Genomic DNA, 144,179 nt, shown 5'->3' with positions numbered 1-144,179 from the left:
GGGGATTGAGCTGGTTGCTAGCTGGCCCCAGGCCCAGCTGCCAGCCCTCACTCCTGACAGTGACCTGGGTAGGCGCTTCCCCCCGGGAGCTCACTGCTCGTGGAAGCAAGTGTCTCAGGAAGACACAGAATTATTCTGATAGCCCTTGATGACCCAGAGATGACTCAGGACCCACAGGCGGGGAAAGGGGACAGTTGCCTTTGCCCCCCAAAGCCAGTCTTGCTTTGCAGCAGGGAGTGTGTGCAGACGGTTCCCGTGGCCCCGAGGAGAGGGGTCAGAGAATTCCAGCTGTGCAGTGATCTCCCGAGCAAGCCATTCGGCTGGTCAGAGCCTGCAGCGCGGGCTAGGGGACACCTGGCCATAAAGCTGCTGTTTGAGCCGATACCCAGACGCTGAGTGTGTTTCTCCTTGCCCTCTCCAGACTGCCCTGAGAATCTGCTCCTACAGGTCCCATCCTTCCCGATCTCCGTGGAACCCAGCCTGGACTCTCGGGGCAACCCAGAGAAAACCTTGCGGCAGTGACACTTTGGTCAGAGGGCCGAGACTCAGTCCAGTTTGGGGCCATTTCTCCCGCCCGCCCTGTCCCCAGGGAAGGTGGAGCATAGAACTCTATTCGCTATGCGGTAAGGACTGACTGGCCTGGGCTGGGGGGGGGAACCGGCTCCAGGTGCCACATGACTTGGGAAAGAGCTGCTTGGAACAGTCAAGTTTGACCTAGAAAAACCTTTTAATGTGTTTTTCATTTTGCAAGAGGCAATGGTCTTATCGGATCAAAACCCACATCCTTCAGCAGCAGAACCGCGGCAGCCAAGTTAACTCAATTAGTAAATCATCCCGACAAGCTATTTAGAGGCAACATTGTAATGGCTTTAGCAAGAGGAGGGTAATAAAGCAGAGGGCACTAATAGACTGTGATGGGATAAGGACTGTCCCTCTCCACCCCATGGGGCCTTTGTACAGGGCCTGGGCTGCATTGCGCCAGCGTCGGCCTGGAGTCCGCCCCTGAATTTTCTGGCTGTCTAGGTTTCTATGCCGTACTCGTCACCATAGGCACTGACTCCATGGGTGCTCCGGGGCTCAGCACCCACTAGCCACCGCTGTTCAGATGGGCCGCCAATCAGCTGTTTGGCGGCTGGTGGAAGGTGCTTGGGAGAGGGTGAATTGAAGCAGGGGGCCTCGGAGAAGGGGTGAAGTGGGGGCAGGGCCACAGGGTGGAGCAGGGATGGAGCACCCACCGGGAAACAGAAAAGTCAGCGCCTATGCTCGTCACCATAGCATGGGAGCAACTCCCACATTTCAAAACAATTGTGGCTTTTAAACAATCTGCTAAGAAGTCTCTCCCAAAGACGCTCCCAGGCTTTGTGTTAGATTGCGGGCAAGCCACACCCAGGAAGACATCGAGTTGGGCTCATTCTTGCCTGTGTCAGCAGCAAGCTCCGGAGCCGAGGGCGAGCTGCCAAGAACACTGTGCCCCCTACGCTCACCAGCCTCACCTGGGCACGGTCAAACATCTTGGCTGGCGTGGAACGTAGCTCGCTTGAGGTGAGCAGAGCTGTACAAACGGAGGTGCTTCCTTGGTACCATGGGCCAGTCCCAGTAGGGCTTTCTGTAGAGCAGAGCGCCGGTGCGCTAGTAACATGGGGCCGGCGGGCTGTTGCATTCTGAGCTCACTGGTGCTTTTTCATGTCTAGATGGGATACAGTGAACTCACCAAGTCTAGCCAATGCAGGCACTCTGGTGCAAGTGAGATCAGAATCTAGTGCACAGTGTCAAGAGAAAAGGGGTCGTCACTGGTGCCTCCGGTGTACTCAGCTGCCTGGCCAGTTTGTGTGGCCTCACACCCAGTCACAAACACACCCCAGGTTGTTAGCGGTCACCAAGTGTGTTGTGATTTGTTTCTTGCAAAGTAACACGGTGTAACGCAGGATCACAGCAAAAGGAGGCTTCCCACAGCCATCACTCCTCAGCCCAGGCTCACCCTCTGAGCACCCCCTTGCTTCCTGTTCCTTCCACTTATATCCTCCCCATTACCTCGTTAGCCCAGTGCTCATAATCCCTCAATGGAAACTGTATAATTGGCATCAATTAAGCCTGGACTCTTCCCAGCTGCAGCAAACCCAGTGCCCAGGCTGCTACTAACAGCCCTGTCACAGAGTGTATGTAGATGTAACATTATACCTTGCTCTTCTGTAGTAAATGTCTTCCCTCGAAGTCAGCACTTTATCAATCGCCAGGCACAGAGAGGGGAAGGGACTGGTCCCAGCTCACCCTGCGGGCTAGGGGCAAAGCTGAGACTAGAGCCCAACCCTACCTACCTGCTAGGCTACAGATCCATAATCTGACTTGTCACTTGGATAACTAATAATGTCTCAGGTCACTAAACCTGGGGAAAAAAGTGACAATCAAATGTGCTTTTCATCATTGATGCTGTTTCTTTTGTTGCATCTCCCTCAGCTTGGAAAATGAAATTAGATGGTCTGGGTCACTTGCTGTTTATAGTGAAGGTCCTTGTGGATTCTCGTGCAGTAGCAAAAAAATCGTCAGGTTTGGGTTTCCAACACTGCAAGCATCGTCCGCTCCAAACACTTGGGGCTTTACGCTGAATCAGAAAATTCCATACACAACTAAAGTGATATTAAAAGAATGTTACTAAGTTTGCAATGTCAAGCAATGTCAGATTTATGGTAGTCGGAATCTTCCTTCAGGCCCCTTGTGTGCATGCATTATTATACAGCTTCTAATTACACATCACACTATTTCCCCCCTGGGACCCCTGCCTTATTCACTATGCAGGAGGGAGGGGTGCTCAAGGAGGAGACGGCTGTTCTGTATTTCTTTTTAGAGTCACTACGTGCTGTATGGCCCCTCCCTCATTTCCTGCACATCGTTCAAACCCTGCTCTGAATATGCGATTCTTCATTTCCTTTGCCCCCGTGCGTGTCACTAGAGTATCTGAATGGGTCACAATCATTCGGGAATTTCTCTTCCCATCTCAGCAGGGAGTCTCTAGAAACCTGGGTATATTCCGCTCTTCGGGCGCCTTCACTTCTGACCCTGGCGCCCCTTCTGTTACCCGTCCTTCTTCTCACTTCTTTTCTGTACCCAGCTTAACACTGGAGTTGGTCCTGACAGCAAAGCCCCATCTGTGCTGCTCATCACCTACTCACCCCCCATGGACAGTTCAGCCCCTCTCATAAGTGGCCTCAGGGCTGCTCTAACTTCTACTCAGATAGTCAGCTCTTTGTGTTTGTACAGCACCTGGCACAATGGGGTCCTGGTCTGTGGCTAGGGCTCCTAGGTGCTATGAAAATACAAGCAATAAATAAGAATACCTGTCAAAATATCTCCATCTTAGGTACTGATATGGCCCCCACTTATGGCAGTAACTTAGCGCCTCATAATCTTTAATGCGTTTATCCTCACACCAAGCCTGTGCAGTAAGGCAGTGCTGTTGTGCCCATATTACAGATGGGGAACTGAATCATACAGAGCAGGAGCGGCGGAAGCTCTCTGAATGTGTGGGGGCCACCGGCACCCAAACTGTGGCCCCGGCCCCCCGTTCCCTTGAGGCCCTGCCCCGCACTGCCTCTTTCCCTAAGGCCCCACCCCTGCACTGTCTCTTCCCCCGAGGCCCCACTCCCACACCGCTTCTTCCCCCCAAGACCCTCCCCCCCGTTCGCTCCTCTCTGCCCCCTCCCCCCTGTTGCTCGCCCTTACGGCCACTAAGAAGTGATGGGGCCATGGCCCCCCTAGGCCTCCCTGCCCCGATACAGAGACACTAGGGGTAACATTTTCAAAAGCACCTCAGTGATTTAGGAGCTTAAGTCCTATTTTCAAAATGACAGGGTCAGATTTTCAGAGGTGTTAAGGCACCAAAGACACAGATAGGTGCCTGGTGCCTCCGTTTTTATTTAAAAAATCAGTTTTGAAAACTGAAAATTGTTATAGAAACCAACATGGTTCACAGGAAACGGAAGGGTGTGTGTGTGTGTGTGTGTGTGTGTGTGTGTGTGTGTGTGTGTGTGTGTGAGGGGGAATGACAAATTTTCAACATTTCCAGGGAAAAAACCCTTGGCGATTTTCAGGCATCTCTACATTGAGCTCCCAGAGGCAGAAAGAACCGGAGCCAGCATGTTGGGGCTGACAGTTGGAGGATGCTCGTGAACAAGAGGATATTGTTACAAGTGATGAAAGGAATTAAGATTCAACAAGGAAAACCTGACAATCTTGAGAAGCAAGAGAGGAGGAGGAGATGGAGGCTCGGGTTAATTAGCCTCCCGAAAGCGCTGGAGGCCACAAGGACAGCAGAACTTTGTGAAGGAATTAATTAGAGGTTTGTTTGAAGCTCGGCGTGGTACTATAAAGCTCCCCATTGAAGGCGCCCATCGTATCCCAGCACATCACACTGCGCCTGGACTGTTGCCAAGACCCCGCACAGCTCAATGTTTGTGCCTTTAAACAGTCAACAAACAGGAGGGGGGATTAATTAGAGCTTGGCCCAGCTGAGCCCATGTGTGAAAGCCACGGAAAGGGGAATTGAAACGGCATCTGTGAGGGGAGAGGGGCCAGCACAGCAGGTCTAGGCGGCAGCACAGGAAGGGCGGGTGGGGTGTGAGGAGCAGGCTGCACGAGGGCAGGGTGAAGAGCAACCCGCCTCCATGATGCCCTTCCCCACTCCGTGACAGGGCAGGGTTTCCCAGGATAAGATCCATTGCCCCCGAGGGTGGGTGTGGGGAAAGTGGCAGCTAGGGGCACTGCAGGAGCATGCTCCCTGAAGGAGCCAGGAACAGGAGAGGCAGGACCCCTGACCCTTCCTCATTGTCCTGGTAGCCCACATTTGTGCAGACATGACTGCTCTGGGAAGAACCACTAGATGGCGCAGTTACCCATAGACTTACAAATGCTTGTTCTTGGTCTGCCAGCACGGCAGAGGCTTGGAAGAGGGGCTGGACTGGGCTTACTTTTGTGCTGTGGGTTCTCACCGAGGAGCTGTGTTAAAGGGCAGGGGCATTTGCTCTTTGCTATATCTAGAGCCAGGTCTTGGGGCAAAGCTGCTTCCTGGCAATGGGGCAATGGTATTGGAGCTGAGATTCCTGAACCAGAGGGTTGCTTGGGTGCTGTTTGACCGCCTCTGTTCAAGGACTGCTCTGGACACTGCAAATAAACCAAGGACACTAAGAAAATACTGAGATTCCATGTCACTGATCTCTCTTCCACAGGGGAACTGCCCTGTAAGGGCCTGAGCTCTGCTGCTGCTTGCTGCAAAGGAGAGTCCTGGAGGTTGGAACAGAGAGTGGATTAAACAAAGTGTGTTACCAACCCCAGCAAAAAGCTAGAGAGCTTCCCCTTCTGTGGGGCATGGGACCCCCCCAGGGATGAAACCAGCGGTTGCAACCCCAACAGCCTGAGGTGTTATTTGCACTGAGCTCTTTACACTGCTCCAGGGGCAGTATAGTGAGTGTAAATGTGATTCGCTCCCACTGTAAGGCCTCCGCTCCCACTCCACCACTGCCACAATGGTGTTAAATGGTGCCAGTGCAAATGAAATCAGTCCTACATTGTTTGCCTTAGGGAGATCCCTGTCCTGCAAGGGAGTGACCCATGCAGGTGCAGTTTGGATCAAGATTGGGGAAAAGACTATGTTTTCCCATCCCATGAGTGCAGATTTCCTGGGAAGAAAATGGTGAAATTTTGTTCAGCCCCAGGAGAGACAATGGGGGAACACTGGAGTGCAGCTTTCTAAAGGGGAATCAGTTAGAATCACAGAATATTACGGTTGGAAGAGACCTCAGGAGGTCATCTAGTCCAACCCCCTGCTCAAAGCAGGACCAACACCAACTAAATCATCCCAGCCAGGGCTTTGTGAAGTCGGGCTTAAAAACCTCTAAGGAAGGAGATTCCACCACCTCCCTAGGGAACCCATTCCAGTGCTTCACCACCCTCCTAGTGAAATAGTGTTTCCTAATATCCAACCTAAACCTCCCCCACTGCAACTTGAGACCATTGCTCCTTGTTCTGTCATCTGCCACCACTGAGAACAGCCGAGTTCCATCCTCTTTGGAACCCCCCTTCAGGTAGTTGAAGGATGCTATCAAATCCCCCATCACTCTTCTCTTCTGCAGACTAAATAACCCCAGTTCCCTCAGCCACTCCTCGTAAGTCATGTGCTCCAGCCCCCTAATCATTTTCGTTGCCCTCCGCTGGACTCTCTTTAATTTGTCCACATCTCTTCTGTAGTGGGGGGCCCAAAACTGGACACAATACTCCAGGTGTGGCCTCACCAGTGCCAAACATAGGGGAATAATCACTTCCCTCGATCTGCTGGCAATGCTCCTACTAATGCAGCCCAATATGTCGTTGGCCTTCTTGGCAACGAGGGCACACTGTTGACTCATATCCAGCTTCTCATCCACTGTAATTCCCAGGTCCTTTTCTGCAGAACTGCTGCTTAGCCAGTCAGTCCCCAGCCTGTAGCGGTGCATGGGATTCTTCCTTCCTAAGTGCAGGACTCTGCACTTGTCCTTGTTGAACCTCATCAGATTTCTTTTGGCCCAGTCCTCTAATTGCTTTACTTCAAATGAGGGATGAAGACAGCAAAGCCATTGGGTACTGGCACTTTGGTGTTGGCTCATCATGTCATTCAGTGACTTACTCTGCCGAGGGGGCTGTACAGGAGCCTTTCATGCAACCTTTTTTTGTTTGGTCTCTTTTCTCTTTCTTTCATCGCACGACACTCATTGCTTTTATCTGGGCAGATGTTGGCTATCATGCCAATAAAGCACTGAGCTCAGAAGATTTTGTACCTGCCTTTGCTGGGGGATGGGGTAGGGTCCCTGGATAGGAGGTTAAGTGTTGTCAAGTTGCCACTCAGGGCTTATAAGCTATAGCCTATCCCTATCCCACACATCCTGGATATTCAGGGCTTCAGGGTCACAAAGTAGGGTAGAACTCTGGCCACTCTTCGCCAAAAGCCCGGCATGGCCCCATCTCCATCTGAATAATAGAAAATCTCCATTTGCTGTAGCAGATGTCGGTCATATGAAATCTTATAAGGAGACTATTTCAATCTATGGCAACCAAACTGTAGGGCCTAGATCCTTAGCTGGTGTAAATGGGAACAGCTGTGCTGAAGTCGGGGGTTGGGGAGGGCTGAAGGAGGGGCTTGCAGAAGAAATGATCAAACCATGAAAAATGGAGGGGGGGGGGGCACCACAGAACTTTGTTTCTCTTTTCCAGCTAGTTCTGGCCAATAGCCATTCCTCCAGCGTAGTGGCCGCTGTCTGCGGCTGTGTTGTGTGAAGGGAGAATCTGAAGTAACCTCTCTTCAGGGCAACGTCATTCCATGAACAAGACCGTGAGCTCTTGGAAGCAAAGCCTGCTGTTTCGTGTGTATTTGTACAGCACACGGCTCAATGCAGCCCTGACCCTGGTAGGGCCGGTGGGGATTACTATAATATAAACAGGGAATGATAATCAATCCTGGAACGGCTGATTCATGTCAGGCTACCTGAGAGAAGGAACCCAGGTGATGTGCCCAGACTGTAAGGGTGATGTGCCTAGACTGGAAATTCCCAGATGGAGATTTGCTTAGTGAAACAATCCAACTCTGCTGGGTCCGTGGGCGGCAGAGCCAGGAATGAACAAAACCCATGTGAGCGTTTACGATGGAAGGGGAACAAGCTGGCAAAGCGCTTACCCGGATGATTGGTGCTGGGCTGCCCTCGCAAAGGGAGAGAAGTGAGGAATCTATTCCCAATGATCTGCAGAAAACAAATGATAGTGCTACAAACTGTGATGAAATGTTGACAGCTCCAGAGATCAGGAGAGAGAGAAACAGAGGCAAACATCTCAAATGCCGGGAATAACGGGAATTTTTCAAAAGGTGAAGGAGGAAAGAAGAAACTTCTCAGCAATACAGAAGCTGATCAGGGATAAGAGAGCAGCCATTTCCTGGGATATGGTGATTTATTAGGAGAAAGGCCAGAGACAAATCTCTTTTTTTCTTGTCGATGAAGGGATATTGCTAGAGTCAGTTGGTCAGGGAGGGAGGGAGGCTCCGATCATGATTTCCTTGAGTGAGGCAAGTTGAGCTGAATTTTGGTAGCATCCAAGCCATTGAATATCAAGAGAGCTGAACTCTTGAGGGATTCTATGATTATTGTAGTATAGGAGCAAGTAGAACCCCTGCTAAAATTGGGCTTGGCCTGGTACCTGCACAGAGACAGTAAGGCTAGGTCTACACTGCAGCGGGGGTCCGACCTAAGATACGCAACTTCAGCTACGTGAATACCGTAGCTGAAGTTGCGTATTTTAGGTCGGCTTACCTAGCGGTGAGGACGCGGGAAAGTCGACCGCTGCCGCGCTGCCGCCGACTCCGCTGCCGCCTCCTGCCGAGGTGGATTTCCGGAGTCGACGGCAGAGCGATCAGGGATCGATTTTACCGCGTCTTCACTAGACGCGGTAAGTCGATCCCCGAAAAACCGATTGCTACCCGCCGGATCGGCGGGTAGTGAAGACAAAGCCTAAGAGACCTGTACGTGGTACCTGCACAGAGTAAGAAACAGGCCTTGCCTCAGTGGATAAGACAGACCAAGGGTGGGAGAAAGGAAGTGTTGTTTTTCCTACTTCGGAGATGAGAAATTAAGTGACTTGATCAAGATCACATTGCAAGTCTGTGGCAGAGCCAGAGGTTGAACCCAGACTCACAGAGCAGCGCCTGAATGACAAAAGCAGGCTTCTTCCAGCCACGACGTTCTACCTGGGTCTCCGTAAGGGAGACCTGGAACGTGCGTGTGAGTCTCACACTGCCTCAGCGTGGTCTGAGGAGCCTGCACTGAGGATACAAAGAAAGGCCATGAGGAATTAAGCTCAGGTACTGAGAATCATTCTAGCAGGGCTGGGTCAAAGAAGGGAATTCAGAAAATGTTCTGGTTTGTGTCTAAAGAGAAAGAAATCCTCCATGCTGAAAGGGGACAGGAATATGCTCAGACTCAGAGAAGGACCACTGGGATGTGTAAAACATAGTGTTAGGTACTTGAAAGTCAGGTCCGTTACAGCACAGGAAAAATCATGTAGCCTGAGCTATAGGGAAGTGGTGAGAGAAATATGGGAAGAGTATCGTTAATTGCACAAGGGTTTGTCAACCCGGTGTAAGCTAGACATGGTTGAAACTATTCAGAAGAAATTATTTCCCCTTAGAACAGTGGTTCTCAACCTATTTATCATTGTGGGCTGCATATGGGCCACAGGTTGAGAACCACAAAGCAAACCCAACTACCTCCCTCACATACCCCTATGCCCAGTGCCTCCCGCGCAGGGACCCCTTCACAGAGTGGGGCCAGGAGCGGAGCCCTGGGTGGGGGGCCAGGTGGCAGCCCCGATCCTGGACTCAGCTGCCTAGGGCCAAGTGGCAGGTTGGCAGCCCCACTGCCGATGCCGTGGGGCCGGCCAGCCACTAGTCCCGGACCCGGCCCTGGACCCCTGCAGCCAGCAGCCCTGACCCCAGCAGCCCTGATCCCCACCTCATGGGGCTGGCTGGCAGTCCTGACCCCAGACCCGACCCCGCCATGTGGCCCAGCAGCCTTTAGCACACAGCCGGGCTGCAGCTCTGTGCTAATTGGGCCACATGCGGGCTGTGGGCTGCTGGTTGAGAACCACTGCCTTAGAAAATAGGGTTTCGTTGAAAATGAATTTTTGGGGAGGAAGAATTTCATTCTCAGCAATTCATTTTTAATTTTCTGGAAAAAAAATGCAAAGTTTGGGGAAGATAATTCAGCAATATTGATTTTTTTCATATTGAAATGATGGGATTTCCCCCACTTTCTGATTCTTCCACAATATGGGAAAGAGGGGGAGGGGGGGAGAACCCACTTGTCCACGCTTGGTGCTTGTTTCCCAACTTCTGCCAGTCAGAAAAGAGTCAGAACGTGTTGAACATGTTCCTTTCTCTCTGATGGCATTAACACTGAAAAGTGAAAGGGTTACTTTTAAGAGTGAAAAGGGGGTTTTCCCCACCTCCATTTTCCCATGTTTTCCAACTGGAAAAAGTTGGGAAATGTAAAAAAATGTAGGAAAGTGTGTGTGCGGGGGGGACACCTTCAAAATTTTGCCTGGGAAAACTGAAATTTCCCAACAGGATAATTTCAAAAGGGTGTTTTTCTTAATCATTATGGAAGATCCAGGTGGAACTTAATGGAGATGCACCCAAGAGGCTCTGCAGAAATTACTTTAAACATCTATCCACTATAGCAGGGTGCTGTATATGCCGTGATTATGCAGCCAAGAAACCACTTCTTAACTGCAAATCGTGTTCCAGAATTTTCATCTGAAATATCTCTCTCTCTAATAGTTGTGAAAACAAACTTGGAATGATGAAATGAGTGTAATCACTGCCATGATGTTTGCCTGAGTCTGCAGACAGCCTGAAACAACCGCTCCAAAAGACCTGCCCCATGCATCTCATGGAGCCGTTAACCCTGAAACTTAAGGATGACAATGTAAATGTCAACCTGTTTATTTTTTTCACTGATGATCAGTTTAGCAGGCACATGCAGCTAATTTCTTTATGCCATGATCTCAAACCATCTCCCACATCTCTTGGGAGCTATAAGTCCCCTTTACCATCTACACCATTGGCAAACATTCCAGCTTCTCCCGACAAGCTGTGACTCTGTTCTGCATGCTTAATACAAAAACCTGCCAAATACTGAAACCTGAAGAGCAGAGGAAATGGAATGTGATACAAAAACGAACAATGCAAGGAGCAGTAAGTGCCCTGCTGGGGGACTCATGTTTGCACAGAGCCACCCCCAGTCTGCAGCCTGCTGCTTTAGAGTGCTGCTCCAGGCCTGAGCTGCAGCTTGCTGAAAAAGCACCCAGGTCCTGTGCTGAACTAATATCAGTGCTCTCCCTGGGTTTGGGTAGGGTTACCATCCGTCCGTATTTCCCCGGACATGTCCGGCTTTTTCGTCTTTAAACAGCCATCCGGGAGGAATTGGTAATGAGATAGGAAGGTCCGGGATTTCCCCCCCCTCCCCTCCATGCAGAGTGCAGCACGGCTGATAGGGTGGCTGGGCCCGATTGAGCCGCTCCCATTGGCCTCCAACAGCCAGAGCCCCTCCCCCGCTCCCCCCTCCCCCTGCCTCAGCACTCTGTGCGGGAGGGGCTGTTCACTCGGCAGCGCGGCAGCCTGCTCCACGTGGCTCGAGCGGCACGGTGGTAAGGGGAGTCCCGGGGGCAGTCAGGGATCAGGGAGAGGTTTCGATGAGTCGGGAGTTATGGGGGGGCTGTCAGGGGGCGAGGGTGTGGAGAGGGATCGGAGCAGTCAGGGGACAGGGAGCAGGGGGGGTTGGATGGGTTGGGGGTTCGGGGGGGCAGTCAGGGGACAGGCAGCGGTTGGATAGGCGTGGGAGTCCCGGGGATCTGGTGGGGGTGTGGATAGGAGTCAGAACAGTCAGGGGACAGGTAGGGAGTGGAGTCCTAGGGGGGCAGTTAGGGTAGGGGGGTCTCAGGAGGGGGCAGTCGGGGACAAGGGCAAGGGAGGCTTAGATAGGGTGGGGTCCCCGGGAGTGGTTAGGGGCAGGGGTCCCGGGAGGGGGCGATCAGGGGACAAGGAGCAGGGGGGGGTTGGATGGGTGGGGTTCTGTGGGGGGCAGTCAGGGAGCGGGAAGTGGGAGGGAGTGGCTAGGGGGCGGGGCTACCCCCCCCCCCCAGAGTGTCCTCTTTTTTGAAAGTTCAAATATGGTAACCCTAGGTTTGGGCCCTCTTTAGCTTCACACTTTCAGTTTAGCCAGCAAGCATTTGCAAACTGACACCCCCTTCCCTGGCTTTTGCAATTAATGCCTGTAGAGGGGAGTGAGGAGTTTCCCTGCCAAAGGGAACTGATCTTCTCCATGCTGAACGAAAGAGAGAGAAAGAAAGAGAGATTCTTGCTGAGGGAGCTACTCTGGGCTGCTAAGTAAATGCAGGCAAACATTGTCCCTGTTGTAAATCTTGCTAGATAAATGTGTGGTAAGGCACTAAAAAACTAGCACAAAGTATTAAATATTCATCATTTCTCCCTATTTGCTGACATCCCGAGTCCCCATCAGAAAGGGAAGTGCATGAAATTAGGGAATCAGGGATTGTGGCATAATATATACTCTCCAGATCTACTAATGGTCTGATGAAATTATGTAAACAATTCCAGCTAGCATCACACATTACCCCAGACGGTTTTCTTCGGTCATTTCCAGGTAAAGGATATTTTTGTGAAGCAATTTTACAGTTATTAGGATAAACTTCTGAAAATGACATTAGAGGTAACAGTACTAAGTAGACTGGGTAACACACGCAGCACATATTCAAACGACTGTATGAAGCCTTTGAGTTCATTAGAGAATGCCCAAATGGCAGAAGCTGGAAAGTAATGGGAAAAGGTGCTCTGGACCGGAATTGCAGAAAGTATACGTAAAAAGGAAATAAAGAGCAGCTAGTGATACAAAATAGCTCCTCAACTCTGTTACTGCTGAAATGTGATGTGCTATTGGTCTCATATAATGGTATTTTATGTCTCATGCAGTGAATACTGAGAAGGAATTAAGGAAAATATGTATTTTACAAATGAGAGAAACGGTGTCTCAGCATTGGCCACAGAAAATATGTTTAGGGTCTGCTCGGCTTGTTGCTAAAAGTGATCTAATGTTTCACGCGAAACAAGAAAAGCTTCCAATAGTGTCTGTCTGGTGATGAGAAATGATGAGTATAATACCTGCCGAAATAACTTCCTAGCCAACCCCGGGACGGCTGGATGAATTGTACACTATGCAGACATGTATCACTGCACGAATAAAACAATGAGATAATAAGGAAGTGTTATTGATGGAGATTATTTCTCTCCTTACTTGATCATAACAATTTCCTCTCAACATAGAAATGAATTCTAGTTGGTAATGTGGTCTCTGGGAGTTGTATTTATTCTGTTTATTGGTATCAAGAACTTATTACTTTGCATAAATTATTCATGTGAATTAGACGCGCTTGTGAGGCTCAGATTATTTGTGTCTGAATGGCAAGGTGGTGGGGTATTCTGTGGTTTACACTGCAAAAAAAAATCTTTTTAAAGAAAAAACAAATTGATCTCTGAAGGTGAGAGAATCCAAATCAGCTCCAGAATCATAATGGATCTATTGGAGCACCATGAATTCCTCAAGTTCCAATAACACCGGGGCTCCTGCTTACGCTCAGATGGGGCTTCAGGCATTGGCGCTAAGGGAATTGTGCAAAAGTATCTCGTTGATTAGCCTGCCACAAGGATTTGATAGACATGCTGTGCAATGAGACATACGATGTGCTGGAGAGTCTGAATCCTGACCAATAGGAGGAAGATCAAGCAAAAGAGAAGTGACTAGAAGAGTCACTTGGGATGAGATGGTCCATGAGACATCACATCCAGTCTCCTAGGAAACATGGACATTACTGCCAGGAGGGGAAGCACTGGAGAGACAGGTCCTTCCTCATGTTCAGCTGAGCACTTTGCCCCTCCAGCTGCGAGGAGAAAGGAGGAAAGGGGACTTCAACAGGACTCTGTAAAGCGAACTCTCTTCTGTACCTGCTGGGTGTGTGGTTGGTGCTAACGCTCTTCTCGTCCATATGCTAAGACCCTTGCTGTTCCACTACCACAAGAGAGGCCCAGTCCACAAGCTAAGCTCCAATATTGAGTTCAGCCAGGTGGCCCACAGCTGGCCTCATTCATGGTGGATTCTCTACCACTTGCAGTCATTAAGGCAGCTGCTCTTGTTCAAAGAGGAGTGATGGGCTGGGGGCTGGAGTCACTAGGTGGAGTTCACTGGCCGGCATTAAACAGGACATCAGATTAGAGGATCATAATGGTTCCTCCTGGCCTGGGAACTTATGGAGCTATACATTTGTAATAGAGAAGTACAGCCCATGAAGACCCCAGCATGCAATGCTTCGTATTGATTAGATACACCATCCAGAAATGAGCAACCGGGAGAGTTAGGGTTTGTCTACACTGCAATTAAAGACCCGTGGCTGGCCCATGTCAGCTGAGTTGGGCTTGCGGGCCAGATAATACTTAGTCCTGCCTTGAGTGCAGGGGACGGGACTAGATGACCTCTCGAGATCCCTTCCAGTCCTATGAGTCTATGATTCTATGTCCTTGAAATTCCACATGAATTATTTCTGAGCTATTTGAGACAATAACCTTCTGCATCTTGCCTTATTGCAGGCTTCCCGATCTCTACTGGCTGCTGGACCTCCACAGCTCAACCCTAGTGCAGTAAAAGTTTGGCCCAATGGACCTTCATGGGCTGTTCCAAGAGGAGGCATTTCTGTGATGAGCTGATGGCTGAGGTTATGGAGAGGGCCAACAGGCAGGTCCAGCACCAGAAACACAGGACAGGGTTTCAGCAAGGGAGCAGGCACTTGCTACTCAGTTCCTGGAACAGGAATGCAGCTAAGGGAGGAGGACAGAGCTCAGCAGCGAGAACTGTTTGAGCGTCTCATCTCAGTCATGGCTGCAAGAGTACCGGCTCCTGCTGCCTCTCCCACACCATGCCCCGATTCCCCTGTGACATACCTTCAGCCCAGAACCCGCTTGGCAAACTCCATGGCTGAGTAGCCCATGCAATCGGGCCCCATGGATGTCTGGACAGGGCAACTTAGCCCCATGCAATCCTCCGTCTTGATGCCCTCTCCTGTAGATGCCTCCACTGCCCTCCCCAGGTGCCAAGTGCATGGAAAACTGTGAAAGGGGAAGGAGAATGGAGCGTCTGGGGAAGTGCAGAGGGTTTCTGTCTTGTTTGGACTTGATGCCCTTTCGTTTGTTCGTTTTGGAATGGTTCTGTTGTAACTGGTGTTTGGGTGTTGTAATGGCAGCTGGCCTGCTTGGCAGTGGGTGACAGTTGTACTGTTTTAACACACTTACAAATAAAGCTTTTTGCATCATTAAGAAAGTTAATTGCTACCACTGCATCTCATCGTACAATCACCATTTGAAATAAGTAAGTGAAACCCATGATCCGGAACAATTAGGACTTAATCAGCAAACACTATGCCTCTGTTTGGTTAGGTCCAGCAATCCACACTTCAGTCACACCCTTATATGAATCCATACTGTGAATTGTTCCCCACGCCACCCCATTTCATACGTTGGCGTGTCATTCATAAGTACATTGCACAGCAATCAAGCCCCCACCTCTCCCCAAGCACTGAACCCCCACAATCAAATAGCCCTCACCCACAAGCACATTCATAAAGGTACTGTACTCCCTCATGCAAGTCCAGAATGAGGGAGCACAAAACATCCCTGATTTCTGTTGCCTGGGCGGAGCCAGCTCCAGGCGTGGTAGGTGTCCTTTCAGGCTGAGCGTACCGATTCAGCAGCCCCTCACTTTCATAGGTCCATTCAGGAGGGAAATGGCTCACCGCTGGCTTCACACAGATTGTGAGGAGCACAGCAAGCCACAGAGATGCAGACAGCACTGATGACACTGGCATCCAAACGGGTCTGTAGACATCGCCAGCAGGATTTCAATCTCCCCAAAGGATATTCAGCTACCGTTCTACACCCGCTGAGAGTGTAATTTAAACTTCTTTTTCTAGGGCCTCTGAAACCCAGGTGTGGTTTCATAAGCCAAGGCAAAAGGGGGCATACGGGGTCTCCCAGAATAATGGTGGGGACAGTAACTCCATTTATAACAATGCTATTTGGTGGGAATAGTGACCCAGCGTGTTCATGAATGTAGACTCCTGAGTGGCAAAAAACCTTGGCATCATGAACTTTCCCAATGCATCCCACGTTGACGTTCATAAATCTACCTCTGTGCTCTATGAAGGCCTGCGTACCAATGGAGTAGTACCTTTGAGGTTTATGTACTCATGTGCTCCTTGGGGGGGGGGGAGCAAACGGTGGGCACATGAGTCCCATCGATGGCCCCGGCGCAGTTAGGAAACCCCATTCTCTCAAAGCCAGCAGTTACATTAGGAATCTCTTTAATGTCCACCACCTTGGGGCAAACCACATGTCTGATTGCCTCAGAAACCTCCACCACCACTTTACCCACCATCTACTTTCCAACCCCAAACAGGTTGGCAACGAACCTATCGCAGTCCGGGGTAGCCAGCTTCCAGACGGATATAGCAACCCACTTCTGGACTGGCAAGGGAGGCCTCATGGCCGTGTCTTTACACTGGAGGGCGGGGGCAAGCTGCTCACAAAACTCCAGGAATGTAGCTTTTTTCATGCAAATGTTCTGGACCTAATGCTGGTCGTCCCAGGGCTGCATGACAATGAGGTCAAACCAGTTTGTGCTTGTGGCGTGCTCCAGCAGTGTCGCTCAATGCATGGGGCATCAGTGACTCTGCAGAACGGTACTGAGCAGCACCAGCCAGTGGGAGTTTGCCATGCCTATGCACTCCTCCTCCACCTCCTCCTGCGTGATCCTACGCTCTGTCAGGTGCCTTTGGTGGATCAGAAAATGGCACCAAAATGTCCACCAGCATCCCACAGAAGTTCTGCCTGCTTCCTGAACCAGGAATGAAAGCATGAGCAAGGAAACATCTCGCAAATGGGTTTTTTTTCATATAGAATCATAGACTATCAGGGTTGGAAGGGATCTCAGGAGGTCAGCTAGTCCAACCCCCTACAGCTTTTTGCCCCAGATCCCTAAATGGCCCTCTCAAGGATTGAACTCATAACCTTGGGTTTAGCAGGCCAATGCTCAAACCACTGAGCATTGCTCAAACCTCCTTGTTGCTTGACAGGCTGTGTTGGCAGCTGCTCAAACTTCCTGTAATGTGCAGGGTGGGCAGTAAAGTTTTCCCATGATGCACCACAGTCAGAGGGCTAGAGTAGCCACAGTTTGGGAGGGCACTAGGGAGTCTGGGATATGGTTGATGTGACTTGGTTCATTGTGCAGCAGTGTAGATGACTGAGCCTCAGGTTACAAAATTCTTCACGTAGAGTTAAGAATCAGTGTAAACGCTCCAGCCCCGCGTTCTCTGGCATGGGTCAGCTGACTCGAGTCCCACTAACTCTGGGCTTACATTGTCGTGTACACAGACCCAGAGTCTTCACCGACTCTCACACACTTCCTCCTCCCTTCTTTCATCATCATCTGCCCAGGAGGGCTGTTCCTTCAGCCTCCCTCTGGAGGGAATGTTTATGTGAAGATATGTGGCTTGCATTGTGCTTTGAAGATGGTCCGGGTGGGGTTCCTTCTCCTCGGGTCAGAGAATCTCACCCCAAACGGGCATCCCCAGCCTTCCCAAGCAGAATAGCTATATCAGTAGGTTGTGAGTAGGGAGGTGGTCAGATTCAGAGGTGATGTATATGGTGGTGTAAGTTGACCCTCCTTAGACTCAGACCTACTACATCTGCTCTGCTGATGCACCAGGGAGTTTAAGTGGGTGTAATGTACACCCTGGGGGTTTGCTGAGAGGGGATATACAGGTGCAGCTGCCCTGAACTGTGACAGAATGTATGCAAACCCTAGGCAAACTCTCAATGTGTATGTTACATCGACTAGCAAGGTAATGCTGGTTCCAGGACACAAATGTGTGTGACTGACAGCCCATGCCACTTCAGTCTGTGTCTCCAGAGCTCTGAAAAAGTTTGGGTTCCTCTTTCAAGTGTCTTTATCTGTCTTGTCCTAGGTTCCACTGTGGCCTCTAGCCATCCCTGCAGATCTCAGAGCTAGCGCTCCTGCAGTGACATCACACTCAAGTGCCTGTGACATCACAGTGAAGTGATGATAACAGGGAACTGGGCCAATGGGAGCAGAAGGATGATCAGGGACGAGGCACCAACATCTCGGTGACTCAGCAAAAAGGGAGAAAGAAATGCACAAACAACACGCAATGCTTCACTGGGAGTCTGATAAAATATTAAATATTGTAATGTTTGCCAGGTTGTGACAAGGGCTTTTAACAGTGCTAAGCAGACAAGCACAAATGAGCAACTTTACTTAGCACTTTCGACTATGGCATCTTATACTCTCTCTGCATTAAGCAGCCTGCCTTAGTAGTTGTTTAAGAAGGATTATTTTAATTAAAGGGAAATTGCAGATTACTTCCAATATCCTGGCTAAATATTTACTAAGCAAGAAACATATAATTAAAGGAAGAAAGCTGCTTGTGTTAAAGAGCGCTGGCTGGAAAATGATTTCTCCATCTTGTGAAATTTTTTATTTCAAAAATGTTCTTGTCCTGAATCAGAACAAAAAGTCAAAATCTTTAATTCCTCATGAACCTAAAATCCAGATTTTTTGTGTGTGTGTCTTTGTGTTCAGGACATTTCATTTTGATAATTTTGAAATGTTTCATTTTGATTTTGACCATTTTCAATGTTTTCATTTTTAAAAAATCTAATTAGCTTAAATTTCTAAACAAAAAGTTATTTCAAACTGAGAAACTGGAATTTTTCATTTTGAAAAAGTCAAAACACCAATTGACTACACCTGATCTAAACCATCCAAGAAAGATGGCTATCCAACACCCTTTTGAAAACCTCCATGACTTCCCTAGCAGTCTGTTCCATTGCCCTGCTGTTCTTACAAGTAGGGATTTTTTCCTAAAATTTAATCTAAATCTGCTGTGCTGTAGTTTGAACCCCCTGCTTCTGGTCCTGCCCTCTGTGGCAAGAGAGAAAAACTTTTCTCCATCTTTTTTTATGGCAGCCTTTCAAGGATTTGTAGGTCGCTGTCATATTCCCCCCTTAATCTTCTCTTTTCAAAACTAAATATACCCAGTTCCTTCAGCCTTTGTTCATACAGCTTGCATTCCATCCCTTTGATCATCTTTGTCACTCACCTCTGGATTCTTTCCAGTTTCTCTACATCCTTTCTAGACATGGTGACCAAAATTGGACACAATACTCCAGCTGAGGCCTAACCAGCACTGAGTAGAGTGGTATTATCACCTCCTGTGACTTGCCTGCTATTCCTCTGTTGATGCAACCTTAAATTTCGTTTGCTTTTTTCGCAACAGCATCACATTGCTGATTCATGTCGAGGCTGTGATCCACCACAACTCCCAGATCCTTCTCAGCAGTGCTGCTACCAAGCCAGTTATCCCCCATTCTGTATCTGGGCATTTGGTTTTTCTTCCCTGAGTGTAGCACCTGACATTTGTCTTGGTTGAATTACATTTTGTTGTCTATAGCTCAGTTCTCCAATTTATCAAGCTCCCTCTAAATTTAAGCTCTATCCTCCAAAGTGTTGGCAACTCCCCCTAGCTTTGTGTCATCTGCAAATCTGATCCGTATGCTCTCTAGTCCTACATCCAGGTCATTAATAAAGATATTAAACAACAATGGAACCAGAATAGATCCCTGTGGAACCCCACTTGAGACCTCCCTCCAATCTGACATCATTCCATTAATAGTTACTCTTTGTTTAGCCAATTATGTATCCACTTAATGGTAGTTCCACCAAGCCCACATTTCTCCAGTTTACTTAGAAGAATGTCATGTGGGACTGTGTCAAAAGCCTTGTTAAAGTCCAGGTATATTATGTCCACCGCATTCTCCCTATCCACCCAATCAGTTACCCTGTCAAAGAAGGAAATCAAGCTGGTTTGGCATGCTTTGTTCTTGGTAAATCCATGGTGGCTGCTAGTGATCACCCCCTTCATCCTCCAGGTATTCACAAATTGAATGTTTTATCCATTGCTCTAGTAGCTTCCCAGGTATCGAGGTCAGGCTGACTGGTCTATAGTTCCCCAGCTCCTCCTTTTTCCCTTTTTAAAGATGGGCACTGCATTAGCCCTTCTTTAGTCTTCCAGGACCTCTCCTGTCATCCATGACTTTGAAAATATTATTGCCAGTGGCTCTGAGATTTCTTCAGCTAATTCCTTCAGTACCCTGGGGTGAATAGCATCCGGCTCTGCTGACTTGAATTCATTCAGATCAGTCAAAAGATCTCTGACATGTTCTTTACTTATTCTGATCTGCATCCCTTCCCCTTTATTATCTATGATAACTTCGGTAGTCATCTGGTCTCATGTTATTTTTTGTGTGAAGACTGAAGCAAAGTAGGCATTGAGCAATTCTGCCTTCCTATCATCCTCTGTTAAAAGCTTGCCTTCTCCATTGGGCAGCAGACCCACACCATCCCAGATCTTTCTTTTTTGTCTGACCTATCTGTCTGACTTGTTGTCTCTAACATTCCTTGCCAGTTGTAATTCATTTTTTGCCTTGGATTTCCTGATTTTGTCCCTGCACACTCATGCTATTTCCAGGTATACTTCCTTGGTGACATGCCCCTCCTTCCATTTCCTGTATGCATCCCTTTTGGTTTTGAGATAGCTAAAAAGCTCCTTGTGCAGCCACATTGGCCTCCTGTGGTTCTTCTTATCTTTCCTCTGCATCGGAATAGCTTGATGTTGAGCCTCTAGTATTACATCTTGTTGGAACTGCCAGCCCCGTTCGACTCCTTTTCTTTCTAATTGGCCTTTCTATGGGATCTTGCCTACTATTTCTCTGAGCTGGTTGAAATCTGCCTTTCTGAACTCCAGTGTCTTTTTGAAGTCTGTTGCTGTTGCTGAAGTCCAGTGTCCTTGTTTTTCTGTTCTCATGTCCTCCTTTCCTAGAATCTTGAATTCTATCAGATCACGATCACTTCCTCCCAAGTTCCCACCCACCTTCACATTCGTAACTAATTCATTCCTGTTGGTCAACAGCAGATCCAAAATGGATGACCCCTTTGTTGTTTCCTCAACTTCCTGAATCAGAAAATCATCCCCTACACATGCTATGAACTTGCAGGACAGGTCTCAGCCCCCCCAAAACAAACATCAGCTTAAAAATGAAAAAAAAAAAAGATTCTTGATGTTTTTTCCCCTTTCCAGCAACTCCAATGACAGAACAGATTTATCTCCAACTTCAAAGGAAATTCACCTCTGGGATGAGACCAGGCATGAGACCTTCCTGCTCTGAGCATGTGTAAACCAGGGGAAAATGACTAGCAGAGTTTCTGTGTCCTGGGCACCACTCCACAGATATAGAGGTTCACTCAACTGCTTCAGAAAAGAGGAGCAAACTTCTCCTTCCCAGAGACAAAAGCTGCTGACTTAAGAGGAGCCATCTGTAGATAGTGTATTCCCTACAGCCTGCGGCTGGGCCATTACACAGCTCAGTTCTCAAGGAGAGGACTCTCTGAAGGGAGTCTTGCATTCCAGACTTGTCTGCCTTAAGGACATTTGTACCCTGCAAATCCTTAATACACAGGTGCTGCTCCTGGGCAACAGGATCTGGTAACACACTGCAACAAGCTCTGGGTAAGCCCTGCTTTGCACTGGGGCAGTACGTCCACATTAGGGCCTTGCACCAAAGTGACCGCCTAGATGTGGTGATACCAGGCCCACGTAGACAGGGCCATAGGCCCAATCAGATGGTGAATTCCACTGACAACACCCTGGCCCGTCCCCTGCAATCGTGAACCTGGACTTCATCAGCAGGTAGCTGCTGTGGTGAGATTTGGACTGTCTCCCTGATCTCCAGACTGGTATGACATTTACTTTGCCCTTTGTGCGCACACTTACCATACAGTCTTCAGTTACATACACTGTTATTCCAGCAAGCCCCTGGCCACACTGAACACAGTCAGGCCTTGTCTACGCTGGCAGCAGCATGTACATAGGCAGGGATGAGAGTAAGTTAAAGGATATACCGGTATGCTGGAGTCCTGGGCAGAGGCGTGGCCTCAACCAGAAGAGGCGGAGCCTTTAAATCAAGATTTAAAGGCCCCGGGGCTCCAGCTGTGGCTGGGAGCCCCGGGGCCTTTAAATCACTCCTGGAGCTACCAGCTGCAGAGGCGGCTGGGAGCCCCGGGGCTCAGGGGCAATTTAAAGGGCATGGGGCTGTGGCTGCTGCAGGGAGCCCTGGGCCCTTTAAATCGCCAGCCTGGGGAAGTCGGTCCGATCCGGCACTGCTTACCAGCTCTTGCCGGTACGCCGTACCAGCCCGTACCGGCTTACTTTCACCTCTGTATATAGGGGTAGATACATGACATTGGTGTACAGCTACATGGGGCAGTGAAAGGCTCTGGCAATAGCACAGCCACTGATGCATTCCCACCACGTGGGACATTCCAGGACTTCTGGGAACGGCCTGGGCCTGTCCCTGCCAGCGTGACCCCCACATCTGCCAGCATGACGTTGGACCCACGGTGCACGTGAGGTCCTGCCACATGGGGGCGCTATTTCGAAGAGCGCGCTGCTCCGCCCCTACCAGCGTGACCTTGCGTGCGAGGTCTCACCGGTGGGGGCGCTTTTCAAAATGGTGTCCCCCGCCCGATATCGGGCAAAGCCACATCTGGTTTTGTCTGAGTACCGGACGGGGAACGAACCCTAGAAAAGCAGGGCTGTCCGGTTTAATAGCCGACGAGGGGGCTGCCTATCCAGTAGCGTCCTGCTGCAGGAGCCTTTCACTACAGTGGGGGGAACAGCGGGGAAAGGGTCCAGCTGCAGGACACGACATTGCTAAAATTAGCAGTGTAGACATGGGAGGCACTGCGTGGGCAGGTGGAGAGCTGCGTAGGGAAGGTTTAGGCCCGTCTTTACCTTGTTCGCCTAAGCAGTGCCTTACCATCTATGCTGCTATTTATACCTGTGCTGGGAGGGGGGCATGCAGTGTATGTACTCTGCACACTGCTGTGCGGGTAGACATAGCCTTAGAGAGCATGCTGGGAAATCTGCTGCTGCAGCCTCCCCCCACCCCCGCGCGGCACATTCCTAGGAGAGGGGGAAGATTGAAGGACTAGGCCTGGGGTTTTAATAGCCAGGCTTGTTCCTTCTCGTTTCAATCTCTATAATCATTTTTCCTTATTAAACATTAATGAAAAGCCTGGGCAGTGACAATCCATCCGATCCCAGCCTGGTGGCCTGAACCTTTTCATCCTGCTAATGCTTCGATTGCTTCCTGTTCCACCGCTCTTGATTGCCCAGGTTATCGAGAGCACAGGGCTGGGGGGTCACTTTCAGCAGAGCAGGCAGGAATGATCTCCATGCAAAGCAGCCCAGATGGATTTTTCTCTTTAGCTCTCATAAATAGATATAGAAAACTCCCCTAAAACGCTTTATGAATGGCGACAAACTTCATTGGCTGTGCACCAGCGTGACATGGCCTCATGGCTCAGACAACTGCCTTGGGGCACAGGGAGCTTGCAGACACTGGAGAAGGATTCCAGTCTGGGATTGAGGAGAGATGCTTTTACGAGTCATCTGGGTCCCACTTGAGAAGGACCCTGCCCTTGGATTTTGGGAGCACTTTAAAAGCGTAAGAGTGAGCAGGAGTTAAGTCTGATGTGCTGTGGCCTCTCTCAGACTGGATTGCCTATCTAAGGAGGGGTTAGTATCCAATCAAAGCTACCAACCCACCCAGGTATGCCATCACCAAACAGGAAATAAACGTTTCTTTTGAGAGCGGAAACCCACCTTCCCCCCCATCCTTTTTTATTTTTGCAGAACCCTCTGCGCTCCTGGGTTCCAGCTGGATGCAGTTGCTAGTCACAGGAAGGACATTGGCAGGAATGTGCAGGAGAAGAGCTGGGCTTCCTTCCAACCTTGTTTGCAGTTGCAAGGTGCTCATGGAAGCTTTGGGTGAACATTTTTGCTCCTTTTCCAGGGTGCTCTCTGCAGTGTATTTCGACTGGGGCTCCTAGGGGCTATGGTGATACAATTATACGGTATAGAGTGCTGGGGACACTGATGCTCACTGCAAACTGCACCTCTGCTGACCAGGACTCCTGGAGAATCCCCAGAATGTACCTGCCAGGTGCGGTATCTCGTTTGTAAACCCTGCACATTGTCCAGCCAGCAGCCATAGCTAACGCAGGAGCACTCCCTGGGGAGGGCAGCTTGGCTGCTTAGCTTTGTAACAAACATGTGGGGCCTCATCGCTTTCAATATCAATCCATCTCACCAATGCTTTTAAGAAATCGCTAGCAATATGAACATTTACCACTTGCTCTTCCGGCGTGCCAGCGCTTCCTTCTCCCAGCATAAAGTTACATTGTCCTGCTAGCACTTGGTACATAGCACAGGTCTGGGTTGCTCCCAAATGAACATTATTTTTCCTTAGACCCAGCCTCACTGCAAAACCATAAGCACAGCATGAAACTCTCAGCATTTCCTCCAGTCAGCCCCCCCGTGTCCACCATTTTCATGGCTGAGTGGAGATGAGGACAGTTTTGCTATCAGAAAATACCAAATTAAGGAGTGAGCAAACAATCCCATTGATTTAAAGGAAGCCTCCAATGTGATGTATAGAAAAACCATATGGGTGAGGGGTCAGTGTTTCTAAATAGGTTTGTTATAGGTTTCCTCCCCCTTAGAGTCCTAGGAATATGGACAGCCTCTGGTAGAGTCATAGAGTCATAGACTTTAAGGTCAGAAGGGACCATTATGATCATCTAGTCTGACTCCTGCACAACGCAGGCCACAGAATCTCACCCACCCACTCCTGTAATAAACCCCTAACCTATATCTGAGTTATTGAAGTCCTCAAATCGTGGTTTAAAGACTTCAAGGTGCAGAGAATCCTCCAGCAAGTGACCCGTGCCCCACGCTGCAGAGGAAGGCGAAACCCCCCCAGGGCCTCTTCCAATCTGCCTGGAGGAAAATTCCTTCCCAACCCCAAATACGGCGATCAGCTAAACCCTGAGCATGTGGGCAAGACTCACCAGCCAGCACCCAGGAAAGAATTCTCTGTAGTAACTCAGATCCCACCCCATCTAACATCCCATCATAGGCCATTGGGCATATTTGCTGCTAATAGCCAAAGATCAATTAATTGCCAAAATTAGGCTATCCCATCATACCATCCCCTCCATAAACTTATCAAGCTTAGTCTTGAAGCCAGATATGTCTTTTGCCCAGGGTCGGTGCAAGGATGTTTCGCGCCCTAGGTGAAACTTCCACCTTGCGCCCTTCCCCGTCCCCGAGCCCTGTGGCAGCTCCCCACCCCCCCGCTCTGAGGCGCCCCCCCCCGTGGCAGCTCCCCACCCCCCCTCCGCCCTGAGGCACCCCCCCCGTGGCAGCTCCCCACCCCCCTGCCCTGAGGCGCCCCCCCCCCCCCGCAGCGGCTCCCCACTCCCCCCCCGGACTGGGGAGCCGTGCGGCAGCTCCCCACCCCAGCTCACTTCTGCTCCGCCTCCTCCCCGAGCACGCCGTCACTGCTCCACTTCTCCCGCCTCCCAGGCTTGCGGCGCCAATCAGCTGTTTGGCGCCGCAAGCCTGGGAGGGAGAGAAGCAGAGCGGGGCAGCGTGCTCGGGGGGGAGGCGGAGCAGAGGTGAGCTGGGGTGGGGAGTTCCCCTGCGTGCTGCCCCTCCCCCAACTTGCTGCAGGCAGCCCTCCCTGCGCCCCCCTGCCCCAGCTCCCTCCACCTAAATGCCGCCGCCGACGACCGGGGCAGCCGAAGATCCGGCCGCTGCAGGCGCCGCCAAAGAAAATGCCACCCCCCAAATGCTAGTGCCCTAGGCAACCACCTAGGTCGCCTAATAGGTTGCACCGGCCCTGCTTTTGCCCCCACTGGTACCAATGACAGTCTGAAACACTCTAAAACATTTCCCATGGTATTCACAGAAAACAGGCCAGTGTGGAGTGGGATGGAGGCTTTGTAGGCATTTCCCCAGGATGACCTCAACAGCTCATGCATGCATATTATGCCCATCACAAAGTCGCAGCAATCAAACATTTATAGCCCACCATTAGGTAGTCTCTATACAGAACAGTGTCATTCACAGCCACAGAGTTACAGAAGAAACATCTCTCCCATGCCGGCTCAGCTAATACATACTTATTCCAGTAACTAATACTTTGAATATGGAAGGGCTGCCAAACCACCTGCCTAGGTACAATTCAACCATATAAGACTTTCATCATTCACTTTGAAAAACCAAGAAAGAAAACAGAAGGCTAGTAATGGGATACAGACCGAGGCTACTTGATGTACTCTGGAGAAAGCAAATATTTCAAAGGCAAATTGAACTGCAATTTTTGTGATGCGTTAAAGTAGAAGATGGAGAAGTCATTTTAAATAAATAGGGCTGGATGAAATTAACCCATCTCAGCTGGATTTTGATGGAAAATTGGGGTTTTGGCTAAGCAAAAATGTTCACAAAAAGTGTCTTCTTCCTGTGGAAAAATTCAAGTTTTCAACAAAACTGGTAGGCTAACCATTTCAGGGTTTTTGATGAAAAGTCAAAATGTTCTGCAGAAAATGTCAGCAAAAACAAATCTTTCTTCATTTGTGTCAATTTTTCCATGCAAAATATGGATTTTCCAAACAACTCTAGAAATAATCTTCCTCTTACTGCGATGACTCTTATGGTTGCATTATTATGAGGGGCAGCTGAAAATTTTCCATTAAAACTTTTTTCAATGAAAAATTGGGTTTTTGAGTAAATGAAATGTTTTGCAAAGTGTCTATTTCTGCAGAAATTGTAAGTTTTCTTTGCAAACTTTTCAGCGAAAACCCAAAACTTTGGGGGGGTTTTATGAAAAAATCAAAATTTGGATGAGACAAAAAGCCCATATCCTGACCAGCTCTAGAAATAAACTTCCAGTTACGTCTATTTCCCTTCTAGTTGCATTATTGTTAATAATTAATATTTGAGTTGCAATAGGCCCCAGTTTGTTCTGCCCCAACTCGGACCAGGACCCCATTGTGCTAGGCATGGTACAAACATAAAAAGACACAGTCTTAGTCTGGAGATCACAATTTCACACATGACTTGACAAGTGAGTGTCACCAGCAGTTGGCTGGAGATGGAGACCGAGGGCAGCAGTGCTAAGACTTCATGGTTGCAAAGATCACTCGTGTTCATGGCTTCTTCAGTTACTGGCCAGGATGTGGGGTTGGTTGGCTTGTCTGTTTTGACGGTGGCTTCAGACCAAGCTGCTGTTAGTTGCTCGATTTCTGCCAGATGCCACAGCAAAGGGGATCCAAAGGAGTTGAGAGTAGACTCATAGAACTGTAGAACTGGAAGGGACATCAATAGGTCATCTCATCCAGTCCCCTGCACGCAAGCCAGGACTAAGTAATAGCTAGTCCATTCCTGACAGGTGTTTTTCTAACCTGTCGTGGCCTTGAGGATCAGTTCAAGGAGGGCGCTCCATCCATGTGCAAAGGGCAGTATGGAATCATGTGCAAAGATGGATGTGGGAAACCAGGCCAAATGTCTGGTTGAGGCTGGTCGGACTCATGGGACAGAGAAGCAAATGGCAGCAGAGACAAGCACACACAATAAGCAGGGGCAAAGAGGGAAAGAGCCTTAAAGGTTGGGTCAAGGAGCTTGGCAAACACAGAGGCCGTGAAGGGACTGACATGCTCAGAGGGGCTGGGGAGGGAGCTGTGTTTTGTATGGTGTGGGGAGGGGAAAGCTGATGGGTGGGAGGTGGAGTTGAGCATCCACAGCCCCCATTGACGCCAATAGACAATTGGCCCCCCAGCACCTGGACCTGAGCTCACAGGGTCAGAACAAAAGTGTGGGTGCCCCCCCGCACTGCAGCTGCACGCTGGTCCACATGGCACGAGGGAGGGAGGAAACCTCGCCTACAAAATCCATTCAGGTCTCGGTGAGCGTAGGCGTCGTTAATGAATATAATTAGAGTTTCACACCTCGGCCGGGAACCTCAAAATAAACCTCTCTGCTTCGCAGCATGTCAGGAACTCTGTCTCGTGCCATATAAGGCGGTAATGCCTGCTAGAGGAGACGGGGGGAGTGGAGGGGAGGCAGAAAACAGATTCCAGAGCTGGCATCCTATCTGTGTCTCTCAAGCCCTTTGTTTTGCTTTGCTTGTTGGGCTCTGATGGTGCCGGGGAGGGCTGGTTTTCGCCCGGCATTCAGCAGGCAGGAAGAGAATTCCCCACGGGACGAAGAGAAACAGAATTACAATTTCTGACTCACTGCCTGCAGTCAACTTAGCATCCTGCTGCTTGTTAGAGACAAAAAGCATCTGGCTGGGGCTGCTCCCCTGGGAGGCCTGTGCCTTGCCTGCCCTGGTAAAAAGGTACTGCAGCAAACCACAGCACGCGACTTGGGAGGGAGTTCAGTCCAACTCCTGAGTCGGGCAGAGTGAATTTCAGCCCAGCTCAGCTACTACACAAAGCAATGGGAAGTTTCTAATGGGGCTTAATAAAGCCAAGAAAAAGTGTTGTCCCTCTGATTCCAAGGGGCTTCCAGTGACATGGGAAATGCGAAGCTTCCATTACAAAATGAACACACAAAATGCCTGCCTGACAAGAGTCAGCACTTTATTGGGGGGGGATAGCTCAGTGGTTTGAGCATTGGCCTGCTAAACCCAGGGTTGTGAGTTCAATCCTTGAGGGGGCCACTTAAGGATCTGGGGCAAAAATCGGTCTGGGGATTGGTCTTCCTTTGAGCAGGGGGTTAGACTAGATACCTCCTGAGGTCTCTTCCAACCCTGATATTACATGATTCTATGACTTCAAAGTACGCTACAGTCAGGACCCATTGAAGCTCAGTATGGCAGAGAGCACCTAGCATTGCCTCCATTTCACAGGTACCAGGCACAGAGAGGTCACAGGCACAGGGGTCCCCCACGGTCATGCAGCAAGCAGAGCACGTGACTCCTTCCTCTAGCCCATGCTACCTCTATCTTGCCATGTGCCCAGGGAATACAGGCAGCAGCTTCCTGTACAGCATCACATTTTAGTGCCAACTGTCTGCAAACCTGGTTCTCTGTCACATAGGTGCTGGGTGCAGGTTTCTGAGCTCTTCCTGCTATCGTCAGCGGGGGTGGGGTCCTGGGTCCACCAAATCTCAGAGCTCCCACAAGAAGCATCACCTGCACCCCCATCCTAAGGCGCTTGCTGGATTGTTCATGTCGATTTGCAATACGCCTTGGGGCACTGGGGAAGTTCCAGAGGACTGGACGAAAACTCCTGTTGTGCCAATATTTAAAAAGGGTACCCAAGATGATACAGGTAATTAGAGGCCTGTCAGCCAGACATCGATCCTGGGAAAAATAATGGAGCGGCTGATACAGGGCTCGATTAATGAAGAATGAAAGGAGGGTACTGTAATTAATGGCAATCATCATGGGTTCATGGAAAATAGATCCTGTCAAATTAACTTCCTTTGTTTAAATGAGATTGCACATTTGGTTGATAAAGGTAATAGTCTTGATGTCATACACTTACACTTCTGTAAGGTGTTGGACTTGGAACTGCACGACATTCTGATTAAGAATCTAGAGTGATACAAAATCAAACAGCACACATTAAATGGAGTAAAACTGGCGTACAGACAGGTCTCAAAATGGAATTGTAAATGGGCAACAATCATCAAGCCAGTGTGTTTCTAGTGGGGTCCCGCAGGGTCTGGGTCTTGGCCCTACACTATTGAACATTTTTATCAGAGACCTGGAAGAAAACATAAAATTATCCCTGCTAAGGTTTTCAGATGACACAAAGATTGGGGGAATGGTAAATAATGAAGAGGTCACTAATACAGGGCAATCTGGATCACTTGGTAAGCAGGGTACAAGAAAACGATATGCATTTTAATATGGCAAATGTACACATTTAGGAACAAAGAATGTGGGCCATGCTTACAGGATGGGGGACTCTATCCTGGGAAGCGGTGACTCTGAAAAAGGCTTGAGAGTCATGGTGGATAATCAGCTGAACATGAGCTCCCAGTGGGACATTATCAGAGGGGTAGCCGTGTTAGTCTGAATCTGTAAAAAGCAACAGAGGGTCCTGTGGCACCTTTAAGACTAACAGAAGTATTGGGAGCATAAGCTTTCGTGGGTAAGAACCTCACTTCTTCAGATGCAAGTCATCTTGCATCTGAAGAAGTGAGGTTCTTACCCACGAAAGCTTATGCTCCCAATACTTCTGTTAGTCTTAAAGGTGCCACAGGACCCTCTGTTGCTTTTTACAGTGGGACACTGTGGCCAAAGGGGCTAATGTGATCCTTGCATGTATAAACAAGAACATCTCAAGTAGGAGTAAGGAGCTTCTGTTACCTCTGTATTTGGCACTAGTGTGACCACCACTGGAATACTGTGTCCAGTTCTGGTGCCCACCATTCAAGAAGGATGTTGATAAAATTGGAGGGGGTTCAAAGAAGAGCCATGAGAATGATCAATAGACTGGAAATAGTGATAAATGCAAGGAGTTCAATCTATTTAACTTAATAAAGAGAAGTTTAAGCAGCGATTTGTTCACAGTTTCTAAGTACCAGCACTGGAAAGAAAAAATTGATAACTGGATCAACAGTCTAGCAGACAAAAGTCTAGCATTCAAGTTGAAGCTAGACAAATTCAGACTGACATTAAAGCATAAATATTTAACAGTGAGGGCAATTAACCACTGGATCAATTTACTAAGGGTCGTGGTGGAGCCTCCATTGCAGGCAATTTTTAAATCAAGTCTGGATGTTTTTCTGAAATATCTGCACTAGTCCAAACAGAGAATATTCTGGGGCAGGTCTCTGGCCTGTGCTATCAGACTAGATGGTTACAATGGTCCCTTCTGGCCTTGCAATCTGTGAATCTCCACCTCCTGGATTCCTTCATCTTAGTTTTGCCTCTGTGCAGGAGACTGGACTTAACAACTTATTGAGGTCCCTCTCAGTCGACATTTATATTATTCTCTCCTCTGCCACCTGTTCTGCTTCTGCTCCAACGAACTCCTAGATCCTCTCCTCCCACCGGCCTTTGGCTACTCATGGGATCGCTGTCCTGCTGAGCCACTTCAGAGGCAGGGACTAGTTCCTGAGTTTCTTGCCTTAAATTGCCCCTTGGTACTTGTGATGTCAACCTCTGTTGCTGACATCATGTTGTGAAGCATTGATATTCAGCCATTTGAGTCTAAAACATCCCAATTTATCTTGAGCACTTCATGTTCCTCACACCAGCCTCACAGGAGGACTTGGCAAAAACGGGACCGACCCCACAATCAGAAGGCAACAAAACCCATCCCAATCCCAACCCATCCCAACAGGCGGCCGTTAGACTCCACAGCTCGGGAATATTTAAGGCCTAAAGACCTGATGTCTCCCTGACAGGGCTGGGGAGTCTGCCCCTTTAATTCCGTGGGAGCAGACCTAGCAACCCCCCCAATTCACTCTGCCCGGGACTCGCTATTTGCTACAGAGATGTCTCAGCAGCATGGCCAGCTGATCAGCACCCACTGAGTGAGCTCCCTGCTTACAGTATGGGATCCTGAGAAGGACACACTATAGGGTGACAAGGGATGGATTTACTCCCCTTTCCCCGTCCTGGACATCCTCCCCAAGCCCCATGCTTCCTCCAGCACCAGTAGTGCCCCAGAACTCCATTAGGCACCCCCCTGCCATGGACCTTCCTCCAGCCCCCATTCCTGGTGCTTCCTTAGTAGGTGCAGTCCAGGGGGTGGGGGCAAAGGTGACTTTAAACCATCCTTGGGGTCTTGGGATTATGGGCTGTTCCGGGGGCTTAAACGGCCCCTGTCACAATTCAGCACAGTCCCCGGGTGCTCAGAGTACAGTCACCAGTGGGCTGTGGGGCACTCTGCAGCAGCCCTGAATCTCCACAGCCCCATAGGCTATGGAGTGTCCCGCTCCCATCTCCAGTGTGTGGCACCCACTGGTGAGTGTGTCACGTGGTCCCTGCCATGCCTGATCCACAGCTGATTGTTAATCTCTTACAGCTGTTATCTACAAAGCCTGGTGCTTCAGCTCAATCTGGCAGCAATTCAGGCTTTTAACTGTGGAGGTCACTGGTTCAATCCATAATGTTGGCCAAGGTGGCAGCTGTCACATAGAGACCCAGGGCTCGGAAGGGGAGAGTGTGGTTCCTTATGGAAGATCTACACTATGTCAGCAGGGTAAGAAGTCTCCCTGGCCCCTTGCAGCACAGCACAGCGGGGCCTGGCAGAGGTAGAATCCTCCCGCAGGCTTTTCCCTGGTTTATAGTGTCTGCTTCTGTGGGACCAATTCTCTGAGGCAGTGATGCTGTTTTGCACATGCCACCCTCACACAGGGCCTGGAGGGCCAACATGGCAGACAGTCTGGAAAAGCACAGAGTGGACAAGAGAAAGGCCCAAGAGTCCCAGCAGGAAAAGGAGAGGGATCTGCACCAGGACATAATGGGGCTTTTCAGGCATCAAACCCAAGTGCTGCAGACCCTGGTTGATCTACAAGTCCAACAATCTTAGATTCCTCACCCGTCCTTTGTCATCCTTGGAGAACACCATGGTCGCAGCTCTCTATGCCCCCCAGTATACCACAGGGCATCACGGGCTAAATTCATACCCCCATCACTCCCCCCTGGGGGACAGCTAGGAAACTGCAGCTTCACATATACTGACCTCTGAGAACCACGGGTGGGGTATTTGTAGCCACAACTGACTACATTTGTGCACTGACATGTTTGCTGCCTTTCCAATTTTAAAGCTCCACTCCATTAATTTATGTTAAAAGTTTGTATTGCACTGCCTCTTGTTTTTTGCATGTTGTTTTTCTGCACTGTTTCTGCCACTCAGCACATTTCTATTTTTGGAGAATAAAGCTATCTTTATTGGTTCACAACACACATTGCAGAATGCATAGCAGTTCTCGAAGCACCCAGTCCTTGTAAATGTACAGCAAGCACCACATAATCCAGAGCTCCTGGTAAACACCCAGCCATATTTATAAATGCACAACAAGCACTACACAATTCCTAACAGCACCCAAAGCTCCAGGACCAGAGAACAGCCCAGAACAGAACACAACTGTGGCTGACCAAGGTGCTCTTCGAAAACTTCCCTCAACCCGCATAGTTCCGCATGGGGCTCTTGTAATAGCCCCTCTCTCTGGCTGTCCAGAGTCAGCAAACAGCTGCTCCACCTCTGCCCTCCACCTTGGCAGCAGCTTTCCCCCCTTTGCTTCACAGCTATTGTGCAGGACACAACAGACAGGTATAACTACTGGGATACTTTTCTCATGGAGATCCAATCTAGTGAATAAACACCGCCAGCGTCCCTTTAATCTACCAAAAGCACATTCAATGGTCATTCTGTGCTTGCAGAGCCAGGAGTTGAATCTTTCCTTGGTACTGTCGAGGTAGCCAGTGTATGGCTAAATGAACTGGGGGAGGGAGGGGTAGGCTGTCTCCCAAGGATCGCTCCTGGCATTTCAATATTGCCAGTGGTAATTGACCGGTCAGGAAAAAATGATCCTGCTTTCAGCTTTCTGAACAGTTCTGTGTTCTTAAAGATGCCTGTGTCAAGCACCTTCCCTGACCAGCCCACATTGATATTAGTGAAGCAAGCCCGGTGATCCACCAATGCTTACGTAACCATAGAAAAGGAGCCCTTTCTGTTGATGTGCTTTGTGAGAAGGTGGGCTGGTGCCAAAATAGGGATATTGCCCTGCCACAGTTCAGGAACACCAAAGATGCAACTCCATCCATTATGTCCTTCACGTTGCCAAGAGTCACAGTCCTCTACAGCAGAAGACCATTAATGGCCCTAAGCACTTGCATGACAATCGCCCCCTCAGTGGATTTTCCAAATTCAAAATGATTTTGCACTAACTGGTACCAATCTGTCATTACAAGCTTCCAGAGCGTGATCATCACTCACTTCTCCACTGTCATTGCAGCTCTCATGCTGGTGTCCCTGGAGGACTAGGGCGAGCTCAGCGCACAGATCCAGGAATGTGGCTTTTGCATCTGCAAGTTCTGCAGCCCCTGCTCATCAGGGGAAACCTGCATTACAATGTGATTGTCAAGCTGGCTAGAGTGGCTCATGAACATGCGTGCCAACCTCAGAGCCGACTGTTACAAACCAGGGCACAAACCCAAAACTAGTTGTGAGTTCTATACTTAGATTTTGCCAACCACGTATCAAATGTGAGGTCCTCAAGCATGATAACAGCCTCAGCATGGAGTCACAGACAGTCCCCTTGGACACTCCGGTCTATCTTGCCACCCAGGCAAACTTGCCTCTGTGATAGATGGTCCTTTACACCAAAAAATCACAACAACATTCAGGTTACTCCCAGTCCCAGTCACTTACCCCAGGTCAATTGTACCTCAGATTCCACACCAAAGACAATGCTTGTAGCCAATCCTGTAATGAACTAACTAAAGATTTATTAACTAAGAAAAGAAATAAGAGTTATTTACAAGGTTAGATCAGGTAAACGTACACCCACAAATCAATCACAGTCTCAGGTTTCAAAGACAACAGAAGCTGCTATATTACGCAAACTCTATGTCCTTTAGCACTAACCCAGACTAAACAGCTGGGGATCTCTTGCTTATGCTCAGAAATCTGGCCCTCTCCCAGAAGTCCAAGCAGCATAGGGATAACAATTTCTTCTTGACAAGGATTTTTATTCTCTTCCCCCAAAGTTCAACATAACTCGCGTCAACCAAAGTTTATAGTGTAGACATGGCCTCAGCTACCTCAAACATCTCTATTCAAGTGCCAAAATTCCCCCCCATTTAGGCCTGGTCTACACTTAAAACTTAATTCAACATAATGATGGTACTCGGGGTACGAAAAATCCACACTCCTGAGTGCTGTAGCTATGCCAACCTAAGCCCCAGTGTAGACGCGGCTAGGTCAATGGAAGAATGCTGCCATCAACCTAGCTACTAAAAAAACAACTGTTTGTGGATACAGACTAACACGGCTACCCCCTGATACTTGACAACCTAGCTACTATTGCTCAGGGAAGTGGAGTTCCTACTGTGATGGAAAAATCCATTGTGTGACTGTAGTCTGCATCCACACCATGGGGTTACAGAGGCATAGCTACGGTGCCATAGTGTAGACATGGCCCCGTTCTTTTCTTTCTACCTTCTGAGAGGAAGTTGTACAGTAGGGTGAATTTAGCCATCACATTATTTTCTGTCATTTGAGTTCATCCTTTATTTATCAGTTGTCTTAGATTCATAGAGTTTAAGGCCATTGGAGACCATTAGTTCATCCAGTAGTCCGACCTCTTATATAACACAGACCGGAGAATTTCAGCCAGTTACTCCTGTATGAACCCTACAACTTGTGTCTGACTAAAACATCTCTTCCAAAGAGGCAGCCAGTCTTGGTCTGAAGACTTCATGAGAATCCACCGTTTCCCTTGGTAGTTTGTTTCAGTGAGTAATCACCTTCCCTGTTAAAAATGTGTGCTGTATTTCTAACCGGAATCTGTCTGGCTTCAGCTTCCAGCCACTGGTTCTTGTTCTACCTGTCTCCGCTAGGGTAAAGAGCTTTTTAGTACCTGGTATTTTCTCCCTGTGAAGGTCCTTAGACAGCACAATCAAGTCACCTCTCAATCTTCTTTTTGATAAGCTAAAAAGACTGAGCTCTTTAAGTCTCTCACTCTAAGGCGTTTTCTCCAGTTCTCTAATAATTGATGTGACTCTTTTCTGCACCCTGTCCAATTTTTCTATATCCTTTTTAAAATGTGGCCAATCCTTATTCTGCGCTGAGTTTTCCTCTGTCCCTGGATTTATTTTTGTGGTTTCTTTTTACTCTGGGTGCCAATAAAAGTATTATCTAGTATTCCTCCATGTTTTTCTTACTGCTGTCTATTTTCTTCTCACTTTACTTCTCCTCACTTACAATACTTCAGGTCTTTCATTAACTCTTCATCATCATCATTATCATCTTATATTTATGCAAGCCCTCTCCCTCTAGAGACCATTAGAAATGGACACCAGTACACTGTACAGGCTACATAAAGGAATTCCTTTACCCTGAAGCATGCAGTGCACCCACGTTTCTGAGAGTTTAGCTGCTCCACACCAGTGTATGGCAGGAAGGGGAGAAGAATCCGGAATCCCAGTGCAGGGGGATTGAAGACAAGCAGATTGTCACTCAAACTGAAATATGGCCAGGACACTAGGGTTAACATGCCAGATCTTGTCTAAAGGGTCATGGAAGCTTGAAAGATCACAAGTGATCAGCTGCTCAGGTTACATCTCATCCAAATGACTGCCCCTCCAGCAGCACATCACCCCCTAGCATCATACACGGATGTCCGTTCAGTATTGACTCAATGGGAAAAGCACCATCTATTGACTTCCCCATTGGCACTTTCTGCTGCTCGTGGGCTTTCCTTGGAGGTCTCCCCTCCCACTATTGGCTTAGACTGGTCTTGCTTATCTTGATCACAGCATAGTAGGGTATGGATGCAGGCTAGGTGGTGCTGGCTTAAAGCTTCTGGGCTGTACCTTCATCAGACCTCAACCCAGGAGTCCCTTAACATGAGGTCCCTTCATTTCCCAAACTGGGCATTTTGAGATCTGGTGCCCCTGACACCTGGCTGCCATCTTACCTTCACTGAGCTCATGGCCCGTGCTCCAGGATTTCCCTTAAATTCCTGCTCCAAGATTAGCAATCAGTTATGAATCCCAATTCGCCATTGCCCTCAGCCCTGTGAGCCAGGAAGGGGTTCTCTCTACAGTTCAATGCGTCCTTCTGTCCCTGGCTGCAGGCGTCACCCAGAAGATCCCTCACCAGGGGTCTCGTCTGGTCTGCCAGCCCGCTTCCCCCCCACACCCCCTGACCTGCGGCCTGGAGCACTTAGATGCCCTTGTTCATTCGTTCAGTCTTGGCTGGGGCCAGGCTTGGAGAACTGTCCTGTCTATGATTAACCCCATCGCTGGTGAACTACGTCTGGCAGCAAGGAGCTCTCGAATGGCTCCAGCTTCATAAGCTGCTCCCCAAGCTGCCAGCAGGGTCTCCTCTCAGCCTAGGGACAGCCCCAACAGCAGGGGGAGCCCCTGGCCTGCCTAGCTTGTTTAGGGGAGCTGCGTCCCCTCACAGTCTAAGGGCATTCCCTCCCAGGAGACCCCCAAGGGCTCCAAGGTGCACTGCACCCTATGGCCTGGAGCCATCTCTGCCACCTGCCTCTCAGGAGTCCTTCTGTCTCTTTCCCAGCCAGCAAGGCCACCTCACGGAGCCCGGCGAGGGACCTGTTTGCTCCCCTGCTCCCTTTCCTCCGCGCACATCCAAGTTTGTCTTCTGGCCCTCACCCTCTTCCTCACTCTCTGCTTCCCCCACTCACGTCTTTTCTCTCTCTTTCCCTTTCTCTTCTTGCCAACTCATCTGCCTTTTCCCCCTGCTGCCTCCTCCTCTCCCCCTGCATAAATCCACATTTCACCTCCCTTTTATCCTCCCTCCTTTCCTTCTATGGATCCAATGTCCCACTGCAACGCAAGCCCAAACACTGGATAAGCAAAGAGCCCATTGGACTAAAGATTAGACCCCAGAGCTCTGTCCATCCTCCACCCACAAATCACCCATTCTTTTCTCTCATGACTCCCAAATCACCCTTTTCTCTTATGATCCCATGTCCCAGAATCCTATGCATCTCCATCCCAGAATCCTTTGTGCTGTTTCAGCAAAGCCAAAGCACATACAGACTGCTTGCTGTGATTGATCCCTAACCATTTGTCATTGTGTTTACAGTTTGTTTTACCATCTGTAGGAAAAGCCAGTGACTCCATCCCATGTATATAAATTAGATAATTTCACATTTAAAAACATATTCAAAGTCTAATTTATACATGCTTATGGAAAATCTCCTGACTTACACATTCCCCATTGTGGTGTAGTCAATAACGCTAACCATTGCCCCTCCAGTATTTACATCTGGAATGTTTTCTTCAAATGTAACAGAGCTAAAGATATATTTTTTCTTTTAAATGAAACCTTAGAAAGTGTTAGCTCCTCCAGACAACAGCCCCAAGGTGGAGAAGTGCTGGGATAGGCCAATAAATTATACAGTCACCTGCTGTGTTTGATAGTTTATGTTATTTTTCTAAACACAAAAAGCATAAAACACAAAAAGTCCTTTGTGTAAAAGGTCTTTAATTTTAAAAGAAGGAAAAAGAAGAAAGAACAAGTAACATGTTTATGACAGAGAGAGAGAGAGAGAGAGAGCAGTGTATGTCCCCCCTTCATACACTGTAGCAGTGCTGAGCACAAAATGGCTGCTGTTTCTGCAAAGAGGCCGAATTCTTAGTAATTTAGGCCTACATTTTCATACTCCAGAGACCAAAAGCATGTCTCACTGACTGCATACCTGAGTTGGAGAGGGATCTCCTACAGGGCTGGAGGGGGAATCTCCTAGACATCCTGACATGAGCTGGCCAAAAGTGAGAAATAAAATGGCCAGTGCTGACAGGAGGTGGCTCCCTCATTATCTATCTGTCTATGGATCTGGATACCTCATCATCTTGCTCTTTAATTCCCCAAGAATTTCTTCTTTCCTTTCTCTCCCCACTGCTCAAACCCTTGGTCACCTCTCATCTCACCTTTTCCTCACCAGTCGAATCCTTTCTCCATTTTACCCAAAATGCTGCTGCCTAATCCATTTCCTCCACTGCTGCTCTAATTCCATCAATCCCCCACCCCCTACCAGCCTTCAGTCCCTTCCCCAGCTCCCTGGTTCACACTCTAATCTCCTTCTGCTCTCCTCAAAGCCCTGTCATCTTGGCCCCACCTACAGCTCTGCTCTTCGCTCCCCCTCTTCTTCCTCTCACTCCCCACACTCCAAATCCTGCCTCCCTCACCCACTCCTGGCTCCCTGCCTTGGCTTCATGCTACTCCTCAGCATGGAGAGCTCTCTCTCTTCTTCCGTGCCAAGCAGCCCCTCTCTCACCATCTCAAACCCATCCCTCCATTTCCCCTTCCAGGGATTCTTCCTGCCTTGTGCTACTTCCCAATAATCTCCCCACACCCTCCCTCGCCTGAACCGTTCTGCATTTCATTTGTCTTGTCTCAGACTCTCTTGGGCAGGGAACGTCTCACTGAATATTGCAAAGACCGGGATGACTGTATGGTTTATGGCCAATAATAATCATCTACACTCGTAACTTTATACTGAAGTCGTTAGTCTTTGTTTCAAAAGGAGATTGAATTGGTTCCCAACAGCTCCTCAGAGGCATCAGCTTGTTTAGGAATCCTAACAGGTTCCTAAGCATTTCACAAGCAGCATTTGTAGAAGTCACATGTTGCCTGCAGTTTGCTAAAATGGAAGTAATCCAGGGACCTTCCCTGACCTCCCTTGGTAGCTGTGCTGTGAGACATCCTGCTAGCACTGAGCTACCTAGACGCACTAAATGCCTGCTGGCTAAAGGAGCGACGCCATGCTGCTGCATGTGACAGTTCTTGTCCTTCTCCAGAGAACCCGCGTTAGAACTATGGTGTGGGAAGCATTTTCTTAATGGTGGTAACCAGAGAGCAGAAGAAAACTGAAAGGGTTAACCCAGAGTCTTTTCTTTCTTGCAAATCAGCTGTTCGCTTTCAGCCAATCCATCCTTCCCTTAACAGTGATTTATTTTGCAACAACTCAGCAGAGGTAATTTCCATATGGCACAGATTGCTGGAGTGGGCATTTTTCATTATATTTAGGAGCCAAGTCACTTCCATTTGCATAATATTCAAATGATTTCTAAATGTTGAAAACATTTCGCAGGAGAAAAAACAAAAAGGTGACTCATACATTGTATGGCTTTCTTCCCGCCTCCTGGCACAGGCAGAAGCTGGTCAAGGTAAATGTGATGCATCCTGTATTACCACTGGGAGAGCAGTGAGTGACTGAAATCTCATTTAATGGGGAGGGTAAGGGAAGCCTGATGGAGGCTGATATCTGAGAGCCACCACAAGCATGGCAGACCACGGTTATGTGGAGAAAGTGGCTAGTGCCTGTGAAAAGTGTAGTGATAGTCTGGTTTCACCCACATAGTTGGTGCTGGGGCATTTAGTGCACTGGATGAAGTACACCACATGTTGTGATAGGCGTGTGTAGGACCCATGGATCTTGAAAGGTGTGTTGTGGGGGGTATTGATCATCGAAGCAGTGGAGAGATGTCTGCAGATTTTGCAACTGTTGTTCTGGCAGGGTCTGGTGCTGGTCTGAGCGGGTGTGTCCTGGTCTGTGGGGAGCTTCTGAGGATGAGCTTGGCAGGATTGGATGGTTGTTTGAAGGCAGAGGAGGGGGGTTGGCAAAGATGTTCAGGATGTGGTCCCCATCAAGGATAAGTTGTAATTGTTTGGTGATGCCCCTTATGGGTTTTAGTGTAGGGTGGTATGTGACAGCGAGGGGTGTCAGTCAGTGCGGGGTCTTTTTCTGGATTGAAGCAAGTTCTCTCAGGGTATTCAGGTGCCCCGTTCACGATGCAATCTACTTCTCTGTTGGAGTGTCCTTGTTTGGCGAAGGCAGTTTTAAGTGCACTAAGGTGTGTATCTTGGACTGTCTCTTCAGTCATTTTGTGGTATCTGAGTGCCTGGCTGTAGGTAATGGGTTTCTTGGTGTGTCTGGGGTGGTTACTGGATCGATGAAGGGTAAGTGTGGTGATCTGTAGTTTCTCATATATAGTTGTCTGTAAGGTCCCATTGTTAAGAACATAATAATGTCCATAACTGGGACAGACCAAAGGTCTATCTAGCCCAGTATCTTGTCTTCTGACAGTGGCCAATGCCAGGAGCACCAGAGGGAATGAACAGAATAGGTAATCATCAAGTGATCCATCCCCTATTGCTCATTCCCACCTTCTGGCAAACAGAGACTAGGGACACCATCACTGCCCATCCTGGCTAATAGCCAGTGATGGACCTATCCTCCATGAACTTATCCAGTTCTTTTTTGAACCCTTTTATAATCTTCGCCTTCACAACATCCGCTGGCAAGGAGTTCCACAGGTTGACTGTGCATTGTGTGAAAAAATACTTCCTTTTGTTTGTTTTAAACCTGCTATTAATTTTATTTGGTGACCCCGAGTCCTTATGTTATGGAAAGGAGTAAATAACACTTCCTTATTTACTTTCTCCACACCAGTCATGATTTTATAGACCTCTAGCCTATCCCCCCTTAGTTGTGTCTTTTCCAAGCTGATTGTGGTGTCCAGGAAGTTGACGCTAGTGTGAGAGTATTCCAGAGAAAGTTTCATGGACAGGTGGTGGTTGAAAATGATCAAAGACAAAAATTCCCTATTACCAGTGGGCGAACACTTTTCACAAAGCAATCACTCTATAGCTAACCTCTCAGTCCTCTTCCTCAAGGAAACCTGCAAAACACCTTCAAAAGACAAGCCTGGGAACTTAAATTCATAACTGTGATGGACACTAAAAACCATGGACTTAACAGAGACACTGTTTTTTATGGCCCATTATAACAATTTGTAACAGTCTGCTGCCTACTAACTCTCCATTGACCTGTGACTACAGAGGTGTTAATTGCCCCCTTCATTTTACGTGGTCTCCTACAACATGTATGAACCCCTTACGTGTAACAATCTGTCCCACCTTGTATTTAGCTTGGACACTCTAGTTTTCTCCTTGTCCCTTCCACCAACACAAGTTGGTCCAATAAATGAAATTACCTCACCCACCTTGCCTCTCTCCTATCCTGGGAGATACCCGCCTACAACAACTCTGCAAGTATAAAATCACAGTCATTGCAGCTGGATGGTCTTGTCCCTCCCCCCAGCACTGGATGATCCCACTGGAGACCAGGGAATAGCAATTGGGAGATCTAGTTTCTAATCCTGAGTCTACTGTTGTCCTGGGGTACGTCTACACTGCAAAAAACAACAACCCCCTGGCCCCATGTCTCAGAGCCCATGTCAGCTCACTTGTGCTTGCAGAGTTCGGGCTCTGGGGCTATAAAACTGGAGTGTCGATGTTCAGGTCCTGGCTGGAGCCTGCAGTGGGAGGTTTCAGAGGCTCTCGCCTGTCTACACTGCAATTTTATAGCCCGCAGCCCGAGCTCCACAAGCCCAAGTCAGCTGACCCAGGCCAGCTGTGGTCACACCGCGGGCCTTTGCCGTGTAGAGGGACTCTTGCTGAGTAAATTTGGAGCATCACTCAACCACCCTGTGCCCCAGTTATGCTACCTGTGAAATGAGGATAATAGCGCTCTCCCACCTTTGGAAAGGGCTTTGTAATACTAGATGGGAGATGCTACAGACGTGCAATGTATTACAGAGATGCTGTTACATCTCCATGTGCTGTGTCCTAGCTCCATTTAAATACCCCAGGCAATGTGGGTCTCAGCCCTTCACCTTGGAAGACGATTCTACATTCTGACACATCTCTCTGCCAGGGAGTCAGCACTGCTCTTCAGCCTAAATCTTCCGTTTCTTAACTTCACCCCATGACCCCTCACCACAGCAGCTTGTTTCTTCTTAACTAGCCCCTTCCCTTTTGGGGCGTTTACGCCTGTCAAATATCTGCACACTTCTCAGCCCACTTTTCAGAAGGGATCAAGCAAAATTGCATACGCACTTTTCTGCTTTACTGTGGTGGGGTGTTTGGGTGTCCGAGGCCGGAAGTAGCATCCAGTGGCGATACTGTGGACTATGTACCCTATTGGCAAGAGTCAAGGGCTGTCTTATCTGGTGGTTTCAGTCCACAGTGAGGTAGGGGAACCCAGGCACACCTTGATCCACGAGGTTCCAACCCAGGGCCCTTCACGACAATAGTCCATACACATGTCTTAGGGACTGGCACCTTTACTCCAGTTTCCTGGGTCACTTCCTACCCCAGGATCTATTCCTCCATCGTGCCATGGGCCTGCCTTCGGATCCCTCTTGGCATCCTCTCAGGTCAGTCTCCAGAGCACCTTCCCCTGCCAGCAGCAACGTGTCACCCTTGGTCCCCGCAGTTGAAGAGTTTGCACTGCAGTAGCTTGGCTGTGAGGCCCAGTCCCGGCTGCTTGGAGCTCCAGCAGCGTCTCTGCAGGAGACTGCTGCACCCAACTGCTCTCCTGCTCCATCCACTCAGGCTGAGCTGAGCCGCACCCTTTTGAATGCTCCGTCCACTGGGAGTACGCTCAGCAGGGGCGAGGGGGTGTGGCTTCCTGCATCCAGAGCAGCTCCTTAACCCTTGCTTCACCCGTGCGGGATTGGTACACCCTGTCACAATCACACAACATCCAGTGCACACATCAGGGATCTGCTTATACCCTTAGGCCCCGATCCTGCGCAGACTTACGCACATACTTTCCTTTTTGAACTGAGTGCAGTCCCAGTGCTTCCCGTGGCCCCTAGCTATGTGCTTGCAGCCCAAAGGTGGACATGAACATTGGGCATTCTTTGCCCCTGAAATTAACAGCAATGCGAGAAAAAAATCACCAAAAATATTGAAATCGCAAAGTTCTTTTCATCCCCGAGGTTTGAAAGGTACCCACGTTTTTCTTTACACAAATATTCTCACATTTGAACAACATGTTTTTGGTATTTTTCATTTTTGCTTCTCATTTCTCTCGCTCTCTTTTTTCAAAATCGGATTTTTTTAAAGTGCTTTTCTAGGGGTGGGAGCCCAGATCCGACCCGGAGCCCATCTCTTCCTGACGACCATCCCAGCTCTGGGTATTCCAGACTAACCCTGGGCTGAGAGGTGGGTGGAGAGTCAGGAGGTGGGAAACTGCGCATCATTATGGCTGGGATGGGAAGCACCGCTGAACATCACCTCAGCATCCTCTCTGTTCTGCTGGGGGATAAATTACAGATTCATCCCTAATGAGGAACAAAGGTTGCTGTTAATAGGAAGCTTCCTTTGGGGGCTGCATGCAGCTACTTAACATGCAGTCTGTGTCCTGCTGACTGTGAGTCAGTGTCTCTGATCCCACCAGTGCCGCGGCGGGAAGGTCGTGCTGCACATGAGAAGCTCTTTTGCGCCGTGTCTCAGACCCGCTCTCCCTTTTGCAGGCACTGATTGCTGGCGGCAGGGCGGGGTCTTTGGGACAGCACCTCCCCCAACATAGCTAAGCCAGGGGCACCTAAAGGGTCTTGCAGGGGCCTCTCCACCCCTGCTCCCTGTGGTGAGATGCCAATGGTGGAATCCTGGCCCCACTGGAGGCAATGGCAAAACACCCATGGATTTCAATGGGGCCAGGCTTCCACACCGTGTTTCTAATTAGCCCCCAAAGCGAGCTGAGCCTGCCTGAGTACAAAGGCCCAGCCCTGGAGGAACCCCAGAGCTCCGGCCTGAGGAATCCACTCGGTCTCTACATAACAGCAAGAAGTGAGGCCCAAACAGCAGGCTGAGCCTAGAACGCTCCTTTGCGTGAGACCAGGGCACCGTTTGTAAAAGGGAGAGGGGGCAAGGCCAACGTGGCAAAGGAATTAAAATACTACTTACATATCCTGCAAAGAGCACATATGTTTCTCTTGTTAACACATGGGGGGAGCATGGCCCCCTGGCTCCCCTGGTTCCAGCGCCACCCGTCAGGCCTACTAACAACTCGATAACAGCAACGCGGCTGGTATGCTGATACCGCTGCCCGTCATGCTGACCAATATCGTCTCATTGTTTCTTAGCGCTCCCTGTCTGCCTGTCTGCATCCACCTGTTGTCTCTGGTCTAGCTTGGGAGCTCCTCGAGGCAGAGCCTGGCGTTTTGGTCTGTGTTTGTACAACGCCTAGCACAGTGGAGCCCTGCTCCACGCCTGAGGCTCATAGGGACTCTCGTGACACAAATAATTAATAAATAAATAAATATTAGGATTAACCAGCTGAGAAGCCAGCACACTCCTCCAGCCACATTGCAGCTTCATGGGTTCCAAGGCCAGCTCTGCCCTTCCGCCCTCTGGAGGGACTGTCAGGCAGGTGCAGACTACAACATTTGCTGCAACAATGTGCCGTGCTGATTCCAGGCAGCTCTAGCTGCCAGGAGACACAGGAGCTGGCTTGGTTATCCAGAGTAGCTCCCACGCAGACACTGAGGTAATTAACCCTTCCAATACTGGATTAACACACTGAGCCAACCTCCTCTGGGCCGTAGCTTCCCTGAAGCCAGAGATTTATATGTGATCCCGCAAAGCACTGAGCGCGTGCTGCGACAGCCTCATGCCAGCTGTCTGTGGAGAATGGGAGCGCAGCCTCTTCTACCCGTCGCTGGACTTTGCATTGTGGCTCTTGATTTCCACAGCACAGAGATCGGGCTAGGACAGCGGCTCCCAAACTCTTCTGTGCCTTCACCCCAGTAGGGCTCACCTCTGTTAATGCAACCCCCAGGCTGGGCCCACCCCACCAGGGACACCCCAGAAATTTCTCTCACAGTACCCTGGGGGGAGGCACAGGTCCTATCCCCAGGGGGAGGAAGGCCAGGTGGGTTGGGGGTCAGATGCTTGAGCAGCTGGCTTGCTGGGCTGAAAGAGGCATTAGACATGTTTGGGGGAAGGGGAAAGGGACTTACTGGGGTGGGTGGAGAGGGCATGCGGATGAAGGGGGCTGCTTGGTGATGTGGGGGAGTGGAGACGGGAGCATGGAGGAGGCCTGGTGGGGAGAAGGGGAGTAGCTGTCCAGTATCAGGGAGAGGCACCAATACCAGGTGCAGGCGGTGCTGCGGTGGGTGGAGATAGGCAGGCAGCTGCTCAGTGTATCCTGTAGCTGAAGGTGCCCATCCAGCCTGGACAGATCCAGGTACCGGCAGCCCCTGGGGGACAATGCACAGGGGGACCATGTAGCTCTCCGCCAGCTGCTGCTGGTGCTCTCAGCCTGGCCCTCTGCTCCTGGTGGTGGTGCAGCAGCCACGTATTTGGGTCTTACACAGATGCATGGGCCTGGGACAGGCTCCTCCTGCCAGGGGATCTTACCAGTGCCAATTGGAGAAGTGACCCTGCGAGTCTCCCTGGGGGTACTGGTGCTTCTCCATGAGCCCGGCTGACAAAATTGTACCCAGGGTGCGTGATGTGTATACAGCTTTGAGCATCATGCAGGTTTGGCCTGTCTGCCCCTCCGTAGATTTTCAATGTCTCACGACCCCCTCGTATCCTTTCACGACCCCCTGCCCCAGCCACAAGCTGGAGATGGGAAAGGCGGGGGGCGGGGAGGGGTGGCAACATGGATTAATTGTTCCCTTTTCTTTTCTAGCCCGGTTTGAAATGCCTGACTCCTGCCTCACATTCCTGGCCTTATCCCAGGTCATATTGTCAGGCTCTCCCTCTTTTGGGGGAGCGCTGGTCCTTGTGGCATTTCTGCCATTGGCTGTAGTCTGCTCCTTACATCAGGGCCCAGTGGCTATGTTCCCGACCTAGGTGTTTCCTGGCCTGGACAGTTGCAGTGAGGCTGCAGGCAGAGCTGCTCAGGTTTGCTCCAGTGGCTACAGAAATAGCTTGTTACCAAACACCTTGGCCGCAGTCAGCGCCTCCCGTCAAGCTATGTTCTCAGACTACAAATGGCCAGAAAATTATCATCTAAAGTGTTTTCAGTCAGTGGCCACAGATCCACAGGCTGGGTTCTGCCTCTGACCTTTACACAGTCTCTCTGGGAGTGTCCTCTCCTTAGTGCTGGGCCTGGGGCCTCTACCTGTTACAGGTGGGAGCCCCACAACTCCTACACTGGCTCCCTGGCTCAGCACCCCCATTTTTCACGTGGACCTCTGTTAGAGACTTCCTTTCCCGGGAACGATGCAACCAACCGGTGTTTGCAGTGACCCACGGCAGCCTTTTCAAAACTAGCTGGCATTTCTTAATCACCTGGAATACAGTGTTTAGGGGAATTGGGTTCGAATGGTAAAGCAAAACCTACACGCTCAGCACCACCTCTCTGCTTCCCCAGATGTCCTGGGAAGCCCCCCTGCACTGGGCAGCTGGAGTCTCATTACAGTCTGCTCACATCTCAGCTGTTTGTGGCAAGCTTCAGTTCCAAACAGGCTGTTTTCACATATCCTGCACTCCTCAGCCTGCCATCCTTAAAAGTTAATGGTCCAGTCCATGGTCTTCCATTGTATTTCCAAGGTAGCTCTGTTCACACGGTGACAGTTCTTGATAGACCAGTCACAGCAGCCCTACATGCCTATTATCAGGGGGTAGCCGTGTTAGTCTGTATCCACAAAAACAACAAGGAGTCCAGTGGCACCTTAAAGACTAACAGATTTATTTGGGCATAAGCTTTCGTGGGTAAAAAACCTCACTTCTTCAGATGCATGGAGTGAAAATTACAGATGCAGGCATTATTATACTGACACATGAAGAGAAGGGAATACCTCACAAGTGGAGAACCAGTGTTGACAAGTCCAATTCAGTCAGAGGGGATGTGGTCCACTCCCAATAATAGATGAGGAGGTGTCAATTCCAGGAGAGGGAAAGTTGCTTTTGTAATGAGCCAGCCACTCTCAGTCCCTATTCAAGCCCAAATTAATGGCGTTAAATGCCTATCTTTGTCTACATGCCGTGTTTCTCACCCCCAGCCACTTCATTGGTTATCTTCTGTCCCAGGAAGGAAATTAACCCCTGCACATCCAATGGGTAACAACACAAATGTGAGTGAGGAAACTGTGTCATACATACTTTTCAATAACACAGACATTTTCCATGTTCTTCAGTCAGAAAATGCCTTTTCAATTGTTTGGGGAAAGTATACCGATTACAACAACATTTTGTTTAGTAAAAAACGTGTGTGGGGGGGGAAACTGTTTCAAAAATGTCATTCCCGGGATGAAACGTTTCAATTAATTATTATTATTACTATTGTCATTTACTTTATTTTCAATGAAAAAATATTTTTTTAAAAGGAGTTAACATCAAAATGAAACATTTAGATTGACCCCAAACAAATTTTGTTTCAGATTTTACTTTGGCGAAAAAATTAATCAAAATGTTGGATTTTCATCCCAGTTCAGAACTAATTTTTTTCCCCAAAATCTCAAAAATGTTCCCCCCAGACAGAAAATCTGTTTCCTGACCAGCTCTCTCTGAGACACAGCGCTGCCAAGTGGTGGCCAGGGCTGCCGCCTGTCCAGCCATGACCCATCGAAAGGCTCTGCCCCCATGGGAATTTCCCCCTCTGATTGTCTGCTTCCCCCACGGCCCCACCTCCTGGGGAAGAGCAGCCAATCAGTGCTGCAGCAGGAAGCAGGCAGAGCCCTCCCCTTCCATTCAGCAGCTCAGAGGGGAATATGGGGAAGGGAGTAGGGAGAGAGCCGAATGAGTCCAGTAGCTCACGGCAGTTCTGCCGCCCTCCTCCCCAGCTGGGAAGGGGCAGAGGGGGGTAAAGAGCCCCTGGATGTGCAGGAGGAGCCGGGAGAGATGGCGGGGGGGACGGGACAGAACTGATGTGGGGGTGGAATGAATTGCTGGGCTGGGGGAGGGTGGAAATGGGAGCACAGAATTCACTAATGTTCTGCGAGGGGAGCGGGAAGCTCCCCCAGTGCCTTGTGAGGGTCGGGAACACCTTGTTTCAGGAAAAGCCCCTTGATTGCTGGGGTTGGCCACACTGGAGCCGTGGCACCCCAGAAGCCAAGCAGCTGAAAACAGCCTGAAAGCTCATCCAGAGCCGTAAGCAATGTGGCTACCGTGGGGGGTGCCTGAGCCACGCTCCCCAGCCCCACCGGGATACAAGCCAGTGGGTGCAGCAGCCGAAGGGGCTGCAGTGGGAAGCTGAGAGCAGGCGGCCTTGGGATCCAGCCCACTGATCAGCCCAGGGCAGACGTGCAGAGAGGTGGGATGGACACAGGCAGCTTAACCGGCAGCTTTCCACGTGTACCCAAGGGTCAGGGTTGGTAACCGTGGGGCGGGGGGGGGCTGTGGGGGGAAAGAGGCCTGTGGGCAGCAGGGGGCCTATATGGTGTAGGAGGAGAGGAGGATTCTGGGGGCTAGGGGAGCTGTGTGGAGGGCTATGGGGGGGAGGGGGCTATATGGGGAGTAGTGTTGTGGGGAGGGGGTAATGAGGGCGCTATATGGGGAGGAGATCTGTGGGGGAGTGGGAGGGTTGCCACCTTTCTAACATCTGGTAACTGGACCCCCAAGTCCCTGCCCCTTCTCCGCCTCTTCCTCAGGCTCCACCCCCTTCTATGTGTGGGGGAGGGGGCTGTAGGAGGGAGGCGTGCTGTGGAGCAGGGGAGCCGTGGGGCGGGGGCTGTATAAGCTCTGGTCCCCCGGCCGGTGAGGAAATGCTGCACTATCAGGGCTCTGGTTCCTGCACTAACAATCGCTCCCACAAACCAAACGAGCGTTCGCAGTCACACCCCACCCTGCCCTTTATTGCACAAGATTCCCCTAGTTCCTCAATTCATCCCGGCTCCGGGAGATGGATTGGGTGGGTGTCAGGATCTCCCCCCTCATTGCAGGGATGGTTTTTACACAGCCAGGGCGCAGCTCAAAGTTCCCATCCCATCAGTGCTATGACCTTGAGCCGTGGGGCCATGGTTCTGCCGCGCTCTAGCCAGGCGCACTTTGTCTGACTACGCTGTGCAGAGATCAGCTGGGATTCTCCACAACGCTGTGCGACCTGCCAAAGCCCCCTAGCACCTTTGAGCCAGGCAGGAATGGTTGGAGGGTCCCTTGTTGACAGTTCAGTCTCAATTGGGGAAAATCTGGTTGCACACAGCTTCCACTGGCAGCTTTCCTCACTGTATTAGGAACCAGCTCCCTTTTAATTAGCGGACAGCTAAGCGCTACCTTGTGATCTGCTGGGTTATGCATATTTAATCGCCCCTGCTCCCATCTGCGGCTGCTTAGTGCTGTGTTTTCCTAAGTGCAGCTGGAAAGGCCCCCTTTGATGTTTCTTCACGCTGGCTGTTGTTAGCCACATTTAGAGGCTGCGGCTCGGCATTCGGGGAAGCAGCAGCCTGCACGCAGAGGGCCTGTCCATCTGTGCAATGCACCCCTCTGGCTGGCTCGTCAAGAGGGCAGCGGCGTCAGCCGGAGAAGGGCGGTTTCTTCCATCAGGAAGCGCTCAAACATACGTGCACTAGTGAGTGCAAGGCACAAGAGGGCAGGTGCAGCCCCCACATGTTCAGTATGGTGCTCTGTCCCCATCTAGAGGTGGCTGGGCCACAGACAGACCTGCTATAGCAGGAGCTGATGTGTTTAGATCCAAAAGGGCCCTGGTTCATACCTGGTGCTGACTTCCCTTGTGGGTGCAATGGATCAAAGGGGAGGAGCTGGCCACAGCCTCGCACATTGGGGTGCTGAGTGACACAGAGGGATTTGCCATGACTCTTTGTCCTGGTATTTGGCCAGGACCACACCCCTGGTGTATATTTCCACTGCCTGGGTGAAATTCACCCCCGTGTAGTGAGCCAATGGCAGAACCTTGCCCCACGTTAGCCCTGTTGGAAGGCGTATGTGGCACTACAGCAGGGCTGTCCCTTGGTACAGCAGAGGAGCTCAGCCTCCGTCGGCATTTGTCCCATCAAGCCCAAATGATGGTGGAAAGGGCATTCACTGCCACTTCCGGGGGCCCCGTTTCTACATGGGAGTACTGGCTGGAAGGACTCAACCACTCAGTGCCCAAACCTCAGCAAAGGGGGAAATTCATCATTATCTTTAAAGTCCCATCAAGCCGAGGGACCAAGAAGTCCCACTTCAGCCCAAAGGCATCTCTCTCTCTCCGTCTCCTTCCCTCCTTTCCTTCGCTGAAACAGCTGAGCACCGTCTAAAAATTACAGACAGTGGCCAGGCGTTTGGGTCTCTCCTTTGGTCCGTCCCCCCTTTCCAAGCAATGTGTTGTGGTGTCATTCGATTGGTGTCACCTCAGTCTCTGTTCTCTCTGGAGGGCAGGCAAAGGGACCCTGTCCGCTGCCATGTAGCTTGAGATGGTCGCACAGTTCTGTTAAAATCCCAGCGAAAGGCAACGCTTATAGAGAAACGGATCTTCTGCTGCTCTCCGTGGATCCCCAATAGGGGCCCGAAAGAGCCAGTGGCTCTCAATAGGAATGAAGCTGACTGCATTGATTTGCATTGCTGGAGATGAGAGAACTGCAAAGAGCAAATAAAGAGCTGAGAGAGGAACAGGCAATGGGCTGCTCAGGGGGGCTTTCACTGTGACGTATCTGCCTGGTGTTAGTTGTCTGCAGCGTAAGAAGAGCTCTGTGTAAGCTCGGAAGCTTGTCTCTGCCACCAGCAGAAGTTGGTCCAATGGAAGAGATTCCCTCCCGCACCTTGTCTGTCCACCTGTTAGAAGTGACAGAGGGAGAGAAATGGGGCCAGGGAGCAGGGTAGCTGGCCCATTAAATGGAACTGGGCTCTGCTCTCCTGTTCCAGTGCAGGGGCAATTAAGAGAGTGGGACAGAACCAGGGAGGCTATAAAGGTCAGTCAGGAGTCAGCCAGAAGAAGGGCAGGAGAGGACAGCTGCCAGAGAGAGAAGGGGGATCCTGTGGGGGAGGCTGAAGGCAGGAAATCAGCAAGATGGCTTTGCTGGCTATCTGTCGGCGTCCCCAGGCTAGCGGGCTGAAGGCAGGAGAAGGAGCAGCGGGAGTTGCTTGCTGGCTCTGAGACAGAGATCCAGGGCTAAGTGCAGGGGATGAGTGGAGGAGCTGACCTGCTGACATCTCCAAGGCTGGAGAGCCGGACCCAGCAGTACAGGGCGAGGGCCGGGAGAGTGAGGGATGCTCCCAGCAGCGAAGCTGTGGGGTTCCCACTGGGAAAAGCAGAGTTGCACACCAGAAGGAAGGGCAGGGATGGTTGTCTTGACAAAGCAGGACTGGCCAAGATTCTGTGTCTGGAAGTAGACACCAGGGTCTGGTGAGCCCAAAGCCAGATTTTAAGGCCTGCTTGCACTGGGCGGACATGAGAGAGTGAGGTAACATCTGTGGACTCTGTAAAGGCCCGTTTGGTTGCTAGGGGCCAGCATGCAATGCTAGTTCCAACATCAGCAGTCGGGCGAAGACCATGGGGAAGGAGAGCTGACGCCAGCTGGTCGGAGGTGGCTCGTTTCAGAACCTGGCTATAGGAGCCAGGAGTGTGCTGTCGAGGCACCAGAGGCAGGTCCATTGGGGACTGGATGGGTCCAGGTTACCGGGAAAGTGGCATTGAGCCCATGTTGGGAGGACGTAGGACCCAGCAGGTTCTGAGAAGGAAGTCGGAACTGGGATCTGTAATAAAATGTTTCTGTGCTTGAGAGGGTACAGAGGCCACTTCTAGCTGAACAATAACACACATAGGATTACTTGTAATTAATAAAGAGTTTGTTAAACAAGTCCAAAGTGGAGCTGTGGTGACTGAGTTTTTCTGCAGTAGCCTTCAGACAGCAGCCACCCTATTTATCAGCGAGCGCCCCGCTCCTGGGACAGGCTCCTTGCAATAAGGGAGCAGAGCGATGTCAAATTTCCAAATGCGAAGTTTTGGTTGCAGGCAGCAGTTCCCTGAGCCTGGGGCATAGGAATCCTGGGGTCCTGCCTGTGACCATGGGGCTGTCAGAGAACAGGAGGCTGGAGTGTCCATTGAGGGCTGTGACTAGGGCAGTCAGGAAGAATTGGATCTGAGCTAAGGAATGGCGCCAGAGATGGTAACTCTCTCCCTCTTCTCCTCTTCAGGTTCTTCCGTCTTTCCTTCCAGGCTGCTAGATTCGCCCCCCCCCCCCCAGGCTTCTACTCATTGGTTGGCCCCAGAGTGAGATACAGCAAAGCCACCATGGTGACACTGACAAGACATATGGAGATGAGGTTGTGGGTGCTGAAGTGTTGGTAGATACATGTATGTTTCCAAGTCACCAGGGCTCCTGGCTTTGATTAGCCGGATTTTCACACGTCAGCTTTTTCATTAACTGGATGTCTGACCTGTTGGGGGTAATGAATCCTTCTGTTAACTACCTTGACTGGCCATTTCCATTCAATCCATAGGGGGTTAATTCTAACGTACTCGCCTTGTTTTCTGGATCAAGGTGATATTAGTTAACCACAGTTTTTGTAGGAGAACTCCCTCTTCTTTTTTTAGGAAAAGAAATATAAGGAAACCTGGAAGCTCGCCCCATTTTTGCAATGTCCACTCTCTACGCCAGACACAACGATCCTGCTACTGTCCCAGGCTGCTAGGAGTTTGCATAGAAAACGTATGTCCTGGAGACACAGAGCAGTTTTGCTGGTGCTGAGTCCTCCATCCAAGCCCCCGTCTGCTTCTCTTAAACCCACTAACCCCCCCACCTCATCGCCCTATCTTTGATAATGCTTAACAGGAACTTTCCCCATGTCTTGAGCAGAATCGCCCCCACACACACTGCAGCCCTGTGGGTGATGTGCAGCAGAGCAAAGTGGCTGGTTTATCATAAAATCATAGAAATGCAGGCCTGGAAGGGACCTTGAGAGGTCGTCTAGTCCAGTCCCCTGCGCTGAGACCAGACCAAGTCATCCTAGACCAGCCCTGTTCTTAAAGTCTCCAATGACGGCGTTTGCACAACCTCCCTTTGAAGCCTTTTCCAGAGCTTGACTATCCTTACGGTCAGAAAGTTTTCCCTAATATCTAACCTAAATCTCCTTTGCTGCGGCCCATTGCTTCTTGTCCTTCCTTCAGTGGACATGGAGAACAATCGATCACCCTCCTCTCTAGAACAGCCCTTAATATTTTGGAAGCCTGTGATCAGGTCCCCCCTCAGCCTTCTTTTCTCAAGACTAAACATGCCCAGCTGGGCGAGGCGTATGGGAAGGGGGAGCTGCCGCCCGCTGGCTAGAGGTGGGTTGTTTTATCAGCTTCTCCACATCTTTTTTAAAGTGTGGTGCCAAAAACTGGACGCCTCACTCCAGCTGTGGGCCTCACCCGTGCCGAGTGGAGCAGGACGCCAACCTCCTGTGTTTTATATCGGACTCTCCCGTTCATACACCCGAGTGATAGGTGCATTTTACACAGCCGCATCCCATTGTGGGCGCATATTCAATTTGTGATCCACTGTAAACTCCCAGATCCCCTATAACCCAGCCTGTTATTCCCCACCCTACCTAGCAGTCAGATTGGCTGCACCATCCTCTCCAACAGCCCCATGACAGGAAATGTATCTACCTTAGGTAGATAGAGGGCCCCCATTAACACAGGATCAGAGAACCTCACCATCTCTAATGGATCTACCATCCCACCCTCCCCGTGCTGTTATCCCCATGACACCAAGGGGAACGGAGGCACTGAGACATGCCCACTCTCACACAGGGAAGCTGTTGCAGAGCAGGGACTTGAAGCCAAGCTGCCCACAGACGAAGTGAATGCCCCAACCACCAGACCAGCCTGCCGCTCTATTAGAGAAGGTCTGATTTTGCACCCTCTGCGGCTGCGTGGGGCTGTTTCTAATCCTTGCTAATCTAACTGTCTGGCTGAGGTGTAGGGGGAGCAGTCACAGCGCTGGCACCATGGCACGGCGTCCTTCCCCCGTCTGGGAAGAGACGCATCCAAGCGTGCCAGCCCCCTTTGGGTGCTAGTGCTTCTCATGCCCCCGGTGCCCTGAGGCCAGGAGCTCGCCCCACAGATGCGCTGTTCTTTTGAAGTCACCGCACGTAGCAGGGTCAGATCAGAGCGCTCACTCGGGCAGCAATTCCGTTCCTATTTCAATAACAAATCTCCTAAACTTGGGCTCCCGATGGGCCCGGCATTGATCGCTGATCCTCTGAGCCTCACTCTTTCTTCCTTCCTTCAAATCTGCCCTGTGCTGGAAAGGCTGCAGCTTATTGATATTCCGAGGAAGCGTTGCAGCCTTTCAAATGCTGCCAGGCTTTATGAAGAGCTGTCAATAAAATGGATTCCCCCAGCAGCACGAGCAAGCCAGTCTGCAAAGGCCAAAGGGGGTGCGCTTGGCAGGGTCACCTCCTGGCAGCAATGGGCTTTCCCCCCACACTGCATTCAAAGGGCCTGGCATTCAGTTTGCAGAAGCATGAACTTTTCAGGACAGATGGCCAGATTTCTTCAGGAATGCGGAGCGCCTGTGGCGTGGTGGTGGTGAGCCGGCGGCAGCACGCGTGTGGTGCGGAGCAGGGAGGGGCTGTTGCTTCGATGGGCCTCAGCTGCACAATTTGGATTCAGATTCCCTCTCAATGTAAGGCTCTGCAGTCCCTGCATCTGGTTCATCCCATCTCTAGCGGGACAGGAGCAATCGCCTGCGACGGGATAATCTGTGGGGCAGGATGGAGGAGTTGATGGGGTCTGGAGGCTGGTTTTGTGCCCATTCTAGGCAGCAGATGTGAAAGGGTCTAACATCCAGGAAGAACGGGTCCAAACAGCTAGCCTAGAGCTGGGGCAGGGCTCTGCGGCTAAGGAAGCAGCCCCATTGCCTTGGAGAACATCTCGCTCCTCTCGGGAAATGATGTTGTGCCTGGCTGGGAAGACTGAACTCAGGTGCTCACAGTCAAAAGGTATTAACCTCTACTGCTCGAGCTATGGGACCAGCTGCTCCGAACACCTAGGCAGTCACCTGATGTAGCCATGGGAAGAGCCCCGGGAACCACATTGTGTTAGCCTGGGACCCACTGGCAAGACGTCCAGCTGGGCTAGCAGGTTGTCTCTGGGCTGCTGCTTGGCGGGCACAGCCATGGATGGCTCTTGGCCCTTGCCCTGCAGGGGCATGTGCTCTCATTAAGCACCCAGCAATCCAGGAGTTTCTTTCTAAAAGCTACGGTCTCACTCAGCGAGGAGTCCTGGGCTCCAGAAGGGACTGGCTGGGTGCAGTTCTCTGGGCTGTGTTTTGCAGGAGGTCAGACAAGATAATCACCATGGTCCCTTTTGTCCTTAACATCGGTGAAGGCATGAAAGGCCATCTCTTGTTTGTGGATCGATGAGCATGGGGAGGGGGCGATGGATAAAAGAGCTACTCTGGTAAAGCTTCAAATCAAAGCTTCCTCCAGCTGCTGGGAACTAGTTCAAGGAAGGAAATAGACTCTGCTCTCGGCAGCTAGTGAAGGAGAGCTGAACAGAAGACCCAGAGTACAGCATTGCCCCACCTTTGTGAAGAGCAGCGTAGCACCTTCCTGTTCACTGGCTTTTCTGGCCAGCGCACTCGGTGTCTGTGTTCAGAGCAGCACATTTCCTGGGGAGTAACAAAACACACAAGCAAACCTGCTCCTGAGGGTGACATGCTCAGAAGTGTGGCTCCCAGACAGCCTGCTCAGGGCACACGCATGGCAGGCTGGGTGTGCAATTTGCTCACGGGGAAAATACCTGCAGACAGTGATCTCTCCTGGCTGGCTACCCATACACAGGCATCTAGCAGACACCCACAGATCTGCCGTGCAATGGTCTGCCACCTAGGCCTCTGATCTCAGATTTCATAGGCTAAATGGGGTCACGCAGAGGCGGTGCTGGGGGAAAATCCACACACTGTGCTGGAAGTGGTGCTGGTGGTGACTTTCTCTACAATTCCATACCAAACCCTAGCCCTAGGGGGCGCTATGCTGTAGGAATGGCCATTTGCAGATGAGAGTGAAGAGTGAGGTCATGTGTAGGGTGACCAGATGTCCTGATTTTATAGGGACAGTCCCAATTTTTGGATCTTTTTCTTATATAGGCTCTTATTACCCCCCAACACCTGTCCCGGTTTTTCACATTTGCTGTCTGGTCACCCTAATCATGTGTGAGCACGTGGTCATTAACAATACCAGTGGCTCTTTCTTACACTGGTGCCCTGGCCAAATAACAACTTCTGAATTACATTCTGGCTCCATAAATCATCCTTGCATTTTCACTGTGCATGGAATTCCTCTTCACTTCTTGCTTTAAGAAGATGTTCAGTGTTGCAGTGCCGCTATTGTATTGCACCCTAGAGGTAGCTGCATTTCAGGGGCAGGTGGATTGATTTATGAGTTTGGAAAGTCCTTTGGGATATTCTAGGATGAATGAATATTGTTACTTTATTGGGTAAAGAATATTAACAACATATATAAGGGTGTGCTAATGCACAAAGCACAAGAGATAGTTAGAAGTGTGTGTGTAATGTCTGATGCTGAAGCCAACGTATATTATTGTGCTAGTAAAACTGAATAAAACAAAACCCCACCAGTCTGAAACACTTCAGTGCAGTAAATGTATGGTTGAAAAATACCAATTATTTTTCATGAGACATTTTTTCCCTAAAGTTTCCCGAAAAGAATTTCGAGAAAAAATGGAACTCAGAAAAAAATAGTTTCAAAAATCGGTTTTGTTTTTACAAAATCAGCAAAAACATTTAGTTTTCAAAACCAAACCCTGAACATTTTTGCTATAATACAAAAAGGTGGGTTTGGGTTTCTAGTTTTATTTCAAAAACATGGAAAATGTCAACCAAAATGGAAAAAAAGCTTTGCTGACAAGCTGTCAATCAGCTGCAGGGTGGCAGATTCCCCTGCCAACACACAGGGCCATTCTCACGGGATTCCGCTTGCACTTCGAAGTGAAAAGCTCCCAATGCCACAAAAGACAAAGCCGCGCCTCCCTTTGCAAATCCCCTGTTGCATTCTCAAAGGTCCCTACTGAGGAGTCCAGCGTCGGACCAGACTACAGGGCAGCACTGGGCTGGTGGCTGCAGTGTCTCCTTTGCAGCCTCACTACTGCTCATTACATTAGTGAAGGGATGAGGATGCGAGGCAGGAAGAAAGATGAAATGATCTGTCCTCCCATAGCCCCGGACATGCTCTGCCTGCATCCAGGCTCACTACCAAAGGACACATCAGCTCCTGGTGAACACAGCATCATGGATTCTGGTACCCCGGGCAACTGCCTGGCAAAGGCTCCCTCCCCAGCCCCAGCCCGTGAATAGCTTGAGGACAAGAGCAGTTACTGTGTATGTACTGGGCTGAGAAATGTGAAGGCAGCAAGCATCTCAGAGCGCTGGGCGGTTCCGAGAGAGGACCGTGCAAGCGGGGAAGGAGAAGGAGGGAATGAGGAAGAGGGAGAAGACAAGGGGAAGATGGCAGGTGGGGAAGGGGAGGAATTAGAGGGAATTTGAAATGCTATGAAGTGGAATGTGTGGCCCAGCCCCAGTCAGAACCGTGGTGTGATACATTTGAATTTCAAGCCACGTAGGAAGGAATGATTTTACTCAGAGCCGCTGTGGGGTGTACCATCCTGACTGAGCCGGCAAAGCAGCTCTGCCGTCCCAACTCGCACTCGCATGGGGAGAGATCCACGTGGCATCAGCCAATCGGATTGTGGCCGACACCTCAAGCATTCCACTCTTGCGCGGTGCACACAGTAGAGCCAGAAATGTAGGGAGGGGCTGCTGGGCTAAGGGAAGAAGGCACAAGCTGGACATCCCCTCTTTCCTAGCACTCCCATGCACATCCTGTGGGACATGTCTGCATGGAGCTTGGGTAGAGAGATCCCTTCTGCTGCTCCCCCTCCCTCCCACTTCTCCTCCAGGCCCCTCTCTTCCCAGCTCAGGGAAGGGTTGGACTGACTGCCTTGCACAACAACAGGTCCTGGTTAGCCACAGATTGCAGCTAGTTTTAGTAAGAAGGTGGCACTTCCAAGTCAAGGAGATGCCGACAGTTGCCTCGGGCCCTTGTATGGTGACCAGATGTCCCGATTTCTTAGGGACAGTCCAATGTTTGTTTTTTTTTATTGTATAGGCACCTATTACCCTCCACCCCCATCCTGATTTTTCACACTTGCTATCTGGTCACCCTAGGCCCCTGTCGTGCACATGCCCAACCATGCACCTCTTCCAGGCTTAGATGTGCCTTCTAAAAACATTTATGGGACATTCTAAGAAGTGGGACTGAAAGTGCTGGGTTCAATGGGACAGATGTGAATTCCACACACATCAGAGGGTGCAGCCTGTGGAAGACATAAAAAGGGTCTTAGAGACTGTTGTTTTAGATTTCAGAATGCTTTGGGCAAGAAACAAACATTAAAGAACTGTGGGAATAAACTTTTATATGTAAAACATTTAAAAAAACAAGCGCCCATCTCTGCACTATGTGCAAGTGCTTCTCAGAGATAAGGCGAGAATCCACTATGGATATGTATCAAAAATGTGACTAACTAGCCATGAAAACCCAGTTATGACCCTGCTCTAACTTTCCCTGGACTAAGCTGTTCCGTTTCAAATTGATCAAGTGTCGTCTCTGCCAGCGGAGGACACTGTCGGGCAAGTCAGGATCTGACAGTTTGGTAATTGGGGTTTGTAACATTTTTCTAACTTTCCTTAGACCGTCCCTCTCAAACAAACCCTGGTGTAGAACCTCCGAACTGGGGTCCTAAACCTGCAACCCCTTATGCATTTGAATAACCAGGACTGGGGCCTCCTTTATTGTGATGCCCTCAATGGGGACTGGTGCCTTCAAGATGTTTTGCAAAGTCTTGGGAGAGGAATTTCAAAGATATTCGTTACAGTTGTTTGGAGCCCAGGGAACTCCATGAATGCTGTCTAGATTGTACAGAGTCTCTGTCTGGGACTCATGGAGTTGGCAAACTTTGCCGGAGCAAAGATCCAGAAATCTTGCAGAGCTTATCAATTCCACAGGAAGAGAAAGCTCCTCCATAGACATGGTAGGTCTCCCTGTCTCTAGCCGCACTGGCTGTTTCTGAGCCTTTGGGGTTGATCAGTTGTGCAGGAGCAGAGGGAGACACCAGGGTGGGGGATCCTGTGGAGTTTGCAAACTGCCTAGCAGTGGTGCTGCAGGGGCTGTCTTCCTCAGCAGAGCTTCTAGGAGTGAAGTTGTGGATGAAGCTTCCATGTGTTCCTCACACCAGTGGGTCACTGCCTGCCCAGAGGATGGCAGTTCCTGCGACTCTTTGCTCTATCGCACTTCTCGTCTACCATCCACCCCATGTATAAGACTGTTTGTTTCCTACCAGGGTTGATAATTTTGTGCTGATATTAAATCAGGGCAGTTGGTTTATGCCTGAGAGGGCTGGTACCTCAGTATGTAGGTTAATGAGATTTCTCTTCATTATTTAGAAAAGATTTTTTTTTATTCAGGAAAATTAATATTGAAAAATGCTGTGAGGAACAAAGCGAAGAATCACTTTGTCAGGTCTAGTGTTGTGAAGAGAGCGTTAAAGCTTTTGCATAGTTCTCTAATCATTTAAAACTGCATCGCTAGGATATCACAGTTATTACAGGGAACTCTCACACATTTGAAAGTCAGAAATCCCCTGACCACAATCCCCTTTTTAAATCTCTATTATGTGTCTCAGAATAAACTTTGCATATTGTCTGTATACTGCAAACTCATCCATTAGTTAGACTCTATAAAGCAAATAAATAAATAGAATCATAGGCCTGGAAGGGACCTCACGAGGTGATCTACTCCAGTCCCCTGCATTGAGGCAACACTAAATATTATTTTGACCATCCCTGACAGGTGTTTGTCGAACCCAGTGGTTCTCAATCTTCAGCCCATGGACCACTTGTGGCCTAATTAACACACAGCTGCGGCCCATGTGACATCCTCAGGGCTGTAACTAGGGGGAGGTGGGAGGAGCACCTGACCTGGGCGCAGAGACTGCCAGAGGTGCAAAAATGGGGCAGCACAGGATCAGGCCAAGCGTCAGCCCCTGGCAGGATTGGGCCCAGCATCATCAGACCTCCTTCCCCCCAGTAGGATCGGTCCCAGCAGCATTGACAGAAGGCCAGGCTGCTCAGCGCCCTCCCAGTTCTAGTGACCCTGGCTGGACCAGGATCCCTGGCACTATGATCGCAGCAACAGACAGACAGGGCAGGATGCATGGCTGAGTTACATGCAGCCAAGGTGGAAGACCAGTGGGCATGCAGAGGGAGGTGCAGGGGGCTGGGGCACGGGGACGGGGATGCAGCCTGTGCATGGGGGACAGACTCTAGGTGGAAGGACTGGTGGCAGGGGTCAGTCCCTGGCTGGGGGCCTAGATACTGGGACATAGTCCCTGGATGGAGCGTTGAGTGCTGGGGGGCTGGGTGCGGAGGGCAGTTGCTGGAGGGTGCTGGGAGCAGTCATGGGGTGGGGTCTGGATGCATGGGGGGCAGTCCCTGGCTGGGGGGCACGCCGCACTGGACAGGGCTCCCCAACTTTGCAGGCAGGCTCCACAGATGCACTCTCCGGGTGCTCAGTCCAGCTGTGTCGCCAGCAGTCTGGGTGGCAATACACCTTACCGTAAATTCATTCATTTTAACAGTTAATGTTTTGACTTATTTTGCTAATGTTAAATGCCCTTGGCAGACATTTGCCAGTGTTGAAATGAAAGGTACCAGATCGATTTGAATCTTATCTCTGTCATATAACAAATACCACACTTTACTTTTCTGGTAGATATACAGGTAGTATACATATTGTGTGGATGCGGCCCACATAACACAGAGAGCTGCGTATGCAGCCCACAATGGTAAATAGGCTGAGAACCACTGCTCTACGCTGTTCTTAAAAACCTCCAGTGACAGAGATTCCACAACCTCCCTAGATAATTTGTTCCAGTGCTTAGCCACCCTTCCACTTAGGAAGTTTTCCCTAATGTCTAATCTAAATCTCCCTTGCTGCAATTTAAGCCCATTACTTCTTGTCCTGTCCTCAGTGGTTAAGGAGAACAATTTATCACCCTCCTCTCTTTAATAACCTTCTATGTACTTGAAGACTGTTATCATGTTCCCGTCAGTCTTCTCTTCTCCAGAATAAACAAACCATTTTTTTTCAATCTTTCCTTGTAGATCATCTTTTCTAGACCTTTAATCATTTTCGTTCTCTCTGGACTTTCTCCAGTTTGGCCACAGCTTTCCCAAAGTGTGGTGCTAGGACTGGACACCATACTGCAGCTGAGGTTTTATCAGTACTGAGCAGAGTAGAAGAATCACTTCTTGTGTTTTCCTTACAACACTCCTGCTAATACATCCCAGAATGATGTTCACTTTTTTTGCAATAGTATTACATTGTTGACTCATATTTAGTTTGTGATCTACCATAACCCCCAGATCCTTTTCTTAAACTTTCCTTCCTAGGCAGTCATTTCCCATTTTGCATTTGGGGAATTGATTTCATCTTCCTAAGTGGAGTACTTTGCATTTGTCTTTATTGAATTTCATCCTATTTATTTCAGCCCATTTCTCCAGTTTGTCAAGATCATTTTGAATTCTAATCCTGTCCTCCAAAGCACTTGCAACCCCTCCCAGCTTGGTATCTTCTTCAAACTTTATAAGTGTACTCTCTGTGCTGTGACACTGCACCCCATATTTGTCATAGTAATATTATTATGATATGATTATGGCATAATTATGATGCATTTGTACAAGATGAGTCATGTGAGGTGTTGTTTGGAAAAGTGATGATTTGCTGAATATGATTATCCTATTTGTATGCATGTCTCATTTTTGTATCTATAGTTACAAAATATAGCAAATATAGAATATTGACTATGTATCTGTATTTCAAATGTAGTTACGGCTGGGTGACACCCACTTGGCAAAATGCTCCCAGCCTAGACACCTGGCTGGGAAGGGCCTATTCAGGGTAATGGGCCATTAGGAAAAATAATAGGCCTTAGGAGAAGCTTATTCCCCCCCCCCCCCCCCAGCCTTCCTGAGAACGCTCCAGACAGCCTGTAAGTAATGGCTGCTCTGACTCTGCAAGGCCATGTGACCAGACCACATGACTCTGAATCCCATTTTGGGTACCTGTATTTTTCCACAAACTGGTCTGGGAACCAAGTTTGGAACAAAGGGGTTCCCACCATATGGGAAAGCTATATAAAGCCGGGAGTGACATTATCTGTTGTTCTTCACTCCCCCACAACTCAACACCTGAGAGATGCTCTGAAAGAAAAGGACTTGGAACAGGGGTGGTGAGCCCAAGCTGCAAAGCAAGAGCAGTTTGTGCCTTGAGAATCTCCGAGCCAGTTTGTATCATCAGTCAGGGTGAGACATTGCTAATTCATATCCAATCTTCCTAATATTTTAGGCTTGATTTGAAGTTTTGAAGTTTACTAGGTAATCTGCTTTGATCTGTTTGCTATCACTTATAATCACTTAAAATCTATCCTTTTGTGGTTAATAAACTTTATGTTTTAATCTAAACCAGTGTGCCTTTAAGCGAAGTGTCTGGGGAAAAATCTCAGCTTGGTTTAACACAGGCTTGTTGTATATTCCTCTCCACATTGAGGGAGAGGCGAACTGAGTAATAAATTTGTACCAGTCGGGGTTTTGACCAGGACAGGATGGCACAGCTCTGGGGTCCTAGGCTGGGAAGCTGGGGGTTATCTTGGCTGTAGCCTCTCTTTTATTGGTTCATGCCGTGGCTGGCCAAAGCCTGCATGCAACTGCAACTGGGGGTGTCCCTGCCTGTGTGAATGCTGGTGGGAGTGTAGGATTGGGAACAGTCTATAGCCTGTCACAGCAGCACAGTGCTGAGAGGTAGCCCAGGCTGGGGAGTGAGAGGGCTCAGTGGAACCACAATTCCAGGTGGCACTTTGGGGAGAACTTGTCACAGATGCATTATCAAAATCATTCATGAAGATATTGAACAGAACCAGCACCAGGTCAGATCCCTGCAGGACCTCATTCGAGATCCTCTTCCAGCTTGACTGTGGACCATTGATAACAACTCTCTCAGTACCGTTTTCCAACTAGTTGTGCACCCACCTTATAGTTGTAGGCCTGGCTTGACATGAGTTAAATTAAACCTGGGGGAGGACTCCGTTCTTGGACGACAGGATTAGGGAGGTAAATAGATCAGCAGGCTGCAAACGGAATGTTTGTGCTAAGATAAGTAAATGTAGACATGCCAATTCTTGTGAATTTATCGTGAGAGACGCGATTCCTAAGTAAAATTAAACCTCATTCATGATCTCGGGCTAGAACTCTCAAATGTCAGGGTGGGGTTTTTTCCAGCGGTAGTGGCCAGGGTTCCTGCTGTCAGCCAGCCCCATTGTACTAGAAAGGTAAGTTTCTAGCCTGCATGGTTGCAGAGGAATGGTTGAAAATGTGACCTGAGAGCACCTTAAGGACTCAGAAACCAGAAGGGAAATAAAGAGAACCCCCATTCATTTTAAAAAGTCCTCATGGTTTTGAAGACAATCTCATATTTTCGGGTGGTTTGACTCATGATTTTCCAATGGCGAGGGTTGTCAACACTGTAAGTGGGTCAGTAAGCTAAAAGACAGAATGTCTGAGCTAGCTAAGATAAGGGGGGGGGACACCCAGGGAACCATTTACTAAGAACAAGAAAACAATGGACAAGAGACATCAGGAGCATAAAGCGGAGGTAAAGAGTAAAGTCAAATATAGACAGTGCATGGACAGCATATGGTGCACAGGGATTGGTTCCTAAAAGGTGACCAAGCCAACCCCAAAACGTGTGATGCAATGTTTAGTAAATGCAATATAATGCGTAAATGTAGATAAAGGAAGAGGTTTACTGTGTAACTTAGGATGTATGGTACACCCTGATCAACTCAAGTGTAGCCTGATTGTATACCAGTAAAGAAACCGCAGTGACAAGTTAAGAGTTGAGCTGAGTTCCTGGGAACCAAGTGGATAAGATATCAGAGGCTACTGAGTGGACAAGGTCTCAGAAGCCACCCCCAACAATAGTACATAAGCACAGAAGAATGGCCATGCTGAATCAGATCAATGGTCCATCTAGCATCCTGTCTTCCAACAGTGGCCAGTGCCAGAGGCTTCAGAGGGAATGAACAGAAATGTATTGAGTGATCATTTTCATTGTCCGCACCCAGCTTGTCAGTCAGAGACACCCAGAGCATGGGGGTTGTGTCCCTGACAATCTTGGCTAATAGCCATTGATGAACCTGTCCTCTATGAATTTCTCTAATTCTTTTTTGATCCCAGTTGTACTTTTGGCCTTCACAGCATTCCCTGGCAACAAGTTCCACAGGTTGATTGTACTTTGTGTGAAGAAGTACTTCTTTAGAACATAAGAACATAAGAACATAAGAAAGGCCGTACTGGGTCACACCAAAGGTCCATCTAGCCCAGTATCTGTCTACCGACAGTGGCCAATGCCAGGTGCCCCAGAGGGAGTGAACCTAACAGGCAATGATCAAGTGATCTCTCTCCTGCCATCCATCTCCATCCTCTGACGAACAGAGGCTAGGGACACCATTCTTACCCATCCTGGCTAATAGCCATTTATGGACTTAGCCACCATGAATTTATCCAGTCCCCTTTTAAACATTGTTATAGTCCTAGCCTTCACAACCTCCTCAGGTAAGGAGTTCCACAAGTTGACTGTGCGCTGCGTGAAGAAGAACTTCCTTTTATTTGTTTTAAACCTGCTGCCTATTAATTTCATTTGGTGACCCCTAGTTCTTGTATTATGGGAATAAGTAAATAACTTTTCCTTATCCACTTTCTCAACATCACTCATGATTTTATATACCTCTATCATGTCCCCCCTTAGTCTTCTCTTTTCCAAACTGAAGAGTCCTAGCCTCTTTAATCTTTCCTCATATGGGACCCTCTCTAAACCCTTAATCATTTTAGTTGCTCTTTTCTGAACCTTTTCTAGTGCTAGAATATCTTTTTTGAGGTGAGGAGACCACATCTGTACACAGTATTCGAGATGTGGGCGTACCATGGATTTATATAAGGGCAATAATATATTCTCAGTCTTATTCTCTATCCCCTTTTTAATGATTCCTAACATCCTGTTTGCTTTTTTGACCGCCTCTGCACACTGCGTGGACATCTTTAGAGAACTATCCACGATGACACCAAGATCTTTTTCCTGACTCGTTGTAGCTAAATTAGCCCCCATCATGTTGTATGTATAGTTGGGGTTATTTTTTCCAATGTGCATTACTTTACATTTATCCACATTAAATTTCATTTGCCATTTTGCTGCCCAATCACTTAGTTTTGTGAGATCTTTTTGAAGTTCTTCACAATCTGCTTTGGTCTTAACTATCTTGAGTAGTTTAGTATCATCTGCAAACTTTGCCACCTCACTGTTTACCCCTTTCTCCAGATCATTTATGAATAAATTGAATAGGATTGGTCCTAGGACTGACCCTTGGGGAACACCACTAGTTAGCCCTCTCCATTCTGAGAATTTACCATTAATTCCTACCCTTTGTTCCCTGTCCTTTAACCAGTTCTCAATCCATGAAAGGACCTTCCCTTTTATCCCATGACAGCTTAATTTATGTAAGAGCCTTTGGTGAGGGACCTTGTCAAAGGCTTTCTGGAAATCTAAGTACACTATGTCCACCGGATCCCCCTTGTCCACATGTTTGTTGACCCCTTCAAAGAACTCTAATAGATTAGTAAGACACGATTTCCCTTTACAGAAACCATGTTGACTATTGCTCAAGAGTTTATGTTTTTCTATGTGTCTGACAATTTTGTTCTTTACTATTGTTTCAACTAATTTGCCCGTTACCGACGTTAGACTTACCGTCTGTAATTGCCGGGATCACCCCTAGAGCCCTTTTTAAATATTGGCGTTACATTAGCTAACTTCCAGTCATTGGGTACCGAAGCCGATTTAAAGGACAGGTTACAAACCTTAGTTAATAGTTCCGCAACTTCACATTTGAGTTCTTTCAGAACTCTTGGGTGAATGCCATCTGGTCCCGGTGACTTGTTAATGTTGAGTTTATCAATTAATTCCAAAACCTCCTCTAGTGATACTTCAATCTGTGACAGTTCCTCAGATTTGTCACCTACAAAAGCCAGCTCAGGTTTGGGAATCTCCCTAACATCCTCAGCCGTGAAGACTGAAGCAAAGAATCCATTTAGTTTCTCCGCAATGACTTTATCATCTTTAAGCGCTCCTTTTGTATTTTCATCGTCAAGGGGCCCCACTGGTTGTTTAGCAGGCTTCCTGCTTCTGATGTACTTAAAAAACATTTTGTTATTACCTTTGGAGTTTTTGGCTAGCCGTTCTTCAAACTCCTCTTTGGCTTTTCTTATTACACTCTTGCACTTAAGTTGGCAGTGTTTGTGCTCCTTTCTATTTGCCTCACTAGGATTTGACTTCCACTTTTTAAAGGAAGTCTTTTTATCTCTCACTGCTTCTTTTACATGGTTGTTAAGCCATGGTGGCTCTTTTTTAGTTCTTTTACTGTTTTTCTTAATTTGGGGTATACATTGAAGTTGAGCCTCTATTATGGTGTCTTTAAAAAGGGCCCACGCAACTTGCAGGGATTTCACTTTAGTCACTGTACCTTTTAACTTTTGTCTAACTAACCCCCTCATTTTTGTATAGTTCCCCCTTTTGAAATTAAAGGCCACAGTGTTGGGCAGTTGAGGTGTTCTTCCCACCACAGGGATGTTGAATGCTATTGTATTATGGTCACTATTTCCAAGCGGTCCCGCTATAGTTACCTCTTGGACCAGCTCCTGCGCTCCACTCAGGATTAAATCTAGAGTCGCCTCTCCCCTTGTGGGTTCCCGTACCAGCTGCTCCATGAAGCAGTCATTTAAAGTATCGAGAAATTTTATCTCTGCATTTCGTCCTGAAGTGAAATGTTCCCAGTCAATATGGGGATAATTGAAATCCCCCACTATTATTGGGTTCTTAATTTTGATAGCCTCTCTAATTTCCCTTAGCATTTCATCATCACTATTACTGTCCTGGTCAGGTGGTCGATAATAGATCCCTAATGTTATATTTTTACTAGAGCATGAAATTTCTATCCATAGAGACTCTATGGAACCTGTGGATTCGCTTAAGATTTTTACTTCATTTGAATCTACACTTTCTTTAACATATAGTGCCACTCCTCCCCCTGCACGGCCTGTTCTGTCCTTCCGATATATTTTGTACCCCGGAATGATTGTGTCCCATTGATTGCTCTCAGTCCACCAGGTTTCTGTGATGCCTATTATATCTATATCCTCCTTTATCACAAGGCACTCTAGTTCACCCATCTTATTATTTAGACTTCTGGCATTTGTGTACAAGCACTTTAAAAACTTGTCCCTGTTTATTAGCCTGCCTTTTTCTGATGTGCCAGATTCTTTTTTATGTGACTGTTTATCATCTGATCCGGCCCTTACATTATACTTTTCAGTCCTCTGCTCCTGACTATAACCTGGAGATTCTCTATCATCAGACTCTCCCCTAAGAGAAGTCTGTGTCCGATCCACACGCTCCTCTGCAGCAGTCGGCTTTCCCCCATCTCCTAGTTTAAAAACTGCTCTACAACCTTTTTAATGTTTAGTGCCAGCAGTCTGGTTCCACTTTGGTTTAGGTGGAGCCCATCTCTCCTGTATAGGCTCCTCCCATCCCAGAAGTTTCCCCAGTTCCTAATGAACGTGAACCCCTCCTCTCTACACCATCGTCTCATCCACGCATTGAGACTCTGAAGCTCTGCCTGCCTACCTGGCCCTGCGCGTGGAACTGGGAGCATTTCTGAAAATGCCACCATAGAGGTCCTGGATTTCAGTCTCTTCCCTAGCAGCCTAAATTTGGCTTCCAGGACATCTCTCCTACCCTTCCCTATGTCATTGGTACCTACATGTACCACGACCACCGGCTCCTCCCCAGCACTACACATAAGTCTATCTAGATGCCTCGAGAGATCCGCAACCTTCGCACCAGGCAGGCAAGTCACCATACGGTTCTCCCGGTCATCACAGACCCAGCTATCTACATTTCTAATAATCGAATCTCCCATTACTAACACCTGCCTTTTCCTAGAAACTGGAGTTCCCTCCCCCGGAGAGGCAACCTCAGTGCGAGAGGCAACCCCAGAACCATCTGGAAGGAGGGTCCCAACTACGGGAAAGTTTCCCTCTGCTCCCATTGACTGCTCTACTTCCCTGGGCCCTTCTTCCTCCTTAACAGAACAGGTGCTGTCTAAGCGGAGGTGGGACAATTCTACAGTGTCCCGGAAAGCCTCATCAACATACCTCTCTGCCTCTCTCAGCTCCTCCAGTTCCGCCACCCTGGCCTCCAAAGTCCGTACATGGTCTCTGAGGGCCAGGAGCTCCTTGCACCGACTGCACACATATGCCACCCGCCCACAGGGCAGGTAATCATACATGCAACAGTCGGTGCAATAAACTGGATAGCCCCCACTCTGCTGCTGGGCTTCTGCCTGCATTGTATCCTAGTTAGTGAAAGGGTGGTTTACAGAAGGGAGTTTTGGAATGTGGTTTGGTTTATAGGTTTTAGGGGGGGGGGGCACGGGGATGGGGTTATGGCTGGCGAGGGACTCCCACTCCCTTCCCACTCCCCTTCTAAACTCCCTTGCGAAACTCCCTGTTAGCAGCCCCTGTTCGCAAAGCTGTTTTAAACCTGTTTTAAACCTGTTGCCTATTAATTTCATTGGGTGACCGCTGGTTCTTGTTTTATGTGAAGGGGTAAATAACACTTCCCTATTCACTTTCTCCACACCAGTCATGATTTTATAGACCTAAATCATATCCCCCCTTAGTCATCTCTCTTTTAAGATGAACAGTCCCAGTCTTTTTAATCTCTCCTCATATGGAAACTGTTCCATACCCCTCATAATTTTTGTTGCCTTTATCTGTATCTTTCCCAATTCTAATATATCTTTTTTGAGATGGGATGACCAGAACTGCATGCAGTATTCAAGAAGTGGGTGTACCATGGATTTATAGTGGCATTATGATATTTTCTATCTCATTATCTATTCCTTTCCTAATGGTTCTGAACATTCTGTTAGTTTTTCTTTTTACTGCTATTGCACATTGAGCAGAAGTTTTCAGAGAACTATCCATGATGACTTCAAGATCTTTCTAATATAGACCCCATTGTTTTGTATGACTAGTTGGGATTATGTTTTCCAATTTGCATTACTTTACACTTATTAACACAGAATTTCATATACCATTTTCTTGCCCAGTCACCCAGTTTTGTGAGATCCCTTTGTAACTCTTCGCAGTCTGCTTTGGACTTAACTAGCTTGAATAATTGTCTATTGTCTGCAAACTTTGCCACCTCACTGTTTACCCCTTTTCCCAGATCATTTATGAATATGTTGAACAGCACTGGCCCCAGTCCAGATCCTTAGCGGACCACGCTATTTACCTTTCTCCATGTTGAAAACTGACCGTTTATTCCTAACCTTTGTTTCCTATATTTTAACTAGTTACTGATTCATGAGAGGACCTTTCCCCTTATCCCATGGCTGCTTACTTTGCTAAGAGCCTTTGGTGAGGGACCTTGAAAGTCCAAGTGCACTATATCAACTGGATCACTCTTGTCCACATGCTTGTTGACCCCTGTCAGAGAATTCTAATAGATTGGAGAGGCATGATTTCCTTTTACAAAGGCCTTGTTGACTCTTCCCCAATGTACTGTGTTCATCTATGTGTCTGATGATTCTGTCCTTTACTATAGTTTCAATCGATTTGCCTGGTACTATAGTTAGGCTTACCAGCCTGTAATGCCAGGATCACCTCTGGAGCGTTTAAAAAATCGGCATTACATTAGCTATCCTTCCATCATCTGGTACAGATGCTGATTTCAGCGATAGGTTATATACCACAGTTAGTAGTTCTGCAATTTTGTATTTGAGTTCCTTCAGAATTCTTGGGTGAATACCTTCTGATCCTAGTGACTTATTACTGTTTAATTTATCAATTTGTTGCAAAACCTCCTCTATAGTCATCTCAATCAAGGATAGTTCCTCAGATTTCTTGCCTAACAAGAATAGCTCAGGTGTGGGAATCTCCCTCACATCCTCTGCAGTGTAGAAGGATAAAAATAATTCATTTAGCTTTTCTGAAATGGCCATGTCTTCCTTGAATGCTCCTTTAGCACCTCAATTGTCCAGTGGCCCCACTGGTTGTTCAGCAGGCTTCCTGTTTCTCACGTACTTTACTTTAACGGAAGTTAAGATGACTGGTCTATAATTCCCTGGGTTGGCCTTCTTCCCCCTTTTATAGACAGGTACTATATTTGTCCTTTTCTACTCCTTTGGTATCTGTCCCGTCTTCTGTGGTTCTCAAAGAAAATCACTCATGGCTCAGAGATCTCTTCAGCTAGTCCCTTAAGTATTCTTGGATGTATTTTGTCAGGCCCTGCCAACATGAAGACATCTAACTTGTCTAAGGCCTGATCTACGCTACGAATTTAAGTCAACATAAGCTGTCTTATGTCGACCTAGTTGTGCATGTGTCTACACTTAAATTTCTCTCTCATCAATGTAAGCTCTCCATTACACCAACGTAGACCACCTCCCCACATGGCATTGAGCCATGGTCAATGTATTGAGGTCAATGCAGCATGAATGTTCATACTGAGTTACTTATGTTGACACTAACAGCCCTCCAGCAGCTGTCCCACAATGCCCAGCTTAAGAACATAGGAACGGCCATACTAGGTCATACCAAAGGTCCATCTAGCCCAGTATCCTGTCTTCCAACAGTGGCCAATGCCAGGTGCCCCAGAGGGAGTGAACCTAACAGGTAATGATCAAGTGATCTCTCTCCTGCCATCCTTCTCCACCCTCTGACAAACAGAGACTAGGGACACCATTCCTTACCCATCCTGGCTAATAGCCATTAATGGACTTAACCTCCATGAATTTACCTAGTTCTCTTTTAAACCCTGTTATAGTCCTAGCCTTCACAAACTCCTCAGGCAAGGAGTTCCACAAGTTGACTGTGCGCTGTGTGAAGAAGAACTTCCTTTTATTTGTTTTAAACCTGCTGTCCATTAATTTCATTTGGTGGCCCATAGTTCTCGTATTATGGGAATAAGTAAATAACTTTTCCTTATCTACTTTCTCCACATCACTCATGATTTTATATACCTCTATCATATCCCCCCTTAGTCTCCTCTTTTCCAAGCTGAAAACTCCTAGCCTCTTTAATCTCTCCTCATATGGGACCCTTTCCAAACCCCTAATCATTTAAGTTGCCCTTCTCTGAACCTTTTCTAGTGCCAGTATATCTTTTTTGAGATGAGGAGACCACATCTGTATGCGTAATGGCCTCCTGCTGAAGGAGGCGGCACTTGGGTGGTTCTGATAAATAGTCAGTGGGGAAGGGTGGTTTCAAAGCTGTAGATTCATATTAAGCCAAGCCATTCAGTGCCAGTCGTGTTGTTATTAGCTGATCAATGAGCCACTGAGAGAAATACTTCGGCTCTACCCAGGAAAGCAAGGATGGGAGAAAGTTTATGAAGAGCTGCTTGCTTTATGGCTTGCTTGATCCCACTGACTGGAGCGTGGCTGTGGTTTATTGATTTTCAGCAATAAGGGTGGCATTCCCACCCATGCACAAGACCTGAGGGCTTGTGTGGGTCTGAGGTGATGACGAGGATTGGTGTTGGCCTTTCGCACAGGGTGAATTTCATCCAGCAAACACATACTACTCTGTGGAGTGCTGCTGTTGGGTGTTGCTCCGTTGAAGGCAGCAGTGCCTGGATACAGAAATGGGATCCACTGAGCATAATGTGCCTGGCGTTTTATGTCTTTTTCTAGAAATTCTCCCACAGCCTCAGGGGTAAAATGATCAAAAGCCCATAAGTGACTTATGGGCCTAAGTATCATTTTCAACATTTCTGCTTCCCCAGCAGGTTTCGTGGCCTGTAATGCACAGAGGGAATATTAATTTATTTAGGGCAAGTTGCACAGTGGAGTAAATGGGCTGTAAATTCCCACCCAATGTCTGCATTGACCTCCACTCATGCCATGGGAACTGGGGGCATGCTCCACAGGGCCAGTGTTACAAACATATGGGTCAAAAGTGGCAGGAGAGTAAGGGCAGCCTTTACCATCCTTCCTGCCACATTCCCACACACAATGCATGGTCCAGTGGAGCACAGCCTGCATGAAGAGGGAAGTAAGCCGCACCCTGTTCAGTAATGTACTGTTATGCTGGAGGGTGCTGGTGGCTTTCAGTAAGCATATCACCGATCTGTGGCACTCACAGGCCTTGTTGAAGCTGATGGACCTGCTAGCCACCCGTCATTCACACTAAATGGCTGAGCAATTAAATGCCCACTTTGTGTAGCGATAGCTAAAATGATAGAAGCTACCACCCAAGGCACTGGACCCCATGGGAAGGCCTGAGCAAGAACTATCTCAGGGAGAATAAGAGGGGTTTCCCTGGTGCTGATTGCAAAAGCAGTGGATGGGGCAATGACTGGTGGAGCAGCATGTGTCAGAAGCAGTCAGGAGAATGCCGGATAAACACAGATGAGTAGCTTCAGGAGGAAACCAAGAAAGAGAACATTTTGGGGGCACAGAACTGGTGGGAATGCAAACTTCAATTTGTGAGCAAGGAACCTGCCTGCTTTTGTTTGTTCCCCCTGTATTCAAGAAAACAGAACTTTGCCCACACTTGTAAATAACCAAGTGTTCACCAAAGAAATTCCAAAACAATTTCCTGATCAATGGAACAATCCGGCAAGGCTCCAGATATTGGCTAACCACTCAGGTCAAGAGGCACCGTTATTCTCTGTGACACAAATTGGAGTCACAAATTCCCTCTCCGGGCTGCTCATGCAGCAGTGATCGTTGTGCAGTGGTGTCCACAGGGCGGGAAGTCAGGTCCTAGTCCAGCCCTTCACTGTTCTTTCAGTGACGTGTTTGTTCAGATGCGCAATGCAGCTAGCAAGTGCTCGTTTGGGAAGGGATTCAGCTTTCAAGGCTTTTGTTCCTGTATCCATATGGCGAGAGGACTGCACACAGCGGCCGTCAAAGGGGATGGAGTACACACAAGAGAAACGCATGACTTTGGAAAAGAGTTTAGTGCCAACGGAGGCTGGCGAACATGTTCCAAAGGTCTGCAGATGAACTGCACACAGCTCCCGCCTTTAAAGAACAGCAACTTGGGGAACTCTTTGCGGGCATGTTACTGATTCATGCCATTTCCGGATGGAGAGAAGGGCTGAGAGGCAGGCCTGGGCCTTTAAGGCACAGGGCGAAGAGGTTAAACTCGATGCGTGTCCTGATGGGGAGTCAGCAAAGTGACTCAGCGAGGGGCAGCAGCCAAGTGAGAACGTGGGGTGTGACTGCAGAGGTCACAAGGTCGCAGAGGCCAGGCTCCGGACTGCAGGGCAGGACAGGCAGTGGCAGGCTGCAGCTAAGAGCAGGCTCTGGTGATGTGAGCATTGTGGGAAATGTCACGAAAAGAAAGTAACTGGTGGGTTCAGAGATTTTAAGGCCACAAGGAGCCATTAGCTCATCCAGCCTGACCTGCATAATACAGGGCAGAGAATGTCACCAGTCACAGGCGCCGACTCCGTGGGTGCTCCAGGGCTGGCGCACCCAAAGGGAAAAAATGGTGGGTGCTGAGCACCCACTGGCAGCCAGCTCCCCTCCCCTCCCCCTCCCAGCGCCTCCCACCTGCTGGCGGCCCCATTGATCAGCACCTCCCCCTCCTTCCCAGTGCCCCCTGCCCACCGCGATCAGCCGTTCCGCTGGAGGAGCGAGGGCCAGGCGCGCTTGGGGGAGGAGGCAGGAGGGGGTGGAGTGGGGACGGGGTGGGGGTGGAAAGAGGCGGGCGGGGGTGGGGGCTCGGGGGAAGGGTGGAGTGGGGACAGGGCGGGGGTGGAAAGAGGCGGGCGGGGGTGGGGGCTCGGGGGAAGAGGTGGAGTGGGGGGTTGAGCACCCACCGGCACATTAGAAAGTTGGCGCCGCTGTCACCAGTGACCCCTGTACGGAGAGTCCAGTAGCGTTTGACTACCGCAGCTCTGGGTCAGAGTTCAATGCAAGCCACCCTGGCGTTCTGGGGAAGAACGACACAGGGGTGACGGGCAGGAGAGGTGCCTGGGCAGCAGCATTTCGGGTGAATGGGGGAGGGGAGAGGAGAATGGCAGAACAGGTGCCGTCGGTATCTGCAGGTGTTAAACTGTCCAGATGGACGTGATTTTATAACACCCGCCTCTTTATCTGCAGCTCCCCACGCTGCAGGTGGGGAGAGGGAGATGGGACATGAGTGGTGGGAAAACAACGCACAAAACTAATGTGGACGGTGTCGTTCCCAGCTGAAGGCCCTATCCAGCTGCTCTGAACACTTACCACTTATACGTGAATGATGGCCCCAGGCAAATAAACCACAATTCCGCTCCCGCAAACAGCCGGGTAAATGCTATGCGCTGAATTGACTGTAATGTAGAAACCATAACTCTTCTGGACTACGGCACTGAGCATGTTATTTTATATGCACCTTTAAAACCTAGAGCCCCCCAGAGAGACAGCAATGGGGCTGGGCCATCATCAAACGCGAAGACTGGGACAATGCCGCGGGCATTGCTCTGACTGCTCGGCAGAGAGCTGGGTTCTTCCGACTCTTTGATTATTGACATTCCAATTTAATGGCCAATTTCCCCCCAGTGATGTTTTCTTGCTAGGTGCGGCTAATGGGGCAGTTAGACAGCAGCAGAGAGAATAATGAGAGGCTGTTGGTGGAAGTGAGGCAGATAATAGCGATCAGGCCCGCCTTGGAAAAAAAGAGCCCTCCCATGGCTCTGAAAACAGCAGTGGGTCCCTCAGCGAGAAGAAACCTGTGAGATTTAGCGTTAACGAGAGACGTTAATGACTGTGGATAGAAGGTGGTCAATACATGAGAGTCTGGTGAGCAAGGCCAGAGCTGGAGGAGCCTTTAATAGAAGGCTTCATCCATTTCAATTTGAATGCTGAACAGCTGCTGGTCTGTAGTTATGAACCTCCAGGATAATGAGATTTTGTGAGCATGAATGTTTAGCGAATGGCTCTTCTTTGTGTGTGAAACGCTCCTCTCTGCAGAATGCCAGAACAAGGCCTGCCTGGCATCACCAAACGAGTGCTCAAGCGGAAGAGGAGTGTGGCCTAGATCTTCGGCTACCCCCTGCTGCCCGCCGCATGGGAGTGGCTTGCACCCAGAATGCATTGCCGTGTGCTTGTGCAAACATGACTATTCACATGCAAACAAGAGCGTTTTCTACTTGCAAATTGTTAGTCTGTATTTTCTTGTTTATAAAGTTCCATTTATCCAGTCACAGCAGAAATAATAGTACGCGGCTTTGGTGAATAGTTGAATAAACAGTTCAATAATGCTTCATTTCTCCCATCATTGGTCTATCTTGGCTGTTTACACTGTCAGCTCTGGGGGTGGGGGGAGGGACTCTCTTGCTGTGTGTTTGTACAGCGTCTAGCACCATGGGGTCATGATATCAGCCATGGGCGGCGGGTATCATAGGCTGGGGGAGGCTGTGCTTCCCCAAACAGCCAGGCATGGCCCTGCCCATGGTCTGCCCCCAGCAGGCTCCCTCCTGCTTCCCGCTTTGCAGCTTCCTGATCCTGGTGCTCCGGGACTGGGGAGGTTGAAGCCGCGCTGCCCGCCCTCCCGGCACTCTGGGTCTGGAGTGGCTGGGGCTGCACCGCCCGCCCTCCTGCCACTCCGGGGCTAGGGGCGCTAGCCTGGGGGGGGGGCAGCGGCTGCAGTGGGGGAGCTCTGGCTCTGGTAGGAGGGCAGACAGGGTGAAGCCTCAGGCAGAAGGGGAGGGGCCTGGGGCTAGCCTCCCCCAGCTGGTGGTTCACGCGCTGCCCATGATATCAGCTGTTATTGAGATGTTGATTTGTGCTTCCAGTGGTGCCAGCCTTCATCGCCCACTTGTTAAATGTTCAAACAAATACCTTCCTGCGCTCTCCCATGCCACCCCTCATGCTTGGGCAGAGCTCCCCATTAAATCCCCGAACCCACCTCACTGTCCTCCTTCCAATCCCTCCTTAACACTCTCCTCTGCCAAGAGGCCCACAAAAACTTGCCGCTGGTTAGACTGCTGGTGTGCTGATCCCACTGCCTACCACGCTGGCCAGGATTGTCTCACTGTTTCCTTGTACTCACCCATCTGTCAGTGTCCAGCTGCTGTCTTTTGTCTTATGATTAGACTCTCAGCTCTTTGGGGCTCTCTTTGTTCTGTGTTTGTACAGCACCTGGCACAAGGGGGTCCTGACCTATGATTGGGGCTCCTGGGTGCTACGGCAACAACAACAGCAACAATAACAATTGTCATCATCATCTGTTGGGGCCTCTGGGTACCAGCGCATTTCAAAGGTAGAGGTTCATAGAGCCCAAGGCCAGAAAGGACCATGGTGACAACCTAGTGTGACCTCCTGAGCAGCACAGGGCAGAGAACTGCCCCAAAATAATCCCTAGAGCAGAGCTTTCAGAAAACCTCCCATCTTGACTGAAACATTGTCAGTGATGGAGAATCTACCACAGCCTTTGGGAAATGGTCCCTCTGGCGTTATGTGGTGGGATGGGTACCTCACACAGCCCCTGAATGGGTTATTGTGGGCCCGGGGGGAGGGGGGCAATTAAGGTACCTGGCTGCACCTGGAGGGGGAACCAGGCTTAATTGAACAAGAGGTTGAGCTGTGCCGGAGCAGGCTGGAATACAAAGCCAGGAGGTTTGCAGCAGAAAGAGTCTCCGGGGAAAGAGTCTGCAGTCGATCTCAGAGAGCAGACGGGAGAGGAGGAGTAAACCCAAGTGGGAGAATAAGCCCCAGGGGTCTAGCCCCACAACAAGGGTCAGCCTCAGAGGAGTCGTGGGGAAAGGAAGCCTGAACAGGCTAGGTAGGAAGAAACCCAGGGAAACAGCAGCAAGGGCTAGAATTGTGCAGACCTTGGCTGCTTGTTATAGGATCCCTGGGCTGGACCCAAGTGTAGAGGATGGGCCTAGGTTCCCCTACCAGTCACTGTGACGTGTCACAGGAGCGTTGGAGATGCCAAGCAGACAGCTGATCTGGAGAGACTATTACCACAGAAGGGAAGGACTATTGTGATTAGCCAGAGGGCTAAGTCATGAAGGTGAGGCGCTGTAGTTCCTGAGGAGCAAGAGCGGGGCCAGAGAAAGAGAGAGAGAACAGGCTCGGAAACTGCCAGAAAAGTGTGTCTGGCTGGCAGAGCTAATCCCCAGATGTGGCCAGAAGACACGCTAGCAGTGAGTAGAGGTCCCCGTGACAGGTTAATTACTCTCACTGTTAAAAATTTACTATTTAAAACTTATTATTATTGGTTCAATTTGTTTGCATAAGCTGGCCATTGGAGAATTCCAGTTAACGAGTAGATTTGTAAAAGTCAAAGCCTGCATGAGAATAATTCACATACAGGAAATTCATCCAAAACATTATTCGCACTGAACAATTTGACCAGCGCCAGTCAATAATTAGAAAAGAGCTGTAGAGGAACAGCATATTAATTAGCATGGGACTTTGAAGATTCTCCTAATTGCTGTTATTACTCTCCATGATAATGTAACTACCCGTATTTCTGAAATCAGAGATTACAAGGGTAATTGTCATCTGCTTCTTAATGTTTGTCACTAATGTTTTGTGAGAGTTTTGATGGGAACCATTAATGCTGTGTATGAGTAATGTTCCATGACGTATGGGGTTAGTTTGATTCTCATTTGTATAGTCCTTTAAAAATTACCAAGATTTAAAGGTTATCATAACTTCTACAACTACTGCCGTTGTTGAACAAAGTCCTTACTTACCAGTACTTTTTTGATAAGTGTTGGATTTCTACTTAGTTGCACAGTTTTTTTACATTGTAGTTAACTATAATGGCATCTGTAGTGCTGTGTATTATTCCCAGAGGGGTGCTTGCTATATTTGTGTGGCCCTGGATAATATTGTGTAAGTATAATTTGTATTCACGCAAGCACACACACAAGCACCTTTATGCATGTGAATAATCCCTGCCTACATGTACAAAGTCAACACAAGAGTTGGTGTTTGCAGGAACCTTGTAAAGTCCTCAAGGCAGGTATGGTGTTTTTGTAGAACACGAAGAAAAATCCAAGAAGTGAGTGATTGGCTGGCTTAGCTCTCATATAGCAAATCAAGTAGGGATGTGGGCAACTGGAGGCAGAAGAGGGATTGGCTGATTTTCCTCTGATGTCACAACCCGACTGGGGAGGTGAGGTGACAGAAGAGGGGGTGGCGATTGGCTGATTTGCTTCTGATGTAACAACCCCAACTGCCACAACCGCAGCAGGAGGAGCTCCGTCTACTGATTCACCAGGATCTTTTCCCTGCATCACCTGGAGGTCTCCCATCTAAGTACAGGCTTGGACAGCAAGCTCACCAAAGACCAGCGTGGTCTGGCTGGTGGCAAGGCCTTCTGCACACTACAGTGTCCAGGTAGGCAGCAGGGAGTTAGGGATGGAGCTCCCTCACGCTGTCAGCTTCTTTCTGAGCACTGAACAGGGAGGCTCGGCGTGTCCCCTACCTAGGATCACCACTTCTGAGATACTAAAACACAGGCCATGGGGGATGAGCCTGAGCCTATAAAACTGGATAGCTGGCAGCGTGCCCTTGTTGGGTGGTAGCTGCAAAAACAGCCTCCCCAAAGCTAACAGCCTGCCCCCTCAACTGCCTGTCACTGTGTACTGAGAACCTGTGCCGATTTCCCGGGACAGATACCTAAAAAAAAAAGGTCCTGGGACAACCTGTGCAGGTAGCAACCTTACCCCTGCCACCAAAACGCTGTCTTGGTGGCAGGAAACCTCCATGGGGATTCCCTTGTGAAGGTCTCCCCACTGTCTCATCGGGGAAGGGCCGGGCTTCGTCTCCCACATAGAAACCATCACAGGGTACGGTCTGGACTCAGGGCCTGCAGCAGAGCGAATCTCAGGCAAGCTAATGAGCGTAGCTGGCCCCTAGTAGGCTGCCTGATTGGCTGCTCTGCCAGACTGGGGGAAGAGTCAGCAGCACATGGGCTCAACGCATTTGCATATGGCTGTGCTTGTGTCTGCTTCTTCCCAGCCTTCCTCCTTCCTTGACTCCAGCCTTTCACCTGCCTCACCTCACTCCAGGTCCTGACCCTTGGCTCCCATTCCTGCCCTCTGACTTCGGCTCTGACCCTTGGAGCTGGCTCCTGCCCTCAGACCCTGGGCTCCGATTCCTGACTACCGACACCTCCTCCAACCACTAGGCACAACTCTCCGCGTCCTGGTCACTGACAGGGACGTCCCCAAGCCCAGCAGATCCCCAAGGATCCCCTGGAGGCCAGGCCCCTCCTTGTGGGCCCCGCAGCTCCTTGGCAGCCTGGCTTGACTTGAGCGGTGCTACCGGAGCCCCTCACCTCCAGCTGCTGCTGGCCCCAGTATCTGCGGCGGGCAGCTGTCTGTGGAAAGGATAATAGAGCCCCAGGCTGTATTATGCATACAGGGATGTGCTCCAGGACAAGGCTCAGCCCACCAGCCACACGGCTGCTTGCTGCACCGTCCCCACAAACCCTCCCACTTCCTCCGACTGCAGCTGGAGGCCTCGCACGCAGGCAAGGTGCTCTGCAGCCGAAGAAAAGCACTGAGCAGAAATTAAATTATAACCACTGGAATGCTCTTAATCTTCGGCCCGTGCACCGCCTGGCGCCTTCTGAGGAACAGAGCGGGTGTGCTGTAATTCCCTACGTACCAGCAAGCCAGGACGTGCCGCACATAAACGCCGAGTGCACGACTTCCCCAGCAGCTCTTCCTCGGCTCCCCCCCTTCAAAGCAGTTGGCTGGAAAGCACAGTAGAGAATTCGCCTTTCCTTCGGCCCTGTTGTAGGAGTGAGCGGTGGGGCCGGCTCTCACAGAGCGGGGGAACGGGACAGCAGAGGAGCTCACGCTGGATATGACGCCCAGAGACGCTCACCATAGGGGGAAACCCATGCCACCGCACAGGGCCAGCCTGAGACCTGAGTGTCACTAACCCCTGGGGAGAAGATGAGGGGTGGGATGGACGGGCCGCGTAAGGGATAAAAGCAGAGCGAGAGGCAGGAGCTGAGGTGCTCTGGGTCTCTGGGACAAGGAGAAGGAGCTCACACTTGATGTGGATGGTGGGGGAAGTCAGTGATCGCGTGTGAAGAGGGGCTGGGCCTGCTCAGACAGACAGGAAGGAAGCAGCCCCATGTGCCCTGTTGGCTTATCCTTCATAGTCTCTTCCACTGCAGCATCTGTGAGCTGGAAGCCTGACTGGGGTGATGTGAGCTTGGAGTCTGTTACACACCAGGTGTGCTTTGCTGGTGCCAGCTTGGTGTGAAAGAACAGGCTGGGCCTCCTGGCCAGGCCAAAGCCCTGGCCATTCCCACTGGCGTGTTTCCCATTGCCTCACACAGAGCTGGAGTAGGAGAATTGGCCCCCAGTCTCCCAGGGCTCTGGGGCTTGGCTCAGTTCAGGAATGCAGCCTGGAGTTTGACTGTTTGACCTGTGCTGGCCTCTGGGGCCTGCAACCCTGGGCTGAAAATTGTCAGAGAAGCCTTGCTTGGGCCCAGCACCACCTGCCAGCTCCTCCCCGGCGCGTCCCTGCCCAGGCCTGGAAAAGAGCAGCTGGGGGCTGGCCAACCCCAGAGGCTCCAAAGGCATCAGTCAGACCCCGACAAACAGGCAGTTTTTAAACAAACGATGCTATTGGGGGGTTCATGGTCTGTCTTTGGATTTTCGCCTCCCCCCATCTGTGTGTTGCCAACACTCCCAAATGTATTGGCCCTTGCTGCAAGCGCTTTCCCCCACATCTGCCCATCCCCAGCCCAGAGATTAATCCTGCCCCCAACTCCCCATCAATTCTGCCCCCCCCAAGTCACATCCCTGCTCTTCCTGCAGCTCCAGCAGCTCTTCAGTCCCCTCTCCCAGATGGGGGGGGAAGCAATCCTGTCCACCCAGCCCCCATATTAGTTCTGCCCATCTCCCTACCTCCACACCTGCCCAGCCTCCCCCGCCCCCAGAGGAGTGCACAGAGGAGCTGAGCGGCTGCAGGATGAGAACAGTGGCTTCCACAGTATTTTCACGGCAGAACAGCTTTTTTTGCTGCCCAGTGATTAGCGCCTGGCACCTGCCAGCAGCACTTCCCTGTCACCCTCCCTAGCAAAGCCAGCTAAAAGGAGATGCTCAGGGACCCGAATGCAGCACCTGCTGCACAGATGCCCAGTCCAGAGGCTGGCATCGCCCATGGCTCGACAAGACTCCGCACCCCTCGATTGCGTTCTGCTGAGCTGAGCCACGAGAAGCCCGTGGGTGGGGCAGGTCCAACCAGGCTCCAAGTGCACAGAAGGGATAATGGGAAGCAGCCGAGGGAGCACTCGCTAAGTTATGCATAACTGGGGCCCGGTCGCGCATCCAGGGCTAGCACACAAGCGGCCCATAAGTGGGGTGCCATCCAATGGAGCTTTAGAGGCCCTGCACCTCCAACCCCAAAGCAGCAGCAGAGCCCCACCCCCGGGGAGGAGGGAGCAGGATGCTGGTTCTGCCCTCTGCCTGGCGTCAAGAATGCACCACTTCACTTATTAGTAATACATTAAATCCCAATTGTTTCTTAATCCTCTTGAAATGGGATAACAAGGCATTTAATTAGCACATAGCAAAACATGTAATTCAGATGAGGAGACACCGGTTAACATACCAGCTACCAAATGTCAAGATGCATTTTTAGAACGGAATTAATTCTATTTGCCAGAGTTCCCTTGTTAAATGTCAATTTCCTATCGACTTGGATATGTTAAACAAGCCAGGCATTGGAAAGCACTTGTGCAATCAAGTTAAGCGTGTGGCGGGTAGATGTCTCTCCCTTCTACAAATCTGAAACTTTCTTTTCCCAATTAATATTTCATTTTATAAGAGCTGTCTTATTAATTCTTAATTAAATGCTTATTTGAGACACTCTCCTGATTGTATAAACTAATGAAGAACAATATGAACTATTTATTCAGCCTCTAGTCATTCTCCTTGGTAAAGAGGCTGGGTGTGGATGGCAGCTTTCATATCTTGCTGTGCCTCAGTGCTACAGCTGGAAAAAATACCTCAAAATGTTGTCCACACAGCGTCGTGCAAATAAAAATTTGAGCTCACTTCAGCTGTGACCGTGACCCTCTTACGCTCACTTTCCCCTAAGATTCTAGTCAATGAGTTTGCCGGCAAAAATGTTCCCAGAAACAATTTCAGGTGAGCATTAGGTAGAGTCGCAAAAAGTGAATTTGGAATCCAAGTCGGGGTGAAATTCATCCCTTTGCAGGGAGCCAGGACAAGACCTGGGCAGGATGTATGTGGTGTCTAGGCCTTGTGGGACTTATTGGTCGATAGGGCTCATGCCGACCCTTTGCACAGGGATGAATGTCACCCAAACATGAATATTTGCACTGAGTTACCCATCCAAACAATGCACACAAACGAAAATGATCAGGGGGCTGGAGCACATGAGTTATGAGGAGAGGCTGAGGGAACTGGGATTGTTTAGTCTGCAGAAGAGAAGAATGAGGGGGGATTTGATAGCTGCTTTCAACTACCTGAAAGGGGGTTCCAAATAGGATGGAGCTAGCAGGGCCGGTGTAACCTATTAGGCGACCTAGGCGGTCGCCTAGGGTGCTAGCATTTGGGGGATGGCATTTTCTTTGGCGGCGACCGCGGCGGCCGGATCTTCGGCCGCCCCGGTCGTCGGCGGCATTTAGGCGGAGGGAGCTGAGACAGAGGGGCGCGGGGAGGGCCGCCTGCAGCAAGTAAGGGGGGGCGGCACGCAGGGGAACTCCCAGCCCCAGCTCACCTCTGCTCCACCTCCTCCCCTGAGCACGCGGCCCCCGCTCTAATTCTCCTCCCCTCCCAGGCTTGCGGCGCCAAACAGCTGATTGGCGCCGCAAGCCTGGGAGGTGGGAGAAGTGGAACAGCGACGGCGTGCTCGGGGAGGGGGCGGAGCAGAGGTGAGCTGGGGTGGGGAGCTGCCGCACAGCTCCCCGGGCGTGGGGGGGGGAGCTGCCACGGGGTGTCTCAGGACGGAGGGGGGTTGGGGAGCTGCCGCGGGGGGGGGGTGCCTCAGGGTGGAGGGGGGGTGGGGAGCTGCCACAGGGCTTGGGGAGGGGACAGAGCAGAGGTGATCTGGGGTGGGGAGCTGCCGCACAGCTCCCCGGGCCGGGGGAGGTGGGGAGGTGCCGCAGGGGGGGCGCCTCAGGGTGGAGGGGGGGTGGGGAGCTGCCGCGGGGGGGTGCCTCAGGGCAGGTAGTGGGGGTGGGGAGATGCTGCAGGGCTCAGGGAGGGGGGAGGGCACAAGGTGGAAGTTTCGCCTAGGGCACGAAACATCCTTGCACCAGCCCTGGGAACTAGACTGTTCTCAGTGGTAGGAGATGACAGTACAAGGAGTAACGGTCTCAAGTTGCAGACGGGGAGGTTTAGGTTGGATATTAGGAAAAACTTTTTCACTAGGAGGGTGGTGAAGCACGGGAATGGGTTACCCAGGGAGGTGGTGGAATCTCCATCCTTAGAGGTTTTTAAGGTGAGGCTTGACAAAGCCCTGGCTGGGATGATTTAGTTGGGATTGGTCCTGCTTTGAGCAGGGGGTTGGACTAGATACCTCCTGAGGTCCCTTCCAACCCTGATATTCTATGATTCTAACATATGATCTCAGCATCCGGTCAAAAAGAACCAACATCACTTAAATTCCAAATTCTCACAATGAAGGGATGGAGAATAGTTTACAGGCTATGTACAATTTGCAGAATTAATTCAGCAAACAACTGCATAGGGTCACAGATTTCAAGTGAGAAGGGACCTTTATGGTCACCCAGTTTGCCCTCTTCCATAGCACTGGCCAAAGACTCTGACCCAGTGATTCTTACCTAGACCATGGGAACACATGGCCAAACTAGAGCACAGCTTTTTGAATGACACCAATGGACACTGTGATGGAGTCCGTTTAGGTAACTGTCCTTGTGTTTCATTATCTTCACTATTAAGCATGGTCATCTTATGTCCAGTTTCAATTTGTCTGACTGTGACTCCCTGCTATTGGATCTCATTATGCCTTTGTCTGCTGGATTAAAGAGCCTTCTGCTATGAGCAATCTGCTCCCTATGTAGGGAGTTGTGGACCACACTCAAGCTGTTTCTTAGCCTTCTTTTGATTAGGCTAAATAGACCGAGCTCCTTTCGCTGTCATTGTAAGGTGGGTTTCCCAGAACTCAAATTCATTCTTGTGGCTTTTCTCTGAACACTGGCTAATTCCTCAGCATCCTTGTTCAAGTGTTTGCACCAGATCTGGACACCTGATAGTCCGGTAGAGGTTCCACACAAGGGTAATATCATCTCCCTACTTCTCCTACTCACTGTTCCCCTGATTATGTATCCAAGGAGCACACTAACTCGCTAAGGCACCTGCATCTCACTGGCAACTCATGGCCAGTTGGCTTCCACCACGACCCCTGATTCCTTTTCAGGGTCACTGCTTTCCAGGATATGGTCCCTCATACTGTCAGTGTGATCTACATTCTTGGTTCCTTGATGGATGACCTTGCATTTGTCTGCACTAAAACACATGTTGTTTGACCACACCCAGCTTACTAAGACCCGTATGGGTCTGTATCTGTTCTGTGTCCTTGTAGTTATTTGACACCAAGGACGTGTGTACACTACAAGCACAGCTGCAGCGCCAGATCGTAGCCACTTCCTACATTGACGGAAAGGGCTCTTCCATCAATGTAGATGATCCACCTCCTCCAGCGGTGGTAGCTAGGTTGACAGAAGAATTCTCCTGTCACTCCCCTGAGCAACATCGTTAGGTCGATCTAAATTTTAAGTGTAGACTTGAGCCAAGTTTTTGTGTCATCTGCAAACTTTGTCAACAACAATTGAATATTTTCTTCTGGACGATCCATAAAGATATTGAAAAGGGTTGGGCCAAGAACCAATTCCTACAGGTCCCCACTCAAAAAAAAAAAAGCCCTTTGGATAAATGTTTGAACCATATGCTGTAGTAATAGAGAAATGGTAAGCTGCTTGGGGACAGGTGAAGAGGAGGAATGACTTCTTGTGAACGATTGGCTCAGCTCTTCTCACCCGTGACGCCAAAGAATATTCAGGAGCTAAGAGCATGTTTGTGCACTGCACGAAGGAAGCTGTAATGAGACTTCAGCCTCTGAAGTGAGGACATTTCCACGTTCTCTCTGCGGCACTTCATGTTACGCTGGCTGCACTCCAAGGGACTTTGGGTGTCATCCTGACCCATGTGACGTCAATGGTAAAGTTCCCAAGGACTTTACTGGGGACAGAATTCACCCTCTAGGTCCAATTTATCATATGTGGGCTGCACCAGCTCGGTTAGCGTGCAGAGACAACGTGCCTACAGAGGGACAGGCGGATGTCACGTTCAGTGCATGATCAGGGACGAATCAATATTCCTCAGGCTGTCTGGATTATTATTTTTCCACCTCTCCTCTAGTTCAACCGTCCTGCCTGTGGAGAGTGTCTGTGACTCCTGCCTCATCAGGGTAATGGAGACAGACAAGGCAGTCAGTTAAAATGCACAAATTAGCTAAATCTCCTTCACTGAGAGCTGAGGATACAGATATAATTCTCTCCTACTCACCTTCTCTGCATGGAGTTACCTCCTCAGCGGGGTGGGGGTTTGAACTAGGCAAGCTGCAGCCGGGAATACATGGGACTGCCACAATATGCACAACACCCTCCTCTGCAGCCAACACCCAACATGGGGAGGGGAGGACTGGAGACAATAGAAAACAGGTTGGTAAAGCTGATAGGTAGCGCTTGCTTCAGCTGCCTTTGAACTCATTGACCTGTCCCCAAGAAGTAATGGGCTTTATCTGCAGCAAGGGAGACTTAAGTTAGATACTAGGAAAAACTTTCTAACTCTTAAGGGTGGTTAAGCACTGGAATAGGCTTCCAAGGGACGTTGTGGAATCCTGTTGTTGGAGGTTTCTCAGAATAAGGTGGACAAACACCTGTCAGGAATGGTCTAGTTTTACTTGGTCCTGCCTCAGTGTGGGTGGCTGGACTTGATGACCTCTCGAGGTACCTTCCAGCCCTACATTTCTATGTTTCTATGTTCCCTCTACTGATGGCTAACAGCCCAACAGCTACGGGTAACAATCAAGATTGGATGTTTTTCTGAAAGATCTACTTTAAGTATTATTTCAGGGAAGTTCTTGTAAGGCGTATGCTCTGTGAGCAGCAGCCTGATTGCTGATGAAATCCGCACAGCACGGTCAATCCAGAAGCAGAGTTGAAATTTTCCCTTCAAAATAAATGTTTTTGACAAAATAGACATTTCCATGGAGAACAGCCAATTTTCATGACATGTTTCAGGGTTTCATAAAAGAAGGAGAAAAATGGAAACCCCAAAATGTTTCCAATTTCGGTAACTTGTTTTTCCAGCTTTGGGAGCTTTTGGAGGAAAACCTGAAAACATTTGGAGAAAAATGTTGATAAAAATGAAAACTTTTTTTGTTTTCATCAAAAATGTTCATGGGAACAAAAAGCATCCCTGACTGGCTTTCTCTGGGTGCCATAATGACTCTGGAGAGCTACACTTTACCAAAAGAACTAGTGCTTCCTAACTGACTGGAACTGACTCTTCAGGTTGAAGAACAGCCTCTCACCCAGCTATCAACTCCGGATCAGGACCTCAGTTATGACAAGGCCAACAGAGAGAGCATGAGTAATTTTATTCCATGGGAAGCAGGCAAACGCCCTTCTGAGCATCTCAAAGAGAGAATGTTCCTTCCTTCCTCCTTGGTGTGAGATGTGAGCAGACACAATTATGTGCCAGGTGAATCTGTGTCTTGTTGTACAAAAGTAGAATTACAATGTCTTTGGGTGTTGTGTGGATATTGCAAATTCAGATGAATGGCCCAGGTCCTCACCTGCAGCTGAACCGTGCACAGAGTGGTTCAGGAAGGCGGGTGCATCGGTGGCTTTAAACCACCTCTCTGCTTCCCCAAGCCTGGTCTGGCTTGTACTGGTCAAGTCCCTTTGCTTAAGTCAAAGCAGCCTGAAGGCCACTTGCCTTCCACCCCCCTCAACCAGCATAGAAGGGAGACGGGGCTTGGCCAGAGAAAAGGGGGCGTGGCTATGATGCTCTCCTGCCATGCCAGTCCTCAGCTGCAGTTTCATCTCCGTGTGGCAATTATACCCCTGGCAGCTTTGCCCCTCTGCGATGGGAGCCCAATGAGGGACCTTTGCAAAGCGGCAGAGATTCCAAAATCCCAGACTCAATGATGCCCTGGTTCCATCCCCGCTGGGAGGGTTAGCACCTCCCAAAGAGGGGGAGTCCAGCTGAATTAGAACTAGTGTTCTTGGGAAGCTCCGGGGAAGGCTATTTCTCCAGTCTGCATATTTCAAATGTCTGCCTGCATCGTGGGGGCATGGGTGGACAAACACACAGTCCTCAGGCAGGCTGGTGACATTAGTGGAGAGGTGAAAAGCTAATCATCCATCCAGCCCGAATAATATTGATTTGTTCCTAATCAAGCCCAGGATGTGATGCATGTTAATTTCTGTACAAGTCACGTGATCCTGCCCATGGCATTGGGCAGTTGCCCGCGGAAGCATGTGATCTGTGTCCTCAGTGCACAAGGGCAGGGTGGTGGGGTGTCCACCCCATACACCTTGGGAAAAGACCAACTAACCTGTCTGCTGGAGGTGGGCCAGGCCTTGTTAGAAATAAAGTCCTGCTGGGCAAAAGCGGGGCTTATAGACTCATAGACTCTAAGGTCAGAAGGTACCATTATGGTCATCTAGTCTGACCTCCCGCATGATGTAGGCCACAAAAGCTGACCCCCCCCCCCCCCCACTTTCCCTTAACTCAGCTGTTGAAGTCTCCAGATCGTGATTTAAAGACTTCAAGTCGCAGAGAATCCTCCAGCTTGCGACCCCTGCCCTATGCTGCGGAGGAAGGCGAAAAACCTCCAGGGCCTCTGCCAATCTACCCTGGAGGAAAATTCCTTCCCGACCCCAAATATGGCGATCAGTAGAACCCCGAACATACAGGCAAGATTCTCCAGCCAGACCCTCATTTTACCAGCGATGGCACGTTATTGCCTAATTGACTAAAATCACTTATCCCATCAAACCATTCCCTCCATAAACTTATCTAGCCTAATCTTGAAGCCAGAGAGGTCTTTTGCCCCCACCGTTTCCCTCGGAAGGCTGTTCCAAAATTTCACCCCTCTGACGGTTAGAAACCTTCTTCTAATTTCAAGCCTAAACTTCCCCACGGCCAGTTTATATCCATTCGTTCCCGTGTCCACATTAGTACTGAGCTGAAATAATTCCTCTCCCTCCCTGGTATTTATCCCTTTGATATATTTAAAGAGAGCAATCATATCCCCCCTCAGCCTTCTTTTGGTTAGGCTAAACAAACCGAGCTCCTCGAGTCTCCTTTCATAGGAAAGGTTTTCCATTCCTCGGATCATCCTAGTGACCCTTCTCTGTACCCGTTCCAGTTTGAGTTCATCCTTTTTAAACATAGGAGACCAGAACTGCACACAGTACTCCAAATGAGGTCTCACCAGCGCCTTGTATAACGGAAGCAGCACCTCCTTGTCCCTACTAGAAATACCTCGCCTAATGCATCCCAAGATCGCATTAGCTTTTTTCACAGCCACGTCACATTGCCGACTCATAGTCATCCTGCGATCGACCAGGACTCCGAGGTCCTTCTCCTCCTCCGTCACTTCCAACCGATGCGTCCCCAGCTTATAACTAAAATTCTTGTTAGTCATCCCTAAATGCATCACCTTACACTTCTCACTATTAAATCTCATCCTATTATTATTACTCCAATTTACAAGGTCATCCAAGTCTCCCTGCAGAATATCTCGATCCTTCTCCGAATTGGCAATACCTCCCAACTTTGTGTCATCCGCAAACTTTATCAGCCCACTCCTACATTCGGTTCCGAGGTCAGTGATAAATAGATTAAATAAAATCGGACCCAAAACCGAACCCTTGAGGAACCCCACTGGTGACCTCCCTCCAACCTGACAGTTCTCCTTTCAGTACTACCCGCTGCAGTCTCCCCTTTAACCAGTTCTTTATCCATCTCTGGATTTTCATATCGATCCCCATCTTTTCCAATTTAACCAATAATTCCTCATGCGGTACCGTATCAAACGCTTTACTAAAATCGAGGTATATTAGATCCACCGCATTTCCTTTATCTAGAAGGTCTGTTACTTTCTCAAAGAAGGAGATCAGATTGGTTTGGCACGATCTGCCTTTCGTAAACCCATGTTGTAATTTGTCCCAATTGCCATTCACCTCAAGGTCCTTAACTACTTTCTCCTTCAAATTTTTTTCCAAGACCTTGCATACTACAGAAGTTAAACTAACAGGCCTGTAGTTACCCGGGTCACTTTTTTTCCCCTTCTTGAAAATAGGAACCACATTAGCTATTTTCCAGTCCAACGGTACCACCCCCGAGTTTACAGATTCATTAAAAATTATCGCTAAGGGGCTTGCAATTTCTCGCGCCAGTTCCTTCAATATTCTCGGATGAAGATCATCCGGTCCGCCCGATTTAGTCCCGTTTAGCTGGTCAAGTTTGGCTTCCACCTCTGATACTGTAATGTCAATCCCCCTCCTTTATTCCCCTCTGTCCTGCTCCCTCTATTTCTAAGCCCTTCATTAGCCTTATTAAAGACCGATGCAAAATATTCATTTAGATATTGTGCCATGCCTAGATTATCCTTAATCTCCACTCCATCTACATTCTTCAGCGGTCCCACTTCCTCTTTCTTTGTTTTCTTCCTATTTATATGGCTATAAAACCTCTTACTATTGGATTTAATTCCCCTCGCGAGGTCCAACTCTACATGGCTTTTGGCCTTTCTCACTGCATCTCTACATGCTCTGACCTCAATAAGGTAGGTTTCCTTGCCGATCCCTCCCCTCTTCCATTCTTTGTACGCTTTCTGTTTTTTCTTAATCGCCCCTTTGAGACGCCCGCTCATCCAGCTAGGTCTAAATCTCCTGCCTACTAACCGTTTTCCCTTTCTCGGGATACAGGCCTCGGACAGCTCGTGCAACTTCAACTTGAAATAATCCCAGGCGTCATCTGCCTTTAGATCCCTAAGTATGTTCGCCCAATCCACTTCCCTAAGTAGTTGCCTTAATTTATTAAAGTTGGCCTTTTTGAAATTGTAAACCTTAGTCACAGTTTTATTTCTGTTAATCCTTCCATTTAGTTTAAACCGAATTAGCTCATGGTCACTCGAGCCAAGGTTGTCCCCTACAACCATTTCCTCAACGAGGTCCTCACTACTCACCAGCACCAAATCTAAAATGGCATCCCACCTCGTCGGTTCAGTTACTACTTGATGAAGAAATTCGTCTGCTAGCACGTCTGCTAGGAACATCTGAGCCCTATTATTGTTACTAGCATTTGCTCCCCAATCTATATCTGGGAAGTTAAAGTCCCCCATGATCACACAGTTCTTATTTGTTTTTACTTCCCTAAAAACATTAAATAGTTCTCTGTCCGTATCCAGGCTAGATCCTGGCGGTCTATAGCACACCCCAAGCACTATCCCAGGGGAGGCTCTAGTAGGTCTTTTACCCAGTGTAATTATTGCCCATACAGACTCTGTCTTATCTATTCCATCACTTATTATTTCTTTACATTTTACCTCATTATTGACATACAATGCCACTCCCCCACCTTTACCTTTTTTCCGGTCATTCCTAAACAGCACATACCCTTCCATACCTGTACTCCAGTCATGACTACCGTTCCACCACGTTTCGGTTATTCCTACGATATCAGGTTTCATTTTTTGGACCAGGAGCTCCAATTCCTCCATTTTGTTACCTAGGCTTCTTGCATTGGTGTACAAACATCTTACTGTATGCTGTCTATCCTTTCTCCCATTAGTTATGCAATTTGGTACGGACCCCGTACTGTCCATCCGCCCCCTCCTTCTTATGTCCAATCCCCTACCCCTACCTATATCTGTGCTTATCTCTTCACCCTCTTTTTCAGTGTTGGAATCTGGCGTGGAGATTAACTGGGCATCTCCCAACCGTCTCCCCCAAATTCCTAGTTTAAAGCCCTTTTGATGAGATGAGCCAGCCTCCCTCCCAGAAGTCTATTTCCTTCCCTACTCAGGTGAAGTCCATCCCGTGAGAACAGCTGTCTGTCCCCGAAAGCCTCCCAGTGGCCATACATCCCAAAGCCCTCCTTATAGCACCACTCCCTTAGCCAGCTATTTATCCTCACAATTCTGTCTGCCCTTTGCTGTCCTTCTCTAGGAACAGGCAGAATCCCACTGAAGATAATCTGAGCCTCGACTTCCTTAAGCGTCTTCCCCAGCCTGGCATAATCTCCCTTGATTCTCTCTAGCGAGAACCTAGCCATGTCATTCGTTCCTACGTGAAGGATGATCAAGGGGTTCTTACCTGCTCCTTTTAGGATCCTTTTCAACCGCAGGTCCACATCCCATATCTTAGCGCCCGGCAGACAGCACACCCTTCTGTTTTCTGGGTCCGCCCTGGTCACAGGCCTGTCTAACCTGCTCAGTAAGGAGTCTCCAATCACATAAACCTGCCTTTGCCTGGTGACAGTGCGATCTACTAATCTATCCCCTGTTCCCTGTAGTCGTAACTCCTGTCTCTTTCTATTTTCCCTTATAGTCCCCCTAGTGAAATCCTGTATCCTCCCGGGGCCGAGTATTGATGCTGTCTCCATCAGCTCCTCCCCTCTCTCTATTGGACTAACCGCTCTCCTTTTCTTCCTCTGCCTCCCACCATCAGTTACCACCTGCTGCGTCCCCTCCTCGTTATCCAAACACCCAAACCTGTTCCTGAGTTCTATTTCCCCCTCACTAGCCCTCCTTTTCCTTGGCCTGCTTCTCACGGTCACATGCTTCCACTGCTCTTGTTCTCCCCCCGACATTCCCCCCTCACAGACCATAGCCCCTGCTTCTACCTGCACCCCTGAGCTTTCCCCCTCCGCCACTCCCTGCCTTTGCTCCAGTAGCTGCTCGAATCCCCTTCTAAACTCCACCAGGGTCTCTACCTGCATCTCCAACCCACGGACCTTTTCCTCTAACAGGTCAATTAGGCGGCATTTCATACAGACATACCTCTGTTCAGGTGCCCCTGCTAGGACCATGTACATACCACAGCTGCCACATGCAATCATCTGCATTGTGTCCCCCGTTGCTAGGCTCATGGCTGCTGTAGTCACCGCCCACTGCGCCTGGGGAAACAGACCACACCGAACACCACGCCCTCCTGCCTCCCCTTCCACCTCCCCCTGTACACTCCCACTTAAACTCCCCTGTTAGCAGCCCTGTTTGCCGGCTGCTTGTGCCGCTGCTTGGCTGGGAGGCCTCTTTTATAGGCCCCCTAATCAGCCAAGCTCCGCCCCCTAATCAGGGCTCTGGGCTCAGCAGCCCTCCCAGCACACTGCCCCTACAGGCCTCTACACATACAAGCACTACAAAGACAGACGCAAGTACAGATACCTTCTCCTCCAATGAGACTCACTCCCACTTAAACTCCCCTGTTAGCAGCCCTGGGTGCCGGCTCCTGGGTGCTGCTGCTTGGCTGGGAGGCCTCTTTTATAGGCCCCCTAATCAGCCAAGCTTGTGGCCTTAAAGAGCTGGGTGAGCCCAGCTGGAGGAGGAGACCCAGAGGAGAGGAGGTCAGAGTTCTCCTCTCTGGGAGGCTGAGAGGCGGACAGACAGGCTACTCCAGGGGTTAGCCAGAAGCCTGACTGGAGGCGGGCGGTGGGGGGTGTCTTGAAGAGCTGAAGCCTCCCTGAACTTTGAGTGAGGGGAAGAGTGTGGCCCCCTGGGCTGTGGGGTTGGTGGAGGCCCAGAAGCCTATGGTGAGCCAGGAGGCTACTATAGAGCAGCAGTGGCACACATGGGAGATGGTGGCTGCCAGCTGGGCTGAAGGCTTGGTTTTGTTGACATTTTTGGGGCTTTGGGAAAGGACTCTGTGGCCCTAGAAGAGCTAGGACTTGGCAAAGCAGTCTGGCCAGTGTGCCAGGACAATCATACGGCCTAGAGCCGGAGGAGGCCAAAAGACAGGGGATGAAACTGAGCACCACCAGCCAGGAGGGAGTGTATTGGGGCAGCAACTTGGCCACAGGCAGCTGATCTATGACACTGCTGGTGGGAATTGGGCTGTGCATTTCCTGCCTGTCCCTCAGGAAAGACGTGGCTGTGGTCTGGCCTGGCTGTGATTGTGTCTGAAGGTTTTGGGGAGTGGATTTTATCTAAACACACACTAAACACACACCAAAATCATGTGCACATCCCCTTTACAACCTCACACTCAGAAGAACCAGCCAGCCCAGCCCCTGTCACTGAGTCTGCACATAGACAGTCAGAATCAAGAGCTCTGAGAGCTGAGAACTGCCCCATTCATCACACTGGGTGTTAACACTGAACCCTAATGATGGCAAATGTTCTTCATGGCCTCCCTGTTTGTGCATGGTGTGAGGCATGGGCACCTGCTCCAGGAGGGAAAGGGAGGCTGAAACACAATGGGGTCATGTAGTAAGGATTCCTTTAGTTTTGTCATTGTGGCTGGAGATCACACAGAAATTAGAGCTGGATTAGGCCACTTTATCCATCCATGGGGCGAATGCAGCTTTGTCGCCTGCTGTGTATTCACCAATCTTGTCCAGTAGTTTTAAATGGCTCAATTGCTGGATGTGCCTCTGTTTCCCTAGGAGACTCAGTTACTCCTGCTCCCCATTACAGCTCTAGGGAGGGGAGGGAAGGCGCAGGGCAGGGTGGGTGGGCCCAGAAGGGGAGTCACCATGGAAAGTGTGCATAAGGGGATTGGAAATGACATGTCTGGAGCTGCAAGATCACAGCCAGAGCCAGCTGTCCGAATCCGCAGAGCTGGGTCCCCAGATTCACAGCTGGCTGGTGTCCCGCTGCTTCGCCAGGAGATGTTTGCATTGTCTCTTCACTTTTATTTCCCAGAGAAACGTGACCCGTGAAAATACGCAGGGCAAAAACTCTCAATTCAGCACGTTGCCCTGGAAAATCAAGTTCACAGAGGGCATTCATTTCCTGCTAGTAATTTAGATACTAAATTTCTGATAATTACGAGTTCTAGTATTATTACGGCTATAATCCTGCTAACAAGACGAGCAGCTCAGCTGGTACTTAATGTGTCTGGAGCTGTGAATTATACTGCTGGAAAAACAGGTCGCGTGTAACTGCAGCAGAAGGTGGCAGCCCAGGGTTTGATGCTCAGACATAGATCTCGGGGAAAGAGTTGGTCCATGCCTGGTGCAGCTGAGGAGAGTGTGTGTCATGGGAAATGGGGTATTGGGGAGCTGTGTGTAAGTTTGTGTACAGGGGATCGTACACTTTGCATGACACAAGGTGGAAATGGATTTTCTGGCTGGCTGGCTTATACTGTAGAATCTCAGAAATGTTGGGCTGGAAGGTACCTCATGAAGTTCTATAGTCCAGCCCCCTGCGCTGAAGCAGGACCAAGTAACCCTAAACCATCCCTGACACGGTTTGTCTAACCTGTTCTTAAAAGCCTCCAATGAAGGGGGTTCCTTTGAAAGCCTATTCCAGAGCCTAGATATCTTCAGAGCTAGAAAGTTTTCCCTACTATCTAACCTCCATCTCCCTTGCTGCAGATTACGCCCATTGCTCCTTGTCCTACCTTCAGTGGACATGGAGAACAATTGATCACCGGGCTCTTTCTAACAGCTCTTTATATTTGAAGACTGTTATCAGGTTCCCCATTAATCTGCTTTTCTCAGGATAAACATGTCCATTTACTTTTCCTCATTAGTCAGGGTTTCTAAACTTTTTATCATTGTTGTTCTTCTTCTCTGGACTCTCTCCAATTTATCCACATTTCCTAAAGTGTGGTGCCCAGAACTGGACACAGTACTCCAGCTGAGGCCTCACCGGTACCAAGCATAGCGGAAAAATTATCTCCCATGTCCAACATATGACACTCCTGTTAGTACAGCCCAGAATGATATTCGCCTTTTTTGCCACCATTTTCAATTTGTGATCCACTATAACTCCCAGATCCTTTTCTACAGTACTACCACATAGCCAGTTATTTCCCATTTCATAGTGGTGTGTTTGATTTTTTCCTTCCTAAGTAGTACTTTGCACTTGTCTTTACTGAATTTCATTTTGTTGATTTCAGACTAATTCCCTAATTTTTCAAGGTCAGTTAGAATTCTAATCCTCGCCCCCAAAGTGCTGGCAACCCCTCCCAGCTTGGTGTTCTCCGCAAACATTATAAGCTTCCTCTCAACTCCATTATTCAAATCATTAATGAAAATATTGAATTATACCAGACCCAGGACTGACCCCTGCAGGACCCCACTAGATACGTTCTCCCAGTTTGACAACGAACCATTGATAACTACTCTGAGTACAGTCTTCAACCAGTTGTGCACCCACCTTATAGTAATTTCATCTAGATCACATTTCCCTAGTTTGCTTATGAAAATGTCATGCAGGACTGTACCAAAAACCTTGCTAAAATCAAGGTATATCATGTCTACGGCTTCCCCCCATCCACTAGGCCAGTAACCCTGTCAAAAAAGGAAATTAAGTTGGTTTGGCATGATTTGTTCTTGATGAATCCATGCTGGCTATTCCTTTATTATCCTCTAGATGCTTACTAATGGCTTGTTTAATAATTTATTCAAGTATCTTTCCAGTATCAAAATCAGGCTGACTGTCTAGAATTCCCCGGGTCCTCTTTGTTTCCCTTTTTAAAGATAGCTACTATGTTTGCCCTTCTCCAGCCCTCTTATCATTCAAAATGCACCTGAGAGTGTAGGAGCACACCCAACACAAATACTCTGCGCTGGAGGCATTTCCAATGGTGAAGTAGCAAAGTCCACCACCAGTAGAGGTGTTGAAAAAGCCCAAGCCTGGTATAGTACTCAAAATGAAACAGACACAAGGATGCTTCTGAATTCTGTTTGTGCCAACCAGGCTGTCATAACTATAAAGGGAAGGGTAACAGCTCTCCTGTGTACAGTACTATAAAATCCCTCCTGGCCAGAGACTCCAAAATCCTTTTACCTGTAAAGGGTTAAGAAGCTCAGGTAACCTGGCTGACACCTGACCCAAAGGACCAATAAGAGGACAAGATACTTTCAAATCTTGGTGGGGGAAAGGCTTTTGTTTGTGCTCTTTGTTTTGGGGGTTGTTCGCTCTTGGGACTAAGAGGGACCAGACATCAATCCAGGCTCTCCACATCTTTCTGAACAAGTCTCTCATATTTCAAACTTGTAAGTAAACAGCCAGGCAAGGCGTGTTAGTTTACCTTTGTTTTCTCAACTTGTAAATGTACCTTTTACTAGAATGTTTATCTCTGTTTGCTGTACTTTGAACCTAAGGCTAGAGGGGGGTCCTCTGAGCTCTTTAAGTTTGATTACCCTGTAAAGTTATTTTCCATCCTGATTTTACAGAGATGATTTTTACCTTTTTCTTTAATTAAAAGCTTTCTTTTTAAGAACCTGATTGATTTTTCCTTGTTTTTAGATCCAAGGGGGTTGGATCTTGATCCACCAGGAGTTGGTGGGAGGAAGGAGGGGGGATGGTTAATTTCTCCTTGTTTTAAGATCCAAGGGGTTTGGATCTGTATTCACCAGGGAATTGGTAAAGATTTTCTCAAGGCTTCCCAGGGAAGGGAATTAGCTTTGGGAATGGTGGCAGCGGACCAGATCTAAGCTGGTAGTTAAGCTTAGAAGTTTTCATGCAGGCCCCCACATTTGTACCCTAAAGTTCAGAGTGGGGAAGCAGCCTTGACACAGGCTTTTGGGTCTCTTGGTGTCAAAAGAACCATAGTAATTAGATCACCTGATAGAGATACTTTGGAACACAATATATGGAGATAAATGGAACACATAGGTAACGTGCATTGAAACAGGCACCATTCTCCATGAGCTCTCAAAGATAATTGGTAACAGTTCTGAAATTACTTCAGCTAGTTCCTTAAATAGTCTAGGATTAATTTCATCTAGCCCTTCCCCCTTGTTGTTAACAATAACTGGGTTGAGTATCTGGTCTCCATTAACCTTTTTAGTGAAAACTGAAGCAAAATAGGCATCAAACACCTCAGCCTTCTTGATGTCATGAGTTATTAGCTCCCTTCCTCTCTAAGTAGTGGGCCTACACATGCCTTAGTCTTTCTCTTGCTCCTAATATATTTTAAAAACCTCTTTGTGACGGGGTGGACTAGGCCCAGAGGCCCCTTTTGGCCTTAGGGTCCTGCCGCACCCATCCCAGGAAAGGAGCAGTAGAGATAAGTCCTCCAAGAATCCTAGAAAAAGTGCCCAGAAAGCAGTTATTGAGGAGGAGGCTACAAGGAGCTAGCCAATCAGAGGGTTGCAGTTAGTATAAAAGGAGCTGCAGTACAGCCTATAGTCAGTTGCTGCTTGGAGTCAGAGGCTGCTCCTAGCAGACTGAAGGATTGTAGCACCATGGACAGCTCAGTGCTGGCAGGGACTGGGGGAGATAGGAGCTCCTGGCTGGCTGCTGGGCCTGAACACAGGAGAGCCTTGAGGTAAGGGTGAGCATTGCTGAAGGCTGAGGCTGTGGGGAAGTGGACTAGGGAACTGAAAGCCAGTTGGTTAAAGGGACATGGTGGTGTGTAGCTGCTATTCTTAATGTCCCTGGGCTGGGACCCAGAGATGTGGGTGGGCCTGAGTCCCCTCTCCCTTTAGCCACTGGGGAAGTGGCCTACAATTGGACAGTGATGAACCCCCATAAAGGGATCTACGCTGTTAAGAGGCCCAGCTGGAGACCTGGGGCAGAACAAACTGGAGTGGGTGAAGAGTCTCCAGGGAGGAAGCCCTGGGGACATGGCCCCCTATCAGGCCAGGTGCGCTTACAGACTTAGTTGGGCTAACACCCCAAAGGTTCTATTTGAGTTGGGTTCTGCACAGACTGTGTGTGACTTGGCCGGAGAGCTGAGTCACTAGACACTGCCAGAAGGGGTCACCACAGACTGAGAGAAGTGCAGACACACCCAATCAGACGGGTGTCCTCGTGAGAGGTGGGTGCCACCCTGTTACACTCTTCTTATTGCCTTTTATGTCCCTTGCTCAGCATCACTCCATTTGTGCCTTACCCTTTCTGATTTTGTCCCTATATGCTCATGCTATTCTTTTGGCTCCTCCTTAGCAATTCATCCATGTTTCTGCTTTTGTAGGATTCCTTTCTTTTCAGGTCATGAAAGAGCTCTGGGTGGAGCTTGATTGTCCTCTTACAAAAGAAAGATAGGAAATTGTATTGGGGTAGTTTAATGCCGTCGTCTTGAGAAACTGCCAGCTCTCCTGAACTCCTTTATCCCTTGCATATCTTTTTCCCATGGGATTTACCTACCAGTTCTGAGTTGGCTTAATTGTAGATTAAGGGGAAACAATCCATGAAGAAAGAACCTCTATAAAGGAGTTTGGAGGGGGGAAGTGACTCACTTAGAAAACTGCTCCCTCAGACGGGTGGGCCTCAGAGAGAGAGAGATGGGCTCCTTGGTGAATTGTCAGGGATTTGAAGCCCTGCTCTGGGTGCAGAGGCATTGGGAGGGGATGTGATAGGCTCGCTATCAAGTCCTCTACTGCACATACATCCTCCCTGAAGCAGCTCTCCCGGCTGACCTCACATTCCCTCCTCTTGCCCTATCCTCTAGTTCAGCCTAAATAAAATAAAATATAAATATATGGAGATAAGTATATCTCCTAGAACTGGAAGGGACCCTGAAAGGTCATCGAGTCCAGCCCCTGCCTTCAATCGCAGGACCAAGTACTGATTTTGCCCCAGATCCCTAAGTGGTCCCCTCAAGGATTGAACTCACAACCGTGGGTTTAGCAGGCCACAGCTCTGGGATGGGGCCAGGGATGAGGGGTTTGGGGTGCAGGAGGGGGCTCAGGGCAGGGGCAAGAGGTTGGGGTGTGGGCTCCTGGGGAGAGTTTGGGTGTGGGAGGGGGCTAAGGCAGGGGGTTGGGGTACAGGAGAGGTGGGGTTCCTCAGTGGTGGTGGCATGTCCCTGCGGTTCCTAGATGTAGGGGTGGCCAGGGAGGCTCCACACGCTGCCCCCAAGTGCTGGCTCCGCAGCGTCCACTGGCCAGGAACCACAGTCAATGGGAGCTGTGGGGGTGGAGCCTGGGGGAGGGCGTGGAGTCCTGAGCACCAGCTCTTCAGCTCCCATTGGCTCGGAACTGCGGCCAATGGGAGCTGCCGGGTGGAGCTGGCGCTTGGGGGCTGCGTGCATAGACTCCCTGGCCATCTGTGCACATAGAAGCCACAGAGACATGTTGCTGCTTCCCGGGAGGCACCTGAGGTGAGCACTGCCTGGAGTCTGCACCCCAAACCCGCTTCCGCGCCCCAGCCTGCCTGGGGCCAACTGGACTTTTAATCTCCCCGTCAGCAGTGGCTGAATGGAGCCACCAGGGTCCCTTTTTTGACCAGGTGTTCCAGACGCCTGGCAACCCTACGTTTCTGCATTAAGAGGAAGGAACTGGAGAGAGATGGCAGGACAGATGATCTTTATGCAATGTTAAATGAGTCAGGTTCAAGGAGCAGTGAAAGGAGGGGTTGGGGTTGTGGGCTTAGCTGAGGGCTCCAAGCAGCTGGGGTCATGTCCGTTTGCTTGATTTTTAACAGGGATTAGTTTAGTGTAATATCAATACCCCTTCCCTGAACCTGCAGACTCGGCCTTCCCATGACCCTTTAGAACGTGCTCGGGAGCACAGGGCAGAAACAAAGAGAACTGGATTGAAAATCCAGCAGGACTCAGCCATGCAGTAACTGTAGGAGCTGTGCTTCCCACCGGGCCTCGTTCTTCGTTGTTTTGACCCTGTGAAGCCATTTATACCTGTACAAAGTGGGGCAAAATGCTACCGAATCCAGATGGACTTACAGGAGCCTTGCACCAGTGTAAACCTCTCCCCAAGGCGCAGGGTAGGATCAGACCCATGACATTTTTCTTGCATTACTTGGGTTTACCTTCCCCCAGCACATATGCACACAGGACGCACACGTGCCCAGAACCACATGGAAATGTCCTGCACACATCCACCACATGGAAACATGCACAGCTCCCAACATTAAGTGGCTGAGCTAGGACAGGTCCTACTCCCTGGCACACGGGGTCACAGCGCTGCTCGGGTTTGGCCTGGCCCCTGTGTTGAAGAGTTGGCCAGGTCAGATTTGAGTGAGTAGCATTGCGACCTGGCACACGGGGTTGCATCTCCACCCACTTAAATGGAGCCCAGCTGACCCTTCTGTCACAGGGGCCAGGCCCAACCTGAGCAGGGCTGAGACACCATGCACCAGCGGCCAAGTCACAATACCTGCACTGGGGAGCCGAGCCCAGCCAACTTCAGGGACGGGGGGTTGTGAGTCAAACCAGGATAGTCCCATGAAACCCAGGACTTTTGGGAGGTCTAAATGTGCCACCCCAGCCACTAGGCCTAACAGCTGGGATTAGCAACCTGGCTGTGAAACCCCTGGGCTGTAGGGAAACTGCCCTCCATTGCTGATAAAGCATCTACAGGGCTGTCTCCAACCTGGGGCTCATCTGGACAATGTACACGTGCCTGTAACAGGGGAAGGGCCCTGCTAGGCTGTGATCACTGATCTCGATTCAATAACCTCTAACGTGCCCATTTATTTAGTAGGCAAATTGCAAAGCTCATGGCAGGAATATAAATCAGAGCTTAGACCATGAGCTCCCAAGGGCGAGGCACTTCTCCTCTTGCCTGCCTGGGACACTTACTATTTGTGATTCTGTGTTTACCTAGCACTGAACAGCACTCTACTGGCCATGCTGACCAGGCAGTCTGAGCTTCTCTGAAGCCCCCAGCAAAGGGACCAGGTGGGAGGCACAGGCGGGCTACCAATGTATGATTCTGCCCCTATGGCGCATGCACTGCCGCTGTAGGACAGCCTAGTCCCTGGCACAGGTTCCAGCAGCCTGTTGTCCGTATTGAATGACCCACAACTGCTTGGGGGGGGCATCGCAAGCCTGATTCACCCTGCGCTCCAGCTGCCATGGGGACGCTGATGTCCAAACCAGTTTACAGATGTTTCGTGTTGCTGGAGCAAACAGACTAGCAGAGGTGCAGCAAAACGTGCGAGAGTGAGCAGTGACTGATAGGGCTTTCCAGGGTGAGCCACAATGAAAGCCAAGCCAGGTGCATGACAATCCCTAGGCACCCACTAGCAACATGCATAGATGTGAAGGCTAGAAGGTCTGACCTCCCCCACCACACAGACCATTGAGTTCCAGCCAGTGACTCCTGAATCAAGCCTAATATCTTTGTAAGAGACCCTGTGTCCCACCCAAAGAGGAAAGAGTCCCCACCCTCCAGTCATTCCATTTCCTCTCTGCTACAGGTGAAATGTTTCTGCCTTCAACTTTGAGACCTGGGATCTCATTTTCCTGATCGACTTCTGGTGGCAGGAGGTTCTTCAATCTCCTTCTGGGGGGACTTATAAACTCTCATCAAGTCATCTCTTAATGTTCTCTTCAATACACTGAATGGATTCAGCTCCTTTAGGTTCTCCCAGGGTGTTTCCCAGATCATACATCCTGCTAGTGGCTCTTCTCTGCACTGAGGATCTTAGGAACTCATTGGTTGGGTTCCCAAAGCCTCCCAGAGAGATTTCAGTTATTTTCATCGTACAAAGCGCATCACCTGAACTCCCGATGTTTGCACTTGCAAAATACAGCCTCAAGCAAACACGTCACAGCTGGCAGATGTGGGCAAGGGGGGCGGGTGTTTCAGGACATACTCGTTTTAAATAATGAAATAACTAATCTGCATAATAAGTTCCCGTTAATGCCCCATAATGGAACTTGTGGAATTGGTAATAAATATTCATGGAGCAGCACAGATAATGTTACTTTAAGCAAGTAGAAAATAATTATGTGGAGTGAATCTTTCTCTTTCTTTCAGTGATTTCCTCCCCCTGAGCAGAGGGGCAAGTGAGTAACATGCTCCAGGGTGGCAGTGGCCCATGGGGGCATTCCACTGTACCAGAGGCGTTGGGGGAGGGGATGTGTGTTTGCTGAGTGGAGAAGGATCCTGATAGTATGTTACAGAAAATAGGCCAAGTCCTGGTCTCAGTTACACTAGTGTAATTCTGGAGTAACACCATTGCCCCGAGTGGCGCTGCTCCCGGTTTACACCGATGGAACTGGGATCAGGATCTGACCCGACACCGAGTTAAAAATCACAGAATGAGAGAAATCAAAGCAAGTTCTTGGCTTATTCTTCTGCACAAACCACCTTGATCCAGCTAGGATCAAATCTGAGTCCTCCAGGCCAGGTAAGGGAGATCCTGCCTAGCAGAGTTCTTGTGGCCTCAGGAAGCCATGACACCCATTGCAATGATCTGAAAGCAAATCACCCCTGGATTTCTTTGAGGAGCCTGGCAAATGGCCTGCAACATAGTGCTGGCTTTCTTTTTTTCCCTCTTCAATCCCCAGTGTAGCTCTGCTAGCTACCGGCCCAAAGATCCACTCGCAGTTAGAAGAACTCGGCACAGATCAAATGCCCCCAGCAGTAATAAAGCTCGGTAGAGCCCTTGAGTATTAGCAACTCCTGGCATTGACGGGGGATGAAAACTGCAGTCAGAAGAGGACATTTGGAAGGTCCTTGTAGGGAATTTGATACCTAGTGCTGTGAAGCTGAGTATTCCTCTAATAGGACCTGCTGCTGCTAGCTCAGTCTCATGCCAAGATATCTGGAGGACACAGGTGCTCAGACTACAGGGATGGGTGCTGTCTAGACAAACAACACTGAGGATGGCCCTTAGAACCCCCTGCCCTTGAAACAGGACAGTCCCAGACTGCTAGGCTGCCTTCATAGGAGCCGGTCATCAGTGGCTAAAGTCAATCAAAATAGGTTGGGGCAATTGCACCCACTCTAGTGGCTGCTGTCTCAGTTGTGTGTGCTTGTCTGGGTGCAAACCCTGAATATTTGTGTGTGCGCACATGTCTGTGCGAGTGAGTGTGCACCTGTGCATGTCTGGGTGCAAATGAGTGTTTGCATATATGGACATATGTGTTTGTGCTTGATGCATGCCTGTGCACAGACATGCACTCATGGACATGCAGGCATTATGCACATGTATGTGTGTGGACAGGTGCCTGGGCACAGTGGGCAGAGCTTGGTAGAGGACCCGGTGCCTCCCCGTTCTCCCATGCACTGCCATTGAGTCTTGCCCCGAACAAAGGATCTGGGATGACATAAAATCACTAGTGGGGTGGACGGAGCCAAACTCCTTCCCTGGAAATGTTGATGCAGTTTCTTGTGTTCTAGCCAATTTTCAGTGGGGATTTCCAAGGGAGCCAACAGGAGCAGGTGCCCCGTTCCATGGCAGTTGCCACCTCACTCTCTTAAGCTCATGGGACAACCCAGCCTCATTGTTCAGGAGAAAGAGTTGATGCTAAAAAGAAAAACAAGTGTAATTGAGGTTTGCAGAAAAACTGTCTCAAACCAACAAGCCGGAACCTTACCCTTTTCCCAGAGCAGCATCGCCTCTCTCCTGGGCCACCTGTCTGCATCCCCCTGGCACAGTCTCATCACCTCACACTGTCCCTAGCAAACTCCTACGAAGAGGTTAAGGTAATAAGTTGTCAGGGTTCCTTCCCCACTCTGAACTCTGGGGTACAGATGTGGGGACCCACATGAAAGACCCCCTAAGCTTATTTCTACCAGCTTAGGTTAAAAACTTTCCCAAGGCACAAATTCCATCTTGCCTTGAACAGTATGCTGCCACCACCAAGTGATTTTAGACCAAGAATCAGGGAAAGGACCACTTGGAGTCCTATTTCCCCCCCCCCCCAAGCCCTGCACCCCCCCCTTTCCTGGGGAAGGCTTGAGAATAATATCCTCACCAATTGGTACAGGTGAACACAGACCCAAACCCTTGGATCTTAAGAACAATGAAAAATCAATTGGGTTCTTAAAAGAAGAATTTTAATTAAAGAAAAGGTAAAAGAATCACCTCTGTAAAATCAGGATGGTAAGTACTTTACAGAATAACAAAAGACAAACACAGAGGATTTCCCCTCTAGGCAAAACGTTAAAGTTACAAAAACAGGGATAAACCTCCCTCTTAGCATAGGGAAAATTCACAAGCTAAAACAAAAGCTACTCTAATGCATTTCTTTGCTATTACTTACTATTTCTGCAATATTAGATGCTTAGTTTAGCTATGGCTTGGGGAGATGTATTTTCCCTGCCCTGTTTCCTTGTTGACTCCGGGAGACACAGACAAAAAACCTTCCCCCACAAATTTGAAAGTATCTTCTCCCTTTATTGGTCCTTTTGGTCAGGTGCCACCCAGGTTATCTGAGCTTAACCCTTTACAGGGGGAGGGATAGCTCAGTTGTTTGAGCATTGGCCTGCTAAACCCAGGGTTGTGAGTTCAATCCTTGAGGGGGCCACTTAGGGATCTGGGGCAAAATCAGTACTTGGTCCTGCTAGTGAAGGCAGGGAGCTGGACTCGATGACATTTCAAGGTCCCTTCCAGTTCTAGGAGATAGGATATCTCCATTAATTAAATTAAAAGAGGAATTAACCCTTTATGGGTAAAGAGGGATTTTATGCTACCCTTAGCTGTATGTTTGACACATGTTGAGACCAGAATGAGGGGACTTTTACATCTTGGGCCTCTTACATTTCCCCTTCTCCCTTTCCCTCTGTTTCACCTCTCCTTGCCCCCCCCCCATCTTTCTGCACCTTTCTCGTGCCCTTACTCTTCCCTTATGTTTAGCTTTGCCCCCTCCTCCATTAAAGTCTCCCCTTCTTCCTGCATTCCTAGTAGTCTCCTCTCTCTGCAACCCCTGGGAAGGGGTATTTTAACAAACAACCAGGTGCCTAAGCCACTGCCAACTATTTGGATGGACTAGCAATTGTTTTGTCTATTGCTAGGAATAGTTATTTAGTAGATCTTTGCACTCACTTAGCTTAGTTAAGGCAAAGCCGGAAGGGAGGAGGGGTGAACCTGACCCTCTGCCCTGAATCTGACCCTCTGTGCCCTTTTCCTTGGAGTGCGGGGGTGAAAGTCTGTGGAAAAACAGGAAGCATGGAAGTAAGTACGCCTGCCAGACTAATGACCCGAAAACCACAAAACTGCATCCTGTTTTTGGCATGCCTTGTAGCCTTTGCTTTTGTGCCATTTGACCAGTTATGTAATACCTTTTGATTGGCATGTTTTTGTGAGTTTTGGGGCATAAAAGGGGAATTGGGAGTCTGGGTCAGGCGGATCACTTTGTGGACACATCAAGATGTCCAGCCGCAGATGGACAGCTGGCCACTGGGACTCTACAGCTGAAATCACCCGAAGACCACTCCAAACTGCTGAGGGGTAATCCTAAGAGGTATTTCGCAGTTTGGAATGCTCTAGAACCTCTTGTATTTGTGTGCTTGAGACTACATAAAGCAGTGACTAAGAGGCATTTTTTTGGAGGGGGAGTACAGGGAATTAATGAAGAACTGGCTTTAACTGACAGCATGTGGTTTTGATTTGTGTGCCAGCCACGTAGCAGACCGAGGTGCTACATCTCCCTTGGTTTGTCCTGATATCAACTCTCAAAAAATGAAGTTACTGAGAGCTTCAGGTTCCCTGGAACACCAGGTAACACCCCCTGCCACCTGTTCCATCCTTCCCCACATGCCCCCTCTGGTCCCACACTTTCCTTGTCACTCCACTAAGGAAGCCACTAGGACAGAGACCTCACAGGGTCATTGTGTTTCTCCCTGGGTTTTTCCCCCCACTTTGAAATTGGGAGAGAGGCTGTGCAAGATGTCTGTCTTGTTCCTGGGCGTTGGTGGTGACCCATGTCCCTCTGCCCTAGAGGGAGGTGGATCTGGGAAGTGGAAGGGCTGTTTACAGATCACCTTTTCCTCCCCATTGGGTACTGATGGTGCTCTGCCTACTGGGGGGGAAGGCTGGGAGTTCATAAAGTCCCCATCTGGATGCCAGCTCCTCCTGCCGAGTCCTCACCAGCAGGGGAAAGGGCAGCTTGCAAACTGGGCAGAGGAAGGGGTTGCATGAGAGGATGCTCTGGGGCACAGCTGGTTGATTATTATTATTTTATTTTATTTTATTTATTTATTTTGAACAAATGTTTTGGACTCAATGGCTTTTTCAGCAAAAGAAACACTTTTGCCGAACACTTTCGTTTTGGTTAAAATGTTGGTGTTCTCATCAACACTAGAAAAACCTTTTTTTTTTTCCCCTCTGAAATGTCAGATTTTGGTTAAAATGTTAGTTTTCTGTTGTACATTTTCATGGGATGGTTTTGCTGAAAATTGAAAGTGGTTCCTGAAAATGATTTTGGAAAATTGAAAAATGTTGGCGGTTCAGTTTCGTTTTCCATCAACAAACAACCAATTCTTCAGAATCCCCAGTGGAAAAGCAGCAGGATTGTTCAAGGAGCTCTGCTGCAGGGTTTGGTGGTGAGTTGGCTGAGAAGAAGCAGAAGCCTCTTCCAAGTGGAGGCATCTCTGGTGCGACAGCCCGGCACAGCGCACACTGCAGTTAAGAGGACCTGGGGGCTCTCTCAGAAGTCTGACAGGAAATGCCCCCTGAGCAGGTAGCTGGGACGCAAGCCTGCTGAGCAGGGTGGAGGCATAAGCCAGGCAGCTGCAGCCCACATTGCATGGAGAGACCGGGACCTCTGGGACAGATGACAAAACCAGGGTCAGTTGGGCTTTTACTCCATGTTTATAGGGCCTTCCCCACCAGTGGATCACAAAGCACTGTAAGGAATTGACATTGGCACAATTACAGTGAGAGACACTGAGGCAGATGGCCAAGAGCAGAGCTGGGAGCAGAATAAAGGTCTCCGGGCTCCCAGCCCCGGGCTGGAGGTGACCTCTGGTAGGCCAAGATTGTGCCTTTTAGGCACAGCCCTGTCGTATCTATCTATGGTAGTTTTATAGCTCCTATTCCCATGGTATCTGAGAACCATCCCCTGTTTAAGGTGTTTATCCTCACAAACAGGAGTAGGTAAGGGCTCTTATCACCGTTAAACAGCTGGAAGCCAAGTCCCAGAGCAGTGAAGTGCCCTGCCTGTGGTCCTACCGGCAGCAGGTGGTAGAACAGGGAATTTAATTCATGTCTCCCAAATCTCAGGCTCCTTCCCTAACCACCAGCCAGCCTTCCTCTCTGGGCTGTCCCATCCCACACTGCGCTACATCTCAGGCCTGGTCTACACTACCCGCCGGAATCGGCGGGTAGAAATCGACCTCTCGGGGATCGATTTATCGCGTCCCGTCAGGACGCGACAATCGATCCCCGAATCGACGCTCTTACTCCACCAGCGAAGGTGGGAGTAAGAGCCGTCGACGGGAAGCCGCGGAGGTCGATTTTGCCGCCGTCCTCACAGCGGGGTAAGTCGGCTGCGATACGTTGAATTCAGCTACGCTATTCGCGTAGCTGAATTTGCGTATCTTAAATCGACCCCCCCCTGTAGTGTAGATGTAGCCTCAGATACCCCCGGAGTCCCAGCCCTTCCTCCTCATTCCTGCAGGGCATAATGTATGGCTGGCCGAGCCCTCTCCCTGCCTTCACTGCTTGATGGGTGGAATCCAGGTTCTGCCCCTCTCCACACCTGCCTGCTCCTCAAGGGCCAGCTGGCCAGCATAGGGGTAGAGGATGCATGGATGTTTAGCTCAAGTCACTACCAAACCCCCTAAGAGCTTTGATAGCCAGCATCTGCTAGCCTGGCACTTCCCTCCCACTAATCAGAACAAAGAAACCCAGCCACACCTTTGCATGTTATTGATTAATTTTATTAGTAGACATGTCTATTATGGTAGTGCCTAAGGACCGAACATAAGAACGGCCATACTGGGTCAGACCAATGGTCCATCTAGCTAGTTTCCTGATGCTTCAGAAGGAATAAACAGAACAGGGCAATTTTGAGTGATCCCTCCCCTGTATTCCAGTCCCAGCTTCTGGCAGTTTTAGGGACAATTGGAGAATGGGATTATATCTCTGACCATCTTGGCTAATAGCCATTGATGGACCTATCCTCCATGAACTGATCTAGTTCCTTTTTGAAGCCCCCCCCCCCCCCCCCCCCTCTCATCGGCCCTGTTTAGCCGGTCCAGGGCCCGGCGGTCCGGAAGGGGGCCCGGGCCCTGCTCCACACCACTCATGATTTTACAGACCTCTACCATATCCCCTCTTAGTTGTCTCTTTTCTAAGATGACCAGTCCAAGTCTTTTTAATCTCTCCTCATATGGAAGCTGTTCCATATTCTTTATACCTTTTTAATCTCCAATATATTTTTCTTTGAGATGGGGTGACCAGAACTGTGTGCAATATTCAAGGTGTGGGCACACCATCGATTTATACAGTGGCATTATGAGATTTTCTGTTTTATTATCTCTCCCTTTCCTAATGGTTCCTAACATTGTTTGCTTTTTTGACTACTGCTGCACATTGAGCGGATTTTTTCAGAGAACTATCCACAAAGACTCCAAGATCTTTCTTGAGTGGTTACAGCTAATTCAGACCCCATCATTTTGTATGGATAATTGGGATTGTTTTCCAATGTGCATTACTTTGCACTTATTAACAATGAATTTCATCTGCCACTTTGTTGCCCAGTCACCCAGTTTTGTGAGATCCCTTTGTAACTCTTCCCAGTTCGCTGGAGACTTGCTGTCTTGAGTAATTTTATACAAACCCAGTGCCTGCCCTGAAGAGCTTTCAACCTCAGCAGACCAGACAGACCCAGGGCGGGGAAAGGGGTGGAACATGCCAGCAGACTGAGCGTATGATGGCTGCAAGTATCATAAGTGCCAGAGTTACTTTATTATTTGGGAGGGCGGGTTAGTTCAGAGGGGGTCAGTTAAACAGAAAGGAAAGGGAAATGGGGGAGGGGCAGGTATGGACTGAATCTAAGGTGAAGAGACTGTGAGGATGGGGAGGGCTGGCGCATCAGCTGATCAGCACAGGGCAGAGAAAGCCCAGTCAGACTGTAGACAGTTCTCTGAACATCCAGAGGTCCCTGCCTTGGCTGCTTCTGTTCCTAAGGCTGGATTCTCTGGCTGGCTCCAGGAGGGGGCATGGCCTGGTTCCTAGTGCCCCTGGTGAGCAGAGGGGCAGTCTCCCTTGTGCAGTTCATGTGACGATGACCTGCTGTGCATGCAGCAGTCATGGACCTCAGATGACGCCAATGACACTGAACATCAGCATTATCCGTGTGACAAAGTGGGACTGTTCTTAATGTTTCCTCTGAATACTGTGTGGGTGCCTCAGTTTCCCCTATGCATTTCTTAAGTCTCTAGGAGGTGGGATAAAGGCCAGTGTGCATAAATCACTGACACTCTATCTCATAGCAACAAATGGCCAGGGCCCATCCCCCCTGCAGGGAAATAGCTAAAGGTGAACAAAGAGATCAGGTGACCTCCTGGCCCAGGAAAGAGACAAAGCCCAGAGAAGGAGGGGCTGGACGGGGTTTCAGTTGGGAGCTGGCTGGGGACGGGGAGTGAGTGCAGACGTGGGTGTCTGGCTCTCTGAACCCCAGAATGGACCCGGCTGAGGGGTCCCGTTCGCCGCTGTACCTACAAGCTCTGTTTTAGACCGTGTTCCTGTCACCTAATAAACCTCTGTTTTACTGGCTGGCCAAGAGTCACGTCTGACTGTGAAGTGGGGGTGTATGCAGGACCTCTGGCTTCCCCAGGACCCCACCTGGGTGGACTCGCTGTGGGAAGCGCACAGAGGGGCATATGCTGAATGCTCCAAGGTCAGACCCAGGAGGAGAAGACATGTGAGCTTCTTGCCCTGAAGACGGTCTGCTCCGAGGGAGAGGAGGCTCCCCAAAGTCCTGACTGGCTTTGTGGGGAGCAGTTCCAGAGCATTGCCCGGGGACTCCGTGACAGTCCGCTCCCCTGGATTCCAGTCCTGCACTTCCATGGGTGTCCCCTACGGCCAGGTCCCCTCAGCATCGTAGCGCTGGGCTGGGGATTGCCCTGGATCCTGAAGCCACGTGCTCTGTGAGGTGTGTCTGCAGACAGTGCTTAGCGAGTGAAATTCTAAGCAAACAGCCAGGCTGTGGCTGCTTAGCTTGGAGATGCCTATTGCCCTGCTGAACTAATACATTAAGATAATGTCCATATGTTCAAAGTGGAAAAGTTAAATATTGAATTGTTCACTAGAGTGTACAGTGCAAGCAAAGCTCTTAAACTGTCGCCAAGGGCAACGGTCGCAATCCAGGCCAGCTCTGTTCCTGCCCATCTTTTCCCACAAAAATCTGAGGCCCCTCCAGTTCACTTATAAGCACCTGAGTAGCCCCCTAAACATGTGATAAGCCCCCTTGAACTCCACTCAGTGTTGCATGTGTAATGCCAACAGACCCTAGGTGTCGGCAGGCAGGCTTGAACCGGTGACTTCTGAAGGTTAGTGCAGGAGCCTCTACCTCATGAGCTAAAAGCCAACTGGCTATTAGCTATGGCTGTAGCGCAAACTCATGAATCTCTCGCTCAGTGGTCTCGGTGCCACTAGCTGGGACCGAACACCACGGCCAGGAGGTGTGTGGGTTACACAAGGCCTAAGTGACTTAGCAGCCAAGTCTCATTTTCCAAGGTGATTTAGGCTCTTAGGGCTAGACCCACAAAGGGATCTATGGGCCTAACTGCCACTTTAGGCGTCAGAACCCAACATTTAGATCCTCAAAGTTCCTGCTCGCTGCCGCTTGACCCTCCAGGCACCGCAATTCCCACCGGTGCGCACACGCAGAGCAGTCTGAGTCCTGACGCCTGGTGAGCTCTCCATGTAAAACAGGGATAGTGAGCCTTAGCTCTCATCCGGCACCTTTGCATAGACTCAGAAAGGTCACCAGGATAATCCTCAAATTACCGAGAGCTGCTGTTAACTTCCCATGAGTTTGTGTCCGATTCTAAACTGTGCCAAGCTTCTGCAACCTACTTTGGCTTCAGTGCAAACTCTGGGAGGTCAGTTCCTGTCCGGATTGGACAGGTTGGCACCCTGAACCCTCTGGGCCATTACAAAATGACTGGAGATGTCTTGGAGGAATTGTCTGGAAGCCAGAGCCAGGCGATTGCAATGCCCCAGTTTATCAGTACAAATGACAGTAATTACCAGCAGCCTGTCACTGTGCAAAGGGAACAATACCATTTTTCCCCATTAGTCCAAAATCAAAACCCAGGGAAGGAAGTTCAATGGAGGGAAATGAAAGCTGGGCTGCAAAGAGAGGCGGAGATCACTGGTCAGTTACTCTCCGAAGGAAAGGGGCAATCTCTGAATGAAGGGGGAGGAGTGGGGGGGGGACCTGCCCTCCTGAACGTGGGGAAAGGAGCTGTGTGTGTCAGTCACTTGTCACTGCCCTCTCAAGACACCCCCACATACCAGGGACCAGAGGGCTAATCCTTTTCGGGCCATGCCCAGATGCACGTTGTGACAAAGTTCCTCCTCTATCTTGGTGGGTCCTGCGCTTATTGGCGGATTTTCTTGCCTCAGAGATTCACCATGTGGATTGGGGAACAGCCCAGAGACCTTCCCCTCTGGAAGAACCCACAGTCCAGGTCAATTGGGAGGTTTGGGGGGAACCCGGGCCCGCCCTCTACTCCGGGTTCCAGCCCAGGGCCCTGTGGACTGCAGCTGTCTATAGTGCCTCCTGTAACAGCTGCATGACACCTACAACTCCCTGGGCTACTTCCCCATGGCCTCCTCCAAACACCTTCCTTAGTCTCACCACAGGACCTTCCTCCTGGTGTCTGATAACGCTTGTGCTCCTCAGTCCTCCAGCAGCACACCCTCTCAGCTCCTTGCGCCTCTTGCTCCCAGCTCCTCACACTCACACCACAAACTGAAGTGAGCTCCTTTTAAAACCCAGGTGCCCTGATTAGCCTGCCTCAATTGATTCTAGCTTCTTAATTGGCTCCAGGTGTCCTAATTAGCCTGCCTGCCTTAACTGGTTCTAGCAGGTTCCTGATTACTCTAGTGCAGCCCCTGCTCTGGTCACTCAGGGAACAGAAAACTACTCATCCAGTGACCAGTATATTTGCCCTCTACCAGACTCCTGTACCCCACTGGTCTGGGTCTGTCACAACGCTTTATTAATGATACACTTGAACTGCAGCTCACCAAATAATGGCTCTCTAAATTACAGTGCAAATGAAGAAGGAGCTGGGTCTGTAGCAGCAAGGTCTGAAATACAGGCAAGTTTCTGCAGTACTAGGGGAAAGCGCACAGTGGGCCTCAGAGCGGATGGCACTGCTTCTCCCCCAGCCCTTTGCTGTGCCCTGAGGGCCATTCTCAGTGGGGACTGGGGGAGGGAGTAGGATGGGGAAGAAGCAAAAACAACTACATCTGTTCTCCTCTCCTCAGCGGACCACCTGACCCCAACCCACCAGAGCCCTTTCTCCCCTTTCTCATTTTGTACATCCCATCACCTGGGATGGCTCAGAGAGATGGCTGGAGGGTCATTTTTATTTGGCCTCAGGTGCTTATGGCTGGCTGACTGTTTAGGGCCCCTGTTCTCTGCCTCCGGCCCGTTCCAGTCTCATTCTGCCAACTTGGCTTTCCAGTTTGGTAGGTAGAGTGGTAAATGAGGGGCTGAGCGATGGAACGTGCCCATTAGCACTGGCTGGAAAATGGAATTTCCATCCTGCAGGAAAATCTCATGTCGCAACACGTATTTTCATCTCGAACGGGGACGGAGAGTCGAAATTGCAGAAATGTCCATGGAACAAACCGCTCAGAAGAATTTTCCGAGAGGAAAAAGGCTGACATGTTTGAGTGAAACGAAACATGAGTTTGAAACTTCACGTTCTGTCCCTTGGAAAGGGTCATTTTGGAAATCAGAGACATTTTGTCTCAACTGATGTTTTCCCTTGGAACATTTCTATGTGGATGAAACCCCAATTTTCAATGAGAAACTTTCAGTGGAAAATTTTCAACCAGCTCAGCAGCTAATATTCTGTGAGGATCAAAGGGGCTGGTCCTATGCTCTGGAAAGCATCACCAACTATTGCTAACCCCTTCCTCCCTAGGTTCTATTCCTAATCATCTTCCTCACCTCCTTACTGCATCATATTCAAGCTCCTTTTGCTCACCAGCAGGGCCCCACTATCTTGCCCCAGCACTTGTGCTCTCATTTTCCCCTCTCCATCTCCACATTCTCTCTAGTTCTCTGCCCTAAGGACAGTCGGACTTTCTAGCTTCGCTCCTTCCATGACACCGCCCTCAATTCCTGCCAGGAGAGCTGGTCAAACACTTCCTAGTGGAACTGTTCTCCACTGGAAAATGTTGATTCAACGGAATCCAAATGTTTCACGGGAATGTGTCAAAGTCCTCGATCTTTGACAACAAACTATCCAAATTTTCCATTCCAACGGAGTTGAAAGGTTTCATTTTGATATGTCTGAAGTGCTTCATTTTGACCGTTTTCTATTCCATTGTTGAAACAAAGCACTTTGACCTTACGGAAATGGAATGTTTTGATAAGGTCGTTTCCATTTTTCTGAAGTTTCCATTTTTCTTTGTAGGAAATTTTAACTTTTTGTTCCGATTTGGGATGAAAGGAAATTTCAGAATGTCAGTTTTCCCCCCGGCATGGACATTCCAAGTTTGGACCAGCTCTGCCTGGATCTCACACCCTCCCCTGCACCCTTCCCCCAATCCTCATTCAATCCCCACCCCCGCCCCAGGTATCCTGCTCCCCCTTCTCAGCAGCGGTCCCTGCATCCTCTCATTCTAGGTTGATTTGGCTCCTCTGAGAAGCAGTCGGTTCCTGCCCCTGGTGTGACCCCATCGATTTGAGCGGAGCTCTTCCAGACTGAGAGCAGGAGCTAGTCATTAGATTGTCTCCAGGCAGGGAACACATTTATCTATTTGCAAAGCCCTCGGCAGATTTACAGCATGCTATCACTGTTTATTATGAGTGCTGCCATTACAGGCGATCTCTCTTTCTGGCTTCGAGCTAGCTGCACACACTCGCCTTCACCCTCATTCCCCCGACTGTGCAGGAGGAGGCCGGGGGGCACTATTCAGCAGGGCCAAGGTACTTCCCTTCCTTGGACCAGTGCCGCAGCGTCCCTTTTCGCTTCTAGTCCTAACGATCGTGGGGAAAACTGTGAGTGCAGCCGATGTCTGCCTGAGTCTGCAGCTAGCCTGCAACAACAGCTCTGGGTGGTGTGATCTGCACCGTTCATGCCCCTGGCATGTGAACGCTGAAACCCCCCCACCCCCAGTGACACTTCTCACCATTGTTGACCCTTTCACTGCTGATCAGTTCAGTAGAAACACCCAGCAACAGGGCTGGTCCCACAATCCCAAACCACCGGGGCCCAATGCCCCTCAGCCGCCCTCAACCCTGGTGCTGCGGCCAGCTATTTAGCAAGGATGCAACGGTGGCAGTTGCAGCTGTTGCTAATGCAGCGAACTGCAGCGTATTGGAAATGGGAGGGCAGTGTCAAACGCACAGCCTAATATCAGAATAAATCACCCGGGGACCTCCGTGCTGACTGGATTGTTGCTTTTCATGTTTAATTCAATCAGCCCCTCCATTGCTCAATGGAAATGCAGCAGCTCCGGACGCTCCCGCTTGGGCAGCAGGATGCAGGTAGCTGTGGCGCGCTCGGAGGCTGGGCAAGGGGGGGTGATAAGCTGCTGCCCGGTGCCCGGATGCTCCAGCCACTTGCTCTGGCATCAACACAATGTTCTGAGCTGCTGCAGCTGCGGGGTCCCAGAACGTCATTCTGCTCCCGCAGGTGGGCTCCCAACGGCGCTGTCAGGCAGGAGCAGGGACCGGGCCCAGGAATGGGATTCACCAGCCACGGGAGTGGAGCTCGTCCATACGCAGCGGCTCCCTCACCCGAGCTTCAGAGGAGAAGGGCAGGGAACGGGGAGGGGATTCTGCAAGCAGCAAAATCAGGTTATCCCCTTGCTTGCTCTTGGGCGTCTCTAGCTGCGGGAGATGGACCATGACACAGTGGGAGTGGGGGAGGGGCCATAGACCTGAGACAGCAGAGGGGCTCCTGGCATGGCAGAGCAGGGGGCAGAGATGGGGCAGGTGCTCCCGCCTTTACCTGGGGCTGATGGGCAACCACTGCATGGGGGCAGCAGGGGCAGTGACCCCTCCTCAGGTCAGCTTCCTTCCCACTCTCTGGTGAGCTTCTTTGCCTGTGGGAGGAGGGGGAGGATTCCGCTGTGCCCTGTGGGGGGGGGGAAGAGATGGAGGACAGGGATGGGGTGCCAGTCTCAGGGTGGGCCCTGGCTGGGGGGCCTGGGGGAGACAGGGATGGAGTGGCAGTCTCAGGGTGGGCCGTGGCTGGGGGGCCTGGGGGAGACAGTGATGGCGTAGCAGTCTCAGTGTGGGCCCCGGCCGGGGGAGACACGGATGGAGTGGCAGTCTCAGTGTGGGCCCTGGCCGGGGGAGACAGGGATGGAGTGGCAGTCTCAGTGTGGGCCCTGGCCGGGGGAGACAGGGATGGAGTGGCAGTCTCAGTGTGGGCCCTGGCCGGGGGAGACAGGGATGGAGTGGCAGTCTCAGTGTGGGCCCTGACTGGGGGAGACAGGGATGGAGTGGCAGTCTCAGGGTGGGCCCCGGCTCGGGGGCCAGGGGAGACAGGGATGGAGTGGCAGTCTCAGGGTGGGCCGCGGCTGGGGAGTCTGGGGTAGACAGGGATGGGGTTTAGGGTTATATTCCCGTGTCCGCGAAGTCCCTGGTGCAGTTGAACTGCCCCCATCCTCCCTAATATTGTAGCTGTGCGCAGCGCACGGAGAAGGCCTGTGATGGGCAGGGATTCGGCACATTGCTCATCCGCATTCCCCTGCTGCCAGTGATGTGCTAAAGCCAGTCGGGGGAAGGATTTGATCGTGGCATTTTATAATAAAGAAAAATAGCAAGTGGGGCTGGAGCAGCATCAGCCACGGGGGGAGGCGGCACCTGATGAATAAATAATGAAAGTGCCGCTCTCCATTTGTTTGGCTGTTTAGGAAACAATTGTGCGCTGGCTCCTGGGGGAGCAGTGACATGCTATTCAGCAGATGATAAAGCGGTTGCTGTTGGATTCCTCATCAGACATTAACTTGCTGTAGCAGCCAACTGGAAACAAGAAATCCTGGTGCTCCTTCTCCTCTTGCAAACTATTTAGGCTTCCAGGAAACACCTGAGGAGCCCATCTCTGAACGGAAGTCTTTGTAACGAGAACCAAGCAAGCCTGCAGTGCACAGACTGCGTTGGCCAGCTCCTGCCATGGTCAGTTTTGTTCTGTTAATTAGCACTTAACACAGAAAAGCCCAAATGCGACCATTTTGCTGTCAGTGATAAAACCACTGCTACGTTTTGGAATAGGACCCCCCTGACCTACTTTTACTGTCTAGCCCTCTGCTCACCTTGCCCCGGTCTCCTTTCTGTCAGGATTGAAGCCGCTTTGAAAATGGAGGCTTTTTTCAGTGGAAAATTCCAGTTTTCATTAAAAAAGCCCAAAACTAAAATGTTGTGGCCCCAAACCAAAAATGTTTCACCTTCAAACTGTCAAAAACTGAAAAACGTTCAGGATTCTCCCCAAAATATTCCATTTTGCAATTTTTGGTATTCCAACAAAATATCAAACTTTTTCAAAGAATGCAGACAACTTCTGCAAAAATGTTAGTTCAGTCAAACCCCCAATTTTCCATAAAAAAAGTTTCAACAGAAAATTTTAGACCTGTCCTAGTTCTGATATATGGACTCATGGTCAATGTTAAGCAGGAAGCGCATATTAATTAAAACAAATACAGACATACCCGAGCTTACACATATCATGAGTCTCAACTTTGTCTCTTTTGTTTACCATGACCACACCCTGTCTCTCTATACAGTAACTCCTCACTTAAAGTCGTCCCGGTTAACGTTTTTTCGTTGTTACATTGCTGATCAATTAGGGAACATGCTCGTTTAAAGTTGTGCAATGCGCCCTTCTAGTCGTTTGGCAGCCGCCTGCTTTGTCCACTGCTTGCAGGAAGAGCAGCCTGTTGCAGCTAGCTGGTGGGGGCTTGGAACCAGGGTGGACCGGCAGCCCCCCGCTCTCCTAAGTTCCCTGTGCAGCAGCCGCCCAGCAGGCTAGCAATTGCACTGCCTCCACTGCCATGTGCTGCTCCTGCCCTCTGCCTTGGAGCTGCTCCCCGAGACTCCTGCTTGCTGTGCGGGGGGGGAGGGGAGAAAGAGGGGGGCTGTCAGGGTGTCCCCTCCCCCCTGCTTCTGCATCCCGCTTACCCTTCTTCCATAGAGCAGGGGGGGACACACAACAGGGCTCAGGATGGAGGGAGCTTGCTGGCAGCAGCTGCGGTCTCAGCAAGCTGATCTAATTAACAAGGCAGTGTAATTAAAGGGGAAATGTGCAACTCTCTCTCTCTCACACATGGTGTGTGCCTCTGTCTCTGTCTGCGATGTCTCCCCTCCCTCCATTCCTGCTGTGTGAGAGTTAACCCTTGAGGACTCAGCCAATTGCCAGTTCATCATTTAGCAGCAAGGCATTCCCTGGGAAATATCCCACCTTCTGACTCCTCCACCTCAACCAAGCTTCACAATCATCATCACTGTGTACCAGTATTAAATTGTTTGTTTAAAACTTATACTGTGTGTGTGTGTATATACATAATATAGCCTTTTGTCTGGTGAAAAAAATTTCCCTGGAACCTAACCCCCTCATTTACATTAATTCTTATGGGGAAATTGGATTCGCTTAACATTGTTTCGCTTAAAGTCGCATTTTTCAGGAACATAACTACATCGTTAAGTGAGGCGTTACTGTACAGCACACAGAGACGTCTAGTGACTAGATGTCGGATGATTTAGTTGGGGATTGGTCCTGCTTTGAGCAGGGGGTTGGACTAGATGACCTCCTGAGGTCCCTTCCAACCCTGAGATTCTATGATTCTATGAATGATACACTTCAAGTAAAGACATCACTCCAATCTCTACCCTTCCCCACAAGCTTGGCACCGCTGGTTGAAGACCCTTCTCCTCTGCTCCTCCTTCCTGGCATTTAGAAGAGCCTCATTATAACTCTCTTCCTCAACATCTCTCCCCTATGTGCCTAGATGCTACAGGGATTAGTGCAACAGCAACTGCATTATACATCATTTCAACTCGCAGCTGGCAACATGTCTTTAGTCTAAGCTTCTTTATGTCTCTCTCCCTTTTCTATTATTTTACTTTGGATTGAATCATATTGGAACTTTGCAAAGTGCTTTGGGATTTAGTTCATAGGAAAGACAAAATAATGAGCTATTGTGTTGACTGGAGCGGTCGCACTTCATTATATTTTTGAATATCAGTGGCTATAACTATTCATCATGTTCATTACTGATATGCATTATGAAAATTAGACCCTTTTTTGCTTAGTGAGTTCATCACAAATCAAACCTGATTTTCTTTGAGTGGATTCATTATTTGTAAGGGCTCCTCTTATTTGGATGGGTCGTGATTTGAACTCAGGTCTCCCATGTGCATGCACCAAGTGCTAATAGTGAGGTCTAATGGGAGCTTCACCACAGTGTTTTGTGAGAAAGGAGTGACCTGGCTGAGGTGACTAACTCCAGGCAAGGCTATGAATCCTGAATGGAGGAAAACGCCTCTCTCCGCCCCAGAGTTAGGTGCCTAAGTCCCTTGAGGGGTGGGGCTTAAGCCCCATCCCTCTTGTCATCATTTCCTATTGGCCTGCTGGCTTTGTGAACCGTTCCTCTAGGCGCCAGCTCTCTCCATACATTGTACAGGGAACCTGGGTGCCCGATTCAGGGTGGTGGATTCCACTAGGTGGGAAGGTGCCTAAACATTAGGCCTTGCAATGCTCACTCTAGGTCCCCTTTGTGGATCTACCTTAGAAGCAGGGTCCATTAATTGACAATGGGATCTAGGCTCCTAAGTCACTTAGGTTCTTTGAACATGTTACCCTGGCTAGGCTAGGCCTGGTCACTGTTTGCACCCTCATGCTGTGGATTTCTCTCAGGGCACAAGGGGCTACCAGTAGAAGCATTGACCAACTTCTAGAATCCATTATTCCTAGGGGAAACAGATGAGGGGAAGAAGCATGGAGGTAGCCAAGGTAATGCTTACAGAGAGATGAGATGTGCGAAAGCCGACCAGGCCCCATGTTCAGGTAGAAAGCGGGACAATGGGAGAATGAGCAAGGCTGGAGTTTCTATCCCAAGGGGAGGCAGGATGTGCAGGATTGCTGGGGGGAGCTTTTCATGGTGACATTTCCAGCTGCTCTGCAAAGTTTTGATCAGATTTGTGTGAGTCTCGGCACCTCCGATCTGTCTGAGCTGGGCCTGGAGAGGCAGTCTGGGGCCTGATGAGGGCTCTCATGGGGAACAACAACTTCCTGTCCTAAACAAAAGGAGCAGGCTTTGAGTCCAACAAAGGACAAGGTCCAGTAGGCAGGAATTTCCCCTTTCCATAGTCTCGGTGCAGGGTGGGAGCCACTTCCTCCGACTGAGCTAATTGCCAGTTATTCCGCTCTGGTTCAATCTGCCTGCATGAAAGGGAATAAAACAGTTATCAGACAAGTCTCTTTGCTTCAGTTCAGAGGCCCTGGCGGCACTCAGAGGATACCAGACATGTCACCCTCACTTGTTGTTAGTAAGAGCCCTGGCTGCTTCCTAAGGAAACCTGAATGGGGGCACAGCAGGGCCCTCTCACCTCACGTGGGGTGTGGGTAGCACTCGTGATAGGCTGGATGGGAGACCTGGGATTCTTGCCCGTGGCTTGTGGGGAGAGGGGTCAAGGAGAGAGAACACAGTGGCCTCTCCTTCTTATTGCCAACGTGTCGGGGTCTCCGCCTTGATGTGACTCCTTCATATCCCTTCTCTCCTCAGGCCGAGCTCCCCAGCAGGAGCAGGGAGCCTGGTAAACAGCCCACATCCTCCATCTTTAAACAACTGCGCTGGATCCTTTCTCAATGCAGGGGCCAGTTTCACTGGTTTTCATAGAGTGGAAGGCCAGAGGGGACCATTAGATCATCCAGTCTGACCTCCTGTAGAACACAGGCCAGGGAATTCCCCTAGATACCCCTGGGTTAGGCCCAACGCCTTGGCTTAGGCTGAAACAGGGCTCGGCAACCGCTCCAGAGCCGCATGGGGTTCTTTGGCTGCCCTCTAGTGGCTCTTTGACTGCCCCCCTGTGAGCGGCTGCTTTTTGAGGGGATGTGAGGTGCAGGCTCTGGCCGGGAGGCGCTTACCACAGGCGGCTCCCGGCCGGCAGCGCAGCAGGGCTCTGGCCCCACGCTACTCCCGGAAGCGGCTGGCTGCTGGCACATGGCTGCGTGCCCCTTTGGAGGAGGGGGAAAGCAGGTCTCCGCATGCTGCCCGCAAGCACCGCCCCTGCAACTCCCATTGGCTGGTTCCCATTGGCGGGTGAATCTGATTATTGAGTGTTTGTAGGGCAGAAATGATGCCCAGCTGGGAGGTGAGTGTGCGACAGCAGGTTCGTCACAGCTCTTAGCCACCCACTGGTGCTAGAAGGCTGAAGACAAAAGCAGAGCCTGGGCAGAGGAGAACCAGTCTAGATAAATCCAGATCCAGCCTCTGAGCCTTTCCCCAACCTCACTCTGCTGCAGAGGTTTGGAGAATTTCCTGTCAAGCACCTCTGGGGAGGAGGAGCCACTGCAGAAAGGGCATTGATTGGCTGATTTACTTCTGATGTCATCATCCCTTTAGAGTGGTGGGGGCAGTAGGAAGGGAGATGATTGGCTCGCTTACTCCGATATCACAATCCCTATGGAGCGGTGAGGGGCAACATGAGCGAGGGGGTGATTGGCTGGTTTATCTCTGATGTCACAATCCCATGTGGAGGGAGATGATTGATTGGACAGTTCATCAGCCTCCCCAATGGGTCACACTCACTTTGCTGCTCCTGTTCAATCAACAGCTCTCTCTCTCTCCAGTCCCCCCCACCCCAAGTGGGTCTCACACATGGTCCATGCTCCCCGTGCGGAGGCTCTCCCAGGACTCCCCCCCAGCCCCATCTCCCTGGAGCAGGCCCCCCTGCTCTGTCCTTGCTTTCTCCCAGGGTGGGTGCTGCCCCCACAGCAGGCTGACAGTGCCGTACCTGCAAGGTATGGGTGGGAGGGGTAGTCCTACCATTGGTGGGGAATTCGGCAACCAGCACCGAGCCTGGGGGGACAGGGGAGAACTGGATAACTGGCTCCCAGCCTCTTCACTGCCTCGCGGTCAGGTACCCCAGCAGCGCGGGAATGGGACGCAGCATGGCTGTCACGTGGTAGACAGAAATGGCACCAAGGGCCTGCAAGAGTAACAGATCTTCCTTCACCCCCAGTCTCTCCCTGTCGACTGCAGGGCATCAGACTCGCCTGGCTCTCACCACTCCCTCTCCAAGGCGGAGGGACTCCTGATCTGCTTGGGTGAGTGTAAGCGTGCGGACTCACCCCTGCAGTGCCTCCTGCTGATGACTTCCAGGAATTAGCTCGTTCCAGATCCAGAGCGCCCTCTGCAGGCTGGTGATCCACCTGTCCTCTGGCCCCCGTGTCCCTCCCTGGACCCCGGTGCCCTTTTATCTGGGGTGCTGCCCCCTAGCAGTAACCCTTCAGTATTAAGGTCTCCCCTCCCCAGGGAACCCCCACCCACTATCCCCACCTCGCCTCAGTATCAGGCTACTGCCAGTCATCGTCTAGCCCCACCACGCCCTGTGGCAGACTGCAGTATCAGCCACTCATCACTGGCAAGGTTGGGTTTGGACCTGCTGCCTTGGCCTACCCCTGGGCTGCCCTCTGCAACCCCCAGTACCTTTTAGCCCAATGCTAGGCAGCAGCCTGGGGCTTTCCAGGCTGGAGCTCCCCAGCTCCTCAGCCTGTCCCCAGCCCTGCTCCACTCAGGTACCCTGTCTCTAGCTCCCTGCAGCCAGGCCCTTCTCCCTCTGAAGGGAGAGAGAGACTGAGTCCTTACTCCTGGCTCCCAGCCTTTATAGGGCCAGCTGGGCCCTGATTGGGGCGTGGCCCAGCTGCGGCTGCTTCCCCTAATCAGCCCAGCAAACAGAGCTGCAGCCCTCTCCAGGGCTGCTTTTACCCCTGCCGCCCTCTTTAAGGGCTGATTTCAAGCCCTTCAGGGCAGGAGCGGGTGACCACCCCGCTATAGTGAGAGCGGGAGGAAAAGAAGCAGGAGAGGCAGGAGAGGGAAAGATTGAGTCAAACACAGGAAGGGACAGGGGCCGGAGAGCGATAAGCCCCGAGGGGTGAAATCCTTTCATGCCAGGCTATAGCAGTGAAGCTCTAAATGGCCCAGGGGGACACCACTGCTGTCAATGGGGATTCTGCCACTAGCTTCTGTGGGCTGGGATTTTACCCACACGGGTAAGCAGAGGTGGGCGAAGGAGCCTTCTCTGCACTCTGGCTCCCTGGAATTCTTCCACCAACTTTTTTTCCTTTCAAAAATAGCCTTTTGCTACAATTGAAGTTTTGCACATTTTCCATTTTGGTTTTAAATTGAAAAAAAATTCACTGTAGGGGTCTGACGGTTTGTTTTTTGTAGTTGTTTTACCCTTTTCTTCCCTTTTCTCCCTTGGTTCCTTTTGTCTCTTCCCCCCTTTTTTCAGGGGCAAAAATGGAAAAAAGTGAAAAGGCAGGAAAGGAAAGAGGTAAACATGGAAACATAGGCGCCGACTCCGTGGGTGCTCCGGGGCTGGAGCACTCACAGGGAAAAAATGGTGGGTGCTGAGCACCCACCGGCAGCCCCCCATCAGCAACCCCCACCCCCTAGCACCTCCCGCCCACCAGCAGGCCCCATGGATCAGCGTTTCCCCCTCCCCCAGCACCCCCCACCCGCCACCATCAGCTGTTCCGCGACGTACAGGAGGCTGGGAGGGATGGGGGAGGAGCGAGGAAGGGGGGATTGGGGGAGGGGGTGGAACTGGATGGGAAGAGGCAAGGCAGGGGTAGAGCAGGGGTGGGAAGAGGCAGGGCAGGGATGGGGCCTTGGGGAAGGGGTGGAGTGGGGGTAGGGCCTGGAGCAGAGCTGGGGGTCTGTAGAGGAGAGAGACTTTGGAAAGTCAGTGCCCCTGCATGGAAAAACACTTCCCTCCCCAGGGCTGGATTTACATCTTACACGCCCCTAGTCACAGCATCTTCAGTGCCACCCCCTACACACACACACACACACACACACACACTGCCTACAGCTGACCTTTGTGTTTCTGTAAAAAATGACACTTTTAACCCACTTTTAACTTTTAGGTGCTCCTAGAATGCTGTTTCCACTAGGCACATTCCTACTGTGCCTAATTGGAAATCTGGCCCTGCCCCTCCCCACAAAATGTCAAAACCAATAAATAAATAAATAAAATAAATAAAAGAACAAAAACCCTGCAATTTTTTGGTAAACAATGTTGTGAAAATGTACAAAATCAGTTCTTTAAACATGTATAACATTTCCTTTGGGACTGGCTCTAGAGTAGCATTTTCAAAAGCACCTACATGATTAAGGAGACTAAGTCCCATTTTCAGAAGTGATTTTGGCATTTAATGCCTAAGGATTCAATTTTCAAAGGTGCTAAGGAGCCCAGAGATGCAGCTAGGTGCCTAATGGGATTTTCAGAAGCGTCTAGGGGCCAATCTGCATCTTTAGCTGCCTAAATACCTTAAAATCTGACCCCAATCACGTCTGAAAATGGAACTTAGGCCCCTAAGTCACTTAGTTGCTTTTCAAATGTTGTCCCTAGTCTACCCTAGTCTCCTCCCAGTGCAGCTGTACCACAGGTGTCACTGGGGGGAAATTTGGGGGCACTGGAGCTTTGAAAGGCTGATTAGAGTTCGGCAGGATGGCTCCCTGCAGGGTAAGGAGTCCTGTCTCTCTCCTCTACATGCTGCCCTGCCTCCGGATTTCCACCACTGAGCCACGTTGTTCGGTTGTATGTGGCATCCATCTCAAGACTGGCCTTGCAGAAGATCATGAGGTTGGTGACAGTCCGGTACATGCTGCCCCTTTGACTCACTGATGCACTGGGCCAAATACAGCCATGGGGTAAGCCCGTTGCCTTCGCTGGAGTTACAGCTGGGGTGGGCTGGGCCTAATGATGCTGTTTATTCACCACAAGTGATGCACATCTGATGGGATACGCTTCTTCCCGTAGATAGTTCGTTTGTTTCTCTTCCTTTTCACTGACTCTCCACATTCTCATTGCAGCATTTATCTTGTCACTGACTAGGCAGCTGACCACCATCTTCCTGCCATATAACAATTTGCCAGGCACCATCCTGAGCCCCCGGGCCAGACAGGAACTCATCTATGACCGTGGGAGAAAAGAAAAGTAACCAAGGTAACCTGCATCGGTTTAGCAAAATGATGAGCAACCTCAACTCCCATTAACTTTGCTTGGAACTAAGGTGTTGAGCTTCTCACTGGATTCGGCTCAGCAGGCGTCTGCTTTTCATTTATCCGTGAACCAATGTGGGCCCAAACCTGCCTTTGAGATCTGGATTCTAGATCCAGACTCACACCTCTTCTGTCTGCAGTGGGCTGAAATTGGAGCTGGCGAATACAGTAGAAAATCCATTCCATGGGTCTTCGCTTGAATGTAAAATGAATTCACCATAGCCTTTCACTAGAGACAGTCAAATAAGCCAAGCAGGGATCTGAATACACTCTTTGCATCTCTTGCTGCACACATAAAGAGAGGAGAAAAGGACCTACTAGACGCATCAAGTGAGGTCTTCTTCAGCTTGAGTAGTAGCAATCTGCTTTGTTTTGATCCTGAAAGATCCAGGTTCTTGTACGAACTCCCTGTGTTTATGAGAGAGGATTATATAGTAACTGCATCTGATGTTCACTTCAGAAGGTTTTCCAGCCCCTGCCTTCCTCCCAAAGTTCAGTGGGAAGGGGTTTGGGATTTAAGGTAATCTCCAAATCTGGCCAGCGCTGCAATACCCCCAGCTCTGAAAGGAAGATGTTTTTGTGCGGCTTTTGCGCTATTTAACAGGTTGCATATTTCCCAGAATGCACTGGTGTCAAACTTTTGATTTGAGATATCAAACAGGGGAGAAGAGTGGCATGTGTGAGATTTGCTTACGGTGCACTTTTTAAACTGCCATTGAAGTGATGTATGGCTGGAACAAACAATAAAAAGCTGATTAAAACTCAGCCCTTCATAAATTAAACAGCTCTGTCTCTAGCTAGGGAGTCTGCCACTTGGCAGAGAGCTAGAACAACAGAACTCAGTGTAATGTGTATCCACAGAGTGACAGGCTGGCAGATTTATGCCTCCTCCACACCACCTCCCGGAGGAAAAGGTACAATGACAAAATCAGAAAGTTCCTGAGCCCTACAGGTCTAATGATAGCTGTACGATACCTGCCCGGATGAGCTACCTTTGTAGTAGGGGAGTCGTACCACGGTCTACACACAGCATGGAACAATGCCAGTATGGCTCTGTCAGTTAGCGGTGGGAGGAATTTGCCGAAATAGTTACACTGCCACAACCCCTAGTGTGGAGGTAGTAATAATAATTAGTAATTAGGGCTGATGATTCATCACAGTTACCTCACGCGATTAACGCAAAAAAATTAATTGTGATTTAAAAAATTAATCGCAGTTGTAATCACACTGTTACACAATAGAATGCCTATTGAAATGTATTAAATATTTTGGATGTTTTTCTACTTTTTCATATATATAATTTCATATATATAATATGTAATTAAAATCAAAGCATATGTTATTTATTACAAATATTTGCACTGTAAAAATGATAAAAAACAGTATTTTTTCAGTTCGCCTCATACAAGTATTGAAGTGCAATCTCTTTGTCATGAAAGTGTAATTTACAAATGTAGATTTTTTTTGTTACATAACTGCACTAAAAAAACAAAACAATGGAAAACTTCAGAGCCTACAAGTCCACTCAGTCCTACTTATTGTTCAGCCAATCACTAAGACAAACAAGTTTGTTTACATTTACAGGAGATAATGCTGCCCACTTCTTATTTACAATGTCACCATAAAGTGAGAACAGGCATTTGCATGGCACTTTTGTAGCTGGCTTTGCAAGGTATTATATGCCAGATATGCTAAACTTCTGTTTGTCCCTTCATGCTTCGGCCACCATTCCAGAGGACGAGCGCAAGTCCATGGGGCCGGATGCGCTGCATCCGAGGGTGCTAAAGGAGTTGGCGGATGTGATTGCAGAGCCATTGGCCATTATCCAAGGGCAAGTCATGCCTGACTAACCTAATTGCCTTCTATGAGGAGATAACTGGGTCTGTGGATGAGGGGAAAGCAGTGGATGTGTTATTCCTTGACTTTAGCAAAGCTTTTGATACAGTCTCCCACAGTATTCTTGCCAGCAAGTTAAAGAAGTATGGGCTGGATGAATGGACTATAAGGTGGACAGAAAGCTGGCTAGATCATCGGGCTCAACGGGTAGCGATCAATGGTTCCATGTCTAGTTGGCAGCCGGTTTTAAGCGGAGTGCCCCAAGGGTCGGTCCTGGGGCCAGTTTTGTTCAATATCTTCATTAATGATCTGAAGGATGGCGTGGACTGCACTCTCAGCAAGTTTGCAGATGACACTAAACTGGGAGGAGTGGTAGATACGCTGGAGGGTAGGGATAGGATACAGAGGGACCTAGACAAATTAGAGGATTGGGCCAAAATAAATCTGATGAGGTTCAACAAGGACAAGTGCAGAGTCCTGCACTTAGGATGGAAGAATCCCATTCACTGTTACAGACTAGGGACCGAATGGCTAGGAAGCAGTTCTGCAGAAAAGGACCTAGGGGTTACAGTGGACGAGAAGCTGGATATGAGTCAACAGTGTGCCCTTGTTGCCAAGAAGGCTAACGGCATTTTGGGCTGTATAAGTAGGGGCACTGCCCGCAGATCGAGGGACGTGATCGTTCCCCTCTATTCGACATTGGTGAGGCCTCATCTGGAGTACTGTGTCCAGTTTGGGGCCCCACACTACAAGAAGGATGTGGAAAAATTGGAAAGAGTCCAGCGGAGGGCAACAAAAATGATTAGGGGTCTGGAGCACATGACTTATGAGGAGGGGCTGAGGGAACTGGGATTGTTTAGTCTTAGAAGAATGAGGTGGGATTTGATAGCTGCTTTCAACTACCTGAAAGGGGGTTCCAAAGAAGATGGATCTAGACTGATCTCAGTGGTACCAGATGACAGAATAAGGAGTAATGGTCTCAAATTGCAGTGGGGGAGGTTTAGGTTGGATATTAGGAAAATCTTTTTCACTAGGAGGGTGGTGAAGCACTGGAATGGGTTACCTAGGGAGGTGGTGGAATCTCCTTCCTTTGAGGTTTCTAAAGTCAGGCTTGACAAAGCCCTGGCTGGGATGATTTAGTTGGGAATTGGTCCTGCTTTGAGCAGGGGGTTGGACTAGATGACATCCTGAGGTCCCTTCCAACCCTGAGATTCTATGATTCTATTCTATGAGTCTATGCTTCCATGCTGATGGCGCTCATTAAAAAAATAATGCATTAATTAAATTTGTGACTAAGCTCCCTGGGGGAGACTTGTATGTCCCCTGCTGTTTTACCCGCATTCTGCCACAGATTTCATGTTATAGCCGTCTGGATGATGACCCAGCACACGTTGTTCATTTTAAGAACACTTTCACAGCAGATTTGACAAAACACAAAGGGCAGGTCCACACTGGGGCGGGGGATCGATCTAGGAAACGCAACTTCAGCTACGAGAATAGCGTAGCTGAAGTTGACGTTTCCTAGATCGAACTAAATTTACTTACTTCGGGTCCACGCGGCGCAGGCAGGCTCCCCCGTCGACAGCGCTTCCTCCTCTCGGCGAGCAGGAGTTCCGCAGTCGACGGGGGAGCGCTTCTGGGATCGATCTATCGCGTCCAGATGAGACGCGATAAATCGATCCCAGAAGATCGATCTCTACCCGCCGAATTGGGCGGGTCGTGTGGACCAGCCCAAAGAAGGTACCAATGTGAGATTTCTAAAGATAGCTACAGCACTCGACCCAAGGTTTAAGAATCTGAAGTGCCCTCCCAAATCTGAGAGGGACGAGGTGTGGAGCATGCTTTCAGATGTCTTTAAAGAGCAACACTCCGATGCAGAAACTACAGAACCCGAACCACCAAAAAAGAAAATCAATCTTCTGCTGGTGTCTTGTTATCAAGCAGAACCTGTCATCAGCATGAAAGCATGTCCCCTGGAATGTCAACTTTCATGATGAAGAGATTGCACTACAGTACTTCTATTAGGTGAATTGAAAAATACTATTTCTTTTGTTTGTTTAAGTACAAATACTTGTCATAAAAAATAGAGTGAGCACTGTAGACTTTGTATTCTGTGTTGTAATTGAAATCAGTATATTTGAAAATGTAGAAAACATCCAAAAATATTTAAATAAATGGTATTCTATTATTGTTTAACAGTGTGATTAATCGTGCAATTAAGTTTTATAATCGCTTGACAGCCCTATTAGTAATTAGTGATTGTTTTGCCATAGTGCCTTGGAGTGCCAGTCAGAGACCAGATCTGTGTCAGGTGCTGTACAAACAGAACCAAAAGATGATCCCTGCCCCAAAGAGCTTATAGTCGAAGACCAGAGACAACAGGTGGAAACAGCCAGCCAGATGAGGAGCATAAGGAAACCTCTCCCTTCCATATGGGAATAGCTGTACCAGTATTAGCACCTTCATACTGATATAGCTGTGCCCACACTAGGGGGGTTGTATCACTTAAACGACACCTGTATAGTTAAAGCAACACAACTTTTGTGTGTACACAAAGTCTAATAATCTGCACAAGCACTATGGCAACATGCAGGCATGATTTAATTGTAGCCCTCTACCACGCTGCTTTCCCCCTGCTACCTCTCCAGGAGGCACCAATGGGATAGCGAGATATTTTCAAAGCCTCTCTCTCTGTGCTCCTTCAGAACTCCAGTGACAGCCAGCAGCCCATGCCATCACAGGCAGCCTTTGATGTGCTCTTCCTGTTGCTAGGCATGAGTCATTGGCATTAAGCAAAGGGTCCCCTGAGCTGCAGAGTTACCTCTTCTCATTGTAGTTCCTGCCTACGGCTTGATCCCTGGCTCATCTGGTGCCTACGTGTTTTCTAAAACATTCCTTCTTTCACTCTCCGTGCGCTCTCTTTCAGGCCTGTGCTGGCGAGATTGCCTGTTATCCCGCGTCTCCAATAAGCTGCTGCTCACTCGGGCTTTCAGATTCCATGGTATTTGTTCAGAATTATTCCTTCCGCTCTGTACGGAGGGTGTTTGGATGTAAATGGGTATCAAGAGATTTAGGTGTTGTTGTTGACTAGTGCTGCTGATCTGATCAGCCAAAAGCAAACGTACGGCTCTTGCTTCAGGAACTTCCCAAACCCTAACTCCCTTGGTCTGAAGTATACACTAGAATACAATTTGCTTCTGAATGCTCTGTCCTTCGACACCCCAGGGAATACAGTGATAATACCTGTGCTTGGTGCATTTCAGGGAAGGAGAGTCCTCTGTCCCTCACTGATCTATCTATCTATCTATCTATCTATCTATCTATCTATCTATCTATCCCCATACACCCCCTCTATCTATCTATCTATCTATCTATCTATCTATCTATCTATCTATCTATCTATCTATCTATCTATCTATCCCCATACACCCCCTCTATCTATCTATCTATCTATCTATCTATCTATCTATCTATCTATCTATCTATCTATCTATCCCCATACACCCCCTCTATCTATCTATCTATCTATCTATCTATCTATCCCCATACACCCCCTCTATCTATCTATCTATCTATCTATCTATCTATCTATCTATCTATCTATCTATCTATCTATCCCCATACACCCCCTCTATCTATCTATCTATCTATCTATCTATCTCTCTATCTATCCCCATACACCCCCTCTATCTATCTATCTATCTATCTATCTATCTATCTATCTATCTATCTATCTATCTATCTATCCCCATACACCCCCTCTATCTATCTATCTATCTATCTATCTATCTATCTATCCCCATACACCCCCTCTATCTATCTATCTATCTATCTATCTATCTATCTATCTATCTATCTATCTATCTATCTATCCCCATACACCCCCTCTATCTATCTATCTATCTATCTATCTATTGTAGGGTTTGTATTGCAAACTTTCATCATGGCTTCTGGGTACCTTCCACATCAAATATCTTGGTAATATGTCTAATGGCTTGCGTGAAGTCTCTGGCTCTTCTCTGTTTTCAGGCTATAGAAAGCTCTGCTTGCTGTCTGGTCTCTGTTGGGGTGTGGTGGATAGAATGGAGAGGTTGAGGGAGAATCCACCACTTCCCTTGGTAAGTTGTTCCAGTGGCTAAAAAACCTCACTTAAAAATTTCACCTTATTTCTAGTTATTTGGTTAACTTCAGCTTGCAGCCAGCAGATCTCGTTCTGCCTTTTTCTGCTAGACTAAAGATCTCTCTACTGCCAGAAATCTCTTCCCTCGCTAGATGCTTGCAGATCAAGCCAGAGGTTAAATCGGCCAGTCATCCCCCTCCTCTCATTTAGGATTGTGACATCAGAGGTAGTGGTGCAAGGTAACAGGCTTCTGACCAACTGGACCCTGTGTGGATGACCACAGAAAGGATCATTAAGGTCAACCATTGGGAGAACTAATGTGGCTTCAACTTCCAATGCTGTACTTAGCCCACTAGAGAATTCTAGAGGCCCTTCTTTCTCCTCCCCATACTTTCACACTGTGTCCTCACCTGGCCAGTATTTCACCCGTCCTTTCACTCATTTTATAGTGAATGCTTTTTTGGGGTGGGAGTAGGGTGACCAGACAGCAAATGTGAAAAATCAGGACAGGGGGGTGGGGGGTAATAGGAGCCTTTATAAAAAAAAGACCCACAAATCGGGACTGTCCCTATAAAATTAGGACATCTGGTCACCCTAGGTGGGAGAGGCAAGGAATGGAATGGGTTACCTAGGGAGGTGGTGGAATCTCCATCCTTAGAGGTTTTGAAGGCCCAGCTTGACAAAGCCCTGGCTGGGATGATTTAGTTGGGATTGGTCCTGCTTTGAGCAGGGGGTTGGACTAGATGACCTCCTGAGGTCTCTTCCAACCCTAATCTTCTATGATTCTATGAAATAGTTGTTATTTTATGGTAGTCACTAAAACAAAAAACTGGCAAATTGCAACCAGAACAGTTGTGCTACAGCTATTCCACCCAGCGCTTTTACCGAGTGAACATTTGCAAAGCATTGGAAAGGACAAGTCTGACTGATGATTAGTAGTAATGACAGAAGTCTCAGCATCAATATTATAGAACCCCCGTCAGCATTACAGGCCAGCAGGAAGGTCCTTAGTCTCTCTTATTCACAGGTTTATAGATTATAAAGCCAGAAGGGACCATTATGATCATCTGCATAACAGGTCAGAGAATTTTTCCCAGTGATCCTGGCATTGAGTCCATACTGGTGGCTAGATTGCATCTCCTCGGAAGAGACACCCAATCATGAGTTAAAGACTCCAAGTGATGGAGAATCCACCATGTCCCTAGTTGCTCCAATAGTTGCTCCAGTAGTTAATTAAATAAACACTGTTTGCAATTGCATCTTATTACCAGTCTGAATTTCTCTCATTTCATCTCCCAGCCATTGGAACTCATTCTGCCTTTGCAGTCTAGATTAAAGAGCCCCCTACTATCAGAAATCTTCTCCCCGGGTAGGTATGTACAGGCCATGATGCAGCACCACATTGTAAATGATTCTCATATCTCAGCACATGCCCATGAACATAGGTCATATACAATAAATCCCAGCAGTGACTAAAGACAGGCTGACATGGGAGGGTGGGGATTCGACCCATTCAGGGCCATGTGAGGGGGGGTACCAGTTGCTTCCAGCTAATGGAGCACTGGGGTGGTGATGAGCTGAGGCCCCTGGGAAGGAGGACATTTCTCGCTTTCTTGTAGCCTCATCACTGCTTCTTCCTTACTCCATCCTGTACTTCTCTATCTACCTCCAAACACACACACATCAGTTCTGGGCATTCTCTATTGCCCTCTGGCATGAAACTGAACTCCCAGCCCCTCCCCCTCCCACACACACGCACCACCAAGCGGGCATGGCAGAGCACTTTGGGAGGGACAGGGGGGTCATACACTGAATCTTAGACCTGAGGCTGGGCTGGGAAGTGATTGAATGGCTTTGCTCTCCGATTTCCTTTCCTGGGTGTGGGTGGGTGTGCCTGTGACCCCAAGAGCACCCCCGATGCCAGATGCCAAGGGCTTCTTGGTATGTAACAGAGAAAGTCGGCTGGCCAGACCAACTCAATACACCTCACACCTGTTGTCCAGATAAAAACGACGAGGAGTCCTTGTGGCACCTTAGAGACTAACAAATTTATTTGGGCATAAACTTTCATGGGCTAGAACCCACTTCATCGGATGCATGAAGTGAAAAATACAGGAGCAGGTATAAATACATGAAAGGATGGAGGTTGCTTTACCAAGTGTGAGGTCAGTCTAATGAGATAAATCTGTTAACAGCAGGATACCAAGGGAGGAAAAATAACTTTTGAAGTGGTAAGAGAGTGGCCCATTACAGACAGTTGACAAGAAGGTGTGAGTAACAGTAGGGAGAAATTAGTATTGGGGAAATTAAGTTTAGGTTTTGTAATGACCCAACCACTCCCAGTCTTTATTCAGGCCTAATCTGATGGTGTCCAGTTTGCAAATTAATTCCAGTTCTGCAGCTTCACGTTGGAGTCTGTTTTTGAAGTTTTGTTGTTGAAGAATTGCCACTTTTAGGTCTGTTATTGAGTGACCAAAGAGATTGAAGTGTTCTCCTACTGGTTTTTGAATGTTATGATTCCTGATGTTGTCAGATTTGTGTCCATTTATTCTTCTGCGTAGAGACTGTCCGGTTTGGCCAATGTACATGGCAGAGGGGCATTGCTGGCACATGATGGCATATATCACATTGGTAGATGTGCAGGTGAACAAGCCCCGTATGGTGTGGCTGATGTGGGTAGGTCCTATGATGGTGCCCCTTGAATAGATATGTAGACAGAGTTGGTACTGGGGTTTGTAGCAGGGTTTGGTTCCTGGGTTGGTGTTTTTGTTGTGTGGTGTGTAGTTGCTGGTGAGTATTTGCTTCAGGTTGGGGGGCTGTCTGTAGGCGAGGACTGGCCTGTCTCCCAAGATCTGTGAGAGTGAGGGGATTGTCCTTCAGGATAGGTTGTAGATCCTTGATGATGCGCTGGAGAGGTTTTAGTTGGGGGCTGTAGGTGATGGCTAGTGGCGTTCTGTTACTTTCTTTGTTGGGCCTGTCTTGTAGTAGCTGACTTCTCGGTACCCCTCTGGCTCTGTCAATCTGTTTCTTCACTTCGCCAGGTGGGTATTGCAGTTTTAAGAATGCTTGATAGAGATTCTGTAGGTGTTTGTCTCTGTCTGAGGGATTGGAGCAAATGCGGTTCTATCTTAGAGCTTGGCTGTAGACAATGGATCGTGTGATGTGGTCTGGATGAAAGCTGGAGGCATGTAGGTAGGTATAGCGGTCAGTAGGTTTCTGGCATTGGGTGGTGTTTATATGACCATTGCATATTAGCACTGTAGTGTCTAGGAAGTGGACCTCTTATGTGGACTGGTCCAGACTGAGGTTGATGGTAGGGTGGAAATCATTGAAATCTTGGTAGAATTCCTCAAGGGCCTCCTTCCCATGGGTCCATATGATGAAGATGTCATCAGTGTAGCACAAGTAGAGTAGGGGCATAAGGGGACGAGAGCTGAGGAAACGTTGTTCTAAGTCAGCCATAAAAATGTTGGCGTACTGAGGGGCCATGCGGGTACCCATAGCAGTGCCGCTGACTTGAAGGTATAAATTGTCTCCAAATCTGAAATAGTTGTGGGTGAGGACAAAGTCACAAAGTTCAGCCACCAGGGTTGCCGTGACGGTATCAGGGATGCTATTCCTGATAGTTTGTAGTCCATTTTTGTGTGGAATGTTGGTGTAGAGGGCTTCTACATCCATGGTGGCCAGGATGGTGTTTTCTGGAAGATCACCGATGGATTGTAGTTTCCTCAGGAAGTCAGTGGTGTCTCGAAGATAGCTGGGAGTGCTGGTAGCCTAGGGCCTGAGGAGAGAGTCTACATAGCCAGATAATCCTGCTGTCAGGGTGCCTATGCCTAAAATGGTGGGGCGTCCAGGATTCCCAGGTTTAGGGATTTTGGGTAGCAGGTAGAATACCCCTGCTCGGGGCTCTAGGGGTGTGTCAGAGTAGATTTGTTCCTGTGCTTCTTTAGGGAGTTTCTTGAGCAGATGGTGTAGTTTCTTTTGGTAATCCTCAGTGGGGTCAGAGGGTAATGGCCTGTAGAATGTGGTGTCAGAGAGTTGTCTAGCAGCCTCTTGTTCATATTCTGACCTATTCATGATGACGACAGCACCTCCTTTGTCAGCCTTTTTTATTATGATGTCAGAGTTGTTTCTGAGGCTGTGGATAGCATTGTGTCTGCACAGCTGAGGTTATGGGGCAAGTGATGCTGCTTTTCCACAATTTCAGCTCGTGCACGTCGACGGAAGCACTCTATGTAGAAGTCCAGTCTGTTGTTTCAACCTTCAGGAGGAATCCACGCAGAATCCTTTTTGTAGTGTTGGTAGGAAACTTCTTCCTCTGTGTTAGTGTGCTGTTCAGTGGTATGTTGGAAATATTCCTTGAGTTGGAGACATCGAAAGTAGGATTCTAGGTCACCGCAGAACTGTATCATGATAGTCATTTAAAAGATGGCAAGTAACATATCATTAGAAAATTAATAAGCTGCTGGTCATTAGTATCACTGTGAAATGTATGTAATGACACTAGGTGTGAAATTATGGATAGTGGAGTTTGAAAACAGACCAAGAAGTCAAAATAGGTTTTTTTTCCAGACAAAGGAGAATGGCCAGCAGCTCTTGTGCTCAATCGCAAATCAGTCCAGGTGTAGTCTAGAACAATGGGCTCTTCATTGCATTGGGGATTACAGAAAGACCATTTGCAATGCAAAATCAGAGGAGACTGCAAAAATTAGCGTGACGTTGGCTCCCTGGGGGACCCGTCATATAGACCACAAAGGGGAGCAGCACTCTTTAAGCTCTTGAAAAATGGATCCTCTTGGGCTGGGAGACGAGAGTAGAGTAGAACGTCAGAGTTGGGAACACCAGAGTTACGAACTGACGGTCAACCATACACCTCATTTGGAACCGAAAGTACACAACCAGGCAGTGGCGAAGACAAAAAAAAAAAAGCGCAAATCCAGTACAGTACTGTGTTAAATGCAAATTACGAAAAAGATAAAGGGGAAGTTTAAAAAAAAATAAGATTTGTCGAGGTAAAGAAACTTTCTGTGCTTGTTTCATTTAAATTAAGAGGGTGAAAAGCAGCATTTTTCTTCTGCACAGTAAAGTTTCAAAGCCATATTAAGTCAATGTTCAATAGTCAATGTTTTGAGAGAACAACCATAATGTTTTGTTCAGAGTTACGAACATTTCAGAGTTACACACAACCTTCGTTCCCAAGCTGTTCATAACTCTGAGGTTCTACTGGAGCTGAGAACTGATTATAGGTGAAAAAGCTGCATGGACGAAGATTATAACTCACTGAAATGAAGTTTTAGTCACTAGAAAGCAGGTTTGGTTTGGTTTTACTTGCACCCAATACCTGTCTCTTTTGTTCTTACTTATTATCACTTAAACCTCTGTTCCTTGGTAATAAACTTGTTCTTGTTTTATTACAAAACCAGCTCAGTGATGTGTGTTAAACTGAAGAGTAAATTCCCAGCCAGGCTACCAGGCTGGTGTGTGCTCGGTCTTTTTGGAGGCAGCAAATTGAATCACTTCTGTGAGGGTCCAGCGAGAGGGACGGGGCACGGCAGGGCAGGTGCTTTTGGGAGACTCGAGACTGGAAGGGCTGTTGGTGTCATTGTGCAAGGAATAACCAGGCTGGTGGAAGCCGAGGTAAGGCCATAGGGTGACCAGATGTCCCGATTTTATAGGGACAGCCCTGATTTTTGGGTCTTTTTCTTATATAGGCTCCTATTACCCCCCCACCCCCTGTCCCGATTTTTCACACTTGCTGTCTGGTCACCTTATGAGGCCATCATGCTGTGAGCAGGCAGCTGTGTCAGGGCTGGAAGCCAAAGTGGCACAGCACAGGGCACCCAGGGGTACAGAGCCCCTTACCAGCCCGGGTGAACCCCCAAAGCATCACAGTCACACCAGCTAATTTTCATGATGGCCTAAAAAAATGTATACAGGAAATTCACAGTCCCTAAATATCACTGTGATGGGGTGTTCACCACACCCTTGCCCTGAAAGGGTTAAGGGAGGTTGAGAAGGGGGCTATTTAACCCAACACAGCTGAGAGGAATCAGTTGGCTAAGCAATCCCCTGACTGAGGCAGGGAACCCAGCTGGGGAGGAACCAGCTGTGCTGGACTTATAGAGACAGAAATTGGCTGCAGAAGGGGCTGCTGGGAAATAGGCAGTGGTCATTCCCTGGGAGACGGGAGGTGAGTTTGGGCTGGCAAACCCCGGGGGGTGTTAGATGGTAGAACAGGGCTCAGGGAAAGGTAATGAGGTCTAGGAGGGAACAGACCTTGATTGCTGATTAGAAGGCCCAGAGCTGGAACCTGGAGTAGCAGGCAGGCCCGGGTTCCCCTACCAGCCACTGAGGGAGTGGCATCATGGGGCAGGGAATGGGAAGACTGCCTGAGACTGCCAGTGTGAAGAGAGACTTTGGAAAACTTTGCTTCCCCCAAAGGGGAAAATGTGTTGAGTGACCTGGCCAGATGGCTGAGTCTTGAAGAGACAGCAACAGCTTGTGGTGCAAGAGAGGGGCTGCACACCCAGTGGGAGAGGCAGAGAGATGGCGTTCAACCCTGGGAAGGGGTGTCGACCTGGTGAGCTAATCCCCAGAACGGCCAGGGGAAGGCGCCCCCTGCGGTGAGTAGAGCGCCTTGTCACAATCACCCTAAATGATCCTGATCTCTGTAGAATCTGACTTGAGGCTTAGGGCCAGCTCCATTTCCCCCTTTATCTGTGACCCCTATGGCACCTCATCAGGTATCACCTGGGCACGGAGGAATAGTATCGTAATATAAACTGTGCCTGGGATCTGAGGTGCTTCCCCGCCTCTGTAATGCCAGACCAACTCAGTGGAGTCTGATCCTTCTGATCATACTGCACCTCGGAGACTGAGGGAGCAGCCGTCCACTGGTGCACTGCCGGAAGCACCATTAGCTCGCTAGCTATTCTTCCAAGAGAGATATTGCAGCTGGTTCCACAGCACTTATCCTGTCGCCCCCTCTCCCAGCAAGAGTGGACTTTCAGGCCTAATGAAAATGCTGGCAGCTCCTTATCTGCAGCGCGGCTCCTCTGCACGGTTGCAGTTAGATTGTGCTGAAAATATCGTTCGGGTCCAAGGGGAACCGAAGGGTTTCAGGGCTAGGCGTCGAGAAAGGATTCTGTAATGGCGTCCACAATGGGTGGAGCCAAAGGGGGGGGGCTAATGGACTCGAGGTGGCAGGACATGAAGGTCCAGGCCTGCTGTGCATTTTGACAAAAGCGGGAGTGAGCAGCAGCATGGCCAGAAGCTGTAGGGTAAGGGAAGCAAGATCCAGCAGCTGACTTGGCAGAACTGGTGCTGCCCATGTGGACACCCCAGGTGAGACTGGATCTCTCACTGCTCCAGGCTGGTGCAGCCACACCATCTGTTTGGAGACTGAGTAATGTATTCCCTAAACCCATCAGACTAAGCATGTTGTGTGAGCAACAACCTTCACAGTGCTACTCGGGGGTCACTGGCAGATTCATTTTTAGCCAGGGAAAGTGAGCTGTGCTTTCTGCCTCCCATCGGCCCTTTGCAGGGCAAGAAAGCTGCAGGTCAGCCTCTAGGCGAAGCTCCATCTGGAGCTGCCACATCTGGGGCCCATGGCACGTCCCTGAAATCCTCCACCTCACTCCCCGCTGGGATCACTCCAGCAGAGTGAATTATGGACCATTCGCCCTTCACAGGACATTGTTACACAGGATACAGGCAGGAATTCAGCTGCAGGTCATTTGATCAGCTACTGTCTAGCCATGGTATAAACTTACATTTGTGCCAATAAAAAGACCTTAACATTCACGTCCCTGTGTCTTTTTCCTGCTTCTGTGTAATTTCTTTTTAACCTTGATGTTATCTGGCTGCAGTTAAATAGCTTCAATCTAAAGGACACCTCCTCAATATTGATTCTGACTGTTTAAACTTAGTTATTTCATTCAATCTGTTCTCAATACGGTACCACACATGAACACCCTCCTCTCCTTAAGCAGGCATCATCCGTTATTGGCTTAGTATTAAATGGTCTCATTCAACATCAGATACACAGAATATTCATCTTAATTTCTGCATGCTAAGAGAGATCCCAAGCAGATGACATTTTCAATCAATTAACTGGCTCCTCTTTCTTTTCCAAATTAGCTTTCTGTAAAGGGCTCCTGCAGCTCCGTAGCAAGGAAATTATGTCTTTAGGAAGAGAAACGGCAACCTTAGAATGGAAAACAAATGCAATTTAGCAAAGAGCAGCTCCTAGTTTGCAGATCAATCTGGGAATATAGGTGAGTTATGAGCACTCACCTTTGCAGTCAGTCCACATTGTAATTTATGCACAAGTGCGCAGTGATTTAGGGTGTGATCTTTGGCTAACCAACAGGAGATATGTTGGACCTGAATTTCAGGCTGAGGGAACTGGGAACATGACATGGTGCTTTCCATCTCTCGGTCACCGGCTCTCCTCTGGCCCACTCACTGCGTCACCATGGCTGTTTGAGGGGGTTTTGGTGACATAGGTGAAATGAGTGGTGGTATCTAAGTCCAACCCCTAGTGGACATGTTGCAGAAAGGATTGGCATTTTTGCATCAAAACATTTTTCGAGGGGCAAATCGGACATTTTCCTTTTGGTTGAAAGTTTCTGGTTTTTCAGTGCAAACCAGGAAACTGAAACCATTTCTAGGAAAATAATGTTGTTGGGTTTTCTTTTCCCAAACCCCAAGGTTTTTGCTAAAAGTGGCTTTTAAAGACAGTAATTTTTTTCAGGTTCCATTGTTTTCCATTGAAAACCAGCTACGATTTTCATGGGAAATCTTGAAACAAATATTTTTTTTTAAAAATCCCATGGAAGATAATTGGCCTTTTTCAACATAGTAGCTACATTGGTCTTCTCAGATGGAATCCAAGCACCGAACGGGCTGCGCCTTGTGAATTCCCCCCTGGCCAGTAGGAAGGATCCCCTGGCCTTCATGGTCAGCATTGTGGCATGCTAACTCGGAGGCCCGGTGGCAACTGGCCCGGCCCAAACTCACCATTGCCCATCCCTAGTCATGAGGGCAGTGGGGAGCTCTGTGCACCCCTCGGAATGGTCCAGCTAATGGTTGGCCTCTCCTCTCTAGCAGGCTGCTGTCCCCAAGATATGTTCATCAGCAGCTGCCCTGTCCCTCTTCTGAGGCAGGTGGAAGTTTTTAATCATTGAGTTCATTAGCTGGTCCATTCCCCTGAGGTCTGGCTAAAGAGCAAGCCAGTATATCTTAGCAGGGCAGTGCTGACAGCTCTCTGCTTCTCTGCTACCAGACAGCCGACTGATGCAGCTTTTAAATGTCAGTAAATCTTCTACACTAAATCGATCCTCAGAACTAACCTGGATAGGGTAGGAAGTGCCTGGCGTAGGTCCCTCCCGCCGAGCAGCCTTTCCAGGGGGCAGCGAAGCCATCTCAGACCTTCCCCATTCTTTCCAGGCTTCCCCCCCGCACTGAAGTAGCTGTGATATCTGTGACACACTGTCCCTCAAAATAGCCCCCTGTAACCCCCATATTCATCATTCATACGTGGTTGTGATATTTCATACAAAGCATGTCATGTGAGAGATCTTATGAAAGGCCGTGATCTGCTGAAACCCGTTGTTCTGGTCAAATATGTATGTCATTAGCGTGTATGACGTTATGAGATTTTGCTGTATGGTTGTGACTGAAATATGCTGTAAATTTGGGAGTCTCTACTGCTAACCACTCCCAGGAGGGTATAAAGCAACCAATAATCAGCCGGGGCATTGTCATCAAGGGATTTACAATTCAATGACAGTTGCACAAGCATCACACAATGCGGACTGCTCAGCTCCATGACTCAGTTGGACAAGACCACCAGGGGGGTTGCTCAACCCTGTGACTCAGCAAAGCCCATCAGTACATGTCTGGGCACGTGTCTTCCAGGCACATGGACTGAGGGTGTGAAATAAGGGACAGTGGCATCATGCCTTGGCCTTTCTCCTCCCCCATGTACGCTGGAAGCAACAAGAACACTGGAAAGACAGAAGACTTCAACTGAGGAGACTGGTCCAGATTTAAGGGAGAAGTCTGTGTATTATGATCTAAATACTGCCTAGTGTAATAAGTTTTAAGATTTAGATTGTGTGCTTATTTTATTTTCTTTGGTAACTATCTCTGGCATTTTATGCCTACCACTTATAATCACTCAAAATCGATCTTTCTGTAGTTGATAAACCTGTTTTATATTTTACCTAAACAGTGTGTTTTGCTTGAAGTGCTTGGGAATTCTCAGCTCAGGTTACAAAGGCTAGTGCGTGTCCTCTCCACATTGAGGCAGGGGCGGAGTGGGTAATAAATGTCCACTGGTCAGGCTTCTGACCAGGGCAAGACAGTATAGCTCTGGGGTGTAAGGCAGGTGTGTTATTCGTGAGTGGCTCTGGGAGCAGTCATGCAATCTAGGGATGCCACATGCTGTTGTGCTGAGTGATCACAGCACCTGGAGGGGTTTGCTGTTTGTCACTAGCAAAGCATTACGAGAGACAGCCCAGGCTGGAGAGTTAAGGGGACACTGTGGTACCCCAGTTCCAGGTTTAACCCCTGGGATCCCATCACAGTATCACCCACACTCAGCAGGGGAACTTACTCACCTTGGACGCCTGCCTCTACCTCTACTATCCTGGCTGCACTAAATGATTGCAAACAAGCCCGTTTCAAAGAGGTTCTGCACATCTCTCGCGCACTCCATTATGTTCTAATTATGGTTGAGCTGACGGATCCCAGATGTGAGGAAAGCTGGCCTTGCGGCCGAGTGAGTGGCAAGAGACTCAGTAAATCTGCACTCAATTCCCACCTTTGCTAGTGACTCTGGTGACCTGGGGCAAGTCACTTAAGTCTCTCTGGACCTCACCTATAAAATGGGGCTAATAGCAGTGCCCTACTGCACAGTGCTGCAGTGAGGAAAAAACTCCATTAGTGTCTGTGGTCCTCAAAGGACGAGCACCCCTGGAAAAACGTTGAAGTAATAATTCCATGCTCCTAGAGCTGGTAATGCAGGCTGTGAATCAAGCCCTTTCTGGTGGGCAAATTGTTCTTAACATGATCCTAATTTCTGCACTTTTTAAATCAAGACTGGATATTTTTCTAACAGATCTGCTCTAGAAATGATTTTGGGGACAGTTTTCTGGCCTGTGCTATCAAGGAGGTCAGACTAGATTGGGGTGGCCAACCTGGGGTCCAGAGCCACATGCGGCTCTTCAGACGTTAATACGCGGCTCTTTGTATAGGCACCGACTCCGGGGCTGGAGCTACAGGCGCCAACTTTCCAATGTGTCGGGGGGTGCTCACTGCTCAACCCCGGCTCTGCCACAGGCCCTGCCCCCACTACACCCTTCCTGCCCCCCTGAGCCTGCTGTGCCCTCACTCCTCCCCCTCCCCCCAGAGCCTCCTGCACGCCACGAAACAGCTGATCGGGAGATGCGGGGAGGGAGGGGGAGGCGCTGATTGGCGGGGCTGCCGGTGAGTGGGAGGTGCTGGGAGGGTTGGGGGGAGCTTATGGGGAGAGGCTGACATATTACTGTGGCTCTTTGGCAATGTACATTGGTAAATTCTGGCTCCTTCTCAGGCTCAGGTTGGCCACCCCTAGACTAGATGATCCCAATGGTCCATTCTGGCCTTGGAATCTGGGAGTGCACTTGTGACTCACAGCTATTAAACGGAGAGTTTGGATGAACAGCATTCAGCCTATAGGGTGTTCGCCAATGAGTCCATTTGAATGGTCACTGTTTGTGAGTTGTGCTGTGTGACTGATCATGTGGCACTGTTTGTGAGTTGTGCTGTGTGACTGATCATGTGGCACTGTTTGTGAGTTGTGCTGTGTGACTGATCATGTGGCACTGTTTGTGCTCCCGGATGAGATGGCTTATCAATTTTAAGCAGAAGAGTAGTGACTGGCAAATAATAAACTTTCGTAATAGATTTCCAAACAAATCCTGAATCATTCTCAGATCTGTGAAATTTGGGTCTTTGCAAATGTTTTCAGGAATATCTGGAAGTTGTCCAAGGAACCCCAGCTCGTCTGAGTGTCTTGGGTAGAGAGAGTTTGAGAACCTCTGAAGCAGGCTATCCTGTTGTGATGTGTTACATACACTTATACAACACCTTGCATCCCAAAGCATTTCATTCATTGGGCCCACAGAGCAGCACTCAACTGCTGGGCCAAACCCTGCTCTTATAAAAGGCATCGGGACTCTTTGGGAATCGTTACGCCTGTGGAACCGGAAGAGAGCGATGCTGTCACAGCAGCACAGTGGCAATAGGATGTTTTCAAGCTTTCCGAGCAGTATTTGTTCCCAGCGGGATGCCTCTACTTGCCTGGGTTCCTTGAGACATTCTTAGACTAAACTATACACTTGACAGCACTGAGAACCTACTGCCAGGGCCATCTTCAGAGCAACAAATCCAGCATGCAAGCGGCCAGGGTCTGAAAATCCATCCGGGCTCTGTCTGCCTACAGCCTCATCCCCAACAAAAAACAATCCGAGATCGAACTCAGCAGAGCTGTTCTGTTCTGCCTGGCACTGCTGCTGATGTACCAGGTGGAACAGAATTTCTCCTGCTCTCTGCCGCTGTTGCCAATCTATGGCGCTGACACTGGCAGGGTCTTGTCTTTATCACTAAAAGAAGCAGCTAGCGAGGCCTGGCTCCTCACACACGCAGTGAGCTGATGTGCAGTGCCACACGCATCTAAATGCTGTTTTTATTACAGATGGGCCAAGCCCTGACGAATGCATGTGGCATCAGTTCTAGAAAAGGATTAACCTAGAAGGAGGGCAGGGAATTCAAATCCAGGCCCCTCTCCAGTTCAAATCTGCAGGTTTGCCGTTTTGCTGGTTTGTTTACTGCTAACCATATTTTCAGATTAAGATGTTAAACCTACAATGCCAGGAAGGTCAAAGCTAAGATTCCAATGGTAACTTAGTCTGGTCCTTTTTGTATCTATACATAGATTTGGAAGGATTAGATTTTTGTCAGCAAATGTCAATTTCACTGTACAGACACATACCAACGAAAAATATTTTTATTTTTAATTATCAAAATTTACAGATAGGCTAAGCAAGAAAAGAGTTGCTTGAGAGCTTCTTGGAGTCAAAATCCAGTAATTTAGACTTTTGAAATAGGCTTGTTACAAATAGACTATTGAATGAAGTGTAAAAACAGGTCTGATTTAAGGATATTTACTTTGTATATCTTGATGTGATGTTGACAGTTTGTGTTTTAACCATTTGTAAAGCTTTCACTTTTTGAATTTCATCATCTGCTGTCATTAAATAATCCTCCCCCATAATTTCCCGCAACTGTGAACATTTAAATTGATAAAAATAAAAAAACTTTAAAATAAACATCAATTTCATGTCAAAAGTATAAAAAATAAAAATTTAATTCTACCAAGCCTATATATGCCTTATTACAGATGCGTTCCTTACATGATAACATAATCTTAAGCAATGGTTGGGCAAATCTTCATTGTACATATCTGGATTAAGTATGGATCAGTATTGACCTGGGAAATGATCTAACAACAATTGTACCATTGTATGACGTTCTTCAGGTGCATTATCATAAAGTGAAAAAAGGTCCTGTAATCTTGGCCTGTTAGGGGTTGAATGCTGAGAACTGACTCTTATGAGTGCATCCAAAACAAGAC

This window comes from Emys orbicularis, chromosome 16 (genome assembly GCF_028017835.1).
Source record: "Emys orbicularis isolate rEmyOrb1 chromosome 16, rEmyOrb1.hap1, whole genome shotgun sequence".
NCBI classification, from domain to species: domain Eukaryota; kingdom Metazoa; phylum Chordata; order Testudines; family Emydidae; genus Emys; species Emys orbicularis.
Note: the sequence above shows the minus strand (reverse complement) of the source record.